Source organism: Alosa pseudoharengus, unplaced genomic scaffold, assembly GCF_046254945.1.
Source record: "Alosa pseudoharengus isolate Yale_2024_CS ecotype anadromous, Long Island Sound unplaced genomic scaffold, YU_APseudo_1.1 YU_APseudo_1.1_scf_16, whole genome shotgun sequence".
In the NCBI taxonomy this organism is placed as follows: Eukaryota; Metazoa; Chordata; class Actinopteri; order Clupeiformes; family Clupeidae; genus Alosa; species Alosa pseudoharengus.
Genome location: NW_027468630.1, coordinates 15,886,812 through 16,030,990, shown reverse-complemented (window position 1 = coordinate 16,030,990; position 144,179 = coordinate 15,886,812). Strand labels below are relative to the sequence as shown.

Genomic DNA, 144,179 nt, shown 5'->3' with positions numbered 1-144,179 from the left:
GTGTGTGTGTATGTGTGTGTGATGGATGATGGAATAGCTTTGAAGAGCTGCAACAGGATATATGGAATGTGTGTTTGTGTTTGTGATTTTAGTTAAAGGGGCTCTCTCCTGAGAAATGAAGTCAGTTTCTGTGCTAACCCACATCACTTAAACTAATACAAAAATGTTCAATCTAAATATGTCAAGGGTCTTAAACTGTAAATAATAATGAATTGATCCTCTGTTATGTGCAAATCATTCTGGATTGAAAATGGATTTGTTTTATGAAAAAATAAAAATATTTTTGTTGTTAGTAAAAAAAAAGGAAGAAAATAGTGGAAATGGTTGTCTCATGCGGTACCATTCATCATAGGAGATATCCTCATCAAGTCATTGTCAAACTAAGTTTCCTTCATTACCTTTCCCCTGTGTGTTTACTGTTGAATCATACTATTTAATTCTCTACTGCAGTACTTAATGGTGAGAGTGTGAAGCTAACGAACCAAACGGAGGGCCGTTCCACTGAAAGGTGTGTTTGTTCTCTCAGTCCTAATTTCCCCAGGGGCTCCACACACTCCCTGTGGAGTCACTCCATCGCTGATCACATCTACACTGGCCCAGCATGCAGCATGTAGGGAGACAGCTGTACAGCAGGGATGCAGGCGTGTGAGGATGCCGAGATGAAGAGATGTCTGAATGTGGAGGTGTAGAGAGGTGGGGATGTGTAGGTGTAGAGATGTGGGAATGTAGAGATGTGGGAGTGTGGAGGTGTAGAGATGTGGGGATGTAGAGATGTATGAATGTGGAGGTGTAGAAATGTGGGGATGTAGAGATGTATGAATGTGGAGGTGTAGAGATGTGGGGATGTAGAGATGTATGAATGTGGAGGTGTAGAGATGTGGGGATGTAGAGATGTGGGAGTGTGGAGGTGTAGAGATGTGGGGATGTAGAGGTGTATGAATGTGGAGGTGTAGAGATGTGGGGATGTGGAGGTGTATGAATGTGGAGGTGTAGAGATGTGGGGATGTGGAGGTGTAGAGATGTGGGGATGTAGAGATGTATGAATGTGGAGATGTAGAGATGCAGGGGTATAGAGAGAGGGGATGCCAGAGTGTGATGATGTAGAGATGTGTGCATATAGAGATGCAGGGGTATAGAGAGAGGGGGTGCCAGAGTGTGATGATGTAGAGATGTGTGGATATAGAGATGCAGGGGTATAGAGAGAGGGGATGCCAGAGTGTGATGATGTAGAGATGCGTGGATATAGAGATGCAGGGGTATGAGGATGGATAGGTGTAGAGATGCAGGGAGGCATGGGTGTAGATACGGGGATGCAGGGATGATTCTACAGAGGTGCTCGCTCAGATGACCTCGGCTGGCCTTAATCCAAATAATCCCCAAATGAGCAGAACCCAGCTGCTGTAAACCCTGCACACACCACTGGCTTAGAAAAACAATCACACATATGCACACACACACACACAGATACACACACACTCACAAAAACACACACACACAGATTCACAAAAATACACATACACACACACACACACCCATTGGGATGCAATAATACAGTGTGCCCACAGCTTGTATTCATCATGGTAATGGTTACTTGCTGTACTGCAAAGGCAGGGATGTAGTGGAGGCTAAATGCAAGTAAACGCAGTTTATCCACCTCTGAAATTTCAGAAATAGAGTTTATCCACTTCTTATTAGAGTTTATCCACCTGTCAAAAGAGTTTATTCACCAATTGCAACTTTTAACATTCAAAACACTGAATGACACTGTATTATCCATATTCATAATACAGTATGTACACTCATCAACACTCTAGGAACCATTTATTACCATTGGTATTGTTATAAACATGGGACAATAACCTCCACCATCATCAAACATGTTCTGAATGCCTTTTTAAAAATCTGATACCGCATGGCGCAGTCCACCTCACTGTGATCACAGAATTCATAGTTTACCCACCTCTTATTTTACCACTAAATCCCTGTAAAAGGGGTAGCTTTCAATTGCTCTGAAGATCAAACTGTCATTGGAGATAGCTAGATGTGTTAATTTCTTCTCTCACTGATGTTTTATACCCAAATGTGTGCGGGAGGGATTTTTTTTTATTGCATGAGGGAATCCTGTGCCAAAAACACACATACAGTATACAGAGAGAGAGAGAGAGTAATTTTCAAATCTAAAACCTAGAACATTTAAAAACAACACATAAATGAATATTGCTTCTGGTGAACCTGGCGCCATTCTCCTGATGATACTAATGAAGATGTTATTTCCTGTTGATCTACGTTGAAATGTTAAATGTAATGTGATTTGGATAATGAAATAACTGTGAGATAAGAAGTGTCTATGATGTAATTTGTGTACCTGAGAGAGAGAGAGAGAGAGAGAGAGAGAGAGAGAAAGAAAGAGAGAGAGTTCTAGTCTCCCATCCGAGTTTCCCACCGGAGTCTATGGATGCTCAGATACTGAGATTCAACTTCTCAGGTGGGATGCATGCAGCCATCATTAGGACAATGCTCTCTTTGAGACATGCTCTGCTGCTGCTGCTGTTTCCTTTACAAATTGGAACCACTGGTATGGCATTACACCTGGTATGCTGTGCCGCACAGACTTCTGTGGGCTATTTTTTACTGCCGTTTGAACCCCATCTAATGCCATGGCCACAGCTATGATTTTAGTAAGTCATTTCCTGTCTTTGGATTCAGACTGATACCGTCTGTATTGATACTGCTTGTATATGAGGTGTATGTTACTGTGCAGCTGACTTCCAGGCGGAGCAAGCTCCCTTAACACTCTGAGCGCAGCGTTTGAAGTGTTAAAGGACCAGGTGTCAAAACAGGATTGTGGTTACAACACTGTGTGTAACCTAAACATTAGGTAATCTTACTCTCCACAACATTGTAAAATAAAAGAAAAACTAGCTAGCATGGCTCCACACACACGCACACACACACACGCGCGCGCACACACACACACACACACACACTCAGACATACTCAACCACACACACACACACAAACACACACACACACCTGAATCATAAATAGTTGATTCACAAAAAGCTGCTGAGTGTTTTGTAATTGACGTGCATCCCTGGGCGGTCGTGTTCGCATTTATGTTCGTGTAAGGGTGGAGGCTACGTCTGTTTCGTGCATGGCTGGTCGCTGATGGTAGAGGCTGGTCCTCCAGGGGGACAGATTCAGTGCGGCGGCCTTTAGGTGGCCCGTGACGCGTTGCAGAGTTAATGAGTCGAATCAGGCGCAGTCTTGGGAGCAGCACGTCACTCTATTCCAGTAAAGGCCACTCCTACTGCACAGGCCAGCCCACCAGAAAACGAGCTGTGTTTGTGTTTGTCTGTTGGCCGTTGCCTCCTCGGCTGCCACTGAACCAATGAGTCGCCCATGTTAGACATGGCGGTTAGCTGTCTATGGGCCGCGGGATCCAACCTCTACTCTGGAGACGCACCGGATGACGGCACATTTCAGTCAGATCACAGCCACAACTCGGCGCAATCTCAGACGCATCTCAGGCAGATCTCGGCCACAACTCAACCAGATCTTGGCCACATCTCAGCCAGATCTCAGGCGCACTTACACACCAAGTGAGCAGGAACAGGTTTGCTGCCCGGCCTAGCAGAGGACACGGGCTTCCATCTGTCACCTGGGCCAGAGCCGTGTCTGATCAGGACACATCAGAGCTGCGTCTGTGCCAGACCCAGGCCACATCAGGGCCACATCAGGGCAGATAAGGACTCTCTCTGTCTATAGGGCCTCTCCGAAACAGAAGGCAGCTGCCAGCTGCCTTACTGCCTTCAACTGTCTAGCAAGTCACTTGCCGTAGCAGGCATCAAGGTCTTCTTCTTTTTATTTATTGTTGGGACACCATTGGCAAGATACTGACGGCTGACTTCATAATTCAATATAATTTCGGATGTTGAAGGCAGTAGGAAGGATACATCTACACTTCCTTCAAAATGTGTCTTACAAAGGTGTCTTAGAATGCAGAATTTTAAACCAATATTTGATCTGGACATGTGTGATGGAAGAATTGAGACAGAATTTCCGTTTTGGACAGTTTCCGTTTTGGACAGACCGAATGATTCTCGTTGGTGGGAAAAGCAGATATCATTCCAGGAAGTGGTTTTGTATGTGTGGGGTGATAAGTCTGGGCCTGAGAAAAAGACAGAGAGAGAGAGAGAGGGAGAGAGATAGAGAAAGAAAGAGAGAATACCATGGTGCATCTTTTCATAGGTCATTAACTCCTAGCATTTCTCCCATGCCTGGCAGATGACAATGATGATGCTGGTGATGATGCTGATCGAGTTTGTCTTGTTTTATTTCACCCCATAAAAGTCAATGTCTGTATCATAGTCCCCCGGTGCTGCCTGACTGGGGCATGGAGCGGAGCGAAGCAGAGCCGGCGAACCAAAGGTGCAGATTGGGGTTTGGATTGTGCAGATGGAGAAGAGACTGATGATTTAATTCCCAGCTATTTCCAATCATGCTGAGCCTCCTGCTGTACCCGTGACAGCTGTGGAGCGTGATGAAGGAGCTCACACATCACCCTATGCAGTGAGAAGAGACTAAAGCCATCACTGAGATTTCAGTATTGCAGGAGGGCTTGTCTGCAATAGCGGTGTAAATCATTGGGGAAGTGAGAGTATGCAAACTACTGTCACCTATGCAAATCCAGGGCAAATAATCAGAAATAAGGAAATAACTGGCTGATTGTTTGATGATTTGCTCTGAGGTTTGCCATCGGTGTACCATGTGAGAGAATCTGCACACTTATTCATTTGAGTCTGCCTCATTGAATGTACTGTCCATTATTCCAACCCAGTTAATATTCATTTCTTAGGTGGATTGCCCTAATGTGGGACATTTTTTGCTTTTCGGACTTCTGTAGTAGGCTATATTAGGCAACACATAAAATCCACATCTAATTTTGATCACAGGACCCTACAGCTTTGGCTTTCCCAGAGTTTCACTGACATTCATTAGTTTGGGGAAGAGCCACATCCACTAGAGCTTAGGTGTCCCACATTAGGCAGTGTCCAACATTAGGACAATTTAGTATGTCAACATATATTGGACTCAGTAACCTCGTCTCTGATGATTAGCCTATAAAGCCACACTGTACATGTATATTGGAGCATCGTTAATCTGAACAAATATTAACAAACAGTTAACTGAATGAATACCTTTTATTACTTCCTTGACAGACACAGCAGCAACAGCAGCAGCTGTGACTAAAAGGGTCTTTTCTATTGGATAATCAGGGATGGATTACTGAACAGGCCTTCTGGGCCAAGGCCCAGGGGCCCAAGGGGTCAGGGGGCCCTGAAGCCCAAGCCTTTGCATGGAATCATTGCCTCAATATCAACAAATCAGGATGTAGGCTATGAATCTGATTAAATTTGGTATTGGCCATCTCCAAAATGCACCAGAATACAGGAAATCACATCAAACTAATTAAAAATGTTCTGGGGGAGGACCCCCAAACCCCCCCTCCCACATATACGACAATAAGTGGGGGGCCCTTAATAAATCTGGGCCCAGGGGCCCGAAAGTTCATAATCTGCCCATGTGGATAATGGTCTCTGTAACAGATCTAGCTGGCTCCAGATTCATTCCATAATCAGCTAATATCTGGGCTATTTATTCTACTCACCTGATTGGTCAGAGAGACTGCATACACTGTTATATTTTAGTGTACTGAAGGGAGCATCAACCACAGTTGAGTGAGGACTGGCTTTCAGGTCCTCGGAAACTCTAGGTCCCTTATGAAGGGAGATTAAAGGAGAGTGTATATATTGGTCCTGAGGTTTTTCATATCAGGAAAGCAAATGCTGATGGAAATTATCTTGCCATTTTCTTGACATACAGTCTAAAATGTGGTTGAGTTCAAAAGAATAATACTGCCCTCTGTGTTCTGATTGGGCTCAGCAATTCATCAACCACTTTTGATAAAAAGCAAAAGAAAGTAATATAACAAAAACTGAAATTGGTTCCCTCTACACCATAACCATTCCTGGGTGGAATCCCACCACGCATTCTGATTCTGATAATCCAGCTCAGCATGAGAGGGAGTAGCCTGTGTGTGGATAACTGCTTTATTAATTACACTGATAATGATTTTTTTTCCCCCATTATTTATTTAACTTTTAAAATTAAACTATGAAAAGCATGTGTGTGTGTCTGTGTGTGCACGCGCACATATGTATAATTCTATTCTAATTATCAGTATAATGTCATAAGATAATTTATTTTACATGCATACCAAACAGCAATATTTACTGCTCTACTATCTGACATGAAAGCTAAACATCTTATAATTCACTCTAAGCACTATTCCACAAACAAACACAAAATCAAACATACCTACAGCTTAAGAATTCTAATGCCACAGACCCGACTGAGTCCTGTAGACAACAAACTGCATGTTACATACAGGGACATGTAAAGAGTGTCCTACAAACACTGTCCTTCAGCTTCCTGCTTTCATCGTCTAGGCTATAGAGTCTTGCAGACAGTGTTCTTTTCTCCATGTCCTGCAGACAAGAGGACTTGAGGATCCCCCACCACCACCAGACTGGCTCCTCCATCAGCTCCTTCAGCACTGGTTAGTGTCAGCCTCCGGCTTCAGCCTCCCCCCCCCCCCCGTGCTGTCCTCCCCAGCAGGGATGCCCCTCCCTGGGCTACTCCGCTCCACCAGCAGCCCCTGTCCCAAGCCTTCTGTGGAGGAGGCAGAGCAGAGGAGGAGCCGCCGTTCACAGGAGGACACCAAAGGACTGATGAAGGACTGATAAAGACAACATTGCTAGTAGCGTGTGTGTGTGTGTGTGTGTGTGTGTGTGGGGGGGGGGGGGTTACAGAGAGACAGACAGAGACAGAGGAAGAGAGAGAGGAAGAGAGAGATAGACAGAGGACAGAGACAGGGAGAGAGAGAGAGTAAGAGAGAGAGATGGACAGAGACCGACAGAAAGAGAGAGAGGGGGGGAGCGAGAGAGAGATAATTCAGATCCAATCTGTAGTTCAGGAAGACTGAATTGTGACAGGAAGTAATGATGTGCAGAGAAGGTGGTAAAACTGTTCGGAAATGTTTGTCTGTGTGTCAGATCTGCTTCAAATAATTTGAACTTCAGGAAGGAGAGAGTACAAGTAAGTATAAGTATAAGTATATATACTCTTTTGATCCCGTGAGGGAAATTTGGTCTCTGCATTTATCCCAATCCGTGAATTAGTGAAACACACACAGCACACAGTGTACACACAGTGAGGTGAAGCACACACTAATCCCGGCGCAGTGAGCTGCCTGCATCAACAGCAGCGCTCGGGGAGCAGTGAGGGGTTAGGTGCCTTGCTCAAGGGCACTTTAGCCGTGCCTACTGGTCGGGGTTCGAACCAGCAACCCTCCGGTTACAGGTCCGAAGTGCAAACCAGTAGGCCACGCTGCCCCAAAGAGAAAGAGTCAGAAAGAGAGGAGGGAGTGTGTGTGTGTTTGAGTGTGAGTGTGTGAGAGAGAGAGAGAGAGAGAGAGAGAGAGAGAGAGAGAGAGAGAGAGAGAGAGAGAGAGAGAGACACAGACAGACAGACAGAACAAGATTGTCAGGATCACTAAGGCTGCTCACAATACGAACAGACATTGTCAGAGTTTCTGAAATGACTAATAAGTTATTTCCCCAGTTTTTTGTTGTATATAGTTTATATTTGTGTGTTAGATTCGTGGGGGAATGGTGGTGGTAGATGGAGCTGGTTTTATTCTTGAACACAAAAATCTGCAACTTTGTAACTCACAATTAGGTCAAAATGATGATCAGACCTAAATGTGATAAATCAGAGACGAGACAAGAGAGAGAAAGAGAGAGAGAGAGAGAGAGAGAGAGAGAGAGAGAGAAAGTCCCAATGCATAGAGCTGTATGCTGAAATGGAGGGTCCGTCTGAGAGTCTGATCAGTTTCAGCTCATATCTAAGACTGGCTCATGATGTGATCTATTGAAAATGACTGTCAGACTCAAACAAGACGAGACACATTGACTTTTTCCGGAGCTAAAATTGTTAACAACACTTCTTTCCAGAAGATGTCTGCTGAGATTGGTGACAATAAAACAGCGTTAGAAAAGTCACAAAACAGATCAATGTCTTTTCTTTTCCCTGTTTCTCTTACTTTCATTCATCTTTCTTTCATTATTTTCAGTTATCCATCTTTCATTTTATTCATCTTTCTTTAATTTTATTCATCTTTCTCTCTTTTTATCATTTAATTTCCTTTAAATTTAATTTCATTCATCTCTCTCTCTCTCTCTCTCTCATGGATTCTGCTTTGTTTGTATGGACGTATTGGATGTTTGTCCTGTCTGTGCATTACACACCTGAGCTGAACTACAGATGCTTGTCCGTATGGAGTGTTGGAGCCGTAAACCCATAAATCGCTCTGTTACACACACAGAGCTGATAAACACTTCAAGGAAAAGAGTGTTTGCTTTTGTTTCCTCACCTGTGCCCTGCTACAGGAGTGCCCCCTCACCTACTCAACACGTGTCAATCACTTGTCCACTTCACATGTGGTGGACAACAACAACAACAACAACAACAGCAACAACAATAACACAAAATCACTTCAGCTGTAATTACTCTGGACAGTCCACCTCTCTGCCCATGTCTGAAGAGATACAGACCACAGGGAAACTGGGACCGCTTCTTCCTTGCGGGGATGTGTGAGTGCATAGTTATGAGATCACTGAAATGGCATGTGAGCACACAGATCAATCACACACACACACACACACACACACACACTCACTCACTCACTCACACATACACACACACACGCCACACACACATACTGTACACACACACACACATACACACACACAGAAAATGATCTGAGACCAGAGATGCCTAACTGGTTGTGTTCTCTCTGAGCTCAGACTACTAACCCCTTTAGATAAGAGCAGAGCCAGCTCTGCTGATTAACGATGGGGGTTCTCCATGCTTGTAAAAAGCCCCCTGTCTCTCCTAGGCTAAGCCCACTCTCCTCTCCTTTGCCTACAGGAACTTATACAGCAGCCAGAGCCGCCGCCGCCACACATTTCTCAGAGATGGCATCACTAGCCAGGGAGAGATTATCGGACGGATGAATCCTGTTTATCAAACTTCTTAAAAAACGAATCAGAGTGCTTCGTATAAGATGCCTTCATGGAAAATACAGCACTGCTTGGAAATGAACTCTCGAAAACAGGAGCCAGAACTGGGCCGAGACAGGGCCAGACACAGCAGTTAAATGACAAGAGTAGTCTAGTTTTAAAGCCTTACACAGCGCGTATGGAGGACATGGGCCTCTCCACCAATGAGGCAACTCTAGGCAAGACTGAGAGAGACTGAGAGAGACAGAGAGAGAGAGAGAGAGAGATGGAGAGAGAGGGACAGACAGATAGAGAGAGGAACAGAGGGAGAGAAGGAGAGAGAGAGGGGGGATGAGACAAAATGACAGAAAAAAGAGAAGAGAACAATGAAGGAAGAGGAAAAAAGACAGGAGAAAGAGAGAAGAAAGAAAGAGAGAAGAAAGAAAGAGGGAAGAAAAGAGAGGCCAGTAGAGGAGAGAGGGCAAGGTTGAGGAAGAGGAAACAAGTGACTAACACACACACACACACACACACACACACACTCTTCAGCCCTCCTGCTGCTATGGCGTGTGCAGACTATTCAGCACTGGAACAGCCTGTCAGCCGTGTGTGTGTGGGGTCAGGCGTGAATGCTTCATTGGGGCCTGCGGTCACTGCTAAAGCACCCTACAGCTTCCCATTCAGCACACACGCACACAAACACACACACACACACACACACACACACACACACACACACACACACACACACACACACACACACACACAAACGAATACACACTTAGGCCACATTTACACATAGCCGGGTATTAAGAGAAACGAATATTTCCCCCCCTCCGTTTTCAATAATAACATCGTGCACACAACATTGTTTTCAAAAAACTTGTCATTTACATCAACCCGCATAAATACGCTGTCGAGCGCCATAATAACTATGCCAAACCTATGGGTGGCAGTGTAGGGAAAGGAATAAAGCCATGCTGGCCAATCAAAATCCTCAGAATCGACACCAACGACTAACACGAGCAGTAAAAATGCTGACCTCCGTGCGATCCTTCGCCATGTAGAGTAGTTGTTGCAAATGCAAACAGGCCAGAAGCGTTTGCACAAAAGTAAAAATTAGTAGCACCTTAACAGCATCCATGATAATCCTGATCAGTAGCCAAAGAAACTGTAAACATCAGGCGCTCACATGACGTTAAGGATTTTCTGGCGCATAATGTGACGTTTAAGAAGCTAAAACGCCGTTTATCCCTGTTGACACGGCAGCACATAACCGGCGTTATCAGAAATCTCCACTTTGGCCGGAGGTTTTAGAAATAATCGTTTTCTGTGATAAAAACAGGGTTTTGGTGTAAACAAGAGGCCAAACCGCAGGGGAATATCTGCATTTTCCCTTCGTGTAAACGGGGTCTTATTCACATTTACACACAGACACATACAGACACTCATTCACACACAGACACATACACACTTATTCACAAACACACACACACACACACACACACACACACACACACACACACACACACACACACACACACACAGAGCATACAACCCATCAGGGACCCCTTGGTGAGCTCAAAGGATTCACCTGCTGGGTCTCCATGAGCAGCTGCCTGACAAAAGCGGCTGTCTTATGATTCGCTCTCTCACACTCATCTCCTGCATAGGTGGACTGCACACCCGCTGTGTGTGTGTGTGTGTGTGTGTATTGTAGAGAGAGGGAGTGAGAGGGAACTTGTGTTATTTTAATATACAGTAGGGGTGTGCATTGGCACTGCCCTCACAAATCGATTCGATTACGATTCACCAGGTAACGATTCAATTCAATTCGATTCTACGATGCATTGGGATGCATTGCGATGCATCAAAATTCTACTGCACACACCAAGCAAATTTTGAGGTCATGAGGCAATACAATCAGTCAGATATTGAACAAAAGATTTTATTGGCTGCTATGTGTGTATTATCACTCTCCTGTATCTTTGACATAAATATCATTCAATAAAATAAAATTGAATTGTACAGGGTATTGGATATGGCATTTTAATAAGTTTAATAATTTAAACACATTGTAAAACTTAAAGCCCAAATTTGGAGACATCCATGCATGTCGAAATTTGCTGCAATTACTCTGAAACGGCTAACTGTACAGGGGACTGCTTTACAACTTTCTGTTCGGTAAGGTCAGCTGTTTATTCTGATATATGGTTTGTTATGTGTTGAACGAAGGGTTCGTGAAGTATCCCACCGATATGAATGGGTAGGGAGATGGGTGCAGAACCTTCAGTAGAATTTATGATTAAATTTAATTAGTTCGCAAGTAGTTCAACTGAGAATAATAGGTGAATTTGGATGCACTTTCTTTCTTGCCGTGTGCTGTCACTTTCTCTACTGCGTAAAAGACTAAATTTATTTGCGCTGTGAATGCTTATTTTGACAGGCCATAGGCTAAATAGAAATCGTTATTAGTTGGACGCAAAACAGAATATCGAAAGAAGGGGATACCAAGGCCACCATGGCCTGTAAACCTCTGATTTTCAAAGGGGCATCGATCACGGCCACCTCAAGGGGCAACGATGGCCATGGCCGTTGTGAAATTCCTACCCTGCACATACTGCACACACAGTAACGAAGCCAACTCAGGATGCCAACGATCGATATGGTTCGTGAAGTTAGTTGTATTGCCAACGTGCTTGATTTTAGTGTTTAGTGTGGCAGGTTTAACACACCGCGTCCGTATTGTCTAGTTTCCCAACTTCGTAGAATCCGAAATGTGCCCAGATGTCCGCTTTCCAAGCTTTGGGTGCGTTTTTAATTACCCGTCTATCGCGTTCATCTCCCTCTGTCTTCTTGATTCTTTAGTGTTGTTGTTATGCTAGCTAGTGCTGCCGCTTAGCATGTAGCTACAGGCTGCGCATGTCATTACAACGTTGCTCCGGAAATGCCCTCAGAAGTAATTGAAACTTCACAACTTTATTGTCCACTCAAGGCCAGAAAATAAACAGTGACATACGTTGCCGCATCGATGCTGAATCGTGCATGCCCCGCATTGCAATGCATCGCCGAATCGATTATTGTTGACACAACTAATAAACAGTGTGTATACATTTATATTGGCATAAGTATTTTCTGGTATGTAGTACCCGACTAAATCTAAAATCTTAAAAGTTAGTTTGCTTAAGAAAGAGATCCACTGACCTTCTGACAAGCTTCTCCTCCATGTGTGTGTGTGTGTGTGTGTGTGTTTGTGTGTGTGTGTGTGTGTGTTGGAGAGAGAGAAGGACCTTTTGATGAGCTTCTACTCCACAGGTAAACTTGATTCCATCAAGCGTCTGATCCTCTGACATCTCCATAGCTAATCTGGGGAAGTCTGGATGCACAACTCCAAAAACATGCGAGTTAATCTGAGCAATCACCCAACCCATTTTCAATTAGGATAAACAGAAATTTGGCCTGCAGGTGCATCGGATAAAAGACTTTAGTGAATCAGTAAATGCTGTTTTTCAAATTTTGCTTATAATTTTGATGAAAAAAGGGACAGTGGAACAGAGTAAAATATAAACTTGGCATCAATGTACACACACACACACACACACACACACACACACACACACACACACACACACACACACTGATGATTACTGTAATGTGCAGACAAGATAAATCACACTGCATTCAGCAATTGGATCTCAAGGAAGGGGTGCGGAACATTGCAAGCACAGCTGTACCTCTCTGTGCTGATGCATTAAAATAACACAAAAGATAGAGAATGTGCCTTTTCACTTACAAGGGAAGACAGCATGGGGAAAATGCCTGCGTTGCAATAAATCAGCTCAAATGGGAACTGATACTACGATGGGGGGTGTTGATAATTGACCCAGGAATGGATTGCATTTAAATCAGCTTTCCATATGGCAGCCACAGATATAAGTCTTACAGTGCTGACATCCCTTCCACTGAATAATCAAATAATTTGTTCTTTTGAAGATGTACATTCACATTCAGTGTTCCAGTGGGGTACCTGGTGATATACACACACACACACACACACACACACACACACACACACGTCTGGTCTATTTGTGGTCTGTGTCTGAATTATTATGTTATGTAAAATCTGACTGAAATCTGTATTACTGATTACTTTGACTGAAAAGATGTCCCCATATGCCAACAAACTGGAAGGCCAGGTGACAGCAAACATACTGAGATCTGACCAATCACAGTGTAGGCCTCTGTGGCAACTGAGCACAACACTACTCCCTTCATTCTCAAGATAATAAATACCTCATTAGAAACAGGTATATTTCCAACTGCTTTTAAAACCGCTGTTGTGAAACCTTTACTTAAAAAGTCGAATCTTGACCATACTAATCTGAGCAACTACAGGCCTATATCAAACCTACCGTTCCTGAGCAAAGTACTTGAAAAAGTTGTTTGTAATCAGTTAAATACCTTCCTCAACGAAAACAGTATCCTTGAAAAATTCCAATCAGCTTTTAGATCAAATCACAGCACAGAAAGGGCTCTAGTAAAAATAGTCAATGATCTTAGACTGGCTACTGACTCAAACAAAGTCTCAATCCCTATTCTTCTAGATTTGAGTGCGGCATTTGACATCATTGATCAAAGCATCCTAATTCACCGCCTTGCAAAGTGGGTGGGTCTCTCTGATAATATTCCAACATCACCCCTGTGTTGGCTGAACTGCACTGGCTCCCTGTTTCCTATAGAATTGATTTTAAGGTTATGTTAATTACTTACAAAGCTCTGAATGGCATAGCACCTTCATATATCTCTGAGCTTTTAATATCTTATCAACCACAAAGGAAACTTAGATCATCCAATTCTAATCTTTTAATTGTACCCAAAGTGCTCCACAAGCAAAGTGGAGAAGCTGCTTTTATCCATTCCAACAAAACTATAGAACACCCTGCCTCTGTACATCAAACAGGCGAGTTCAGTAAATATTTTTTTAAAAGATCTGAAAACATACCTTAATAAGAAAGCCCTCATCTTATCCTATAGACTACTTTTTCAGATTATTCTACATCTGCTGCCATTGGAGGGCGCAGCCAGCCAGAAGCAGATGGGCTCCCCCTATTAAGTCAGGTTCTGCTCAAGGTTTCCTCCTGGAATATGGGAGGGGAGTTTTTCCTTGCCACAATTGCCATATGGCGTGCTTGTGGGGGTTAAAGGGCTGCCAGTCTTGTGAATGTCTGTGTATAAAGTCAAATAATTGCGACATATGCTAAAAACAAGCTAAGGCTGGCTGTTTGGAGTCTGCATCAACGGGGCCTAAGCATTTGTTAGCCTAGGCATTTGTTAGCAAAGCCTTTATATATCTATAGTACGTTGTAGTATAATAGTATTTCTGATATGTTGCTGATTGGATCATAAACGGCCACAGCAACAAAGGGGAATGACTGACTCTTCTCTAATAACTGTGTTACATGTTATTTTCTATATTTCTGATATGTTGCTGATTGGATCATAAACGGCCACAGCAATGAAGAAAAGTGAAAGTGATTGATAATGACTGACTGACTACATGCTCCAAATGTAAAGCACTTTAAGCTGCATTCTGTGTATGAAAGGTGCTATACAAATAAAGCTTACTACTACACTTAGATCTTGTTTCCGAGGAGATGAGTGGGACTCCATGCTTTGCACAAATGCATTTTTTGTTTGGTTTTCCTGTCTCAGGTCAGAAGCCACAGGAATCCTCAAGAACTAAATGAAATCCTAATGGCTCTAAACCGAACTGAACTGAAAGTTGATGGGAACATCCTCTTGTCTGTGGATTACATTAAAGTTTTTCTCAGTCGCTTTGTATGTGACCACATGCACATGTACGCACGCACACATCCTTGCCTGGTATGCTTTCTGTTTGTGGCTCTGACTCCTTCACCTGACCCCATCATTGACGCCTACCCAAAACTGTGACCTCAGGCTCGGGGAAATCAATATTCTGACCTATTGCTATTACCAGGCATTAAGCAAGTTAGCAGAGAGTAATCCTGCCACAGCTGTTCCCAGTGGCTTAAGGCATGCAAATCTACACTTAATTAAAATAAATCGATTGCAGTTTTACATTGATGTGGCTGTAATCAGAAGTTGTTCCACACACAACATTAATATTCTAGAAACGCTGGCCATGACAGAACATGGACACACACCTTTGCTCGGCTTCAGCCCAGCAGGACTGTGAGTCTGAGGCACACACACATACACACACACACACACACACACATACACGCAGACACACACACACACACACAGACAGACACACACAGACAGACACACACACACACACACACACACACACACTCACATAGATACACACACACACATAGACACACACACACATATATACACATAAATTAATGCATAGTGTGGATTGACAAAAGGGTGTGTGTGTATAACCTGTAAGTGAACTTAAACAGGGATTTGAGCTGAAGTTAATTGTTAATATAACTTCTAACATAATGAGCCTATAAAGGCCATTGTCCACTTAACAATGGTGTCACATTTTGCACACTAAGTTTTAGGCTGTGTGTACACATATGTGGTTTTACCAGTGAAATAGATATAAATCAATATTAATTTTACCATGACGGGTCTAGTGATCTTTGGGTGTGCATTTGTAGCATTACATAAGATTCCAATCAATCATACCCCAGGCTTGTCCGGTGTCTTAGCCCTCTCACGCACACGCACACACACACACACAGAGACACACACACACTCATGCCCACATAACTTTCCATACCTTCTCACGCAATATCAATGGCCGGCTTTTGACATGAGGTCATATTGACTGACACAGTGTGATTGATCTGCCCACGTGGTCCTGCGGTCCATTGGTGGCGCTGGGGCTCATCCAGGCTCCCCCTCCACCTCACTTCCTGTTTCCATGTGACCTTCATATCACATAAACATTTGCCAGTTGCCAATTAGTATTCACAACAGCAAACAGAGCAAGGCTGGTGTTGTAAGTCAAAGACCAACACACACACACACACACACACACACACACACAAGCACACACTCACACACACGCACACACACACACACACACACACACACAGGCACACACCAACTTTCTGTACAAACGTACAAACACACACACACACACACACACACACACACACACACACACACACACACACACACACACACACAAATACACACACACACACTCACACATTGAGGTGGAGTATGGAATCCTAGAGTTATCGGATTTACCCGGTGAGTTGATAGCAGATTGTAAATTTAAGGATACAACTGAATATGTTCACACAGCTACTGTTTATGTTTACGACCTCAGGACTGGCTATCTCAGACAGTCACAACACACCAGTAAGCCCACTGACTATAAGGACACCTGCAAGTTCATTTGAGATAGCCAGTGGGATTAGTAGGACTGACTGGATTAGTTTGATCAACAGGATTATTATTGACAGGATTATTAAAAAACTGAAATGAAAACAGGTATCTACACTGTTTTTCCTTTCCTGGTGTATTTAGCTCAAACATCTAAATATACTTTGGAGGAAACATTCAAACAAAACAATAAATCAACACACACACACACACACACACAAAGACAAATATACAGAGTGCCTTCCGGATCTGAAGTGCAGTGTGACTCTGATTCCTCCTGTCCCCGTGGACTAATCCTGATAAATGACTTGAACAGCAGGGGAAGCAGTCTCATTACACACGGAGACACAAAAGCATCTTCAGCATTACATCTTCATTACAACCTTGTTCATCTCCGTCTGACTGTTTGTCGTGTTCTTTATGAAGCTCAACGCGTCTGTGAGGAAGACCCAGGAGACAAATCACCATATTAACGGCAGAGCCGTTCATCTGGGCTCGTTAAAGGACACTATCACATTCAGGGCATGTTCAGCTAATCTAGGTCTTGCTGCTATCCTCAGTCGGATGGTGGTGGTGGTGGTGGTGGAGGAGGTACGATGCCGAGGTGGCAGCTAGACCCCAGGCTCCTCCGTCTGGGCGCGAGTACAACAGTCTCTCCCCTGCCCTGTGGCTAGAGCTGCTCGATTTACCGGCATCCCGGGACTCCCAGGGGCACCACAAGGCCGAGCGCAGGCGCTCTACATCTGCACCAACAATGGTGGCTGCCCCGATCTAGACACAGCATGTGTGTGTGTGTGTGTGTGTGTCCAATCCACTGCATGGTTGAAGGCTCTATCTGCTCCAGCTCATTTAGACCTACAGCTGGGTCTGGTTTTCATCTGGCTCTGATCTGGCTCTGATCTGGCTCTGATTTGGCTCTGATCTGGTGCAGGTCTGTTCCAGCGGGACCTGCTGGCCAGGATATGTTAGGGGCTGCAGACTTGGCTACTCACATCCTCTCACACCCTCAGTAACTGTGTTTCAAATCCAACTCTTTTCAAACATTTCAAGTGTATTTATGCAAATCCAGCCTGAGAGAATCCATGTCTGTGTGTGTTTCCGTCTGCTGTGCTTTGAGTTGTGAACAGGTGCAGGTCCAAAATGTAAGGTTGTCAGGGCAACTTAACAGAAACATCTAATAAAACTGCAACAAATGCCGATGTGTGAGAATAAACTTTAGTCACATTACATCACATTTCACAAATCACATTTTTATTTGCATTGGAAGATTTTACGCAAATGCAAAGTGTTTCCAATCAGGATTTTCAATTTGAATGGTCAGACTGTGTATTACGGGTGAGTCGCTGGCTTCTGAGTGCTCTGCTGAAAATAGCCAAGTGTGGGCTGCAAGCTCTGAATCCAATTTCCATGCATGTGAACGTGGCACACCTGCTGCTGCCCTGATTACGGGCTTTAGCGGAATCGCCCTCCACTGCAATTATGCAACCATGATTGATTCACACTCAGCAAAAGGACACACAAACCACCGCGAGGCACACAGCTTGTCATCACTGGCAATCAAAATGACACGTCTGCCCTCACTTTCCCTGTTTGTTTTGTTATTATTTAGTTTGTGTGACGTGGGTAAAAAATGTGTATCAGATACAGTATATTTGTTCTGAGGCAGTGACAGGGCAGGTAAAGGGCTGGTGGGGTTCTGAGGCAGTGAAAGTGCAGGTGAAGGGCTGTCTGAGGCAGTGACAGGGGAGAGCAGGTAAAGGGCTGTGGCTGAGGAGGGCAGATTACATTTGACAGCTTGATTTAAGGGAGGGAGAGTCTCAGAGTTTGACTCGTGTGTGCCATCTTTCCTTCATCTACCCAGACAGACAGTGGCCTATCTCTCTCTCTGTATGTGAGAGTAAGTGAGTGTGTGAGAGTAAGTGAGTGAGTGAGTGAGTGAGTGTGTGTGTGTGTGTGTGTGTGAGAGAGAGAGAGAGTGAGAGGTCTGTATCATGTCATCTCTTCTCCATCTACCCTGTCACAGACCTAGGCTGTGTGAGTTGATGTCTGCCTGGCAGGGAACAGGAAGGCTATATACAATGGTCTACAAGATTATATATGTGGGACACACACACACACACACACGCACACACACACACACACACACACACTCATTCACTCTGTATCTCTCTCCATCATTCTACCTCTTTCTCCTTCACCTTCACTCTTTTAGTCTTTTTTCTTCTTCACACTGTCCCTGCTCACCCACTTCCTCATTAAGTCCCTGCTTTCCCTTCCTCTCTCTGTGCCCCTCTCTCTGAGACAGACAGGCATCCCTGTAGCTCTGTGATAGCATGGCTGTATGAATTACTCTCACCCGATGCGGGGCAGCGCGGAGCTCAGGCCCATCAGCTGGAGATTGGCTCTGCAGGGGCTCCACTACTGCTCTGCTCACTTCCACTTCCTGCCGTGATGGGACGAGAAGGCGGCACACTCCAGCTGATGAGAAGCACACTCTCTGTGGTGGGCTGCTGCGGTGTGTGTGTGTGTGTGTGTGTGTGTGTGAGTGTGTGTGTGTGTGTGTGAGTGAGAGAGAGAGAGCAAGGGAGAGAGAGTGTATGTGTGTAGGTGTGCAGGTGTATGTTTGTGTGATAGTGTATGTGGTGTGTGTGTGTGTGGGGGGGGGGGTCAATGACGTGACATACAGATATCTGTGTCCGAGTCCATTACTTTGGTTTAAAATAATTTTAAATGCTTCATAACAAGCATCATTGTATTCAATAAAACCTGTATAATTTGAATATTTGTCCTGTTTATCGTAAACATTATATATATTTTATGTTTTGTCATCTCAAACCCTCAAAATGCCAGGTGGCGCAACCGTCCGAGCAAATTAACACTATGTGAACAGTATTAAATATAGAACTTAAAGGATAGGTAAGGAAATTAAAAGTAATTAAAAGTAATTATAGGAGCATAATTTCATTATTTTATTTTATTTATTAGTTTATTTACTAGTTTACTAGCTCTTAAATTGTTTAGAATTTAAAAAAAAAAAAAAAAAATTGTCTGGAAATGTGCATATCTGAAATGTCAGGGCAGTGCAACCGCATTCATAGAATGTTTATTTTGAATTGAAGAGGGAAAAATGTAAACAGGATATTGCCTCATCAGGAGGACCCCAAGTGACAGTCTACGTCAGGTGGTATAACCAATGTAAAACTAAGAAAAAGTTATTTTAATATAAAAATCTTTGTTGTATTGGGAAATTGAATAGATGAACGTGCTAGCAAAGTCAAAAGGTTATATAGGTGTCCAAGAAGATGCCTGTATAATTTGAAATTAGTAGCAAAAGTCACATGGTGCAACCACGTAAAATACTAATTGAAACCAAGAAATAGTAGATTAAAGTGAATGTATTTACTTATGAAGTTACTTTTAATACCAAGGTAAACTACAAAAAACGCTTGGTTGCGCCATCTGACTTTTTTTGGGTGGTGAAATTGCAAATACAGTCTAAAAATGTACTAAAATCTCTAATATGTTGCACAGCCATTAAGACTTGTTATAGCGGATGGAATCCACTATCTTGAAATCTCCTGGCTTCTTATTATTATAACCTTTTCTTTTTACCTTTTCAAAAATGCAGCTCTATCCGCTTTACATACAGACATGTTGAAATAGCCATTGTGTAGGTCTGGAATTGGGCAAGAGAGTTATCATTTCAGATATTTTGAAAAGTTTATAATTTTTGAGAAATAGGGGATTAAAAATGTTAAAAATGTATTTTTCTCTCTATGAAATCACAAAGGGGGCTCATTTAGAAGGGTCATAAAGTAATCAGGTGCGGGTCCACCTGCAATGTCAGCTTCTAAGCATACAATCTGGCGCTCCCTAAACTACACATCCTGTAATTAATCGCTTTCGACCACACCGGTTTCAAGCATATCTCAATTCTCTTCAAGAAACTACAACGAAACGGACGTTTTCCTACCACACCCAATGTACAGTTGCAATTAATTTGTGTTTTGTATTCGAATGGAGTGTGTGAAGTCTGTTTAAAAAGACTCGGCTAGTTAACCCTTAGAACCCGATTGACGCAAAGTGAGTCAAAAAACACACCCTTTCTTCTCTGTTACATTGCTCCGGAACTGTTCATTGCAGCGAGAAACCTGTATTGCGTGACAGAGCAGAAGTGGGGCTTTCCAACGAGACTACGCACTTGTCTGTACGATCAAGTATGAAAATAAAATAAAATCATGAAATTAAATCAAATTGCATCATATTTACAGTCTATACTCTGCGTTCACCTGCGCACCCATTATTCTCGTTTGAATTATTCCCGTACCCATGATCGCATACCGTAGATATGGCAAGCATATCAGATGAAAGAGGAGACACATTGCTATCCATTGCTACCATGTATATCGATCCTTCTGGCTTATAACAGATGAAGTGACTGCAAAATAATATGTACACAAAATGTACACAAACCAACGCTGCACACCTATTACTCTCAATTACTCGCTGACCCGTGATCGGATAGATATGGCACGTATGTCAGATGAAGCAGGAGACACAGAGCTATCATTTGATACCAAGTACATCCTTCTGTTATCAAACAGATGAAGTGACAGCAAAATAATAACTTCATATAGCTGGACTTACCCCACGTTTTTGTCTGTTTTTGTGGCAAAGCATGTTTATAATCCAACACTATTGTATGTTTCTCTATGGCAAAGCATGTTCATAATCCGGTTTTGAGATCCTAGCTAATTCCTGCATGGCATCCAATTCAAGGCTCACATTGCATCCCAATTTGTTCAACAAAGAAGCTTGGTGAGATACATGTCAAATATAAGAATTTTTATAATATGCTTTTTGTATTTTTATTATTTAAAAATCTAAATTAAATCAATGCAAGTATTAATACATGAAATTCTGGCAGATTTGGGTAGCTTAGACTCTGCTGAAAAAGGGTTCTAAGGGTTAATCAAGTAAGGAAGCAAGCTGGCATTACCTGTCATCGATTAGCAACAAACTCATAGCTGCTATTGGTTAGCAACATACTCGTAGCTGCTACGTCTAGAGAGGATGATAAGTCTAGCTAGTAACTCTAGCTAGTTTTTTTCAGGAATCACCCCACCAACATTAAGCCAGCAGCTTTCCATCCACTATTGTAATTCCTCTGGCGTTGCATTTTTTAGTTTACTTTTAAAAGCTTTATTTGTCTATAGGGCCTTTCACACTAGCGAAATCGCCGCGATTTTATGTACCAGAATCGCGGAACGACTGTCCCTTTCACATAGACCGAGGCGGAATGGCGGGACAAAGTGTCACGCCAAATTTACTACCAAGCCCCCTAGACATTTTGCCGAGTTTTTCCGTTCCGGCACCAGTGTGAATGGGTCAAGGCAGAAAGGGGAATCTGGGCGGGCATTTCGATGCTATGTCCAGCCCACCACAGGAGATTGCAAAAAAATCTAACTGATCAAAAGCAGCAATAGCAGAGACAGCACATTATGCCAATCTATAAATTCACAAAGTCTCCAGTCATTCAATGCCTGCTAGAGTTGACTGTAGCTTGGAATGCAATCAGTTGCCATAATAGGCTATCCTAAAATCCAGCGAAATAGTTTCCACTGGATTTTTTGATTGTCGGTGCCGTTTAAGTAGTATACTATAGACTATACTACTTAAACGGCACCGAAAATCAAAAAATCCAGTGGAAACTAGATGGCAGAAGTGTGTAGGCCAATCTGCCCAGCAGCTTTTTCTACTTTGTCACCTACAGAGTTTGACAGCTATTTTTTATTGTTGTAATATTGAATGATTTCATGAATAAATTGTGGATTACGGCTGGCGGCGCCACTGACCAAGGCCACAGTAGCCTGTGAACCTCTGATTTTCAAAGGGAAATCACGGCGAACGCAAGGGCAACTCTTCTCTTCAATTTCCCTTCCAAATTACTTTTTATTGTCTGAAGACATCTATTTCTTCTTTTCTTCTTTTCTTTTCACAAAATGCTAAGCATGCATGTATTTAAGTGTCTTAAAACTGAGCTGTGCTTAAATGGGCATGATTTCATAACAGACCAAATAGAAAATAAATGTTAAATATAGCCTACATATCTGTAGCCTACATATTAAAATCAAATTAGGTAGGCTACAGTGTAGTTAGATCAAGTTGGACAGTAGCACATTTTAATCATGGATAGTAGTTGGACAGTAGCACATTTAATAATTTTATATATCTATAGTGGCTGGTGAAAGAGTTGAGTGTTTTTTTGTTTTTTTTTCGGGGGGGGTTAGTGGGTAGTGTCCCCACCAAAGCTCAGACCAAACCTACGCCCTTGCCTACGACTATCACTCTGTTGTGTGACAGATTTCATCTCTATAGATTTCTCCTCGCTTATCGCTCCTTCGCCATTAATTCCTCCTGTTGCTATAGAGATGGCGGCTTTCTGACTAAATCTTGACATGGAGAGAGAAAGAGCCAGACAGGTTGTGTTGAGCGTCATAATAACCCCCCCCCCCCCACACACACACACACACACACCCATATACACACACACACGCACACACACTCACAATCAATGCCTCATTTTTGTCACGTTATTATGATGACACTTTAACGCACACACAAGTGCACACACACGCACGCACGCACACACATACTCTAGGATCACCCAGAACTGCTGACAGGGCCAGCCTATTATAATTACTTAGCATTCACCCAGGCCTTAGTGAGTCTCATGACAGCCTCATCCTCCGTTCCCACCCCAGGAGTGTGTGAGAGGGGTGGGGGAGACAGACTCCACACACACTCTCCTCTAACATAACAAACACCTGACTGATGTTGGCAGACTTCAAACACAAACAAATAAACACATTAGTGACCCAAGTCACAAGGTGCAAATGGAGTACCTGAGCTATTTATAAGCAGCTGTAGAGGAATAGCATTGGAGGACAGCTGAGGCAATAGAGTACCATAACTCTGCTCTGATCTACTGGTATATATCTTTACTCCGAATCATCTGATGACATTCAGCCATCTGGCTGCTGATTCAAACTTTAGCAGAAGTGCCAGGGCCCTCCTAGCTCAGCTCCTCGGCTCACAAAGGTGCTGACGGTGTCAGGGCCGCTTAAACCATCATCACATCTCATTTTTCAATGCTCTATTCATGCACTTTAGTGTGTGACTCTGACAGACCTTTGGGCAGGCACTTGCAGCTGACCAGTGAGTGTTTATGCTGAAAAATGCAAGTTGGCTTCTCAAAGAGATTTCCTCCTCCTGCAGTAATTGAGACTGTCATACCATTCATTATTATTAAGTGCAAGGGGTTACACAATCCATCGTTATAAGGCAAAACTGATTTTTAGATTATCCTTACAAGTCATCATTTGAATTATCTTTGATGCCAAAAGAAAATTGCATATTTCCATCTGCGTCTTCTGGTCTGTCTCAGAGAGAGAGAGAGAGAGAGAGAGAGAGAGAGAGAGAAAGAGAGAAAAAGAGGGAGACTTTTGTGCCTGATGTAGAAAAATAGTATTTCAAAACAGTTGCCTGGTGACAGGTTGAAACGGATTCAGAGACATGTAATTGATGCCGTCTGCACCATTTTCTAACAACAATGAAAACTGTGAAATGGAGGATGTGAGTTGAAAAAAAAGAAATAAAAGATCCTATCTATATGACATTTTCCTTCCAGTACGGTAAAAGACCCTTTACAGACATTTTACCAAAGCATAGTGATATCACACAAGTTTTTATGAGTGCTTTATGAGTGAACTTTGAGCAGTCGAGACTTCAGACAGGATTGCATTGGCCACATCTCGAGGGTATTGTCAGAGAGAGCACTTATCACTTAATCTTTCTCCTAAAGAAGACCCGCCGAGGAAGGATAACGGAACAATATGGATGATAACAGAAAGTTTCAGAACATGAGAAAGAGTGTCCCAGAAGGTTTCATCATCACTGTTATCACTTGGCGGCTGTGTCAGAACAGCTTTGAGGAAGCTATACGTTGCATTGTCTTTCTCGGGAGGTAAGTTGAACTGTAAACTCCCAACACTTGTTTGGTCTGGCAGGTGTCTCACACAAATGGTGGAGATCAGAGAACCAACTCCAGGTCACAACAATGATGAACAACAAACAGACAGGCCCCCTCTGCCCCTAGGTGCCCCTCCGTGCCAGCCATCAAAGGCACGAAGATGAAGGTGTGTGTGTGTATGGGGGGGGGGGGGGGATATGTTCTCTGATCAAAACAGTGGCGCTTTTCCTTCCCAGAAGTACTTCTCAATAATGACCACTTTGAGAACATCGGCCAGGGTAAAGGGGCAGAAAAGCATTAGACCTCTTCTCTTTCCTCTCTTCTAAGTCTAATGGCCAAGGTCTTTTTAAAGCAAGTCATTTCAGCAATGTCCTCCGCCCCCATCATTACACGCTCTGTGGGAGGACAAATTAGCATAAAGAAGCTGCGATATGTTAATGTATAAACTTAACTTCTACCTGACCCTGGGGAGAGACACAAACAACCAAAAGGACAGACACTGTAATGGTGTTTCTGAGTGAAAGACAAACTGGTGCCTCATGATGTCATTGTTAGTGTATAGGCGCCAGAGTTGGCTGTTCTGCACTTTGGATAAATACAAAAGTATGAAAGTACAAAAGTATGAAAGTACAAAAGTACGAAAGAAAGAAAGAAAGAAAGGTTCATTTGACCCTCTAGGTACTTGGAATGTGGAACGCTCAGCAGTAAAATCTATGGTAGAATATGTTCTGAATAGTTTCCAGTCCACACACATGAAAGAGGAAGAACACAGGGTGAAAAAGAAAGAGAACAAATAGTCAGGTTTACACATACATTTTTCTATAGTGTCTCACAGTTATGATTCAAATTGTTATAACTGGTTTAAAATTCTAAAAGTTTGGAAGACCTGGCCTGAACAATATTTAAATTACTCTAATTGTGTGCTTGTCACGGCCTATTGTGTACAGATGAATAGGGGTAATGATTTAAATGTAATTTTTCTACAAAATATAATACAGTGCCGTGGTGCAGCACTAAATCTGAGCCACAGAGCAAAGATGAGGAGAGACGGATGAGAGGGGAGAGGAAGAGGAAGAGAAAGAGGAAGAGAGAACAATAAGGACTGCCACCTGAGGCAGTCTGAGGTCTGATGGCTAATTGTTGGTGTCGAGTCGTATAGGCTACGGCTTTATTTCCCTCCCGTTGTTTTGCCCTGAAGCGCAGAGAGATGTTATTAATGGTATCATCCCTGGAAAGCAAGCAATCGCTCCGGCTCGCCTCTCAACAAAATTTCAGCGTTAAATCCTTGACTGGGGGAAATATGTCATGTCAGATGTCAGAGGCAGGGCCGAGGCCTGTAGACCCAGGAAATATAACTGATAGGCTACAGGAGTTCATCTTCTCATATTATCCCCACCTTCATCTGTCCCTTACAACTTGTTCCAACAGCATCTGTCCATGAATCCGTTAAATATGCATCTTCAACTGCGATCTATCAAAATAGCCAAAATACTCGAGTAACAAACGCCCTGCTCAACATGTTGCGCTGCATCCAGGTAGGATATTCCAACTGAAAACAAAGTAATCTAACAACCTGATTTGTCGCTTTTGAACACCCGCTCAAATCACATGCAGTCTTTGCACACCCACACACTGTCGGTCTGTATATCTATATACACAGGGTGCGATTTGTAGGGGGGAATGGGTAGGATTCCCCCCCCCCCCCTCTGGTCTTGATATCCTCCCCTCTGCTTAATTATTTTCATCACCGGGGGGGACAACATTTATCCCCCTCTGCCCCTCATATTGATTAATGCTACTTCATATAAGTAAAGCGCTGCAACGTGAGAACAGTCTAGTAGGCTAGCCTACATAATAATCTGACATCAGAAACGCACTGTCACCGTCAGCACTCATGCTGCTGACACAGTGGCCAGGCGCGTAGCAAGCGTGGGAGATGTGGGTGTTATAATGTACACACTTTTGCTGGAACACGATTCTATCCCCCACACTTTTTGTCAGATTAAAATGAAAGTAAAATAGACGCTCCCGTACAGAGTTGGAACCGTATCTACCATAACGTACACACAGAGAGACACAAATAGGTCTGTTGATTTGATTGAACGGTCATCCAGCCAATCACATCAAGTTAGCCAGTGAAGAACCAGAGCCACTCTGATCAAATTCAAAGTGTGCGTCTTACAAGGCTGCGGCTGCTTGGGTCTGCATTATAACGTCTGCAGGGAGCAGATTTCAGGTAGAATTTAAATAATTGTTACCGCATTATGCTAATTTAGTAAACCAAAATTCACTGTCTGACTGACAGTTTTTGTCACAATGTAGAAATGCAGGGAGTCCAAGTGAAAACGGGGGTGGGGTGCGCGCACCGAGACCTTTGGCTACTGTTCTCGGAGCATTATGCTTTCTCTGTCTATGATCTGCAGCTTTTCTTAAACTATGGGCCTCCCCATAGCCGTAGCCGCGAAATTAAGTTATGCCCAGTGCTTCACACGTCTGATTTGCAGCAAGATTGAACTGGAACCGCGGACTGAAAACAAAAATAAACTAGGCTAAAAGTTTCCCCAATCAAAACTTATAAATTTGGTGTCATTAACTATATAGACATATCCCAGTCAGCACACATATGTCTCCAAGACGCTTGGAAAATATCAGCTTAATTACATCGCGTTCCATTTAGAACGTCTTATTTGACCTGATCTTACAAACGTCGGCGGCATTTCACTGTCATATGTGTCGTAGTGCTACATCTACTGGAGATCTTATTGTCTTAAATACGATCGCGTTCCATGTAAAACATCTTATTTTGATCTTACAAACGGCGGCGTCAAGACCATTTGAGTTCTACATCTGAGAACTAAGATTTCCAGCATAGAACTCAAATAGAACGCTTATGAGCGCTCATGCAATGTGTGCGTCCTGCAGCAAGTGAATCTGGAGGTAACGTGGGCTAGAAGCAACAATAGTTTAAACAACAACGTGGCTTCCTGTAACTATCAATGGAAAAACCATAGAAACTGCTAATCATAATCTTTAAATTGACATTAATTAAATTGGCTATATGCAACACAATGTATTTATATTCCCTTTGCATATGTTTGGGTGGACTTCAAACGTTTTTGAATTTGAGCTTACAGTTCTGTCACTATTCTGAGTCCTTTACATTTATTTAATAGGTATACCTCGAAATTAGGCTGTTATCTGTGAGGCAATTTATTGTAGCCTGCTAACCCACATGCACAAAACATAATTTCTGAAATGATTTCTTGATTTATAACATGAGATATGTCTCCATGTAGTGTCAAATAGTGAAGTGATAGCAGGTAGATCATGTAGGCCTACATGTCACATGAGCTACACATAGGCACTGCTCCTTCTGTCCCTCCCAAACTGCATTAAAATGGTGTGTTTAGCAATCAGAATCTCACATTTTTTCGGGGGAGAAACTCCCGGACACCAATATAGTCCGCACCCCTCTCAGAAAATACTTACAACGTCCCTGTAGGGAGTTATTTATAATTTGGCCAGATTGTATCATTTTCCTATCCCACAACCCCCACACTTTTAAAAAGCTTGATACGCCCCTGACAGTGGCTGCGTAATAACTTAATTTGGCCTTGATCGTGCTTGATCGTGATTTCAGAATGTCGACTGTGTAATCCATCATAAACGGTTAGTTTCAATGGAAAAGTTAGCTGGACAAATGAAAGAAAACGAGAAAAATTCAGTGAAGCATATCGTCATATTTTAGAACCTTCAAAATTAGAAAACTGATGCAACTGAGATGGAGGACAACTCCACGTATAGAACGTAGGCCTATTGTCCAAAGGAACTTACATTAAATGAGGAGATATTAGCTGAATGCCACAAAAAGTGTTACAGAAATTGCTTGGCATCGCTTATTCAATGGCTCTCTACCGAAACACCTGTAGTTTGCGGAGGACGAACGAGAAAGCACTCGTTTGATAAATCAGCCAGTAGGCTATGCCTAGTAGACAAATAACTTTCAGAAATAATCTGTACTGCAAAAACGAATGTTGGTGGGTATTTAAACCAACCAACGGGTGTTTTAACAGCTGCAAGAAATAGAAGCTTCATGGTCTTTATGTTCTGGTTCGTAAATTATTTTCCTAAAACTTCAAGTTGCCCTATAACTTTACTCTCCAAACTTCACTGCACTGTACCCAGTTAACTGACAGTATGATAGTAGGCTATTTATTTTATGCAGGCTACAATAAACACTTTTTCAACTTTTGCAATATTACGCACTTGGCTACTGAACGCAAATCAGCAGGAGAGAGAATGCACGTAGCCTACAGTACGCTGCTGCGTGTAGTGCAATGTGTGCTATTTGGTTACCAACTAACACTGTTAGCCAATTCACTAACTCAAGACTTCAGTGCCATTATATACAACATTTATTACATAACAAATACAGAAAGGATGGAGGCAGCAAAAGTAGATTTCAGATGGGGCAAGAACAAGGTGAATTTGTATGCTTGTCAAAACGTAGTCCTACCCTGCATTAGAGAACAGTGTTGGGTGTAACGCGTTACAAAAGTAATGTAATTACTGTAATATATTGCTGTTTGCGGTAACGTGGTAATGTAAGGCATTACAAAAAAAAATTGGGTAATATTTTACTCGGTACAAACTTCAGTAACGCGCGTTACAATGCATTTAACCCGAAATTAAGTTGTGTTTTGTTTTGATACATATTCGCAAACACCACGCGAGAACAACAGAGGAGAAAAAATCAGCGCAAAATAGTAGAACGTTATCTCCTGATACTGGTTGAATATGACTGCTGCAGCAGACTCGCAGGCGGACTCTATTTGCGGGATGGACATAAGCCTACGCTCATTATTTTCAGCTTGTCAGAGACATATGAAGAACATAATAGTTAGTGCACTTTGTGTGCGAAACCGAAAGATCTCTCTATGCCTCGCGAAATAGCACAAGTAAATTAATGAAACATCTAAAGTAGTGCCACGCTAATCTTTTTGATTCTTGATAAAACACAAACTATGCTGTTGTGCATGTTAGCTTTGTGCTGTGAACTTGAATTGAAGAGAATAACGGGATAGAAATGCAGAAAAAGATTGTGTAGCCTGGCAGTGCCACCGCTCCCACCACGCGCATCACGCACTTTGCGTTGGGCACCAAAGGACAGAGGGGGCACCCAAATGTAACCAATTAATAGTAGCTTTATTGCAAACTGCGTTTCACTCTTCATCAATAACGTTTACAATGTCAAAATGCACTAACACGATGTTACATGCAAGTTTGATACCTTTTGGGTTCTCTCAATCACCACGTAGTACTAGAATTGGTGGGTCTTCAATCATTCGTTTTCCAAGCATTTAGGCTACATGAAGCACATGATATGCTGAGTCGACTGAAACGCATTCCATTCAGATAGCTAGGTGGATACCAGGCTCATAATTCACTTGTATTCGCAAAACGAAATGTGAAGCAACATGTCATTGCATACTTCCATTTCCAAAGCAATGAAGGTTGCTTCAAACAACTTAACATTGTGCATATTATTGTTAATATTGTGCTATCAATGTAACTCAAACAAATAAGGCTTGTAAACAAGAGCTGGCAAAAGGGCATTATGACAACGTAAAGATCAATGCTCTTAAAGTGACGGTGCACCATTTATAGGTAAAACATAATTTCTTCAGAAATTAATGTTTAAATACACACAGGTGTTTGAGTGTTTGAGTTATCATTTAAATGTCACTCACTCAAAGCCACTCACTTAGGGCACCGAAATGGCCAGCAGGCCACCATCTTGACATGTCTTTATTAAAGGAACCGTATGTAAAAAATGTATTTCAATTAATCATAAAATTGCCCTCTATGTCACTAGACATTAAGATATGTTCATTTCAAATACTTATATCACTGACAACAGTAGTCTGGCCAGGATATTGTCATTTAAAAAGTGAAGTTGCAGCCCTCAACTAATGTTGATGTTGTCATGTTGTGTTTTGGCCTAATGCGCCACCCTCCACCTATCTACTAATCACAAAGTCAGTAGTGTTTCGTCATCCGGTTGCCAACTCTGCCAGTCAGAGGGGAGGGGAAGGGGATACACCGCTCTACAGTAAGTGTATATACAGAAAGTGTATATACAGAAAGTGATTGTAGTACCAGTTTTGGCCACAATCTTACATATGGTTCCTTTAAGCTTTGATTTACAATATAGTAGGCTCTCTATTGATTTTAATGAGTAGGCCTAGGCCTTAAAGTTACAGTATTTCTATCACAATTTAGCAGACTTTGACCTTTTGTCGGTTTTTAACAAAATTCTGACTATGATTGTTCCTTGTATTGCATCATGAGCACTGCGCCTATTGCATTCTACTGTTGTTAGCCTTAAGCCTAGCTCACTCATTATGCTAAACCACATCTCCCTCCATTGGAAGAGCAAGCTGCATTGAGCGTAATAAACTGCATTTAGAATGGCAAATCCATATTTCTAGATATTTTGGTGAAAGTAACTTAAAAGTAATGCAATAGTAGTGTAATGCCTTACAATTCAGAGACAGTAATATTATAATGTAACAAATTACTTTTAAAAGACAGTAATAAGTAATACATAATACATTATGATTTTGAAGTAACTTGCCCAACACTGTTAGAGAAGCTGATCATCATACCAAGCACACTCGCTGTTTAAAGTCATACATCACGGTAAACTAAAACTAAGATAAAGGTAAATGTTACAAAGGTGGCAAAATGAATATATAGGCTATTATTAGCCATGACATTACTAGGCTATGAATCGTTCGTTCATTTAAAAAAAAAAAATGGGGGGGGGGGGGGTTACAAACTTATTCAAAATCATCCCCCCCTCTGGTTTTTACACAAATCGCACCCTGTATATACATGTGTGTGTAGATGTGTGTGTGTGTGTGTGTGTGTGTCTGTGTGTGTGTGTGTGTGCATGTACATGTGTGTCTGTGTGTGTACATGTACATGTGTATGTGTGTGTGTACAAGTACATGTGTGTGTGTGTGTGTGTGTGTGTGTGTACATGTGTGTGTGTATGTGTGTACATGTACATGTGTGTGTGTGTGTACACATATGTCCGGTGTAAGGAGCCAACCCAAGTGTGGATGTGTTAGTCATCCCACCTGCCATCCTGTCACTCTCCCACCACCTGCCTCTGTGTGTGAATCAGGCCACAGCGGGCAGCACCACACTGTACTCACAGGAAATGAGGTCGTCCATACGCACTGACAACTCCTCCATTCATCTCCCCTGTCTCCCGCCATTAGAATCAAAGTAGAGCGCTGAGGTGGCAGGTGTGAGGGGCTGCTGTAACGAGCTGAGAAGGCTGGTGCCTATGGTGTGTGCCTATAGGCTGAGTGGAGGAGCCTATAGCTTCCTGGCGGAGAGCAGGGCGCCAATCTCTCCATCTGATGAGGCTAGTGGTATTCTCAGCCCTACACCTCCCTTCTCCCACAGCGTTCATGCATAATGGCACAATGAAGGTTAGCATGTTATACACACTCACACGCATACACGCACACGCACACACAATATGTAATTGGGTAACATAAAACATGAACCATTAAACATCTAGGATGACGCATCCAGGAAATGTGTGAAATTGATGATGTCACGAGAAGTCAAAATAGTTCATTTTTCCGATATTATTTTCGGTGCATGGTGTCCCATGCAATGGCTTTTCAGGAAGACGCTCCCGAGAGTGTCAGTAAGTGAGATTTAGGGAAATGTGTGCGGTGGAGCTGCAGCGGTTAAGTAAGAAGCTAGACGGTAACCCCTCATCAGTAATGGGACGTAAAAGCAAGACTGGGGGGGGGGGGGGGGGCTTAGTCAGCTGCCCGTACAAATCCACGTTTCGGGCACAGGAATGCCCGAGATGGACACGGCCCGATGACTTTTCCGGGAAAATATGCAGAGTGCGCGAGAACTGGGCGGCTGCCACCCTCTTTAAAAAACCCATCTGATCTCTTGTTCGGATCCGGGACGAGCGCCGGCCACTTCTCCCCTGGACTGACCGGGTACAGGACGCTCCAGAGGGAGGGGCAGCTGTGCTGTGCGGAGCACCAAGCGCAAGGAGACGCGAGCATCTGCTCAGTCAATAACATGAGTTAGTAGGTAGCAGAGCGTGAGCCGTGGAGAGCTGCTGACTGCTGATGAGTGTGCTTCTCGGCTCAGCTCCAGACGGATTCATGTCTGGACAAAGGGGTGGGCAAGAGGCCTGACGTCCAGCGCTTCTCCAAGGGGTAGACATGTTTGTGTGTGCTTATCAGGTCAACACACACATCAGGTCAACACAACCAGTGTACCAAAAAGATTTAAGCTAGAGTGGGTGAATTCCAGCATTATCGCATGAAGACACACACACACACGCACACACGCACACACACACACACACATACACACACACACACACACATACAGCCGAGTTGAAGTTGAAACTTTAGTTGCTGATCATAGAACCCAAGAGAGCCATTGGGGCCATTTAACTGAAAGCATCCACAGCTGTTGATTAGGATTTAAAGCCATTTATTTTAAGTGTTGCCAAAAAGTACCTCTCTCGACAGATTTTAGGGGTTGCCAGCTTGTTTCAATCATCAAGCCCATAAAAAAGTTCCACTTCTGAAGCTTTAATCAAGGCGGAACCACGTTTAGGCCATAAGAATCTTCTGTGCTGTTCCACTAAGGCCTTTTCATGCACAATATAATAGTCTTAATGTAGAACTGTTTGGCCTTTTAAAACTCTCCACAGACTCAAAGGTCAGTGAATTGGTCATAAATGATTTAGCTGTGCATCATGACCTTTCCTTCCCCATGCGACCTTGAAATGATTCAAGATGGACTACTAGACTGCATATCAGGTGTTTCTGCCTCTGTCGAAAAGGGGTCAGATATTCAGTCTGAGGGTGTTATACCTTTGCTTTTCTCCTTCTCATTGTCTATGATGCTAAGGTATTGGGAGGGCATCATAAGAGGCTAATTAGAGCCATTCACAGCCAGCAAGTCTTACAGTGTCAAATCCCTATAGGGCTTTAAGTGAGAGACTGACCGCATTTCAGGCAACTGGACCAGGTGCTGCCCTCTGTGTAGGGTCCAGAAGAGGTCAGATGATTGGCCAGAAGATTTCCTGCATACTACCCCTCTCATACTCACAACCCCCTCACATACTTACATACTGATCCTCTCATACTTACATACTACCTCTCACATATATCATCCCTTACATATACTGCCCATCACATACTTACATACTGCCCCTCACATACTTACATACTACTCCTCACATACTGCCCCTCACATACTTACAGTATATACTGCCCCTCACATACTTACAGTACGTACTGCCCCTCACATACTTACAGTATATTCTGCCCCTAACATACTTACATACTGCCCATTACATACTTACATACTGCCCCTCACATGCATACTGCCTCTCACATATATCACCCCTCACATACTTGCATACTGCCACTGTGTCCTGGTTCTCCAGTCCATCTCTCTGGTCTTCATATACAGCTCAGCTGAACCTAAAATCCATCCACTGCAGTAACACACACACAATGGAGTGGTGGTTTGTGAGTGTGCTGGTCATTTCTTATTTTATTTCTTATATGATGAACTAATAGACCGACACACACACACACACACACACACACACACACACACACACATACATTTAGGTGTGATGAGGCTTGAAGTAGTGAAGGCCATTTTATATGAAGCAGTAGTTCTAATAGAGAAGTCTTTCACAATGGGCTGGTAGGCATGGCAGGTCTGATAGGTATTTCACAATGGGCTGAGCATTTATGAATTCACTTGACCTTCATTGGTTTTAGAGAGAGAGAGAGAGAGAGAGACAAACAAAAAGAATGACTCAATTCAAGCAGATTTCAAAATGTTAGACTCACTTCGGTGGACCTCAGGGCTTGCAGATGCTGTTTCATGAGGAAAAGCATCTAGCATGCTAGAGGCAGGCCCATCATGTATCATGCTGAAAGAACAACTCAGAATCACCATTGGCAGAGCTATTGAGATGATCTCTGTCGGTTAATTACACTATTACACTTAATTAAGGAGATGAGATGGACTTCACCTGCAAGGCAAATCGATTACGGCTTCAGAGTCGGAGAACACAGTAGGCCTAGTGTCAAATGCAGTGATGCTTGTCTCATATACAGAGGCTTACAAAAGTATTCAACACACATGGAAGTCCACTTTCACATTTATACAAAAGATACATTCTCCTATTTCCAAACCACTATTTTTATTGAGAGGTAAAGCATTTGTCTGTCGTCACTAAAAATGAAATTAATTTGAAATTGAAATATTCATACTGCTGTGCTTTTTAATTCACATCACATGAATGATCGGTGCCACTTAGGCTATAATTACTCATAATTATAATATAGTAGGCTACCTTGAGAAGTTAAAGTCTAGATCTCTTCTATACATAATAATCACTCTGTTAACAAGATTGTGCAATAAAAGAGAGTGAATTAGAGACCAGAGGATTCAAATGCTTGAGTACGTAAATAAATCCCATGAAAATATGCAAGTGTTTCATGTCCACTTGAGCGCTTTTGGAAATGGAACAAGGAAGTGGAAGTCACACCACACCACACCACCCAGATGGTTTGTTTGCAAAGTCTGTTCTCCAAACCAAGCATCCAGGGAAGATATTAACTGGTAAGGAAGGAAGACTACCACAGTCACAGGTCACCCTCATAAATAATCTTTAACTTTATTTATCTGGCTGATACTTTTATCCAAAGCGACTTAACAATGTAAATTAATTACAGGGACTCCCTGGTAGGGTATCTTGTTCAATGGCACAACAGCAGCAGCAGGTAATCGAACTCATAACTTGTGAGGCTACTGCATGCAAACCCAGCTCCTTATCCACAATCCCCATCACCCCTTCCCTCATAAATAGGGTTGGTGGCTGGAATTTGGGTTGCAGGGGTGAGTTCACAATCTTACAAGCTTTATATTAAACGGTACTCTATTGGATATAATATCCATATTTAAGTATAGAATAAAAATGTTTTCCCCAAACTCTCAAATAACTATGCACCTGTGTTAAAGCCACCTTGGTGCTGGGTAGGTACCCACATCAGGGGAGAGGCAGGGCTACTGTCCTAAACTGCCAACCCAGCAAGCTGGGTTACATAAATTACCCAACATGAGTAAAAACAACCCCACAAAGTGACCCAACAGCCTCAACCCAGCGTAAATAAAAATAACTTTTGTTTAGAGTGTGGAGGCTGCTTTCTGACCTCAAAGTGCACATTTAGCACTGACAATTGTGCAATAGGCTACAGCATGGTTGCTGTGGGGACATTTCTTATCTGTAAGAACTGGGAAACGTTTTAGGAAAATAGATTCAATCCAATATCAGAAAAAAAACGAGCTGCAATCTGCTGTGAAACTTTAAGGCTTTGGGGTTACAAATTACGCCCAAGACTGCAACAAGCCTGGGAATTTGAGACAAATTTGAGAGTGTATTTGAATTAGCTGAGAATTGGTCTGAGGTTAGATAAGAGCCCATGGATGTATTTTCTAAAACAAAAACTATGGGAGATTTTTTTTTCATGGGAGAAAGTTCCAGGGCACTGTGTTTGCCACACCATTGTCAGTGTGTGGCCTTATAGATTACCCAGGCTAAAGTAACATCAGTGACTTCAAAAAGGAATATTTTATAAGGTCCAGTCAAAGCCCTGATTAAATACTGAGAATCGTTAGTAGGCCTAGGCTACTACAGTCCAGGTCCACACTCCAATCAACTACCGCAGGTGTTCAACATTTACATTTACATGTATTCATTTAGCAGACACCTTTTATCCAAAGTGACGTACATATGTCATACAAGGGCTATTGTCCCCATATCAATTCGTTGTTACTGTAAGTGTCTTGCCCAATAGCACAACACCCATAATCAGGCTATTGCCTGCTAGTCCAGCTCCTAACCACTGCGCTACCACCGTTCTTCTACATAAAGTTAATCAAGAGAAGTTATATTAAAGAAAATTGTTTTTTCAGACAAATAATTTATTTCACCTTATATATATAGGGCCTACCACAGCTGTGGAAATATGTGCATCCTTTGAATTTTGCAAGTCTAAAATGTCCCTCTGGATGAATAAAGTACCTTCATCTACCTACCATCTATCTATCTATCTATCTATCTATCTATCTATCTATCTATCTAGGATAGTTTTACCACTTAAATGAAAGAATGAGGGTAGGCCTATGGTCTGATACCTGGTGAGGATTCCCGACACAATTTGTGCTGGTGATGTTTGCAGTCTTTCACTGTCAGAGTCAGACACGCATTACTTAGCCTACAGGACACACTCGCGTGGTCAGCAGCACCTGTTAGAAGAGTTTAAAAGTGGGCTGGCCTCATTGCCAGTCATCTTCACAATGTTGTTTCAAAGATGAGCACAGTGAAAAAAATACTTTTAACAGAAAACAACCCAATTATTCAAGTTTATGACTGTCATTAAATATCCAGAAAAAAATGGAGGCTCGCTAGATGGTGGAATCTTTCGCCAGAACTCCAAAACAGATGACAAAGCAAGCGTTTCGGCTATCAGTGTTCGCAGAAAGGCATGTCAGCGAAAAGTCCTTAATGCGGAATGTATGGGGAAATTTAACGGCAGTTGGAAGGTCAGTGTGATCTTTTTGGATAGTTTTGCCAGTGCCCGCAAGTGATCTTGGCAATGCGTTAAATGTCATTGTGTTCAGGTCTTCACATTACTGAGGGTTGAAGATTGTATCTTAGTCACGGCTGCCCTCCTGTGGTTAAAACCTGGCCAGGTTTTTTTTCCGGCCAGGGTCGAGTTAGAGGCTTTGGTAGGCTACAATTGTGTGCTTCTACCGTCAGTCTCCAGAAGGGGGCGATAAATATCCTCAAGGCTCAGTTTTTTCCACTGTGACCGCAGATGTACTCAGACGCACGCGGTCACGCGCGCACGGACACACACACACACACACACAACCTAGCAGAGCCTTGTGATGTGTGAGGAATGCTTGCGAGGAAATGCTAATTACAACCCCTCTGCAGCCTCAATTTATACTCAAAAATACTTAAATATTCACACGCAAATACACTATATTTGCATGTGAGTCAAATGTTTTATTTGTTTTTATTTAGTTGTTGTTATCTGTACGCATATCAGACCCACTCTTTTGATAGAGAGGGAACAGTTTTCACCAGTATTAATTTAGTATTTAAGAATTAAAGAACAGTAAAGCAGTGTACAAGCATTCATTGATATTAAAGATTGGTCTAAACATCAACATAGGTAAAAAAGCCTACTAAACGGACCCATATCTATAGACCTTTTCAACTGCATAAACAAACATGTATGTTCCTAAGGCATTTCTGAGGGGTATTTCACAAAACCTAGATAAGGGATTAAGCTGGGATTTTTAGGTTATCCTGGATGAATTTAGCCTTGACTTGGTTTCACAAAAGAGATGGCACATAAGTTACCATGGGGATTTATTCTCTGCACCTAGCCTGGTCCCGACCAGGCTAGCAGCCAAGCTAAGTTAATTCTAATGGTAATTATGTCGTCTTATTGGTTCAGCTAGCTGTCATTCACATCAGACCTCCGTGCTAATTTTTAAGGAGCTTTATTCCATTTATAAACTATTTGCTAAATGTATTTGCTCGCAAAATAAAACAGATTGTCTGCCTACTACCATATAGTTATTATTTTAATTGTGATAGCCTTATAATTATTAACATAGGCCTAGGTACTCTTTGTTTGCTTATTTTATTGATAGACGTTTGATGAATAGCCTACTGTAGTTGATTGGAAGTGGAGGGGAAGTTCTCGGAGGTATTTTCAACTATAATATTAAAGGAACCGTATGTAAGAAATTCAATTCAATTAATCATAAAATGGCCCTGATTTGTCACTAGACATTAGGAAATCATGCTAATTTCAAATACTTATATCACTGACAACAGTAGTCCGGCCAGGATATCCTCATTTAAAAAAGTGAAGTTGCAGCCCTCAACTGATGTTGATGTTTAAATATTTGTGTTTTAGCCTGATCCGCCACCCTCCACCTATCTAGTAATCACAAAGTCAGTAGTGTTTCGGCATCTGGGTTGCCAGCTCTGCTCTAGTTACCACATCTGCGGTGTAGGCTACACCGCTCTACAGTATTTTGAAAGTGATTGTAGTACCAGTTTTGGCCAAAATCCTACATACGGTTCCTTTAAGGTATATCATGCATCTTTGCAGAGGCAAGCGCTTTCTTAATGACGTTGCGTTCCGAGACAAGAAAGCACTCACACGTGGGTTCATACGTACATTTGCATTCAGTTGGTCTACCACGCCTACTCCCGCTGTTTTACAGAAATAGCCATGATTCCCCATTCCAAAAATGACAACTTTACTTCATTGTTAGTCTATATGAAAAGCGGTTGTTCACTTTGTGTGAATGACGCTATTTTCCGCGTCTTTTTTATTCCAACCGTGGGCATTTTGGAGCAGAAACGAGAACGCGCACACATCCTGAATTACTTACACCTGGCTTGACATAGTTGCTCCTACTCATCTTGGATTGGCGTTAGTGAAACGAGTTTAGCTAGGATGACCAGACAACGCTATGTCAAACCTCGCTTTATCACTTATCTTGGATGTCTTAATGCTGCCTTTGTGAAATACCCCTCTGGGGTGCGTTGCACAAAAGCAGAATTAAGACATCCGGGATAAGTTACTGAGCTGCGCTCAATGAATCCAAAATAAGAGCGTACAGGCTTAATTGGTTGCACAAAGACCAAGCCAGGATGAGCAGACACGGATTCATCAAGCCAGGTGAAACCTATCCTGGATAAGTGCGCGCTCACGGCTCCCTCAAATAGACCCCGCCACCGATCACAGATTCACTGATTCACCATGGCAACTAGCGGCTTCATTGCTTCTTCTACGGTGTGAAGTAGGTAGCGATAGCCTTTTCACAACAGCAACAAACAGCAACACCTCTGTTTAGGAGAATATTGCAACTAGTTCCGCGACCACCACGTGCGAAATGGTTAGGCACTCCCGTGATGTCACATTGTCGCATGACAGGTCGGGAATGGCGAGTAGGCTATGTAAAAGTTAATTAATGATCACAAACGTTTAAATAATGACAATGGGTCTAGGTATATGTGATAACAATGTGTAGTGGGCAGTGGAATAATTATTGGTTTCCGTTTGTGGTGACTGCTGACTGAGATAAGGGATGAGATTAAATAGATCCTGGAACTTAGCCTGGTCGAGCAGGCTAGCTCCAAAGAATAAATCGCCATGGTAACATATACCATAACATATCCTGCTGCCCCCTATCCCGCTTTTGTGCAACTGGATCACGGATAAATTGAGCCAGGATAACCAAGATATCCCGGCTTAATCCCTTATCCTAGTTTTGTGCAATAGGCCCCTGGTGGCACAGAAAACATCATTAAGCTAACGGTCAACTATTTGTTTTCATTTCAAAATATCTGAGTATATTTTGAACGTTTACACTGGAAACCCTCTAGGAACAGAGTGAAAGGGTCTTTATGTGTAAAAGAGTCTAATAAAATAAATTCTCTCTGATATGTGAATGCACCTACAGCCTCTGTCACTAATAGTACTGTAGCTGGCCAGACCAACTCACCGGAAACTATATAGGCGCTGGAAATATGACAGCAGTTATGGAAAAGAGTGACACTGGATACAAGACTGACAGAGTTACATGGCACTGACAATGAGTGGAAACTGGCTAGTGAGAACATTACCGACCAGTGGAAATATGAGTAAATATCGCCGCCATGCTGTGAAAATGCTTTATTAAAATATTAATTATATACAAACTTTGTTCCAGAATATATCAGCAGTATGGGAATCACCCATGGGAATCTTTCCGTCTGAATCATTTTGTTCTCTATGCCATGAGCTATGTGCTCCATCCCTGTTCTGTCAGAATAAAGGGATAAAGGGAAGGAAAGGAGAGGGGCTAAATAGTATGACATCAGTACTGTAGGTGTTAATCAGACATATCCTAACATTATATAATCTAAAATAGTTTAATTTTGGTTGTGACATCTGACCTGCTGTGTGAGTCATATATAAGTATAAGTATATATACTCTTTTGATCCCGTGAGGGAAATTTGGTCTCTGCATTTATCCCAATCCGTGAATTAGTGAAACACACTCAGCACACAGTGAACACACAGTGAAGTGAAGCACACACTAATCCCGGCGCAGTGAGCTGCCTGCAACAACAGCGGCGCTCAGGGAGCAGTGAGGGGTTAGGTGCCTTGCTCAAGGGCACTTCAGCCGTGCCTACTGGTCGGGGTTCGAACCGGCAACCCTCCAGTTACAAGTCCGAAGTGCTAACCAGTAGGCCACGGCTGCCCTGTTATAGTTATAGTCCTACAGCACAGTCTTATCCCTACAGCACAGTTATAATCCTACAGCACAGTTATAACCCTATAGCACAGTCACATTCCTACAGCACAGTTATAACCCTACAGCACAGTTATAATCCTACAGCACCGTTATAATCCTACAGCACAGTTATAACCCTACTGCACATAATCCTACAGCACAGTTATAATCCTATAGCACAGTATTAACCCTAGAGCAGTTATAGGGCCCTATCATGACAGTCAAAAGCGCATCGTCTCTTGTCAAAAGCTTATTCAAATTTAGTAGGATGTCCAGTCCACATTGGGAGGGTTTTCGTTATCAAACGTTGAGCTCATGGCGCAACAAGGTGTTCCTAGGTTTTTTAATCAGTCATGGGTGTGTTTGGGGCGTAACATCATTTAAACCAATGAGAATGACATCTGTCATTCCCTTCAACAATGCAAAGCACGATGTCAAATAAATGCATCTGTATTTTGACATTCAACGGCGCATTTGAAGGAGGCTGCTTGCGAGACCGTATGGAATAGTCATTCCATTAAACCATGCTTTACTAAAACCTAGCATAGCCTTCACGCATTTGCACTCCTCTATTATTTGAACTCATTGGCAATGTGAAACTAACTTCACCATGGTGTTAGTCAGCGACAAGACAGTTATATGCAGTTACTTTCACTATTGACTGACAATGGGTTACCATCAAAAACATAGGCTGGAAAAAGCAACACTTACCCTAATATTGCTTAAATGACTGAATGAAAAACCATATATCCTGCAGAGGAGTTGCTTATATCTCGTGACAGTGTGTCTTCAGCTGTGCTCTCGCCTCTCCCCTAATCACTTTTAACCATCATTACCAATTTGCAAATAATGGTGAATAACTACTCTTGAGATGTACAGTATTTCGTAATATCTTTATTCTAATTATGATTCGCATTGTAATTGTGCAATTTGTAATGTTTTGCATGGACGTGCGCTGGTGTGCGTTCATGGATAATAGAAGGATGGTGCGTTGTGCACCCGCCAATATGACTGTTGACAATGCGCTCTTAAAATAACATATAAACAACTCGCCATAGACTTCTGACCAGGTGTACAATAGCGATTTTTAGAATGCGCTAAGCAACTCCCTAAGTTGTTAATTGCCACACCCCTGGGCGCATTGTTTAAAAAATAAACGTGCAAAATAAGAAAATATACTTTGTGCCGGGTGGAAAACGAGTTTTGTGCCATGCGCCAGGGTGCAAAATATGGCCCATAATCCTACAGCACAGTTATAATCCTATAGCACAGTTATAATCCTACAGCACAGTTATAATCCTACAGCACAGTTATAACCCTACTGCACAGTTCTAATCTTATAGCACAGTCACATTCCTACAGCACAGTTATAATCCTACAGCACAGTTATTGGACAGCACAGAGGAGATCAGGGCGTGGCGCTGCAGCAGTCGGACCCAGTGGAGATCAGGGCGCTGCAGAGTCTCTATGAATCTCCTCAGGGTCTCCTGTTAGCGCAGCTTTCTGCCACATGGAGGCGCTGCAGCAGAGTCTCTATGAAGCTCCTCAGTGTCTCCTTACTGCACATCTCATGCTGAGCAGCTAATGCCAGCCAGCTCTGCATACCCAAGACCTCACTGTAGGACACACATACACACAACAGAGACATACACACACACACACACAGCAGAAACATACACAGACATTTAAAGAGAGGAGACATCGCTGCTGAAAAAAACAGACTTACCAGCTTAATGTGGTTTGCTGGTTGACCAGCTTGTTTGACCACCCTATGATGGTTGACCTGCTAGACCAGCAAAACTCTTGCGAGTGTGTGTGTGTGCATGTGTGTGAGTGTGTGTTTGTGAGTGTGCGTGGGTGTGAGTGTGTTTGTGCATTTGTGTGTTTGTGTGTGAGCATGCATGTGTGAGTTTGTGTTTGTGTGTGTGCGTGGATGTGAGAGTGTGTATGTGTGAGTGTGTGTGCGAGTGTGTGTGTGTGTGGGGGTACACCTCTCTCGCTGCTCCAGCTGGTGCTGTGAGCTGGCCAGCTGTTGTCGTAGTGATGCGATCACCATGGCAGCGGAGTGGACCTGCCTGCTGAGCCTGTGTTGCTCCTCTAACAGCAGGGGGCACTGAGCATGCTCAGAATGCAGCTGCTGCTCTGCCCTCTTCAGAGCCACCCACAGACGCACCTGTAGCCCCGCCTCCATAGACACGCCCCCAGAGGTGTGATCCAATGGGGAGGGAGGGGGATGGGCCTTTGCTGCTGTGGTTAAGGGTGTGGGGGCGGGGTGTAGCTCTAGGAAGGCAGGCCTATCATCTTCTAGGCTGGGGGGCGTGGAGATGGGCGGAGCTCTGGACACAGGTGGTGTGGAGAAGGTGTGGCTGAACTGCAGGTGAGTCCGGAGAGCGGTCAGGCTGCGGAAGCGCGTGCTCTCCCCACAGCGTGGGCAGCGGAACGGTAGCACCGCCACGCTCCGACACGCTGGAGCCTTCCACAGTCGTTCACGCCCACAGGGCCGCCGCCCAGCCAGCGTCTGCATGGGCTCCGCCATCCCTCAAACCTGACCAGGAGAGAACGCAGCTGTCACCAGACAGGAAGTTAGAAAGAAAATATGTATAACAGGAAGCACAAGATATAGCCTAAGAGGTTTTAAAGGTGTCAGTCAGGGATTTTATGCGATTTCAAACTCTTAACATTTTTTGTCACATTCAGCAATCATCTCACAATCACTAGCTGCCCATTCTGTGAGTTCACTGTAAAAAAAAAAACAGGTCTCTAAAGGCAGCCCAGGGGGGTATTCCATAAACCTCGCTAAAGGCCAAACCTGGCTTATTTCGGTAAGTCTCGCTAATTTTAGTGAGAGTTCTGTTCCATTAGTGTGGTTTATGTGAATCCCGGCTTGAAAACTGGGAATTTATGCCACACAACTAGCCTGGTCCGTAGCCTGTTAACTTTCAAGCTTAATCAAGCTGTGCTGCAAAAAAAACATCAGTTGGGAAACTCTGATGTCCCAAAAGACGGTTCCGTCAACCTGTGCTTTTATGTTCCATCACCTGTAGCCTACAACGTGAAAAATAGAAGTTGAAACTTTTCTCCGACAGTGTCACCAAGCATCGATTTACATATTCACTAGTTCTGAAGAATTTATGAAAATGAATGAACCGAAAATATGAACTTTACGCGTGTGGTAGAAATGTTGCTACTCTGTCTCATGCGTTCTGTGATGGTGTAACACGTAGCACCACGGCATAGCAATCGTGTGTTTTCTCAGGTTCGCTTCCCACACAAAGCTTTTACAGCTTATCACCTTGATAATGACAATGGCAATCTAAATTAGGCTATACTCTCTAATGAAAGACATGTCCTACTGTTGATAAAGCCTACCCACAAACAAAGACGAGACCCTGAATGGAACACTGGGGATAGGGTGAGCTATACCCCTCTGGTGTGTTTTGTTTGGTCCTTGGTTATAATATAATGTATAATGTTTTTTGCTCAAAAATGTCTGCTAATGAATGTAAACATAAACACAAACAAATGCAACTTCCTGTGCCTTTTATTGTTTATTAAGAATAATATTTTAATATTATTTACTTCCTGTGCCTTTAAATGTATGACATAATAGAAATGCTTGTTTGCTGCATTGTTTCCCCATTTGAACATAAGTTCAAAATAACAGATTTTATCCCCTTACCCAAGTTATCATGACTGTTAATAGTTATTATGGGTGACTGAGGACATGTATCAGTGTAAAGCATATAGCCACCAGAGGGCGACACTGACTCAGTGCATAAATCTACAGCAAGTTGTTGCGTTACCAAAGAGGTGGCGCTAGCCAGGCTAGGTATTACTTCTGTTGACTTTTAAAATCTCACTTTGAAGGAGTTGTCAGGTCACTTTATTTCTAAAACCCCTTCACACGGACCTTGTGAAACAACACAACATAGGAAAGAGCTGCCCATAGCCTACCCTTTTACAAGTCCTCGACCCTTATGCGGCACACGATATGATCCTGTTAATCCAGCTTCTGTGTTGCATTATGAGAGGCCCAGAAAAACGCAGAAATTTGCAGTAGCAAAACTTATCCTTCATTTATCAATGTCGTTACATGATTCAGGATCCGATCTAAACGCATTTTCATTACAGAGATTGCAATCCTGTTAATGTTAGATCGCTCAGCGTTTCCGTCCTCGAGCATGTATTTGATGAAAGTCATAATTTATAAATCTTGAATTTAATTTCCTAAAAATGTAATTTCTTTGGCAAAGGTTTACACATGATATCGACAAATATCCGTCGAAGACATACGACGACTAGGCTTCTTGAATCAGACCACACTTCCTCACTAAACTACGCTACCCAAAATTCATCGGTGTCAAAGACGTTGTTTCCTGGTTCTTTCCCGTCTGCCTTTGCGTTTGTTTTAAATAACGAGCGCCATTTCACCGACAGGCGTTTTGACAACACTACAAGAAGCAAGGACCAGTCTGTTCGCTTCGGTTTGAGTGTACGCTTTGAGTTAACGCTAGTTACAGTTTGTAGCGACTTAACATACCCATAGACTGACATTAAATAACAAGGCTTTCTGCACGGTAAGAATAACGTCAACGTCAATTAAAATGTCCAGTTGCGAGCATAGCTAACGTTGTCTTAGCTTTACAGGCCGTGTACTACAACTAACATTAAGTTACGAACGTTGCCTGTAGATTGCTAACGTTAACTAAACGTTAACTTACATAAACTAGAATTGAAGTTGAGTAGGCTAACATTAAATTCAGGAGTGAACAAAGAAGCCACAATGGAAGTTAACTAAGTTAACGTTAAGTCATAACATGCTATAACTAACGTTAACAATTAAGACAGAGTAGTAGTAAATAACGTTGAACTTCTCTAGCATGAGATACTAGAACGAAGTTGATGAACACATTAACGGGTAGAACTAATCGAATAGATCAGCAAGTGTTGGCGATTTGTTGAGGAATACAGTGATACCTCAAACGTGTGTGTGTGTGTTACAGTGTTGCAGAACTGTTAATGTGAGGTGTGTGTTACAGTGCTGGAAAACTGTTGATGTGAGGTGTGCAAAAGTGTTGGGGAACAGTGTTGATGAGGTGTGTGTATGCTTACAGTGATGGTAGAATGTGTTGATGAGGTGTGTGTATGCTTACAGTGATGGTAGAATGTGTTGATGGGGTGTGTGTTTGCCTGCAGTGCTGGGAAGCTGTGTTGATGAGGTGTGTGAAGACAGAAGATTTTGTCCGGAGGATTTCCACCTCAGCGGATGCTGTGGCTTTGCACAATGAGCTTGAGGTGACTGAAAACACACACACACACACACACACACACACACACACACACACACACACGTGCACTTGATATTTGCCTGTCAGCATATTAGGCCAGATATGTGGTCCATTCATGCCATCTGGGAATGCAAGGGGCCGCCCCCATGATTACATTGTTTTTCCCACTTCGAGTGTTCATGTGCTTGGTGCATTGCCGTCGGAATGTGAGAAAAACATGGATGCCACAACAAAGGTTAAAACATACGCTCACTAATAAACAACTGTATATGGTGCAAGACGCTTGTGAAAGAAGGATATGCAGCTTTCAAGTGTCAAAAACGGCAAATTCCCAAGTTCAGATTAAAATGGTTGGACATGAAAGTCCAATGAACTAAAAAGTGACGACGAACCCACAACCGTGCAACTCCGTTAGCACATTTCCCCCAGCTTCCCACCTCTTATTCCCACTTTCCCAGCTTCCCACCTCTTATTCCCACATGAGGTGACGTGAATGATTATGATATACAGTAGACCCTACAGTAGTAGATAGATGGATAGATAGATATTTTATTCATCCAGAAGGGACATTTTAGGCATCTAGTAGGTTATACAACCATAACACAACAAACACACATAGATCTCACATAAAATCACTGCACCCCACAATGCGAGGGATTTATTGTGAGGGAACGCAAAAGCATTGCGAGGGAATGCAAATTTACGTACAATTAAGTTTTTCCAACCGGCGCGGCCGTATTTCAGCCGTGCGCGTGTAGCTGATATTTTCTGACTGGTTAGTATGGCATGCGAGATTGAAAGCAGTAGGGATGAGCTAGAAGTCACGACCAGGTAACAGGTGTGTCACAAGGTTGATGGAATACCCCCCAGGTGGCAGGTGTGTAGCAAGGTTGATGGAATACCCCCCAGGTGGCAGGTGTGTAGCAAGGTTGATGGAATCAGGGCTTAAAATTCATTTTTCAAAATGGGGGGGGGGAATTCCCCCACCACCCTGACGTCATCAGTAATATATACTGCAGTGGGATCATTCACAACAGTGGACATCCTAGATTCTGCTTGACTCTCTCCACACACACACACAAACACACACTGAAAATGATGGCTTATGTGATATGTTTCTATTTCATATATTTTTTAATTCATATAGAGTGTATTTAGTTAATAATGTATTTTTTAATGTATAGCATTTCACTAGTAATTACTAGTAGCTAAACATATTTAGTAATTTGAATGCTTCATTTTGACGTTTAACCTATAACACTTAGGCATATCTTTAATGTGGTGTGTAGGTCTAATTGAGTGCACATTGGTGATGAGTAGGTGTAATTGAGTGCCTGTCACTTTAAGAAAATACGTGAGAGTAATTAGCCTCCCTTCAGCCTGACGGTTTTAGGCTAGTCGCTAGTGAATAAAAGTTGTGCATAGTGCATAAGGATATGTGGATGCAAATAATTATGTTTTCTATGTCATTAGATACAATAAATGTTCAAAAAACTAACAATTCGAAGACAATCTTTCTGGGATCAAGTGTTGACATGACCTGAGCTAGCAGGATAGTTACCAAGGAGCTCTTTCCAGATGTAAAAGTTTGCCATGGTTGCGTAGCCTATTTGCGTAAGCGCAAAGTGGTTCTCTCTCTCTCTCTCTCGCCGTGTGTGTGTGTGTCTGCGTCTGCATGAGGCTATGTTCAATTCAACTCTGTAGTTGATCCGTCCGGTCAATAGCACGCCATTCACGCCACTATATTAACGTCACCAGACATGCTGTAAAAGTGTATGCGGGAATTTCTCGCATTATGATGGCTAGAGTTGCGGGACTTGAACAAATTATGCGCAATACCTGCAATCCCGCAGTGAAATTTAAGCCCTGTGGAATACCCCCCGGGTGGCAGGTGTGTAGCAAGGTTGATGGAATACCCCCCAGGTGGCAGGTGTGTAGCAAGGTTGATGGAATACCCCCCAGGTGGCGTGTGTGTGTGTGTGTGTGTGTGTGTGTGTGTGCGTGTGCGTGTGCGTGTGCGTGCGCGCGCGGAGAGAGCACAGGACAAGGAGAAGCCGTGTCAGTGCCACTGCATGTAGACCTAACTGTTAACTAACGAAAGAAGATCATATCTACATAAAATAGAAACGTATAAGAATCATTAAATGTTTACAAGGCTGGAAGTTCAACAAATATAGGTCTACTAATGTGATTAAAATAGTTAAATAAAAAATATTTCATTCATCAGTCTTATTCAATGACCTAATGCCATCATAACATAAACTGTTCTTTCCTGGAGCCCAGGCCTATGTTTAACTTATCTAATTTTGTGTTAGGTCTACTAATGTGATTAAAATAGTTAAATAAAAAATATGTCATTCATCAATCTTATTCAATGACCTAATGCCATCATAACATAGGCCTGGGCTCCAGGAAAGAACAGTTTATGTTTAACTTATCTAATTTTGTGTTGGTCATACTATATTGCTTGTCTTTGTTGAATAAGACAGAAGATAAAGAGCTTAAAAATAATCGCATATCGCATCGCAATCGCAATATTGGTGAGAAAAATCGCAATTAGATTTTTTTTCAAAATCGTTCACCCCTAGTTCACTCATAAATTAACAGGACAACATCAGACCTCGTTAGTTAACAGTTAGGTCTACATGCAGTGGCACTGAAACGGCTTCTCCTTGTCCTGTGCTCTCCGCGCGCACGCACACACACACACACACACACACACACACACACACACACACACACACACACACACACACACACACACACACACACACACACACACACACACACACACACACACACACACACACACACACACACACACACACACACACAACCGCTCCTCTCCTCTGTTGGCTACTTGCACGTGAAACAAACTACTCTTGTTTACGTTTTTTGCTTCTTCATTGTGAAGAATCGTGGCGCCCCCCACCCAATCCCAATCCTCCCCCACCTTTTTTATGCAGCCCTTGCCACTTAATCTACTAAACCCCTCTTCTACTGCACTTTTTACCCCCCCCCCCCCCCCCCCCCATTTCTTACTTCCAGTAACTATATGCATGTGACAATAAACTTCCTTGTATCCTTGTATCAGACAATAGCAGCCCGACAAGTCGGCATGTCATATAGCCCACATCCTAAATAAACTTAAAAGGCTTATTAACGCATACAATGTGAATGAAAATAGCATAGTAAGATAATGAAGAAGTCGGCTATTGGGCAGCCTAGGCTACTTGAGTTATTTCTCTGTGACTAAATAATCAATTTTGGACGTTTATCTGCTTTGCTGTTTTATTCTGAATCTCTCCTCGCAAGGAAGACCATCAAATGGCTTTACACAACTGAAACAAAAGCAGGTCACAAACTCAAGAGCTATATTTATGGTTTTATTTACAGTAGGCTATGTACATATTTATATAAATAAAGACTATATATTATATTTAAATATTTATATATATTTACTATATATCAATATTTAGTATATTTAGTCTTTATTTACAGTAGTCTTTATGCAAAGACAAATAGAAAATGACTGTATTGTTGACAAATATATCAGAATTTGAGCCGCAGCTTGCCTCTCATCTTCACCTGCCAACACTCTGCAAAGCACGGACTGACTCCTTTGTAGTCTTGGCACAATCGCCTCTGGTGTATGTGTGTGTATGTGTGTTTGAGTGAGGTTGTTTGTGTGTGTGTGTGTGTGTCTGTTTGATTAAGGGTTTGGTGTGTGTGTGTGTGCAGTGTTTCCTCTATGTTTATTTCAACATGGCGGCCCGCCACGGTTTAATTAATACCCCCACGGTATCAGAATCAGGGCAGACGCACAATGTAGTTGCAGTTGCTTTTTAAATAATCCTGCCGACGTATCCTCCCCTGCTGGCTGCCGCTCACATTGCAATTTAGTGTCTGGAAGCATAGTAGGCTAAATGCCCTCCGCTGGCTGCTGAAAATTGCAGTTTAACAATAAACAGCAATTCTAATCCGAGGTACCCGTCTAGTTTTATTCCAAATATATTGTTTTTTATAGATGTTAGTGGCATGCGCTATCAAGAGCTTCCATGTGCTACGCATGTTTGTCAACATCGAAAAAACAAAAATTTTCGCACAACTTGGTGGAAAGGTGTAGCACAGGCTAAGGAAAACCCATTAATTTCTGAAGCTGATCATATTAAAAGTATTTCCCATATCGTAGCCTATTAGCTCGCTCGCAACAACAGCAAAAATGAAGAGAGTGGATGTCTCCGCGAAGACACCGCTGTTACATTAGATGCGCACTCAATCACGAATCGACACAGTAAAAATGCAACGACTGGTAGTAACGAAGGTAAATGGCAAAACTTGGCCAAAAACATTTTGTATGCACTCGCGGTGATGGCCTAGTAGGCTTAATGTGAATTGCAGACTATAAAGTAAAGGAGATTTGCACCAAATAAATGCAGTGTGGTTTAATGCATGGGTTAACGTGACGTGAGTCAGACAGAAGATGGGCCTGTCTTTAGTTACTGAATCCTGTCCCTCTCAAGTCACGTTAGGCTAAATGGTGTGATTAGCTAGAACTATAAAAAAATAAATAAAAAAACAGGTGCTGCCGCCACTGTTAAAAAAAAAAAAATCTAGCGGAAACACTGGTGTGTGTGTGTGTGTGTGTGTCTGTTTGATTAAGGGTTGGTGTATGTGTTTGCTTGAGGGGTTGTGTGTGTGTGTTTGAGTGACGTGGCATTCCTTTCCTCTCCCTGCAGGGCTTTCTGGGTAGTGGAGGCGGGCCTCACACTCGAGCTGTGTGTGACCGCATTATCCATGCGTGCTACCAGAGGCTGGGGCTTGGAGCACATCTAGAGGCGGGGCTTGTCCAGAGTGTGGTGCGATTGGTTCAGCTGGCAGTGGGCGGGTACAAGCAGGTGGAAGGGGTGCGGCCGAGTGCGCCTCTCTACCTGGAGAAGATGCTGTTCCACATCCTACAGGTGAGGCCTCCTGATCACCATGTGCTGTTCAGCTGTTCCCTCTATGGACATTTGCTTGTGCATACACATGCAGGTATAGGTGCATAGGTATAGGTACATACACATGCAGTTATAGGCACACATGCAGGTATAGGTACATACACATGCAGGTATAGGTGCACATGTAGGTATAGGTACACATGCAGGTATACATACACATGCAGGTATAGGTACATACACATGCAGGTATAGGTACATACACATTGCAGGTATAGGTACATACACATGCAGGTATAGGTACATACACATGCAAGTATAGGTACACATGCAGGTATACGTACACATGCAGGTATACGTACACATGCAGGTATAGGTGCACATGCAGGTATAGGTACACATGCAGGTATACATACACATGCAGGTATAGGCACACATGCAGGTATAGGTGCACATGCAGGTATAGGTGCTGCAGGTATAGGTGCATACACATGGAGATGGGTCATTCCACGTCAATTCAACCAGAGCCCATGCACTTAGGTCTCAAAGAAAAAATTACCAGGTGTACCTATGTTACCCAGGAGACACACTGTAAAATGACTCTTATGTAAGATCAATACTTTCCAAGATACAGTCAGTTTTACAGGGGGAGGGGGGTGTCGATTTTGTTCGGCCTTTTTTTGGTCAAAGTTCACAAGCCCACAGTGCAAGAACTAAACCATGTAGGAGGCTCAAATTGTGCATGCTGGTACATAAATAGGAATAGTATGTAGCAAAATTGTCACGTTTGGTCTGGATAATCCTGCATGGTCATAGCTGTCCCTCAAAGTTGATACAAATTTTATTGGAGTTCTGGGCTCTGTTTAGGCCTTCAGAAGACATATTTGTACTCAACATAGGCTCTTGATTTATTTTCCTTACTGAGATAAGCAGAAACACTCTCACAAAAAACAATGAACAGAAAATAAATTCCTTCAGGGTCTGAACAGCAGACCTTACAAGTCTGAAAAATCATTTTGGTTCTCATTTTCAGAGCACCCAAACACCTTGTGGGAATATGCAAATATTTTTTTTATATTTTTGTCTTTATTCTCCATGATCCTTTCTTTTTAAAAACACCAATTTGACTTGTCTTATGCAAATCTTTCTTTTTCACTTTCCAACCTGAACATGGGCAAAATGCACCATTGAGATCAATATGTTTTGTATACCACACACACATACACAGACTGATGCTGCTCCTGTTTTCCTGCAGAAACTAATGAAGGTGGGCAAGCAGCACTGTGCTGATCTGGCACTGCTTCTGTTTCAACGGCTGAAGGCGACAGATTCACAGGTGAGACACCAGGGGCTCAGGATTTGAAGGGTTAGCTTCAGCCACTTAGCATGCCATTTGGCCGCTGACATTTTTGAAAACATGGCGTTACATGGTTGCAACTTCTGGCACCAGTTTTTACATGCTGATTGGTAGATGACAGCTCATGCACGAGTTTAGCGTTGGGCACGAGCGTCCTCGCGCGTCCACGTTGGTTTGCATTTCTGGAAGACGACAAATAAAACAACTAACTACTTGGATTAAGCTACTGATACTTGACTTAATGCCTACATGGTTAGGCTGTATTATACCGGACTTTGTGGTAAATAAAAGAAAAAAGTAAATGTTGTCATATCAGGCTATTATTTGCCTTATGTGTGGGTTGACAAGGTAACTGACTATGACCATACATTTTAGCAGATGCATAGCAATGACCTATATCCAATTATTAGCCTACTCATTGCGTTGTGTATGGAAACTATTTTAAAACGCACAGTCTGTAGTTCCTACCTGTAGTCCATGACAACGCAACGTCTGGATCATGTAACCTATGTCTCCCGAAGTGATTTAAAACTAAACAAATGTCAATGACTTATTTAGTTTGCTTTCTTGCAACATTGACTATGGGATTAGGCTATGCATTTGATTTAAATGGCCAGGCTGCCAGTCGAGGCAAAAGCCAAATATCCAACAACAGTTGCAGACTCTTGAAATGCCTGCTCGAACCACAATACCCGAGGGATGTGCGCTTCTATCGGTAAGTTGCGTTGGCTTCATTTCGTCTGCCTGCAAATGTAGCCTAGGTTTAACAAGCTGCAAATTCACACTGGGTGCAGCAAAAATCCCAGCTATCCACAAGTTTCCTACATCCCATGTCTACTTAGTTATAGTCATTTTCGTTGGATAGCCTACTGCGTAATAGGCCTACAACCTGGCCAAATATAGCATTTAGGAATCATTATTTGTGTAGCCTAAAGTAACTCAATATTGATTGTTTATTTGCATTGTTTATTATCACATATGAACATCACATTAAATAACCTAGGACTTCAGAGACAGGGCAAACTTCTACCACCATTCTCAAAATGTTATCCCAACCAATGAAATAAATTTGCGCTTATAACGAGGTGAAGTGAAGCGTGTTCCCGAACAACATCTTTTTCCTTTGAGGGAATGTCCAATCTTCATCAACGACATACCGTTGTACCTTACGTTGTCTCCGTCTGTAACGTGGAATCCAATAGGCTAATTCTAGCTGGTGCCGGAAAAGAACACTCATGAAACGCCATTTTCGCAAAGATGGCTGCGGTCAATTTCAAACTTTTTTGGCTGAAGTAGCTAGCCTAGCATGGGCCATTGAAATGAATGGGGGCGGGACTTAGTCACTCTCTCCAGTTATATATAATACCTCCATGTGAGACACACACACACACACACACACACACACACACACACACTCCCTTGCCTAAGTACCTTTACTCATGGACGTCTGTTCCCTCGGTTTTTTGCTTCTTAAAGCCGTGTTCACATTTGTGTTCACATCATCTGTTATACATTATAATTCTGTAGAATAGATTGTATTTGTGTTCTACATTACAATTCTGTAGAATATATTGTATTTGTGTTCTACATTATATTCCTGTAGAATACATTGTATTTGTGTTCTACATTATAATTCTGTAGAATAGATTGTATTTGTGTTCACATCATCTGTTCTACATTATAATCCTGTAGAATAGATTGTATTTTCAAAACAGTACTGAGGGTTTACTCACACCACTATTTTGGTCAATACTGTGAAATTAATGTGTGTGTGTGTGTGTGTGCGTGTGCGTGTGCGTGTGCGTGTGCGTGTGCGTGTGCGTGCGTGTAAGGAGGAGGAGTACCAGGCGTTGGTGCAGAACTGTTTTGCGCTGCTGTGGAATGCTGCAGGTGGTGTGCGGGAGTCGCACACACCTGAGCCGACAAACACACCTGCGCCGACACACACACTGCGTGTGAGGCTGGAGGCGCTGCGCTTCCGGCTGTTGCAGGAGAGTGTGTGTGTGCTGGGCGGCCCCTCCAAAGGGTGTGTGTATGTGGAAGAGGCTCTGATCCAGTACAGACGGGCCTGCGGCAGCCTCACACACACACACGCCGTCACCATGCTGCGGCTGCTCCAGGAGTGTGTTCTGGGTCCGCTGTGGAGCGTGGAGGAGTGTGTGAGTGACCTGGGTCCGCTGTGTTTGCTGACAGTCAAGGTTTGTAAAATGCTTTGTGGGGCAGAGCTCTGGGATTTGGCCAATCAGCAAGTGGCGGAAGCGGAGGGGCGTGTCCAGGGGCAGAGGGAGGAGCTCTGCTCAGCCTTGCAGCTCTGTGGTTGGTCGGTTCAGCTGCACCGCCTTTTGCGCACTTCAGAGTCAGACGGAGGCCACACCTATGCAGCATGTGCGCGGCTGCTTAGCAACCTATCCGTCACCATGGAGACCCACAGCCAGCCAATACTGGAGGCGTGTCAGCTGGTTGTCTGGGCAACTGAGACGGGCCCCAGAAACGGCATGGAGGCGGCTACACTGCTGGCGTGCCTGAACTTCCTGAAGCAGCACCAGCAAACCATACTGGTACACACACACACACACACACACACCAACAAACCATACATGCACTCCAGATGGTACACACACACACATACACCAACAAACCATACACACACTCTAGACGGTACACACACACACACACACACACACTAGGGATGCACGATATATCGGCGGCCGATAAGTGAAAAAATGAAAATATTATTATCGGTCAGATAACAGAATTCTGGCCGATAATTTGCGCCAATATTTATTTAAAGCCCTAATTTCTGTCTGGCTACGCTGAGCTACTTGAGCTTGGTTGGCTATACTTTTTTCTCAATATAATGTCAGCGGTGTGGATGTATTTCATCACTCTAACAAGATATGTGGATCTGCGTTGAATCTGCGCATCCCAAAATCCTCTTGTGAATGACCCGCCGTTTAACCTAAGCAGAGCGGAGCTCAGCCCTATCTAGAGCCGTCATGTGCTTGTGTGTTTGCACTTTACCGCGCTAGTCGGGGAAACAAATAAACAAACTCAACACACAAACACACCCAGAAGTGAGCAAACACAGCTACTCAAGGTTGTCATATCGGTATCAGGCATGAAAAAGTGCTATTGTGCCATCCTAATAGCTAGCACCACTTGAAACCAGATCAATCAATTGTGTTGGAAAACACAATTACAATTCAGCTCTACTGATCTACTGCTGCTACAAATCATGCTACAGTTACATGTGTCTTATAATTACAGATATATATTTTTTTATGTATTTAAAGTTATGTAAGGGATAATGTATAGAACGCCGGTCATTATTGGGAAAATAAGTCCCGACAGGGCGAACCGGACCCCGACATTATCACGCTTATTACACGGCTACTTGCCAAAACGAAACAACAGGGCTTAAATTTCATTGCGGGTATTGCGCATAATTTGTTCAAGTCCCGCAACTCTAGCCATCATAATTCGAGAAATTCCCGCATACACTTTTACAGCCTGTCTGATGACGTTAATATAATCATGAAGTGGCGTGAAGGCGGTGCTATTGACCGGACGGATCAAATACCGAGTTGAATTGAACATAGCCTCATGCAGACGCAGACACACACACACACACACACACACGGAGAGAGAGAGAGAGAGAGAACCACTTTGCGCTTACGCAAATAGGCTACTACGCAACCATGGCAAACTTTTACATCTGGAAAGAGCTCCTTGGTAACTATCCTGCTAGCTCAGGTCACGTCAACACTTGATCCCAGAAAGATTGTCTTCAACTTGTTCGTTTTTTGAACATTAATTTTATCTAATAACATTGAAAACATAATGAATTGCATCCACATATCCTTATGCACTATGCACAACTTTTATTCACTAGCGACTAGCCTAAAACCGTCTAAAAACTCTCACGTATTTTCTTAAAGTGACAGGCACTCAATTACACCTACTCATCACCAATGTGCACTCAATTAGACCTACACAACACATTAAAAATATGCCTAAGTGTTATAGTTTAAACGTCAATATGAAGCATTCAAATTACTAAATATGTTTAGCTACTAGTAATTACTAGTAAAATGCTATACATTAAAAAATACATTATTAACTAAATACACTACACACAATATATGAATTAACAAATATATGAAATAGAAATATAGCCTATCACATAAGCCATAATTTTCAGTGTGTGAGTCAAGCAGAATCTAGGATGTCCACTGTTGTGAATGATCCCACTACAGTATATATTACTGATGACATCAGGGTGTTGGGGGCCCCAAAATCAAACACTTTTGACTCTTTAGCCTACATAGCCTAGCCTATTTGTTACCGTACATCGTGGCATTTGCTGAGAAACAAATAGTTCGCAACAACACACGCTGAACTTGAATCAAACATTCTTTAGAACACAGCTGATTAACCGTCTGCTTTCACTTTTGAATGAAGTTCCAGTCCTTGCGTAGTGATATGAAAGACGTATCAGAAGCACAAAAGCCGTTGCCATTGACAGCGGTAATTATATGTTTGCAGCGGTAATTACATGAAAATATTTTACCGTAGAACTTTGGGAAATCCCATTCAAGCCAATGGAGCGTTCTACTAGCATTGTGAAGAGCCGTGTAATAAGTAAGGGATAATGTATAGAACGCCGGTCATTACTGGGAAAATAAGTCCCGACAGGGCGAACCGGACGCGGAGGGGTCTTGTTTCGCCCTGAAGGGACTTATTTTCCCATAATGACCGGCGTTCTATACATTATCCCACTTATTATACGGCTACCTGCCAAAACGAAAAAATAAACTCCACGATATGTCTCTTTACACTTATTTGTTACCGTTTCGTCGTGGCTTTTGCTGAGAAACAAATAGTTCGCAACACACGCTGAACTTGAATCAAACATTCTTTAGAACTCAGCTGATCTACCGTCTGCTTTCACTTTTGAATGAAGTTCCAATGGAAGAAGTGACCGGAATACTTGCGGAGTGATATGATCAGCAGCACAAAACCCGTTGCCATTGACAGCGGTAATTATATGTTTGCAGCGGTAATTACATGAATTTATTTTACCGTAGAACGTTGGGAAATCCCATTCAAGTCAATGGAGCGTTCTACTAGCATTGTGAAGAGCCGTATAATAAAGATCAATGCTACACATGTATGTCTCCCCACAGTTCTGGGGGGGAGACATACATGGGGGGGGTGCTCTATGGAGTGTGTGACTGTACATCTGTGCATTACAGCTGGTATTTTTCAAATGGATGTTGATCAGTTAGGCCTTCTGAGTGGTTTGTACATTTCCTAATTGAATTATACTCGATTGAAAGGGAAAATTGTAATCAATAGAACTCTCGTGTGTGTGTGTTTAGGTTTGTAATCAATACAACTCTTGTGTGTGTGTGTTTAGGTTTGTAATCAATACAACTCGTGTGTGTGTGTGTTTAAGTTTGTAATCAATAGAACTCTCTTGTGTGTGTGTTTAGGTTTGTAATCAATACAACTCATGTGTGTGTGTGTGTGTGTGTGTGTAAGTTTGTAATCAATAGAACTCTCGTGTGTGTGTGTTTAGGTTTGTAATCAATACAACTCTTGTGTGTGTGTGTTAAGGTTTGTGAGGCTCCAAACCTTCAGACTACCCTCTGCCAGAGCTTGTGTCAAGCTTTCAGCAGTACACACACTAGCCTGAAGAAATCAAAGGTGAGTGTGTGTGTGCAGGTGCTGATATTGTGTGTGTGTGCAGGTGCTGATATTGTGTGTGTGTGTGCAGGTGCTGATATTGTGTGTGTGTGTGTGCAGGTGCTTATATTGTGTCTGTGTGTGTGTGCAGGTGCTGATATTGTGTCTGTGTGTGTGTGCAGGTGCTGATATTGTGTGTGCGTGTGCAGGTGCTGATATTGTGTGTGTGTAGGCCTGTCACGATATTCAATAAATCAATTAATCGCATGATAATTAAAATTAGCTCGATAATTTTTCTGGCCACGATTAATGCCATTTGCATGCTTGTTTGTTTTCCTCGTCTCTCTCTCCCTCTCGGGTCCTTAGAGTAACCATGAGTGAACCCTCATGTCAGTCACTTGTCAGTCGCATGGTGTGTGGGGAGGCGGAACTACTGGCGTAGCCTACCACAGAGTGCAGCTAAAGAGCCGCGTGAGAAGTATACCGGTAGGCACTAGGCAGAGAGAAAGCTAGTTGCGAGTTCGAATAGGCTATGCCTATTCGAGACAAAAAAGATGGAATTGGTTTCTAAGCCAAACGCGACAGCTGCAGTGTGGGAGCATTTCGGATTTAAAGGGAATGCCCGTGGTGAACCACTGAACGTGTACGAGTCGGTGTGTCGCATTTGTTGGAAAACAGTCGCAATTAAAAGCGGCAACACATCAAACATGCATATGCATCTAAAACACAATCATCCGCTGCAGTTTTCCCAGTTGGGGAAAAAAAACACAACAAGTGGGCCGTCTTCCTCTTCCCGAGGAAAATTCTCAGAACGACAATATTATCGCTTATCGCAATAATTTCTGAGACAATTTATCGTCAAGCAAAATTTGTTATCGTGACAGGCCTATGTGTGTGTGCAGGTGCTGATATTGTGTCTGTGTGTGTGTGCAGCTGCTGATATTGTGTGTGCGTGTGCCAGTGCTGATATTGTGTCTGTGTGTGTTGTGTGCAGGTGCTGATATTGTGTGTGTGTGTGTGTGTGTGCAGCTGCTGATATTGTGTGTGTGTGTGTGTGTGTGTGTGTGTGCCGGTGCTTATATTGTGTGTGTGTGTGTGCGCGTGTGCAGGTGCTGATATTGTGTGTGTGTGTGTGTGTGTGCATGTGCAGGTGCTGATATTGTGTGTGTGTGTGCAGGTGCTGATATTGTGTGTGTGTGTGTGTGTGCAGGTGATGATATTGTGTGTGCGTGCATGTGTGTGTGTGCAGGTGCTGATATTGTGTCTGTTTGTGTGTGTGTGCAGGTGCTGATATTGTGTCTGTGTGTGTGTGTGCAGGTGCTGATATTGTGTGTGTGTCTGTGTGCAGGTGCTGATATTGTGTGTGTGTGTGTGTGTGTGCCAGTGCTGATATTGTGTCTGTGTGTGCAGGTGCTGATATTGTGTGTGTGTGTGTGTGTGCGTGTGTGCAGCTGCTGATATTGTGTGTGTGTGTGTGTGTGTGTGTGTGTGTGCAGGTGCTGATATTGTGTCTGTTTGTGTGTGTGTGCAGGTGCTGATATTGTGTGTGTGTGTGCAGGTGCTGATATTGTGTGTGTGTGTGTGTGTGTGTGCGCAGGTGCTGATATTGTGTGTGTGTGTGTGTGCCAGTGCTGATATTGTGTCTGTGTGTGCAGGTGCTGATATTGTGTGTGTGCGTGTGTGCAGCTGCTGATATTGTGTGTGTGTGTGCCGGTGCTGATATTGTGTGTGTGTGCAGGTGCTGATATTGTGTGTGCGTGCGTGTGTGTGCAGGTGCTGATATTGTGTGTGTGTGCAGGTGCTGATATTGTGTGTGCGTGCGTGTGTGTGCAGGTGCTGATATTGTGTGTGTGTGCAGGTGCTGATATTGTGTGTGCGTGCGTGTGTGTGCAGGTGCTGATATTGTGTGTGTGTGCAGGTGCTGATATTGTGTGTGCGTGCGTGTGTGTGCAGGTGCTGATATTGCGTGTGTGTGCAGGTGCTGATATTGTGTGTGCAGGTGCTGATATTGTGTCTGTGTGTGTGTGCAGGTGCTGATATTGTGTCTGTGTGTGTGTGTGCGCCGGTGCTGATATTGTGTGTGTGTGTGTGTGTGTGTGCAGGTGCTGATATTGTGTGTGTGTGTGCAGGTGCTGATATTGTGTGTGTGTGTGTGTGCAGGTGCTGGAGGGAGTGTGTTTGCAGCAGGTGATGGAGCGTCTGCAGGGTTCCGTTACTGAGCTTCTCCAGCACCTGCAGAAACTGGCCAATGAGAATCTCCTTCAGCATGCAGGTACCCTAACCCTAACGCCCACACACAGCAGGATAACGCCCACACAGCAGGATAGCGCCCACACATAGCGCCCTCACAGCAGGATAGCGACCACACAGCAGGGTAACGCCCACACAGCAGGATAGCGCCCACACAGCAGGATAACGCCCACACTTAGCGCCCACACAGCAGGATAGCGCCCACACATAGCTCCCACACAGCAGGGTAACGCCCACACAGCAGGATAACGGCCACACTTAGCGCCCACACAGCAGGATAGCGCCCACACATAGCGCCCACACAGCAGGATAGCGCCCACACATAGCGCCCACACAGCAGGATAGCGCCCACACATAGCGCCCACACAGCAGGATAGCGCCCACACAGCAGGGTAACGCCCACACATAGCGCCCACACAGCAGGATAGCGCCCACACAGCAGGGTAACACCCACACATAGCGCCCACACAGCAGGATATTGTGCTAGCTCGGTTCTAGCTCTAGCTATATCTATATCTGCTAGCTTTATATCTAGCTAGCTCGGTTAACGGGGCAAAATGAAATTATTCATTCCGTGTCCGAAAGAGTGTTTCATTGGCATCACACACAAACAATGACTGTAAAATAGTATGCAAAATTATATGTATATGTTATTATTGCTTATTCAGAGAAAAGTTTATGTTTTGACACGCCTATTTAGGAGTCCGGAACTAGTGGCATTTCGTTCCATTGGTGAATCGTCTTATGATTCATCTTAGTTAACTATAGAATCTTTGGTAACGCCCACACCGCAGGGTAACGCCCACACAGCAGGATAGCGCCCACACAGCAGGATATCGCCCACACAGCAGGATAACGCCCACACAGCAGGGTAGCTAGTTAACAGAATAGACATGTCTGGCACAGTGTAACGGCTCCCTCTTTACGGCTCGAGAGTTACATCTACTGGGTTTCTCTGAAACTCTGAGTGTTAACTATTTGGGTGTTAATACCCCACAAGGGGGACTATTGAGCCCTGTGGTCGTGCATTTTTGGCCCTCAAAGGAAATATATGTGTGCGCGCACAGTTTGGGACTGCTTCACTGAGTATTTCTATGTTGTTTCTTATGTCTTTTGATTATTACTCTTTAAACTATTGCTGTACCATTACCTTGTGTGTTTTACTGTACGTTTTATTCTTTACTTTTTAAACTATTCTTTGACTATTGCCTTCCTATACTTTTATTAGCTATTCCTGTTTGCTTTTGTTTGACCTCTGCACATTGAATTACCTCTGTGTATGAAATTCGCTATATAAATAAACTTGACTTGAAAACTCACCGGATTTCTCTTTTAAAATCAGATGATGTAGGCTACGAAATAGTATTAAAATCCGATGATGTGGGCTACGGTATAGTATGAAGTTGGATAGCTACAGAACTCACACCAATGGATTGTGTCTTAAAGGAGCCACACCACTTTTATGACACTGGCATATTGATGCGGTTCGGTTAACTAGACTTGTTGCTACTGTGCATGGAGGACAGGCCAATTAAGTTCTGTCCAACATTGGTGGTAGGTTTAGAAATAAATCAGCACATTTTAATCATATCGCAATACCATTAGCCATGATCATTTTGGTCATGATATCACATTCTCATACCATATCTCTAGTGACTGGTAACCAAGTTGAGTGGCTGGTAGATTTTGGAATCCACCAGCCACAGTGCCGGGTGGACAACATATTTAATTTCCATCCCTGGTGTGTCGTGTCTACTGTGAATGGGGTTGTGTTTGAGTTGTTTAACATTGTGTGTGTGTGTGTGTGTGTGTGTGTGTGTGTGTGTGTGTGTGTGTAGTGTCTACTATGAATGGGGTTGTGTTTGAGTTGTTCAACAGGAAATTGCATCTGGAAGCGCTTTCACTGGTCAAGCCTCTATGTGAGCAGTTGGTGAAGTCCCGCCCCCCTTCTCTGTCCACCGAGAGGGTACGATCCAGCAGAACCACCTGAAAACTGGCCTGTTAGAACTGTTCCCCCATCTAGAACCGCCTGATTAAAACTGGCCTGTTAGGACTTTTCCCCCATCTAGAACCGCAGGATTAAAACTGGCCTGTTAGGACTGTTCCCCCATCTAGAACCGCCTGATTAAAACTGGCCTGTTAGAACTGTTCCCCCATCTAGAACCGCCTGATTAAAACTGGCCTGTTAGGACTGTTCCCCCATCTAGAACCGCAGGATTAAAACTGGCCTGTTAGGACTGTTCCCCCATCTAGAACCGCCTGATTAAAACTGGCCTGTTAGAACTGTTCCCCCATCTAGAACCGCCTGATTGGAACCAGCACATTAGGACTCTGATGTCTGGGGCCGCTTAGACAATGGCAGAAGTGCCGTTCGTCATGTTATGAGGCTATGTGCCATCAAATTAGTTTTGGAAACGTTATGTTAAGGTCAACTGTTAAAATTGTTAAGGATGCTTTTAAGATTTTTGGGCGGGGTTAGAACCCTAAGGTTAAGATGTTTGGGTGGTGTTAAAACTCTGATGATAGATGAGACTCTGAGCTCATAGGCTTATTTGAAGGTTATTTCTCGGAGCTCATAGGCTTATTGGAAGGTTATTTGAAGGTTATTTCTCTGAGATCATAGGCTTATTTGAAGGTTATTTCTCTGAGCTCATAGGCTTATTGGAAGGTTATTTGAAGGTTATTTCTCTGAGCTCATAGGCTTATTGGAAGGTTATTTGAAGGTTTTTTTCTCTGAGCTCATAGGCTTATTTGAAGGTTGTTTAGATTTTAGCCATACTGCTATAGTTCTTCTCATTACATTCTTTCTTGTTTATTGGTGCCTGTCTGTGTGTGTAGGTGAACCACTGCTTTCTGCAGGCTGTTCAGAGTTTCCGGCGTGTGGGTGACCACCGGGGTGCGCTGCAGGCAGTGTCTGACTGGCTGCTCTGCCTCAGCAAGGAGGAGCTGCTGGATATGTGCAGCCTCACACACACACACACTCTCTCTCACACACACCCCATCAAACTGTGGGCCAAGATCAAAGCTGATGCGGCCAAGAGTGGAGAAGAGGAGCTGCTGCTTCGGTAAGACAATATATAATGCACACACACATACTATATAATGTACACACACACATACTATATAATGTACACACACATACTATAATGTACACACACATGTATACTATATAATGCACACACACATACTATATAATGCACACACACATGTATACTATATAATGTACACACACATGTATACTATATAATGCACACACACATACTATATAATGTACACACACATGCAGGCTTGGAATTTCACCATTTTAGGGGCAAGGCCACTTGGCCTTCAGTTGGGCATATTTGGTGGGGGGCACAAAGGCCACATGTCACAGCAGTAGACCTGCATCACTGTATGAAACATTACAACAACATGAAACATGACATATTACATAGAACTGTAAATCATCTGATCATAATATTTACAGATATCTAGGCTATATTTAACATTTATTTTATATTTGGCCTGTTATGAAATCATGTATTGAACAATTTAAGCACAGCTCAGCTTTAAGAAACTCCAATAGCCTAGATGCATGCTTAGCATTTTGTGATCATTAAGGCTACTTTCACAAACTCTTAGTCAGCTGTATATCCTCTGATTTTTACCGATATCTAGGCGATATTTATAACATTTATTTTGTATTTGGCCTGTTATGAAATCATGTAGAAAAATTTGAACACATTGTGAAACTTAAAGCCCAAATTTGGAGACATGCATGTCGAAATTTGCTGCAAATTCAAAACCGGATTACTCTGGAACGGCTAACTGTACAGGGGACTGCTTTACACCTTTGTGTTCGGTAAGGTCTGCTGTTTATTTTGATATATGGTTTGTGTTGAACGAAGGCAGTGTTTCCCACAGAATTGGATTCAATTTGTGGCGGTAGCTGACTTTGACAACGGGGGGGGTCACTTTAAGACGTTTGAGGGAACCCTTGCGATTGTAACACAGTTGAAAGGCTGCTGATGTGTGGATGCAATTCATAACGTTTTCTACATAGTTAAAATGAAGGTTCATACTTCTCCTTGGGACAAGCACTTTTGAGTTTTGGAAAACACTTTTCCATTTACATCGGGATTTTGCAAACATTCAGTGTCGGAGTCAATAAAATGAGCCCTTCAACGAAATTGACAAGCAGCTGTAAGTAGGCTAAGCATGCTAAATTCAACATCCAAACAGTATTCTAACGTTAGCTTTGAGATACTGCTTGATTTCATAACTTAACTTAGTTTAGTCTCTTCACTGTAGCCTACTATGTTGTCATCAGACCTTAGCAGAGTTAACTTTAATGCAGCAGTTTTGAACAAATTTGCGCAGCATGGTCACGATGCTAAGCGGATTTAATAGCAATTTAGCCAGGCGTCTTCTATGCAATGCTTCTATGTGGCAACAACAATCCTTCAACAATCGTGAATATTTTGTTAAATGCACATGCAGAGGAGTGGCAGCGGGCTACCAGAGAGAGCGGGGCGGGGCAAGGAAAGGCTGCGTGAGTAAAAAGCGCAGCTCAATGGCAATGCAAGGATTTGACCTTATATTTAAATTAAATTAAATTAAACATAGAATATTCATCTGTGGCGGCCGTTTTTTATTTTGTGGCGCCCCGCCACACATTAGTCAATGTATGGGAAACACTGGAAGGGTTCGTGAAGTATTCCACCGAGATGAATGGGTAGGGAGATTGGCGCTGAAGCTAGAATTTATCTACCTAGTTATCTCTCTGTGTCCCTCTACCTAGTTATCTCTAGTTATCGTGTAGGCTCTCATTACCAGAGCTATACATTATATTCTCCATATATACACTCACTTATTGACATTATATTCATTACTTATATACATTATATATCTGTATACACATACTTACATAGTACAATTCTATACATCATGTCACCGTATAGAGAGTTTTTGTGTTTTAAACGCGTCTCTTTGTGTTTGTGTGTGTCTCTGGGTCTGTGTGTGTGTTTGTTTATGTGTGTCTCTTTGTGTGTGTGTGTGTGTTTATGTGTGTCTCTTTTTGTGTGTGTGTGTGTGTGTGTTTATGTATGTCTCTTTGTGTGTGTGTTTGTGTGTCTCTTTGTGTATTTGTGTGTGCGTGCGGCACCAGGACCCTGCGGGACAGCTTTCAGGGGGCGGAGCCTGGTGATGCGGTGATGATGCAGCTACTGGAGGTGGAGCTCCGTGCGTATGCGGACGGGTCACATGACCTGCATCGGGAGACGTACAACACGCTATGTGACTTGCTGGACTTGTGTCCTGAGAACAGCGAACACACACACACACGTGCTCACACACTCCTTCAACTTGCACAGGTCACCTGCCGCCACGACTTCAGTCAACTGACCGACTGGTGAGTCAGGGTTCTACACACACACACACACACACACCACAGTATGCACTCATGCTCTCTTCTCTTCACACTGAAAACACTCAGTCATGTAGCCCTAACGTCATGCAGCCTAAATGTCTATATTTACACTCGTCATGTAGCCCTAACGTCATGCAGCCTAAATGTCTATATTTACACTCCGTCATGTAGCCCTAATGTCATGCAACCTAAATGTCTATATTTACACTCCGTCATGCAGCCTAAATGTCTATATTTACACTCCGTAATGTAGCCCTAACGTCATGTAGCCTAAATGTCTATATTTACACTCCATCATGCAGCCTAACGCCATGCAGCCTAAATCTCTATATTTACACTCCGTAATGTAGCCTAAATCTCTATATTTACACTCCGTAATGCAGCCTAAATCTCTATATTTAAACTCCGTAATATAGCCTAAATCTCTATATTTACATTGAAGTCTGTGGGTGGGTTAGCCTGACGAGCCAGACCCACATTAAAATGTAGGGTCTGGGCACTCACCATTCGCAGTGCTCAGTCCGAGGGGCGGGACAATCAGTTGTCTTTCAAATTCCCTCTGCACGCAATAGGACAGCGGCAGCGCTATGAGTCCCATGCGTTTCCCACCAGCGGAGCTAGTTGGCTAGTTCAAACGTTTGCCAACTTAATAAAAGCTTAACTCGTGTCACACTGTTCGCCAACAGCAACATCCATCTTATTTGTTTTCAAGTAGCAGGGAATTCAAGCCAAACCATTGCAACTCTGCCATCAATCATTATGTTAAACCCACCTAACGACTCTATACACGATTTCATTGGCCTGATTGAGTTTCGATTTCTGGAGCTCACAATCCAACGGAGAGTTGCTAGACTAGCCCTGGCAGCAAATGTAATTGGGTGCGTCTAGATTTCTAGGTTATGGGTGGGTTGCACCAACAAGGATTATGTTTTAACTAGGGCTGTCAAAATAACTGATTAATTCATTTGAGAAAAAATAACTGATTAAAAAAAATAATGCAGATTAATCGATTCCGTATGACCTTTGACCCCGAGCTGTAGTCAGTAACCATTAGACTGTAAAATGAAGGAGAGAGAAGAAAATGTGCTGCCTAGATCATTGATTGGAACATTTACTTTTAAAAAACGGCCTGATGTTGATTAAAATAAAGTCCTCTGCAATGTCTGCAGCAAGGAATTTGCATATCACCGGAGTTCATCAACTCTAAAGTCGCACATCAATGCAAAGAAATAGTGTTGACATTGAGGGGAGTGTTAATTTATTTGCTCTGTGGCCTGAAATACCTTGTATGTGAAAAACAACTTCTTCCCGAAGCACTTTTGAATTTATTTCCTCAGCATATTAGGTCATATAATAGATTATTATGGCCATTATTAAAATAATGATAAAAGAGTTTTAATGTCACTAATGCTGATTATTCAATGATTTATTTTAATTTAAATATTTAAAATACTTTCACAGCAAAAATTATATATGCGATTAATTTAGATTAATTAATCAGAGTATGTAATTAATTAGATTCTTTTTTTTAATCGATTGACAGCCCTAGTTTTAACCAGCAATTTGGTTAGCGTAAACTGTATAAATGTGCTTTAGAAATACATTTTACTTACTTACTTTAATCAAGGTTTATCCATTATCCAGTTGCACCAAACTTTAAACCTAGTTTAAAGATAATCAGGTTTACATTTTAACCATCATTTTAATCTTGGTTTAAATGTTCACATAAACCTGGATTTATTATGACCGCCGCGCAGCGAAGCGGCGGTCATATAGGTTTAGTCAGATTTTTTTTTTTCTTTTTTTTTTTTTTTTTCTTTTTTTTCTTTTTCGCATGTCCAAATTTCTGTCAATGATTCCCGGGACACTGAAAGACCGGGGTAGACGAAACTTGGTGGGCATGTAACCCCATATGGATAGCATGGAACCATCGTTTTTCGTTTTGATCTGTAGCCCCCCCGGTGGACTGCACCCCCCGAAAGGAGGGTAGGGCAGACACAGTTTTCTGTGAATATCTCGAGAACCGTAAGGTTTAGGAGGACCATTTTTTTTTTGTATGTTGATCTCAAGGGGCCATGTCAACCCATTCCATAACCACTCATTTCATGTATAGCGCCACCTAGTTCAACACAAAAAAGTAAAAATGAGGTGTTGTAATCGCAGGTATCTGTGACCTAACATAGTCAAAACTGCACGAAATTGGAAGTGTAGGATCATTATGACACCCTCTGAATGCACGCCAAGTTTCGTGGAATTCCGTTCATGGGGGGCCACACAATAAATTAATTTATGTTACTATACACCAACTGGCCTGTAGGTGGCCGGAGACAGTTTTCTGTGAATATCTCGAGAACCGTAGGGCCTAGGAGGTCCACCTTTTTTTTGTATGTTGATCTCAAGGGGCCATGTCAACCCATCCCATTACCACTTATTTCATGTATAGCGCCACCTAGTTAAAAATTAAAAAGCAAAAAATGAGGTGTTTTCATCACAATATCTCTGGCTGACATGGTCAAAACTGCACGAAATTGAAAGTGTAGGATCATTATGACACCCTCCGAATGCATGCCAAGTTTTGTGTACTTTCGTTCATGCGGGGCCTTACAATAAAACAATTTATGTGTACATTTAGTGACGTACACCAACAAGGATTCCCGGGACACTGAAAGACCGGGGTACACAAAACTTGGTGGGCATGTACCCCCACATGGATAGCATGGAACTGTCATTTTTCGTTTTGATCTGTAGCCCCCCCGCTGGACTGGACCCCCCGAAAGGAGGGTAGGCCAGACACAGTTCTCTGTGAATATCTTGAGAACTGTAGGGCCTAGGATGACCATTTTTTCCATCATTCCAGGGGTCATGTTAACCCAGTTCATGTGCACACATGTGCACAAACAGATACACACACACACACACACATTCACAGTAATCATGACACATACTCACACAGTAGACATATGTACGCTTCCATGCACAGGCACATACGCAGGCACGCACACACACACACACACACACACACACACACTCACACTCACACTCACACTCACACACACACTCACACACACACACACACCCACACACATAACATAAACATAACACAAACAATCAAGAATTTCTCATAATTATGAACAGGCAAGATGGAGGTGGGGTTGTATAAAATGAATTTTACATGTGAAATCTATGAACTAATCATGTTTTGGTACTTGTTGTCTAGCAGATACCAGTGAGAATTGAGTGTGGATAATGCAATTTAGTGAGACAGTTAGAATCATATAGGCCTTTCAGCGTGATTTCTTTTTGTGGAAAAAATGTGCTGGACTGGGCGGCGGTCATATTTTGTACCGCTCTGCGGTACATCTAGTTTGAATCCTGTTGCTCAACTGCTTTAATAGATTTAAATTTCAGTTAGGGGTTAATTTTAAACCTGCTGTTGAGGTGAGTGTAAATATAGACATTTAGGCTGCATGACTGAGTGGAAATATAGAGATTTACGGCTTCTACACACAGTTGCGTTCCGTCAACGCATGCCAGTGGGTGTTCCCGACGGTAGCTATGCAAATGACTTGAAGTATAACCGTAATTTGATGGTTTGTGCTGTCAGTCGATTGGCTTGGTTGGCCGGTGCCGTCTGTCGGTGCAACAACAGCTGAACTTCTCAACGCGAGCAACAGGAGAAACGCGACGCAACGGACCCACAATTTAGTTCGGCAACGGATGACGTGAGCCCATGTAAAGTGAATGGGATGCGTCTCCAGCACTGCAACGCACGCAGCTGTGTGTAGAGGCCGTTAGGCTGCATGACTGAGTGTAAATATAGACATTTAGGCTGCATGATGTTAGGCTGCATGATGGAGTGTTTTCAGTGTGAAGAGAAGAGAGCATGAGTGCATACTGTGGTGTGTGTGTGTGTGTGTGTGTGTGTTTAACTTGCTGGTGTGTGTTTGCTGGCGTATATATTTGACTTGCTGGTGTTTGTGTGACTTTGGTGTGTGAAGAGAAGAGCGCTGGTGTGTGTGTGTGTTTGGTGTGTGTTCCTTATGATATAATGTGTGTGTGTGTTTTCTTTAGCTCGCCTGTAGATTTTGCCCATGAGGCTTTGCGGCTGCTGGAGGTGGAGCCTGAGACTGTAGCGAATGCTGATTGGCTGAGAGATGACAAGGCACACGCCTCCCTCTGGCTCTACATCTGCCAATCAGAGAAGAGTTTACAAGAGGTAACACACACGCACACACACGTCTCCCTCTGTCTCTACATCTGCCAATTAGAGAAGAGTTTAGTATAAGTATAAGTATATATACTCTTTTGATCCCGTGAGGGAAATTTGGTCTCTGCATTTATCCCAATCAGCAATTAGTGAAACACACTAAGCACACAGTGATCAGACAGTGAGGTGAAGCACACACTAATCCCGGCGCAGTGAGCTGCCTGCTACAGTGGCCCTCGGGGAGCAGTGAGGGGTTAGGTGCCTTGCTCAAGGGCACTTCAGCCGTTCCTACTGGTCGGGGTTCGAACCGGCAACCCTCCGGTTACAAGTCCGAAGCGCTAACCAGTAGGCCACGGCTGCCCCCAAAAACAGTTCTGCACACCCATTTGCACGCAGCTGTTGCAGAAGCCAGCGTGTGAGCATGTTTACAAGAGGTAACACACACACACAAACACACACGCGCCTCCCTCTGGCTCTACATTTGTCAATTAGAGGTAACACACACACACAAAAGATACGCCTTGAAAGATAATGTGTTATATTGTCCTCTTTCGCACCATTTAGGCAGCAAAGTATCCACTGAATTCTACGTCATGTACTGTAACATTGATACACAAGTCCTGTTTGATACTTGTGTTCTGTCACACTGATTGATACTAATTTCTTTTGTTCTATAACACTGATACTCATGTCCTGTGTTCTAAGACACTGATACTCATGTCCTGTGTTCTAAGACACTGATACTCTTGTGTTCTGTGTTCTATAGCACTGATGCCCATGTCCTGTACTGTAACACTATCGCTTCTCCTGTGCTGATGCAGGCGATGTCAACAGAGAAACGTTTGCGCGAAGAGCAGGACAGAGGGGGCGGGGCCTGTTTGGAGCCACTCCTCCCTAATGACCTGGACCAGGAGGAGAGGGAGAGAGTGAAAGAGAGCGTGCTGGTGTACGAGGGCCTCAACTTCAACCTCAAACAACACACCGGTAAGACACGCCCACACGCTTATGATTAATACTGTACAACACATTGGTAAGACACACGCTTATGTTTTATACTGTGCAACACGCCGGTAAGACACGCACACACGCTTATGATTAATACTGTACAACACACACACGCTTATGATTAATGCTGTACAACACACACACGCTTATGATTAATACTATACAACACACCAGTAAGACATGCACACACTTATGTTTAATACTGTGCAAAATGGTCAGTTACGTTTGGAACCAGTGTGGTAAGGTGAGAATGATTTGAAAATGTAAATCTGTGTCATCAGAGACTGAATCAAATTTGAGTAGAATCCAGGGGATTCGTACACTGGAGGAGGGATGGAGGTGTTTTTTCATGTGTGTGTGTTCGTGTTTGTGAGTGCGCGTGTGTGTGTGCATTCGTGTGTGTGAGCGTGTGTGTGTGCGTGCGTTCCTGTGCGTTCGTGTGTGTGTGTGTGTATGTGCAAGCATGTGTGTGTGCGCGCGTGCGTGTATGTGTGTCTGCGCGCGGTGTTACATCTGTATCTGTGTCTACCTGAACCCCCTAGATCGTCTGGCTGCCCTGAACAAGAGTCTGTCCTTGTGGGCGGGGCTGGTGGTGGAGAGGGCGGTGCCAGTAGTCAGACACCCCGCCCACACAGCTTCCAGCCTCCTCCTACTGGCTTCACTCTATACGCTCATGAGCAAGGTGAGTGTCACATGATCAGTAACCTAATTTAAAGGTGAGGGTCACATGATCAGTAACCTAATTTAAAGGAAAAAAACACGCAAGTGAACTGCGGAAACAGCTTCTGTTCGTTCCTCTCCAGGTTTGATGTCAACAAATAATAGTAGGCTAATGTTGAAGGCGCAGCCAGGAATTTCACAGGAAATCGCGTTTGTTTGTGTATGTGTACGTTTATTAGCAGACCCAATTTTGTGCAAAAAAACGTAGCCTACATTATATTTTAACCAAGGAACCAAATGAAACACACCAGCGAGGTAGCTCGCCGTTACCTTCAGTAATCCCAGAGAAATTCCACGCAGGGTTTCGTTTTTGTTTTTTTATATACAGCCAATGCCCTCAAACCCTGTGTTGCTAACATACCTAGGCTGTGAAATTAAGGTCTATCCTACTCTTGGGTTTAGTGGCATTTGAGTAATAGGATACACAACCATTTAAATCTGGAGATAGTACCTTGTCATTTCTGTAAAGCTCACCAAAATCATAGAAATTATCATTACAAGACACTTATCTCCTAAAATTCAAGAGAGATTTTGTTCGAGTTGTTTTTGAGCATTTATTTTAACAAATGACATGGAAAACGTAATGAATTTCATCCACATATCCTTATGCACAACGCTACTAAGTTAGCTTAAAACCTGAGACTTTCCAGCCCCACAGGCCTTCACTCACAGCCTTAACGTGACAGGCACTCAGTTTGGCTTGCACAACACCAATACAGTGTAATGACATGAAAGATATCTATACAGTTGATACATTTTATATAATAATAGTTTAGCTCACAGATCTGACTGGCCTGATTAAGCTTTAATTTTCAATAGTTTAGCTCACAGGTGAGATATGGCCTGATTAAGCTTTAATTTTCAATTAAATTTTCTGTGTTGTGCCATTTCATTTTTGTCTCATTTCAAGTACCACAATAATCATGCTTTGTAAATGACCTCTTTACACAGCTTATAGAAGTTGCACGCAAGCTCTACAATGAAAGCTACAAGGGCTATAAAATTATTATTTATTTATTTATTTATTTATTTATTTATTTATTTATGGACAACGTACCGGCGGGAGACGTGTGTTGCTTAGGCGGCCATGCTATAGGAAACACTGGAAGGGGTGTCGTGATTCTGCCTTACGCATATCGTTACAGCCCTAGCTATGATCCATTACACCACGTGTGTGTGTTTGTTTTGTGTACGTGTGTGTGTGTATGTACACAAGAAGTGCTGTGGTTTCACATACAATAACTTGACACTGTAGTAATGGTATTTTTTTCCTTTAGAGGTCTTAAAAAAGTCTTTCAATTTGTACTTTAAAATGTACACTTTCCTCTTGTACTTCCCTCTTTCAGCCACTAGAGGCTCTGCAGAGCTACCAGCTGGCTCACCGTTTGTCCTGTTGCCTTGGTGATGCCCAGAGCAGTGCCAGTGCCCTGTGTCACTGTGCACGTGTACTGATGGACCTTGGAGAGTGGGAGAGCGCACAGGTAAAAAACACACACAAAAAAAGCCTGCTGTTGATTACAGTTGAAGACTGCATTTGGTACATTCGGTACAAATGGAACCCAACGCCCTGTACCTAAACGGTTCAGTATGGAACCTAATGTCGTGTACCTAAACGGTCCGATATGGAACCTAATATCCTGTACCAAAATGGTTTGGTATGGAACCTTATGTCCTGTGTTGAACCTAATGTCCTGTACCTAAACGGTTCAGTATGGAACCTAATGTCCTGTGTTGAACCTAATTTCCTGTACTGTACCTAAACGGTTTGGTATGGAACCTAATGTCCTGTGTTGAACCTAATGTCCTGTACTGTACCTAAACGGTTCGGTATGGAACCTAATGTCCTGTGCCTAAACGGTCTGGTATGGAACCTAACGTCCTGTACCTAAACGGTTAGGTGTAAAGCCCTAGTTAGTACCCGGATCGTCTTATATGGGCAAAGATGGCATCTTTGGGGCTCTGAATGGGGAATATAAATCCCAGTGCCACTTCCTGGGTTTAAAAATGAACATTATTGATATAGTCAATAGTCCTGCAGTAGTCAATAGTCCTGCAGTAGTCAATAGTCCTGCAATAGTCAATAGTCCTGCAATAGTCCGGCAATAGTCCTGCAGTAGTCAATAGTCCTGCAGTAGTCAATAGTCCTGCAATAGTCAATAGTCCTGCAGTAGTCAATAGTCCTGCAATAGTCAATAGTCCTGCCTATCCAGTTCTACTTATGGATCAGTGGTTGGATCATTGTCCAGTATTTTCCATCAAAAGAACATTCTCTTATGTCGATTACATAACATTCTTATATTATGTAATTTTTGAATGTTTTACACTAAAAAAAAACCTTTTGAAATGTACCGTTGTCCAACTAATATCATTCAAATCTCTGTGTGTGTGTGTTCAGGTGCACCTGGAGCAGGCTGAAGAATGCATCACCAAAGCTGCTGCTTCCAGTAGCATTACGCTCATCTCCATGACCATCAAGCTGCTCAGAGCCTCCATCTGCTACTGCACTGGGGAGGTAACACACACACGCACAACACACTCCTCACAAAGACACCTCTAAAGACACACACACACACACACACACCTATACACACTCATATGAACACGCACCTCACACACACACACACACACACACAGCTCTACACACACACACACACACTCATATGAACACAGACATCTCTACAGACACACACACTAGAGATGCGCGGTTCGCGGTTACAGCCGCGGACTCCGCGGTTAAACCGCGGATCGGGCGGATGACGTGAAGAAATATAATATTTTAATGAAATTCGGGCGGGTGGCGGTTGAACCAATCAAATGAAAAAAATATAGCGTATACATTGTTAAATTGTGTTACCTACATCCGAAAAAAACGAGCACACTTTGAAATAGTCAAATTTTCATCAGGCATGCTGCTTTGTTTATCTATCAGAGACGGTGTTGCGGAATTGGTGTATTCCGATGTTTCACTGAGCAACCCCTCACGCACGCACACACACACACACACGAAAGGTAACAAAGTTTAAATTAAGTAGCCTATCGTAGCCTACCAGCATGTTTTCCTCTCCAGTGTGCAATAAAAACATTAGTAGAATAGGCTACAGTGCAAGTTGACCGATGATTCATCTCCCATGTCGCGTCTCGTTGCAGAGCCTTGGTAGGCCACTAGCAAATCTGCAACCTATGAGCCCAGCTGCCAGTATTGGAGGAGGCCTAAACATCTCGTAGATGAGACTGACTGGGTTATTTTGTTTCGATATTATATATAAAACACATATTGTAGCCTACCATTCAGGGAATAGGCATTTAAAAGGGAGACAGATTATGGAGTGATATGACTCAGAACTGACATCGGGCAATGGCAGTGCGAGATGTTCAGAACGTAAGAGCTAAAACTTCTACAAGCTCAGTAACATCCACAGCGGAAAAAAGAAGGTAAGAAAAATAGTCGGAAAACTTAGATGTGTAAGCAAGCAAGTTTGGCGGTTGTTACTAAAAATGTGAACATGCACGTTGCACTGCTGTGCGGTGGGTTACAGTGCGTAAAGTAGCCTATAATGTGAATGACTTGTTATTTTATTAAGGATTTCTTTCTTTTTGCAAAAAATTAAGTCGATAGGCATTAATTAGTAGGCTAAATAGCATCATGTTGAAATTATGTGCCAAATTGAGTTTTTTATTACAATGATAAAATTGTAGGCTACAGGCCGATGTGCGTTTTATTTGGAGACTTTTGCGAGACAGAGACTGAGTTTGCTGCTGATATTCTGAGGATAGGCTACAACATAGCCAATGTAGGACTTTAGCCTTTTAATATATTTGCTGCATTGGATCAGTCTTTCTAGAACAGGCAAGAGCTTTCTAGCCTCACGTCAGCAGCACCGCATATACATTAAAACAACCAGCGGATGGCGGGCGGGTGCGGGTTTGAAAATTGGTCAAAAAACGTTGGTGTGGATGGATGGCGGATGGATGATAAGTTTTGCTATGTGGTTACGGTTGAAATAATAGCCCATCCGCGCATCTCTAACACACACACACTCATATGAACACACTCTTCACACAGACACCTCTACAGACACACACACACACCTATACACACTCATATGAACACGCACCTCACACACACACAGCTCTACACACACACAATCATGAACACACTCCTCACACACACACCTCTACACACACACACACACACACTCATATGAACACACTCCTCACACACACACCTATACACACACACACACACACACACACACTCGTATGAACACACTCCTCACACACTCATATGAACACACTCTTCACACAGACACCTCTACAGACACACACACACACCTATACACACTCATATGAACACTCACCTCACACACACACAGCTCTACACACACACAATCATGAACACACTCCTCACACACACACCTCTACACACACACACACACACACTCATATGAACACACTCCTCACACACACACCTATACACACACACACACACTCGTATGAACACACTCCTCACACACACACCTCTACACACACACACACACTCATATGAACACACTCCTCACACACACACACTCATATGAACACACTCCTCACACACACACCTCTACACACACACACACACACTCATATGAACACACTCCTCACACACACACCTGTACACACACACACACACTCATATGAACACACTCCTCACACACACACCTCTATAGACACACACACACACACACACACACTTGTATCAACACATCTGCTACTGCACTGGGGAGGTAACACACACACGCACACACACATATCTCTACACACAATATGAACACACTCCTCACACAGACACGTCTACTGACACACACACACACACCTCTACAGACACACACACACACCTATACACACACTCATATGAACACGCACCTCTCACACACACACACACAGCTCTACACACACACACACACACACACACACTCATGAACACACTCCTTACACACACACCTCTACACACACACACACACTCATATGAACACACTCCTCACACACACACTTCTACACACACACACACTCATATGAACACACTCCTCACACACACACCTCTACACACACACACACTCATATGAACACACTCCTCACACACACACCTCTATGGTGTTGTGTGTGTGCGCACGCGTTGTGTGTGACGTGTTTGTCTCGCCCCCCACCCCCACAAGTTGATCATGGTGTGTGTGAGTGTGTGCGCGTTGTGTGTGACGTGTTTGTCTCCCCCCCCCCCCCCCCCCCACACACACACAGGTTGATCGTGGTGGGTGTGTGTGTGTGCGCGTTGTGTGTGATGTGTTTGTTTCTCTCCCCCCTCACAGGTTGATCGTGGTGTGTGTGTACTGTGTGAGGTGTTGTGTGACGTGGAGAAGAAGCACTCAAGGAGTTTCTACATGCTGAAGGCTCAGGCTCTGCAGACAGCGAGCACCTACCTTAGTCTGGACACACACTCCCTGCCATCAGAGCTACGCAGCAAAATCACCCAGCACGGTACACACACACACACACACACACACACACACACACACACACACACACACACACACACACCCTGCCTACGGAACTACGCAGCATCAACAACAACAACACATTACATTTATATAGCGCTTTCATTGGTGGTGGTTAATGAGGTCCCCTCTTCCATGTGATGCGCTTTGAGTGTCGCTATATAAATGTAATGTGTTGTTGTTGTTGTTGTTATTTCAGGACAAAAAGTCGCAATCTTTATTTAAAATGTAAAGTTGCTTCAGTGAGTCTAGAGACAAAAATTCTCTTAGGGGAGACATAATAAAAATGTATCACATTTGCTAAATATACCAACTTTGTCTCTAACAGAGTTGACAGATTTTTCAGAACCCTTTTGCAGTTCTGTAAGCAGTTGGGATAAGAAATGAATCGCAATGCATTTTTTAAACAGAATATGCCGTAATCTAGCCTAGAAATCTCGACGCACCCTAGCGGCAGCAAATGTAATTTGCAGCCAGGGTAGTCTAGCAACTCTCTGTTGGCACGCGAGCTGGAAAAATCAAACTTCGATCAGGCCAATCACATAGTGTACAGAGTCGGTGGGCGGGCTTAACATAATGACAGCTGAGTTCCGACGGTCCGATCCATCCTGGACATGTGCGGTGGTCTTGTTGTCATGGTTAGTGGGGTAAGGAATACATTGTGGGTTATGGCTGGATGGGTACCACGTAGCCAGGTTAGGTCTTATAAGGACTTTGGAAAAGTGACCGTTTTCCGTGTAGTCTGAAGTTTGTCCAATGATGTGTGCTCTGTGAGGGCTTCATTTTGAGGATGGCTGCTCTCACATCTGCTCACACACCTGCTCTCTCACACCTGCTCTCTCACACCTGCTTACTCACACCTGGCTGCTCACAAACCTGCTCTCACACCTGCTTACTCACACCTGACTGCTCTCACACCTGCTCACACACCTGGCTGCTCTCACACACCTGCTCTCACCAGAGCTAGTGAGCGGAGCTGAGCAGAGCGAATATCCCGCTCCTCGCTCAGGTGGCTGTTCACTCAGCCGCTCCTCCGCTCAAATTCACGTCAGGCCGCTCCGCTCAATTTCGCTCCCTGCTCCACTTCAAAATCCTCCTGCTCCAGTGAAATCGCTCCACGCTCACTCCAATTTAAAAGAGGGAGAAATAATCTACAAGCCGAATTGTTACCTTAGAAAACTTAAATCCCAAAGAACTAAGAGCAACGGCAATGTCACTCAGATAGCCTAATGCAACACCGACAGTGCAACAACGAACAAGCTTGTCAATACACATAAGCCTAAAACTAAAGGTATCAGTGGGATTAATTGCCTAAATAATACAGGTTTAGCATCCAAGTTTTACTTCAGCCTTACTTAAAGCATAGGCTATTCAAATTGCTCACATTTTTTCTTTGCTCTCCGTAGCACACTCATGTTTCCGCGAAATGTGTCTTCTTAAATTCCAAAATAAATCTCACTGGAACAGTGTCACCACATAGTTGTGCTTGCTCTACATTGTTAGTATCTAGTTGTTTTGTACGAATAGTACGCTTGTAAGCCCTATGACTTTCAGTTTCCTTTCTAAAATATTTAGCGACTTCATCCCCAACAAACTTACTGTAACGTCGGCACGCTGGACTATGTGCCACGGACTCTGGCACAATGCATTCTGGGATACGGGGGAGAACTCTGGAACAATGCATTCTGGGATACGGGGGAGAACTCTGGGGGTTGTTTGTGTGTGTTAATGCCTTTTATTTACTGTTTTAATGTCCGTGTTTTAGTGAAGTGTGTTCCCCTTTTAGGTCTTCCTCGTGTGTGATCCTTTTTGTGTGGGGGGCTGCATCCACCCCTGTATGTGTAATGTGTGTGTGTGTGTGTGTGTGTGTGTGTGTGTGTTTGACCTGCCTAGTGTGTTCTGTTCTCGTGGTCTATGCTGCATGCTAGCCAATAAAAGTGGCTTTCGAACCAAGCTCTGGCTAAGCCTAATCCTTTACGTTACTATGGCCAATATCTTTGTTTTAAAATGTAACGGTCTTGGTTTCATTATGAAGACATGAATTCTGGGTGGATTTGGGCATGCCTCAGACTCGTGGTGTGAGCGGTATCGGAGCGAAATTGGAGAGGAACAGAACGGCCACTCCGGCCTCTAAATTAAAAAGCGATCCACGCTCCAACAAAATTGCATCCGCTCCTCGCTCGCTTGCGCTCCGCTCCGCTCACTAGCTCTGGCTCTCACACACCTGGCTGCTCTCACACACACCTGGCTGCTCTCACACACCTGGCTGCTCACACACCTGCGCTCACACCTGCGCTCACACCTGCTCTCACACACACACCTGGCTGCTCTCTCACACACACCTGGCTGCTCTCACACACCTGGCTGCTCTCACACACCTGGCTGCTCTTACACACCTGGCTGCTCTCACACACCTGGCTGCTCTCACACACCTGGCTGCTCTCACACACCTGGCTGCTCTCACACACCTGGCTGCTCACACACCTGGCTGCTCTCACACACCTGGCTGCTCTCACACACCTGGCTGCTCTTACACACCTGGCTGCTCGCACCTGATGTCTAGCTTGTGTGTGTGTGTGTGTTTGTTACAGGCCTGATTTTTCCAGATGTTAATGTCTAGCTTGTGTGTGTGTTTGTTACAGGCCTGATTTCTCCAGATGTTGCTCAGTATGAAGGCATGAAGCTCTTGCACAGTTTGGTTGTCATGTTGCTTGGAAAAGGGTTGTTTGGTGCGTCCAGTTCGAACAGCGACAGCAACAGCACAGCACAAGATAACACAGGTGAGTGTGTGTGAGTGAGTGCGCGTGAGTGAGTGCGCGTGAGTGAGTGCGCATGAGTGAGTGAGTGCGCATGAGTGAGTGAGTGCGTGCGTGCGAGTGAGTGCGTGCGTGCGTGTGAGTGCGTGTGAGTGCGTGCGTGTGAGTGTGTGTGTGTGTGAGAGTGTGTGAGTGTGTTTCTAAGTCCAAATTTTCAATGGAGACAAAAGTGATTATCAACATGTGCTCACATCATTACAAGCTTATTGACATGTGCTCACGTCATTACAAGCTTATTGACATGTTGTCACGTCATAGCAAGCTTATTGACATGTTGTCACGTCATTGCAAGCTTATCAACACGTGCTCACATCATTGCAAGCTTATTGACATGTCACATCATTGCAAGCTTATTGACATGTTGTCACGTCATAGCAAGCTTATTGACATGTGCTCACGTCAGATTAAACAACGTTTTTCATCACTGAGTAGACTCAGCATGTCATGACAATGTGGACTTGCCCAGAGATACCCCAACAGAGATATACCTGCATCTGTTTACCCCAGCAATGTGAAGAAGAAAATGAGTGTCCAGTCAGTGTGTGTGTGTGTGTGTGTGTGTGTGTGTGTGTGTGTGTGTGTCCAGTCAGTGTGTGTGTGTGTGTGTGTGTGTGTGTGTGTGTGTCTGTGTCTATCTAGTCAGTCTGTGTGTGTCCATTAGTACAAGTTCACGTGTGTGGGGGCGTTAAAGAAGTAGTACTTTTAAGTTCCAACTCCTCTGTGTGTGTGTGTTGCAGGTGATGGGTTGCTGATAAAGTACCAGCTGCTCTCTGAGGTGTGTGTGTGCGCGCGGCGGCTGGTGTGTGTGCGCAGCAAGGCTGGTTCCGCTCACGAGGCTAAAGTCCAGTGCCTGGAGGCTCTCAAGCTCGCCAGCAAACTACAGAGCATCAACCAGTAAGGATTGTGTGTGTGTGTGTGTGTGTGTGAAAGAGAGCATCAACCAGTAAGGAGTGTGTGTGTGTGTGTGTGAGAGAGCATCAACCAGTAAGGAGTGTGTGTGTGAGAGAGCATTAACCAGTAAGGAGTGTGTGAGAGTGAGAGAGCATTAACCAGTAAGGAGTGTGTGTGTGAGACCATTAACCAGTAAGGTGTGTGTGTGAGAGAGAGAGAATTAAACATTATCACTTATTACCGTCTTGTAAAATAAAAGACTTATTAGTCTACCGTCTTATTTAAATAATTCCTGATTGTGACGTGAATGTGTAATTGTCTTTTATGTCTCGCAGTAGACCTATAGCCTACAATGAACATAAGATATGTCAGTGTTTCTCAAAGTGTGGTCCGGGGACCACTGGTGGTCCGCAAGCTAGCCCAAGTGGTCCGTGAGCAGACGTGGTAAAATATAATATAGATGAGTTGTTTGCAATATTGAACTAACTTGTATGTAAATCCAAACATTTCTGCAACACTGCCTATGTAAGCCATGCCAGTTTAAATATTTTCATATTAAACATATGAATTCTCTGACACAATAAGCAAGGTGCAAATACAATCAAAGTGGTTCAGTGAGTAGGAGGCCTATTGTGTAATTTACTATTGAACTAGGTCTACTTTATTTTCTTTAGCTAGGTGTCTGTGAGGCTTTTTTTTATTGATTAAGTGCTTGGTCTGAAAAAGTTTGAGAAACACTGAGATATGTAGCCTAATGTTTTAGCAGAAAAATAGTCCTAATGAATTATTATTGTTACGACTAGGACATTCTAGCGCTCTAATATTTTTGCGAGACTACAGCACTGAAGCGCCAAATGCGTCCTTCTCCTCTGTGTTAAAATAAACCATTTTTTCCCTTAGTTATAGGATCAGAAGGTAGACTATCCGTCTTTCACTGTAAGGCTTGTATGTCATGCATTTAGCAAAATCCCCAGACAGCAGCGGAGTAGTAATTGGGATTCGTTATTTGTAAACGTTTTTTACTTCGCCCTCCTATAGCCTGGACTGTGCGATCACAGCCCCTTACTTTCACTTCACTGGCCATGCCTCATAGTCGGCATGGCCAAGCCTAATAACGTGGGATGCATAGCATACTACTTATGATTTTAGTCTTAAGCAGACTAGATTATCCATCACAATGTTTTACACATCGTCAAATGCCAATTAAGGGGACATCGACCAACCCTACTGATCCATTGATTATTATGTCAATACTTTTTTGTATTGGAAGTTTTCTGAAATAGTATGTATAAGTATGTAAATGAGCCATTATCTAATGAAATATGCAATAATATTTAAAAGTTTTTGTTTTTTATTTTGGAGACATATTAGAGATTAGACATTTCAAAATATTTCTCCGTAGGCATACAATGGATATAAAGAGGCTGATAAAACACAAAAAGCTTTCTAATTGTAGGGTGGTATACCTTGTCAAAAATCACTGAGACTTGCAGGAAAGCTTGCTACGTCAAAGTAAATCGCCACTTTAAGCCACTGACAAACTGTTCACTCACAACTCACAATATCATTACACCTCTGATACTAGGGAGAGGGTCAAAATATCATTACACCTCTATGATACTGGGGAGATGGGTCAAAATATCATTACACCTCTATGATACTGGGGAGAGGGTCAAAATATCATTACACCTCTATGATACTGTGGAGAGGGTCAAAATATCATTACACCTCTATGATACTGGGGAGAGGGTCAAAACTACTGTCCCCAACAAAAATTAAACTCATTATTGTCCAGTAATAGATCCTATTGTGTTCTTAGACCGGAGTTGTCCTTCAAACCAGTAAGGGTTGTGTGTGTGTATGAGAGACAGAGATTTGACCAGTGCAAACTTGTGTGTGTGTGTGTGTGTGTGTGTGTGCACGTGCGCGTGTGCACGACTGTGTGTGTGTGTGTGTGTGTGTGTGCGCGTGTGTGTGCGTGTGTAGCTGTGCTGATCTGCTAGTGTGTAAAGCGGAGTTGGAGTTGCTGAAGGGGGCGTCTGAAGAGAGTGCTCAGGATCTACAGAGAGTCAAAAACCTACTGGAGTCTTGCACAGGTATCTCTCTCTCTCTCTCTCACTCACACACACACACACACACACACACACACACACACACACACTCTCTCACACACACACACACTCTCACACACACACACACACACACACTCTCTCTCACACACACACACACACACACACACACACACACACACACACACACACTCTCTCTCACACACACACACACTCTTACATTCTCTCTCTCTCACACACACACACACACACATTCTCACTCACTCACTCTCACACACATACACACACACACTCTCTCTCTCACACACACACACACTCTCTCTCACACACACACACACACTCTCTCTCACACACACACACACACACTCTCTCTCACACACACACACACACACACCTTAGCAGTGAAATCTGCCATCACTGTAAGCCATTACTAGGCAATATGTTGCAGTTAACCAGTAGTACTCTCACCTTCCTGATCCCGTGTGTGTGTGTCTGTGCGTGTGTATGTTTGTCTGTGTGTATAGATTCCTCAGGTGGGCGTGGCTCGGACATGAAGCTGAATCTGCGTAAAGTCTTGACGCCAATGGACCTCCAGGCTCCGCCTCCACAGCGTCAGGAGGAGGAGCATAATGATGACACTGATGGGCTCCTGTCCTCTCGGCAAATCCCAAGAATCGTAGTGGAAGGTGTGGGTGTGGCCAGTGCACAGGGCTCCTCCCCTCCCCTGAAGCAGCGTTCTGATTGGCTGCGGAGTCTGAGCCATACTGCAGAGTGCGTGTGTGCGGTCTGCTCTGACCTGACGCTGGGGCGAGTGTGTGTGAGCTGGGCATTGGCCTCCGCAGCTCTTTCCTCTCTCACACACACACACCCCAAGACCAAATCCAGCACTCACACACACTCGCGCGCTGCCCTGCGCCTGTACCGCATGTGTGTGCAGCGCTGCCAGCGTCTCTCCCACACGCTGGCCAGAAAGCTCCAGAGCCTCCCCCTCACACACACACACACAAGCACCCCCCTTCATCCACTGCTGCGCGTGCCGGTGGCGCGAGCGCTGGTCGGGCAGGCAGAGAGCATGATGGGACGGCAGCCGCAGCTCAGCCCAGAGCTGCAGGGGGTGCTGGAGAAGGGGTTAAAGGTCACGACCCCAAGAGGTCACGCGTGGGCGGAGCTGCTGACCCTCAGGGCGGAGCTGCTGGCGCTGAGGGGAGTGGCCTGTTGCCTAGCGATAGCTGCGAAGCGGCAGGTGTCTGTGGAGGATCTGTTCTCGGGGGTGTGGTCTTGGAACCCCCCGAAGAAGAGGGAGCACAGCGGCGTGTGTGAGCCGCAGGAGGAGCTCACACACACTCACACTCCGAGGGCAGCGTTTCAGACGCCCGCCAGAGGAGCCAGAAGCTCACAAAGCTCCGCCCTCAAGTCCTCGCTGAGGCCCGTCCCCAGCTCCACCCCCTCCGTGTTCAAGACTCCGTGTGCCCCGGGACACCGCCCCAAATCTGCGGCCGCCTCCCTCAGTGTGTTTGAGTTCCCAGGAGGCAGTCCCGAGCGCTCACACACGCGTGCCCGTGCCGCCCCCATCACGCCGCGACTCCACGCCGGAAAGAAGGCCAGTGGGCATGGCTTCCAGGTATTTGAGGACACCTCACCCACAGAGGTCGCCGCCCCAAAAGCACCTCCTGCTCCGAGACGAACCAAACGCTCCAGATTCAAGGTGATACACAACACAAACATACACACTCACACGTTTACAAAATGCTCCAGTTGTGTGTGTGTGTGTGTGTGTGTGGGTGGTCTTTAGTGATGAGACCGATTTTGAGTCTGAGGTGTGTGTGTGTGAGCAAAAAAACGATACGATTTCTGACATTTTTAGAATCGATACTTTATCAAAATAATAACATTCTGTGTCTCTGTGGACTGCTCCCACTCTCCATGCTCCTTGCATGCGTCTAGGCAAGTGGGTGTGTCAAGAAGGCAGCTCTGAGTGAGTGAGTGCGCAGCATAGAACTTGGCTAAAGGAGAATTCCGGTGTGATATTGACCTAAAGTTAGGGCTGGGCGATATATCGGTATTACGACTACGACCGATATATTTTTGAAAACGATATGTAGTTTAGACAATATCGTAATACCGGTATTATGTCAAATAATGGGCCATTTTATCAAAGCCACTTGCTCTTCTGTGTTCAGACCATTCAGACAGCCGCAGCTCTGCTTAACTGCGCCCCTTGCGTGTGCACGTTCTCCCTCGCAGCACTACAAACTTTCAAACATGACGGACACCGAGTCAGATTTTGTTTACCTTGATCAGAGGTTGGTGCTGATGCGTATTCCGTCGGCACATCAACGGCTAGACCGAGAATTCTCGTTCTGAAATCAAAATTCCACTGGAGCTCCAAGCGGTTTTGTACACGCAGATTTAAGTTACAACGCTGTTTACAGCTCTTGGACTCACGGTAAAATGTCATTTTTGGTACATAGCCTAGCTAATTTAAATACACTGATGAATGCTTGCGTTATGCAGTAGCAGATCCTCAGGGAGACAACCTACACGCTGATTTTATTAAGAGGATATGCACGCGACTCGTGAGCAGTTAGGGGCATAATTTTTTATGATTCCTGAAACCCCATTCAATCGTGCATAGGGATTTTTCTTACGAACCGGAACATGCAAAAATGAACGCATACAAAATGACGGTAGCGTCTATCGCACTCTTGATGAGTGACTCAGTTACATTGTTTAAGTAGCCTAATTGTTTAAAACTATTTTTGTTGATAGCAACATGTCTAGGCCATCATAGGCTACATTTGCTTGTCATCATATTGCATTGTGCAGTACAATGTCAGTCAGGGTCAACTTTTGGTCTTTTGTTATTTGCACAGCTTTATCAGAGCAACTGTAGCCTATGTCTATTGTAGGCTTATGTTATTGTTTACACTTTTTTGCACAGCTATGTTAGAGCAGTCTGAAATGAATATAATTAAAACCAGCTGTGTTGTCATAATTGTTGTGTTGAGTGAATATATGAAGCACTTCGCTCTTTCTGTTTGAAATATCAATATCGTATCGATATCGTATATCGCCAATCAGCCCCAAAATATCGGGATATCAGTTTTGGTCCATATCGCCCAGCCCTACCTAAAGTGTGTTGAAACATGATACCGAGTGTGAAAGTATGTCTTATAGCTCATCTCGGCTTGTCCCCTGCATTCTGAAATCTGGCGCTAGTTAGCCGATGCTACCAACAGGTTTTCAAAGGGGGTGCCTCGGGCATCGGCCTAGCCATGCAAATAAATCACTGTTTTACACCATTTACGAGGCTCAAAGTAGCTCCACACTTTATTCAGTGTTCCCGCGGATCCTTAAAAAGTCTTAAATACAACTTTCGGTTTTTTAAGGCCTAAAAAAGTCTTAAATTGTCGGAGATGTCTTGAATTTTCGAAAGGGAGGTATTAAATTTGCGTATGGGACCGCCAGCGAGTGAGCGCAAGAGAGCGAGTGAAATGTCTCCATCCATCCGAACGCAATTGTATAAGTGACTATATAAGGCTACGGGAGAAGTGTATGGCCATCTAGAATCTTTGCTAGGATGCAGCATGGTTTCACAAACTATGGACGCGAAGACTGCTGGTCAAATTATGTGCAGTGCTTCTGTCACTCGTCTGATAATTTGCTGCGCAATTTATGAAGGAACCACGGACTGACTTGCATTTTCGCAATCAGAAGGAAATACTGTACATGTTAAGTTGATCTGTTTGCATCTTTCCAGCGTGTGTTGCTGGCTTAGCCTAGGGAAGAAAATATCTGTCTAAGTTATAATACCTGTAATATCTGTCAGCAGCTTGCTTGCCAGCCTTTCCCAGTAGGCCTACTTCACAAAAGTTGTGAAATATAACCGCATATTTTTTTTGATTGTCGGCGACTGGCTACATAAAAAAAAAAATGTGCGTTCATAATACGTGCGCGCTTGAGATGAAACCAGCAATTTTCAGCAGGAACCGAGGAGGACCTCTCTCTTAATTAATTTAAAACAAAACAATGGTTTTACAATGTTTCAGTCAAGCTTTGGTTTGTTTAGATACAACTGGTGTGCAAAATGTAAAGTAGTGGATTAACTTTAATTTGCTGTGCTGTATATGGGACATATGATGCATATGGGAATAGATGCACATAGTAAATTATATAAAGTAGGCCTATTAAAATATTTAAATAGCTTAGTCTGACTTTGAAAAAAAATATTGAAGGGAATCCAGTCCAGTGCACATGTCTTTGGCAAGTAATATAGGCTACTACAGATACAGGTGAAGAACAGTCAGTCTCAGCCAGTAAGCACAAACAGATATGTACGACCAGCTTCAAAAGCTGTGAACGACAGTCAGCGCACACTTGGCGTCATTGGATTTCACACACGTGTAAAAGAAAAGCTAACTTTTATGCACAAGCTACGTTTACAGATATACTAGTAATAAATCATTACTTTATTTAGGCAGAATAAGTTTGTTGTGGTTTCCAAGCTCATTAATGTTAACGTTAGCGGTCTTCCACTGATATTCATAGCATTAGCTAGCTTTGTTAGCTAGTCTATGATGAGCCCTAATTTAGCAATGGATAACGTCATACTGCAAATTGTAAAACATACGCTTTCAAAATAACAGGCCGGGGAGAGATGATACGTCTCACTGCTATAACTGTCACGCTATTAAAGAAATACATCTTCAGTCACATTGACAAAAGTTAAAAGGACAGACAGTCAACTACACTGTAACAGCGTAACATAATTACTAGCTAATTACACTTCACTCTCGGCTTATTTAACAGCAGCAAAACTGGACATTGTTTTCACGAATTTTGTCATGCTTATTTGAGTTAAGAGAACTGATGGGGATGTTCTTTTAATTGTTATTTCAAGCAATGTATGTCTCGTGACCAAATCACCATGAACACACTTCACTGATGATCTCACTCGCGGATAACTGGTTCTCTCTGCCCGACTCTGGCTGGATCAGCAGGTTGCAGGATGTGTGGCGCGTTATACACGAGTGTTGCCAGCAGTGACGGTGTAGAGTGCCCTCAGGAGGACATACTATACAACGCCAACACTCATGACATGGTTGAAGGGTGTTTCGTCCGTTTTTTCATTTATCGGCCATTATAAATGCCGATACCGATAGTTTAGAAAATGCCTAATATCGGCCGATAATATCGGCCCGCCGATAGATCGGTCGGGCTCTACTTTGTTTACAATATTTCCAGGCTTCAACCAGACAGCTGAATTAAAGAGCTAGAGTTGTAATTGAAATAGTAGGCCTAGGCTATAGGCTAATCTGCATAAAATGTGCTGTCATAAATATCAGACATTCAGTATTCTCTCTTTTTATATCAGGAATCAGGATATAAAATAATACAGATATACAATATTATATTCTAATCCTCTGGTGTTCCAAGGTAGGCTATTGAAATGTTGTATGTATCGAACCGTGTGTCAAAAATCGTGATACACCAAACTCACGATTCTGACTCTGAGGTGTGTGTGTGTGTGTGTGTGTGTGTGTGTGTGTGTGTGTGTGTGTGTGTGTGTGTGTGTGTGTGTGTGTGTGTGTGTGTGTGTGTGTGTGTGTGTGTGTGTGTGTGTGTGTGTGTGTGTGTGTGTGTGTGTGTAGGTGGTATTTAGCGATGAGACTGATTCTGACTCTGAGGTGTCTGTGTGTGTGTGTGTATAGGTGGTATTTAGCGATGAGACCGATTCTAACTCTGAGGTGTGTGTGTGTAGGTGGTATTTAGCGATGAGAGCGGTTCAGACTCTGAGGCGCCCCCTGTTGCTGAGGTGAAGAAGCGATCACCACAAACGTCCAGGAAATCCCGCCCCCCTCAGAAAGCCCCAGCCAATCAGAAAGCCCCACCAGCTCAAAAAGCCCCTCCCACCCAAAGAACAACTCGTGGGAAGAGCGCTCTGCACCAATCAGCCACTGCGCCTCAAGAGGGAGTGGCTCTGACTCAACAGCGCCCTAGAAGGGGTCGTTCCAAGAAAGACTCCTCCCACTGTGAGGAGGTGGAGACGTTGCGTACCATCGAAGATGAAGAGGACCTTAAAGGAGACCAGAGCCTGGACCTCCTCCAGCTCTCTGACACTGACACAGGTGTGTGTGTGTGCGCGCGCACATTTTGTGTGTGTGCTTGTGAGTGTGAATGTGTGTGTGTGTAGAGTTTCAGGTACTGTATGGATGAACGCATATATATATATATATATATATATATATGTATATATATATGTATATGTGTGTGTGTGTGTATATATATGTGTGTGGTGTGTGTGTGTATATTTATATATATATATATGTATGTATGTATGTGTGTGTGTATATGTGTTATATTCTCCCCCCCAAACAGCTGCTGGATATGAGCTTGTGTACTCATTACTTCCCATGCTTCATTGTTTATGGTGTGTGTGGCCTTAGGAGATGCTGTGGACGGTCTAGATGAGTGTGAGATCCTAAGGCGAGACCTTGGTGCAGAAATGGGGTGTGGCCACGTGATTGACATCAGGAAGGCTGTTGAGCCCCTTACACACATTCACTCTGGAATGGGTATGAACACACACACTCACACACACCCCTTACATCTTGCATGGGGCTATGACTGTAACTGTAACGGTGTGTTTCCACACACCGAAGTTTCGCGTCGCTCTCATTGAGGTTGAATGGAGACGAAATTCGCCCTGGTTGGGCGAAATGAAAGCGAATCGCCGAGGCAGGCGAAACAAAGTTGGCCAAAGTTTAACTTTATTTAAATGAGGACCATTCGAGAACCAATCAGGTCCGCGTCTTTGTGTTTGGAGGCGGGAGTTACAAAAAAGTCTGACCAAGATGGCGGAGACTAAAACGTCTCTACACATAAAACAAAGCACCAACAACCGAATTAGCGAACCCAGAGTTACAGAAGACTGTTAAAAACACTTACCAACTGCCCCCCTACCAGCACCTCAGTCACGCTATCCGGAGAAATTTTTTGGTCACCTCTATTAACGATTTACGGCTCCTCCACTGTTTACATGTGTTTAAAACGCACTAAAGGGTGTTGCTGTGAAAACGCCCTCGAGTTTAAAACGCACTTAAAGGGGAAATCTGGTGAGGTTTCACATAGATCTCCGTTTCTCGAGGTCACCGAGTACTGTCAGTGTGGAAAAAAACTAAAACAATCGGTTTTACCTCGAGTTGCTACAGCCAGCAGCTAACGCAACCAGGCAGCTACAGCTCTACACTCATGTCGGTGAGCTCCCATGTACATGCCCCCATAGTGTAGCGCTGCAGTTCCCATGAACATGCCCCCATAGTGTAGTGCTGTAGCTGCTAATGTACATGCCCCCATGGTGTAGTGCTGTAGCTGCTAATGTACATGCCCCCATAGTGTAGTGCTGTAGCTGCTAATGTACATGCCCCCATAGTGTAGCGCTATAGCTCATGTACATGCCCCCATAGTGTAGTGCTGTAGCTGCTAATGTTCATGCCCCCATAGTGTAGCGCTATAGCTCATGTACATGCCCCCATAGTGTAGTGCTGTAGCTGCTAATGTACATGCCCCCATAGTGTAGCGCTGTAGCTGCTAATGTACATGCCCCCATAGTGTAGCGCTATAGCTCATGAACATGCCCCCATAGTGTAGCACTGTAGCTGCTAATGTACATGCCCCCATAGTGTAGCACTGTAGCTGCCTGGCTGCCCTTACTGAAGGACAGATTCACTAATACTGAGTTCACTGTGTGTGCCATAGCTAACTTTCCATGTTCGTTTGTGTGTGTGTGTGTAGACCTATCTCTAGACTCCGCCCTCTCTATCCTGCAGTCGTCTTGGCTCCTCCTGCAGCATGCCCCGCCCCCCTCCCTCTTCTCCCGCCTGTCGTCCCTCATCGCCCAATCACACGGACACAAAGACCCTGTCACCACGGCGATGATGCACTCAAATGCCCTGGGAATTACCACACGACATCACATGACCCGCCTTCTGGCATCACGCATGAGGTTTGTAAGCGTACACAACACAAACACAACACACACTCACACAATACAAACACAACACAAACTCACACAACACAAACACAACACACACTTACACTGCGACAGACTGGTGCGACACAACACAAAACACAACACACTCACACACACAACACACACTCACAAAACACAAACACAACACAAACTCGCACTGCGACAGACTGGTGCAACACAATACAAACACAACACACACTCACACAACACACACCACACAAACACAACACACACTCACACCACACAAACACAACACACACTCACACCACACAAACACAACACACACTCACACAACACAAACACAACACACACTGCAACAGACTGGTACGACACAACACAAACACAACACACACACACACACAATACAAACACAACACACTCACACTATACAAACACAACACATACAAACACAACACACACTCGCACTGCGACAGACTGGTGCGACACAATACAAACACAACACAAACACAACACACACTCACACCACACAAACACAACACACTCTCACCACACAAACACAACACACACTCACACCACACAAACACAACACACACTGCAACAGACTGGTGCGACACAACACAAACACAACACACACAATACAAACACAACACACACTTACACAATACAAACACAACACACACTCACGCAATACAACCACAACACACACTCACACAACACAAACACAACACACACTCACACTGCAACAGACTGGTGCGACACAACACAAACACAACACACACTCACACTGCGATAGACTGGTGCAAAGTTGTTACTGGAACCCAAAAAGGCTGAGCTGAACATTACTTGGGGCACTCCATATATGGGTAAAAGATGGCTGCCATAGAACATTGCTTGGGGCACTCCATATATGGCTTTTTTGTAGTTGAGCTGCAACAGCCAGGAGTAGACCCATGACAATGTGGCCTTTCCTCACCCCTGCAGTCTGTGTTCACAGGAAGTGGAGGAAGTGCCAGCCAGACGTGGCGGACGCTCTGGAAGCTCTGAGTCTCAAGGAGACGCAGAAGGAGACTCAGAAGCTCCTCACGTTGCAGCAGATCTTCTCTTTCCCGACTGCAGAACCCCGCGCTTTCCCCCAAACACACACACACCAGTTCAGCCAGCAACTACAGGACCTCCCAAAAGGTACACACACACTGCCAAGTTTGCGTCTGTTGTCTGGTAATGTTAAGGATGTGTGTATGTTGTCCCACGATGTTATGGGTGGGTGTGTGTGTGTGTGTGTTGTCCTGTGATGTTAGGGGGTAGGGTTGGGTATCGTTCAATTTGATCAATTCCCATTCCGATTCAGCTTCCTATAGATTCCTCATTTCTATTCCAAATGTTATACAAATTGTTTAGATAAAATATGAATATATCTTTGTTCTTTATTCCAAGAGTTGTCTTGTTTACAAGTATTGAGCTACTGAAATATACATTAAAATACTAAAAATACATATAGATTAAAATAACATCTAGGCCTTTATAATCTCAAAATAGGTTACACATGACCGTTCGCAAAAGCCACGCCCCCTAGTTATTGTTACTACGCTCGTCAAACTCCGGAGACCGGAGTTGTCTAGAAATTCAATGGTAGATGTTAAGACTGTCTGTAAAGGTTACAGCACAAGAGGCTCTTTTAGAGAGCCACGGACCTAAATTAATTTACAATAATTTACAATCCGTTGAAAGAAAGTATGACATGGAGACACATGTATAAAAATTCATATCTAGCTTTGTTGGGTGACAAACTTAAACGGGAGGCGAGTGTGGTTCACTGATATTAATTTTATCTGTGCTATATAGACTTGCATGCATGTTACAATTTCCAATTTCCAATTTCCTTGTCCCTGTTTGCAATAATTAAGGTGCTATTGTGTTTATGAATTAATAGGCGGACCCTTTAATAATTTTAATTATTCCGGTTTTTGGATCTGCTTATTAATACCGGCTCCTAATCTTTCTTATTCCCCATTCTACTCGATAATACTTTGGTTCCCAACCCTAGTCAGGTGTGTGTGTGTGTGTGTTGTCCTGTCATGTTAGAGGGGGGTGTGTGTAAGTTCTGTTAAGGGTTTCTCTCTGTGTTTCTCTCTGCAGGTGTGATTGTGTGCATGTTATCGGTGGTGGAGGCGTGTCCTGGCACGATCGACACCCTTTTGCTGACTCGTCTGGAGAGAGACTCCGCCCCCATAACCATACGCATACCCACTGCCCAAAGACAGGTGCGTGCGTACTTGTTAATCATATTATATATATTATATCAGCCAATATTAATTATATACAACCCCTGGCTAAAGAAATGGAATCACCACTCTTGGAAGATGTTCATTCAGCTGTTTTTTTTTTTTCTTTCTTTTTTTTTTCAGATGAACATTCTGGCATTGTGAAACCTAGCTAAAAAAAATGCCAATTTTGTTTTTTGTAATTTAAGGCAATTTATTTTACAGAAAAAAAATGGAATCACAAAATCCTAACCCTAATCACAAACCTACATCATAGTACTTTTTTTTTACACCTTATCACATATAAAGCTTTGGACAAAAGCATCTGCCAAATCCCACAACCATAAAGATGATTGCCTGAAGAAAACAAGACAGTTGGTGCAGCCGTGGCATACTGGTTAGCGATTTAGACTTGTAACCGGAGGGTTGCCGGTTCGAACCCCGACCAGTAGGAACGGCTGAAGTGCCCTTCATATAGCAGTCAAGTCAGTTTATTTGTATTGCGCATTTCACATGCACAGAGTGCAACCCAAAGCGCTCAACACAAGACATTGACACAAAAGACAAAAGATGCCGGACAGAGCGGCGTAGTCGCCAGCGTACCCGCGACACCAAGACATAAACAAACAAATTTATGAGTGGTGATTCCATAATTTTTGCCAGAGGTTGTATTATATCAGCCAATATTAATTTTTAACTCAAACGGTGGTATCCAAATGCCAAATGTCTGGAGTTGTAGGGTCAGGCTTTAAATTTGATCTGGATGACTGAATAAAATGACTTTTTTTGTATAGTACAGTATATGGTTTTGTTCTATTTGGTTATCCCACAACAATGTCCATTTCTGCAATGACATGTTTTTTTTGTGTGTGTTTGTGCGTGCGGACGTGTGTGTGTGTGCGCGCATGTGTGTGCATGCGAGCAGAACTCTGTGAGTGTGTGTGTGGCTGAGTTGGAGGCCATTTTGGAGCAGCAGAAGCAACTAAATGGCGTCTCAGAGAAGAACCAGTGGTGGGAGGGAAGGAGGAGCCTTGACTCACGCATGCAGGTACACACACACACATACACTTGGGCTGCACAATTAATCCAGTTTTAAATTTGTTGTCGGGTAGCTTCATGGTCCAGGAGAAATAATGGCAGCATAACGTCTGATTGGCCACCGGTTTGCTCGAGGGGTTCGTGACACCTTTCCCCAGCTGTTTTTTTGGCATCGGTGTGAACGGAATTATTTTTAAAAAGGAGGGGAAATATCCGCTTTTCCAAACAGCTTACCCTGCTACGTTTTTCTGCTACGTTTTTTTATTTCATGGTTTTAGATTTCGCTATCAGGTGTTGTACAAGATATTGACAGCTCAATAACTTAAAAGAAAACAACCAGAAAACAATGTAAGGCATTTGTGGAGAAGAAGGAAGGTTTGGGTGTTCTTCATACAGCTCACTGTAAGCTATTCAGTTGCTCTGATTGGTTAGGTCTATCCAATTGAGTGCAGAGGCATTTTCACCCCCGGTGAATTGATTTTCATCAGTCGGTTGAAACACACCCCATAATCACGTCTCAATAGGGCACTATGGAGGAAGGGGGTTGTCCTGTGAGGAATTTGTTCTCTGCATTTTACCCAACATCACTTAACTGTAGCCTACATTTGACTTATCTAGCAACGTTACTCTCCTTGACTAACGTGATCCAAAACTTCCAAGACACACACTCTCTCTCACACACACACGCACGCTTCATTTTGCTATTTGCCTCCTGGCTCCTCAACATGCCAGCTTGTATGTAAACACTCGTGGTACGAAGTACCAGGCCGGCAATGTTTCACCTCGTTTTTAGACACACGATGCGGCATAAAGACGTGTCCTCTCCCTGTCAATGTTGCTCCTCTAACTAAAACGGCTCATCTCTCTCTCTCTCTCTCTCTCTCAGAGGCTGCTGGAGCACATGCAGGAATGTCTGGGGGTGTGGCTATGTTTGCTCCTCCCCTTGACCTCTGACCCTGCCCTCACAGAGCAGCTTGCCCACCCGATGCCCCTCCCACCCTCCTGCTCCATCACAACACACATGCTGCAGGTGAGTGTTTCTGCATCTGTGTCTTGGCCGTTTGAGTGTATGCTCTTGTTTGTGTGTAAGTTTGTGTATAAGTTTGTGTATGTGTTATTTAAATCTGAGACTGTGTGTGCGTGTGTGTTGCAGGTTGTGCTCTCTGCAGCTCCTCTGCTCTCCCACTCTGACCTGCAGAGTCTGGCTGAGGGGGCGGGGCTTGATCCGGAGGTGTGTCTAAATCTCCAGAAGGCGACAGCCAAACTACAGAAGCGGGTGGAGCCAGAGGGACACACGGTGCTCATCTTAGACAAGGTAACCACACACTAGGGCTGTAACGATTTACGATTCGAAACCGAAATCGCGACATTCATATCCACGATACTGTGTCGCGGTGTGAAAAGGCAGAATCGCGACACACCCTTTCTAGTGTTTCACGCAGTGCTTTGCAGCTTATGCGGCCGCAAAAGCAACCCACAACTCCCGCTTTACTTATCGGTAGCCTACGTTGTCCAAAAACAAATAAATAAATAAATAATAATGTCATACCTCTTCCTTGCTTTCATTGTAGACTATGTGTGCAACTTTACCAAACAGTATAGAAGTAAACCCCCTCTCCTTGCCCCGCTCTCTCTCGCGCTCCCTCCCTCCCTCTCCTGCTCAATGAACACGAGCGACTTAAATAAAACATTCACAATCGTGAAAGCAAGGACGCATAGACGACTAGCTAAATTACTATTAAATCCGCTTAGCATCATAAGCATGCTGCACATATTTGTTTAAAACTCTTCCATTGAAGTTGACTGATCATCTCAATACCAACGTTTCCCAAAAGGGCCTGTCCCAAGGAGAACAACACACATGGGGAAACTGAACAGTCCAATCAGTAGACTATGATAGGCTAAGCTATATGCTACTTTGTTTACAATATTTCCAGGCTTCAACCAGACAGCTGAATTAAAGAGGTAGAGTTGTAATAAAAAATAGTAGGCTATAGGCTAATCTGCATAAAGTGTGCTGTCATAAATATCAGTCATTCAGAAAAATATTTTTATATCAGGATATAAAATAATAGATATATTATATTGTAATCCTCTGGTGTTCTAAGGGAGGCTATTAAAATGTTATTTAATAAAATGTCTAGCTTTTTTGGTCTCTGCATTTATCCCAATCTGTGAATTAGTGAAACGCACACAGCACACAGTGTAGTGAAGCACACACTAATCCCGGCGCAGTGAGCTGCCTGCATCAACAGCGGCGCTCGGGGAGCAGTGAGGGGTTACAGTAGGTGCCTTGCTCAAGGGCACTTCAGCCGTGCCTACTGGTCGGGGTTCGAACCGGCAACCCTCCGGGTACAGGTCCGAAGTGCTAACCAGTAGGCCACGGCTGCCCCTAAAGTGGAAGTCTCTCCACCGAGTGTTACATTAGATTCACAATCAATCACGATTCGATGCAGGTAAAAAGTATCAACTGGTAGGTTAGTAATGTGTAAAATGTGGCGACGGCACACAAACTTCGGCAAAAACGTTTAGTATGCACTTGTGGGGATGTCCTACAGTTAATGTGAATCGCGGACTATAACCAAAGAAAGTAAAGGAGATTATTTGCACCAAATAAAGGCTGTGGTTGTGTTTCTACAACATGTTGGCACAAAACGTAATTTCTGTCAACTATGACTATGTCCATGTTCAGTAGCCTATGTTTTTCATTTAGTCAAGCAGTGACATGTGGTTTAATGCATGGGGTAACATGACGTGAGACAGACAGAAGATGAGCCTGTCTTTAGTGGCCTATCCCTGAATTCTGTCCCTCTCAAATCACTTTAAAATTGTGTGATTAGCAACCAGAATTTAAAAAAAAAAAATCCCAGAGAGACACCCCCGGACCCCCGTGTTATTGTGATTAGGCTATAGGTCCAAATCTAAATGTTTGGGTTCAGTTTATGAAGTGTTGCTACAGCATAATACTGTGTAATACTGTGTTTGTTATTTATGGGGGGAATCAGGGGGGCGATTTTGGAATCGGTGGGCTTGTGTGTGTGTGTGTGTGTGTGTGTTTTGGGGGGGGGGGGGTCCAGGAGAAAATTGCCCACACACACACAATGCTCATCTTTGTTTAGTACATATTTTAATACACATGCATCCTCGAAAATTCAGCAATCTGAAGGACTTCATCCTTGGTAGAATTTGGTAGATTTTGATGGGTGCTTGACATTGGAACAGTACTTGGGCGGGACTCGATGACATAACATCCTTCAAATAGCAGCCTTGAAGGATCCCACCTTGAGTTTGAGAAACAGCCCTAGTGAATTATGCTAAGCTAGGTTAACGGTGTCTGACTGGTTTATTGCACACACACAGTGAATTATGCGCTAAGCTAGGCTAACGGTGTCTGACTGGGTTATTGCACGCACAGAGAAGAGAATGGCATGTATCCTCTTATCTAGCTTTGGGGTAGACGGCAAATAAGTTAATTTCCCAAAAAGTTTCCCTGGCAAACCCCATAGACTGTCGTGCCAAAATATTAATCTTATTTGTTTGCCCTTTTCTTGCTTAGATTTTGTACAAAGTATCGAGAAATAAACCCAGCAAATAAGTGTGAGGTTATTTGCGAGGTGTCTGCCAGCCAGTTTAAGTTATGTTAGTAGGCGAACTTTAGCACAACTGCCCAAGGTACTGCTTGCTGGCGAAGTGCTAATTTCAAAACGTTGCTGACATATAAACACTTTACAAACGGATAACACTGTCATTGTAACCAAAATATGTCTGAGTTTATTTGCAAAGCTTATGTCAGTGAACTAGCATGTTGCTAATCCCCACAGTAGGCTGCTTGAAACACAGACTATCAACCACTGTCTATGCTATCAAAACACAGGACGAGTTGACCAATCACAGTCCTTGTGGTCTGCGTTGCCTCGACGCAAAGTTAAACATTTTTGGAGGTGCACGTCGAGCTACGGCGGAGAGGGGTTTGCGACGACGCAGAGGGGTCTGCAGGGGTACGCCGTCAATTCGACGTAGAAGTTTCCCTGCTCCTTTAAATGTCCTTAATGGTACCCTTACCCTGAGTGTCCTAAAAGTTGCCCTTGCCCTGAGTGTTCTTAATAGTTCCCCTACCCTGAGTACCCTTACCATGAGTGTCCTAAATGGTGCCCTTGTTTTATCATTTCAGTACCTCCAGAAGCTACCATGGGAGAGCATCCCATGCCTCAGGCCTCGCACAGTCACACGCATGCCATCTCTACAAGCAGTCCTGGGACATGCCTACCTTCAGAAGGTGCGCTCACACACGCATGCCTCTCATGCCCGGCTGCAGAAATTACAAAGGCAAATGGATTCCTTCTGTCGTGTTAATGCTGTTTGTTTTTGTGTGTGTGTGTGTGTGTGTGTGTGTGTGTGTGTGTGTGTGTGTGTGTGCTGTGTGTGTTTGTAGCTGGATGCTGAGTGTGTGTTGGCACAGGGTGTGGACCCTCAGCAGGTGTTCTATATTCTGAATCCAGATGGAAACCTCCCAGATACACAGCAGCGCTTTGAAGAGTGGTTTAGCAGGTAACACACACACACACACACACACAGATATGATTACACACCTCCCAGATACACAGCAGCGCTTCAAAGAGTGGTTTACCAGGCAATGTGCACATGCACGCACAAACACACACACGCACACGGAGATATGCTTACACATCTTCCAGATACACAGCAGTGCTTCAAAGAGTAGTTTAGCAGGTAACACACACACACACGTTTTTTCAGTACAGTAAGGGGCAACTCCACGCAAGTCCATACTTCCACTCACGTCCATAACGGCAACTAAATACCATGGCATTGTGTTGGCGTTATGGATGTGACAGTTTTGCGTGGAATTGCCCTAAGCCTGTAGCTACTGCAAACCTAAAGATGTTGCTGATGCCCAGCGGGAATAGTATTTTGAAAAGATGTCAAATGTTTTTTGATGCTAACTAACTAAACTGATATATGGTCTGCCACTTAATATGTGTGTGTGGGAACTCAAATTGGAAATATGGTCCACAAGCAAATAAGCCTGCTGTTGATTAAGACTGCATTTGTTACCTTTAGTACTCTACACTCTCCTAAATATCTCTACACTCTTCTAAATATCTCTACACACTTGTAAATATCTCTACACTCTCCTAAATATCTCTACACTCTTCTAAGTATGTGTGTGGATTTGTGTAATTCTGTTATTGTTGTAACGTGACTGTGTGTGTGTGTGCGTGCGTGCGTGCGTTTGTGCATCTGGTTGTCCTTCTTCCTTAGCGAGGAGGCGTGGCAGGGTGTGTGTGGCTCCGCCCCTGATCCAGGAAAATTGCAGGAAGCCATGGCAACCAAGGACCTTTACATGTGAGTCACTCATGCACACACATGGCTCACACACACACATGTACACATCTTGGAGAACTTGGCACACACACACACACACACACACACACATAGTGTTGTCACGATACCAAAATTATGACTTCGATAAGATACTTGCCATAAATATCGCGATGCTCGATACTGAAACGATACTGCGGCGAAATCCTAAGATATCTGGAAAAGAAAGGACTCATACCTCCTCCAAGTGTATTGAGTCATTTGTGTTGAATTCGGTGCACTTTTGTAGTGTGCAGGTCAATTCTGGGTTCTAAACTTCTAAAATTCCTACATAATTATTATTTTTTATAGTCCAGTAAAATAGTAGGCCTACTTTGTGTGATTAAGTCCTTTATTGTTTGTTATAGTTAATTTATATTGTGTTGTGTTTTGGCAATAAAATAGCTTTAAATAGCCAAACTAGGCTAGATCAAGGTCAGTGTTGAAATTACTGCATGCAAATCTTTAGGCCATCTGATGTACAGTATAGGCTACCCTAGGCCTTCCCGTGTTCATGGGATTTCTTTGACAGTTGCAAAGGGAAAAATGTGAAGATAGTCTTCTTTGCGCCCAGTGTACAAGTACGACGTTCCAACCACTCAGGTCTTCGTCAGATAGGCCTACACCATTACCTGTTGCAATATATCTGTGTGCATTCCTACATTACGTCTATTTCTTTGATAACATGATTTGCTACCACGTAACAATAAGCCGCTATTATTATTAGGACTCAACACGCTTTGGTGGTAATATATGCTGTGGGCTTTAATTAGCGCATTTCTGGTAGCCTATCCTACATCTGGGCAATAATTATTGAACAAATTGCAGTCTACATGCCATGACAAATATTACCAGTAGTAATGACCGAACATGAAATAGATTGTTTGGTAATGTTATTCTGGCGTTATGTCTTGTCAAAATTCATTGATGAAGGAAGGTTCGCTTTATCCCAGAGAACCATACTCGTTTCACTTAGACTAAAACAGAAGAGAAGAACTTGGCACTAACCATGTAGTTGTGTTTTCTATAGCATATTTAACCTGTCGTTCTTTGAACTCTTTAAAAATGTTGGGATAGGTCTGCGAGGTGTTTAGCCAAGTTCCATGCGTAGCCTACTGCTTTTAAATGACTTTGAAACATATTTTATAAACGGGCCCCATGTGTACCTGATGGCTTGCCTTCACTATTCGCGATATATCCGAAATAGTTCCAGATTTCACATCACCTTTTGTTTTATCCACCAGGCCGAGGACTGTCGGCAAAGAACTATGTTGACGTTGCTGTGCACTTACTCACTCAGAACTGCCTGCTTGACACGCCCACTTGCATAGATGCATGGAAGGAGCAGTGAGAGCAGCAGTTCACACAGACACAGAAAGTTATTATTTTAATAAAGTATCGATTCTAAAAACGTCGGAAATCATATTGTTTTTTGCGTGAAGACATCGTGATACCTTTTTAGTATCGATACACCGTGCAACACTACACATACACACATACTCATGTACACATCTTGGAGGGCTTGAAGCTCACTCACTCTTACAGACACGTACTCACACATCTGAGAAAACCTAATGCACTCACTCATTCTCACACACACACACACACATTCACATATCTGAGAAAATCTAATGCTCACTCTCATCTAAGGCCCATAAAGCTAGTGGGGGTTTGGGTTAAAGGAAAACACCAGCCATTTTAACGCGGAGCTCAATTGTTCATGTTCACAGAATACCATCGGTCGGGAAAAAGTGAAGAAAAAAAGCATGTGCTAAACTGTGCCTTTGTGCCTTCTAACAGACTCAAAATGCCATGATAAGTGATGTGCAACATGAACAGAGGCACAAAGGCACAGTTTAGCACACGCCCCCATAGCACCGCTTATAGGCACTTTGGCTGCTTTAGCCGCTAGCCGGCTAACTCTCATCAGACAGCACCGTACAAGCGTCTGACAGAACCTGGCGCTCACTCACACACATATATATATATATATATATATACACACACACACACACACACACACACACGAACCTGGCGCTTACATACACATACCCATACACACACACACGCATCTGGGGCAGCCGTGGCCTACTGGTTAGCGCTTCGGACTTGTAACCAGAGGGTTGCCGGTTCGAACCCCGACCAGTAGGAATGGCTGAAGTTCCCTTGAGCAAGGCACCTAACCCCTCACTGCTCCTCGAGCGCCGCTGTTGTAGCAGGCAGCTCACTGCGTCGGGATTAGTGTGTGCTTCACCTCACTGTGTGTTCACTGTGTGCTGAGTGTGTTTCACTAATTTACGGATTGGGATCAAAAGAGTATATATACTTACTATATATACCTACTTACTTATACTGACAGAACCTGGCTATGACACACACATACACACACAAAGTATTATGAGTTGCCCAGTACACAATTTTGTTATATTTCATGAGATGTTAACACATTTACCTGATAAGAGTGATAGAATGACATACAGCCGGACACAAGTTAATGTATAGATGTTCTGCCGATTTCTTACATTTTTTTGGGAAGCTTCCAGTTCTGACGAGGTGATCTACAGGTGTGGTGTTAAACGGCATAAAAAAGCTTTAACCTCATTCAAATGAGCATTGCTCCGTTAAGAATACATAACTTTATTAAAGGGGAACTTGGCAACTATTCCAACATAATAAACCTATTTAGAAATCATTTGGATGATTCAATGGCCATGTTCCGTTGAAAATGGTAACTTTCCCCGCTGCCCCTAGCGTCCCCAGGCGGAAAACCAACCTTGCAACATTGAGACTACCGTCCCAGAAAAAAGAGAAAAGTGTGTTTCTTACCTTCATCCCACATTGTTCTGCCGAATTTATGCTAACCGTTTCGCTAGCTTGTAAACAAATCCATGTGCTTCATCGTGACCTTTTTCCACAGTTTGAAATAGCTTCATGCACAATTTCTCCAGAAGAGGGGGAAATATAGCTAATCCTGCCAAGTTTCCCTTTAAAGCTTAATTAGTGTCCAGTCTATGTGTGTTTTACCCTTTCATTGTATGTCTCCTTCCCCTGTATGACCCCTGTTTCCATAGTTACGTGGGTCACGGTGCAGGAGCGCGGTTCCTGGACTCAGGGCGTCTGCTGAAGGGTGAGGTGCGCAGCGCCGCCCTGCTGTTTGGATGCAGTAGTGCAGCTCTGAGCGTTAACGGACTGCAGGAGGGGACAGGGATCGTGCTCAACTACATCAGCGCCGGCTGGTAACACACGCGCACACACACACACACACTCAACTACATCAGCGCCAGCTGGTAACACACACACACACACACACTCAACTACATCAGCGCCGGCTGGTAGCACACACACACACTCCCAACACGCACTCAAGTGTTATACACACACACTTCCAACACACAGTCACAAACTCAAGTATTACACACACACACTTCCAACCAGTGATGGGAATAACGGCATTAAAAATAAACGTGTTATTAACAGCGTTACTTTTCTCAATAACGGGTAGTCTAACTAATTACTGTTTCCATGACCACAACATCGTTACCGTTACGGACAGTAAAATGCGCTGCGTTACTATTGCCCAGTGTTTCAAACGTTTTCCGACCAAGGACCACTTAACCAATAAAGAAAAATCACGGGGCCCCTAGCAAAAAAAACAAACAGTAGATCCTTCAACAGCATATTACACAATAGGCCTACTCATTGACAGTGTTGGGGAGTAACGGAATACATGTACCAGTGTTACGTATTCAGAATACAAATTATGAGGAACTGTATTCCGTTACAGTTACATTTTAAATAGTTGGTATTTAGAATACAGTTACTGGGTAACGTTACACCTGCCGTTTGTCTGCTCGTCCCCTCACCGGTGTCTTCGTGCTGATTTTTGTTTGCTGCTTCCTCAGACTCATTTCCCTCATCCACTCCACTATTCGTTACAACACTGTGTCTGTCTGTCTGGTTTTTGAGCTCGTTTCTGTCCCTTTTTTTTATTATTATTAAAAACCGGTCCATTTTGTGTTTCGCTAGCGGAACTAACGTCGCCTGCCTGCAAACGTTTTGTAAACAATGCCACAATACCCCCTTTAGGAAGCACCATTAAGGCTTAATAACTTCCTTTCACCTTCATTATTTGGGTGAAGGGAGAAGTATAATTCAGATGTTTGCGTTTTTGTAGTGCAGTATTGTATGTTTATGAAGCACATTTGAAAAAATGTATTGGCTGTGTTACCACATACAGTGGATCCCATTTAGAAGTGGCCACTTCATTCGCGCTTTCCGTGATTCAAGCAGCTGCGTGAAATGTATTACAACTTATCGCCACGAGGTGGCAGTTTAAGTCCGCTGTAGCATTGCCGGTAAACAGGGCAGCGGATTGCATTCAAAGGCGTTGCAAGTGGCAGTGAGATACTGTAAGCAGAACGAAACTAAAGATCACCCTTGTTGAAGTCATACAGTAGACTAGGCTAAATCGGAGCCTACCTTTGTTTTTATCAACCTGGGGCCTTTGGCGAACAGTTCAGGCCTACTCAAAATGAGTAAAACCAAATTTGGCGAAACCTCGCAACAACAGGGGGCAGGCATAAAAATGACAAATTAATGGTTATTTATGGAGTTTATTAACTCAAAAAACCACGACGGATAACCATGGTCAAACGTTTTGCATTGGGGACGTGTAATACTGATAGCCGGTACCCCGAGAGGCTAGAAAACGGGGTATATTTTCATCAAAAGTAGCCTACAGGACGTCTCTCGCGTTTGCAACAGCTCGACATAATGTAGGCAACTAAGCCAACAACGTGGGCACAGGTTCCCTGTTTCAAGATGAAAATGCTCATTAACCAACTACTATATTCTTAATACATCAAATATTAACGTAACCTAACATATCTTAGTATCAATCTTCCACTAGCTAGCTAGCTAGCATTAACGTCAGTGGGATTTGCATGGCTACTCTCCACAACTGCTTGTCACCTTGTATGTATTCTAAAGTTTTGAATACACCCATCCATAGCATAATTAAGTCCCTTTTGATAGCTTCTGGAGGAAAGTAAATCCTTTTATCGACCAAAACGTCCTCAAAGCCTGCTTTCATTTACTGTCAGCTGCCATTGTCCACAATGTATTTGTGGGTCTGGTTTGTTTGTCCGAGTTTTCACACGGTAACAATGGGGGGCGGGGCTTAGCGACAGGTCAATTATAGCTTGACGAGCCGCATGTGGCTCGCGAGCCGCGCAATGAGTAACACTGCTATAGCCTAATAAGCTCATTGGAGCTGCGTTACTATAGCCTAATAAGCTCATCAGAGCGACGTTCCTATAGCCTTATAAGCTCATTGGAGCTGCGTTACTATAAGCTCATTGGAGCTGCGTTACTATAGCCTAATAAGCTCATCAGAGCGACGTTACTATAGCCTAATAAGCTCATTGGAGCTGCGTTACTATAGCCTAATAAGCCTATTGAAGCTGTTCTCGTCCAACCAAGCTCTCTCAGCCACATGAGTTGAAGTGCTTTGAGTGAATTTCTTTGGCTAAGGTAGAGTAAAATTTCAGAGGCAGAGTCAGGCGGGTGTTCACACACAAACACACACACACAGCCTACGACCAGATAACACATGATCTTGGGAAAATGTAAACATTAGTCTTCCTGTTGCTATCCCTCTGCTAACAGGATTAATTCAGACTACAACACTGATGCACTAACTAAACTGCTGCACTAACTAAACTAGATGTGACGCTAGGTCTAACGTGACTACAAAACTGCTGCACTAGCTAAACTAGATGTGACGCTAGGTCTAACGTGACTACAAAACTGCTGCACTAACTAAACTAGATCTGACGCTAAGTCTAACGTGACTACAAAACTACTGCACTAACTAAACTAGATGTGACGCTAGGTCTAACGTGATGCAAAACTGCTGCACTAACTAAACTAGATGTGATGCTAGGTCTAACGTGACTTAGCTTACAGATTGGCGTCGAAACAACAACAACAACAACAACACTGTTATCTTAAATAGGCTCATATCACTCTAAGGTCACCTTCAAACAAGTAAAAGGATGCATTGAAATCATTTGTTTCACTAAGAAAACAGGACAATATGTCTACAGAGATGACACAGGTCCCATGACAGGGCTAGGGTTATGAGCGTATTAAAATACAGGATATTTAACAGGAAAATATTAAAACAGGAAGACAACGGGGGGGAAAAAGTTAAAATACGTGAGAAACCCGGGAAAAATGGGGGGATTGATGACTGTTCTAATTTCTTGAAGCACCTCTCATCGTCAAACACTTCTACAAAACTAGTGGCCAACAATGCCGGTCTTGATAGTTGAATTTAAAGCAGCCAAGCTTGATTGAACATAACCTAGCCTACAGTTGAATTTAAAGTTCCATTAAAAGGGGGGGTTACATAAAAATGTAACGCAATATACTTTCCCTGGTAACTAGTCAACTTTTATAATGCTGTAACTCAGTTACTAACTCAAGTAAATAGTAACTATAACTAATTACTTTTTTAAAGTAACATGCCCAACACTGCTTCCAACACACACTCACACACTCAAGTATTCTACACACTCACTTTCAACACACACTCAAGTATTAGATTACTGTGGCACTGGTGTTCTTTCTCCAAACTCTGGCATACCACTAATATCATTTTGTATTGTGTGTGTGTGTGTGTGTGTGTGTGTGTGTTAGTCCTCTGGTTTTAGGGAACCTGTGGGATGTGACGGACCGTGACATTGACCGCCTGACGGTGGCGCTGCTGCGCTCGTGGCTTTCTGGGGGCCCGGGCTCCTCTCTGCTTGCTCACCTGCCTGCCGCACGCACAAACACACGCCTCACACACATGATCGGAGCCGCGCCTGTCGCCTATGGCCTGCCCGTATACCTCAGATAACACACAAGCACACTTGTATCATATCCAAGCTCAACAGCAACTCACACACACATACTCGCGCTTCATGACTTTCTCAGGTATGAGGAGTGTAAGGTTTTAAAAGGTTTTATTTATTTTGCTTTTATTTTCATGACTTTTAATGTAAAAACCCTTTTCTGAACATTTAATATCATAAGCCATTAAATAAACATGACAACTCCTTGGTGTGTTCGCTTTTAAAGTATTCAGGAAGTACCTTGAAATAAACATTAAGATGTTTCCTTGAAGCCTTTGCCATTTCAGTTGTTTTCTTTAACTGTACGTACACCGCCACCGACTTGAGCTGCAAAATATACAGGAAGTAATTCATTTTCAACGGAAGATACAGGAAGTCATTCATTTTCAATCAGGGCTCGAATTATCTTTTTGTCTTTAAGGGGGGGGGTCTCTATCTCATAAAAAGTTGGCACACCCTGTGCATAGCCTAACAAGGCGATGAAATAGCCTAGGCGTACAATATGCGCACGGTAGGCCTAGGCTTTACCTTGACACACGCACACATCAGACATAGATTTTTCATAGAAATTGATTGCTTTTAATTAATTTCAACATATTATTGATTGTAATAGTCCATATTTCATTTCAATTTCACAATACAAAGAAATAGACTAAACGATTTAGTCTGCCATTCTCAATTTCACTTTTCTAACTCATTTGAACCAGACCACCGTCTCAGATAGGCTATCCTCAGTGCAAAACACAATAATGCATGTAGTATAACTTATACACAGGGAAAAAGCACTAACTGGCAGAAATTATAATCCATTGCAGCCAAACTATGTTCTAGTATTGTTGAACCGTGGAAAATTAATAGACGGACAATTTTGGAGTTTGCACTGAGATGTCGGGTAGCCATTGAATATTCCGACATGATGAGATTGCTAACAGGTGTTTTAAAATATCTGGGAACTTTCCGGAGCTCTGAATGGCAGAGGATAGCTACAGATCAGACAACACAATCATTGTAGGCTGCATTATGGGCCATAATTTATGGCTTTGTCAATCAACATAGAAGAGGTGAAGCGCAAGTTCAACAGCAAACTGGACTTTTCAGCACATATCAAACCATATAGGCTAGCCTAATGAACGCCTATGTAAATAGACAAAACACTCGCATCAAAGCAGGGCGACTTCTTCGGATTTGCGAGTACTGTCAAAACGATCGTATACGGTTTGCTCATATAGTCTAGTGGTGTGGTGGTGTGAAGTGTCATGCTGCGTTCAAGAGCGTAGGGTAGATCTCCCGTAGTAGCCTATATTTTAATTTAACGTCTTTAATGGTAAGAGATCGCACAGGGATGGATAATGAGCGGTTGTTTAAGATTAAATTGCAATGCCAGACACCTTCAGATATGAGAGACCCCCTCAGGTTTTTGACATTGTTGCTTTCATGGGAGCCAGTCCTCACTCTATGGGAGCTCGGCTCCCTCTGGCTCCCACGTAATTCGAGCACTGCTGTGTGGACAAATGATGAAACAATATAATAGGCTACAATGCCTCTTAACATGAAATTGCTAATTATTTGGGGAATTCATCATCTACAGTAGCTACATGAAAATATTCAGAGAATCCAATCTTAGCAAACAAGGGATAGAGCTGAAAAACAATGTTGGATGGCTGTGCTCTTTTTGACCTCAGATGAAACTGCATTAAAACCAGACCTGTTTCTGTAATGAAAGTCATTGTAGCCTACGGGCTCGGGTCATAGACGGATTAATGCATGGGCAAAGTGGACACGTGCTCAGGCCCATAGCACTCCTGGAAGACTTGAAAAATTGCACTTATTTATCGACATGTAACACGACACATCCGCGATTGATATGACTCCGTAGAATCAGGAGTCCAAAGAACAGATTTCAGGGCGGATCCAACAGACTCCTGGCGCAGACCATTTGGGCGGATATGATAATAGGCCTAATGGTTTAATTTATCACCATAGCATTTTACGCGATTTTCTTTTCAAGTGTTATCTATTAGGATAATTTTGTTGGTCATAATACTGCCAGTAATATCAACTGTTGCATTGACATCAGAAAATTGGTACAGTCCTGCGCATTGGTCACCCCTGAAAGGGCAGTGAACTGGCTATATTGTGTCATTTTCCGAGACGAGCGGGAGATTCAAAACACAACCCGAGTCTGGTGGATATCCTGGGAAACAATTGTGCATTCTCTAGGGCAGTCAACATCTGCGAAATTAACTTCGCTTCAAAAGGGCTTCCTGTCGCAATGACTGACTGGAGGAATACAGACGAACAACAGGTAGATGTAACATTAAACTTGCGCTACGCTTTTTCTCATGGTAACTGAAGATGGTTGCAATGTTTTCAAAGGAAATTCCAGTTAGTAAATGCTTCAATAAAACGTGCAGTTTACCCTATTTTAGCTAGCAGCTACCCTCAGTGAAGCCTACCTACTGATCAAAACATACAGATCGTCTATGAAGATAACGTTAATGGAACCTGCTCCATTAAGCGGTTCGATTAACGAGTTAAATGTTCTGTGTCTTGTTTTGTGTAGCTAGGCTATAGTCAAATGCTAAGTGTGTGGGTCCGGTGATTGTGTATTAACTAGCAGCTACAGGTGTAAAGACATCGACATGTAATGACTAACATTAATTATTATTATATAACGTTAATTATTAACCTAGCTACCATCCTTATTCGTTTCAAGGCTGCAGTTGGCTAACCTGACTCTCTCCAGATGAATTTCGTTCCGCCTAGCTCCACTCATCTAGTGATGGGCAAATGAAGCTTTGGTGAAGCACTGAACCACTTTGAACAGTTGATTCGAAAATGGGTTCATTACTCGAAGCTTCAGTAACAGCGACCTCTCCTGGTGAAAAGCCAAGACTGCATCTAAATTATCCCGGCTAGATAGTGGGCAGAAAGCTTTACTAGTGAAATAAATCTAGTGCACGCACCTAACCACCCCATCCCCCCACATACGTAGTGCACATGAATAAGAATGGGATATCATTCTTTTAACAAATAAAGATTGATCAGGAGCGATCAGAATAAAGTTTTCCCTTGTCTCTCTTACATTGTAATAAAAATAAATCAATACGAACAAACTATGCTTGTCACAGTAGAGACTACGAACCAAATGCAATGTTGTGCATTAGCCTAAAGTGTTTAGGCTTTGAGCGCGCTAGACTAGAAACGAGGCCCTGCCCGTTGCAGTGGCAGCACGATTGGTTCGCGAGGCGGTAGTGCTGTAAACCACTCAGGTGATACATTTAGAGAATGAAGCAGTTTCTGCTTCGGACGTCATATGTCACGTGATTTTTCCGTACCAAAGCAAACTTCGGAGCAGTGGTTCAAATGGAATTGTAGTTAATGGTTTGAAGCACGTATTCCGTGTCAGACTGCCATCACTACACTCATCCATCTGGGATCACTCCATTGAAGTGTTGCTTCAGAAGGCTGGGCCTAATCAAAAAATGCTTGCATATGATTGGATAAGCCACTTGTCCATCATCTATTGACGTGCTACTTCAACCACTCACATCGAAGCCAACCCGTGACGTGACGCCACTTCCGTTTGCCTCCATGGGACCTATCTTTCAAAAAAATTTGAACGCCAGTCTATGGCGAAAAAGAAATTATTTTCTGGTCCCGGTTGACTTGTGCCTTGAATTACCCATATGATGTTTGTAAATTTTAAAGAAAAAAGAAAAAATAACTGATTAAAAAAAATAGTGCAGATTAATCGATTCCGTATGACCTTTGACCCCGAGCCGTTCTAGTCAGTAACCATTAGACTGTAAAATGAAGGAGAGAGAAGAAAATGTGCTACCTACAGTAGATCATTGATTGGAACATTTACTTTTAAAAAATGGTCTGATTGTGTTGATGAAAATAAAGTATTGATTAAAATAAAGGCCTCTGCAATGTCTGCAGCAAGGAATTTGCATATCACCGGAGTTCGTCAACTCTAAAGTCGCACATCAATGCAAAGAAATAGTGTTGACATTGAGGGAAGTGTTAAATTATTTTCATTGTGTCCCCTAGGTTATATCTGTGCCTTGTATGTGCCTTGTATGTGAAAAAAAACTTCTTCCCGAAGTACTTTTTAATTTATTTCCTCCGCATATTAGGTCATATCATAGATTATTATGGCCATTATTTGAACAGTGACAGATTATTGAAATAATAATAAAAGAGTTTTTGAACTTTAATGTCACAAATACAGATTATTCAATGATGTATTGGAATTTAAATATTTAAACATATATATATATATATATATATATATATATATATATATATATATATATGTGTGATTAATTTAGATTAATTAATCACAGAGTATGTAATTAATTCGATTAAACATTTTAATCGATTGACAGCCCTAGATTAAACACATCAGGTAAGTTGCTAACTTTAAGGCTAATAAACAAACCATGCTACCGTGAGTAATGTCGAAGAGTAAAGTCACGTGACTTCTTTTGTAGTTCGTTTATGAAACAAAAGGAGCAATTTCGATTTTTTTAAATAAGGCAAAATAGTGTCTGACATTTTCACAGTTAGAAGATTATTACTGTATAGACAATGAAAAATATTTTTGGTGGATAACATCGCTAATTTGGCTTCACAATATTTTTTAAAAAATAGGTCTATGGGACTTAACATTGGAGCTGCTCTTCGATAGGAACGCAACCACTTGGGGCGCTGGTTTTCACTTTCCCTCCCTATGTCACATCTATGAAACTCCCGCCCTGCGTCCTGATTGGCTCTACCATAAAATCTGGTGCAGAAATCACTCTCAATGGAAGAGGTCCCAGATGGATGTGAGTGAAGCTAGGCGGAGCTAAGCGGAACGAAATTCATCTGGCGAGAGTCAAGTTAGCAGTTGGCACCATAGACGTAAACAATAACAAAGCTTCTAGACAGTTGATAAAGCTAACTAGACAATCTTTGCTTCTACCAGAGAATGTCTGATAACGGGATTCTGAATGTGCGGGCAACTTCAGCTTCGTAATAAGCGGAACTTTCACAATCTTCTTCTGTACTTTCAGTTTTGTAGGTCAGTGAATTAAACATGTCAAACGGTGTCTTATTGAGGTTTGTATCATTTCTGTTTGACCCTTGTGTGTGTTTGTGTGTGTGTAGGCTCGTGATGTGTATGAGCGTGAGGTTCGTGTAAGGGACGCGGCGTACAGACTCCTGCAGCTCTGTACCCACAAAGAGCAGAAACTGGAGGCCACCAAGAACATCCTTACCTCCAGTGCCAGAATACACACACACCGCACCTACAGGTAATGCGCACACACACACACACACACACACACGAACATCCTTACCTCCAGTGCCAGAATACACACACACCGCACCTACAGGTAATGCGCATGCACAAGCGCGAACAGACGCTCACACACACACACACACACACACACACAAGAACATCCTTACCTCCAATGTCAGAATACACACACCGCACCTACAGGTAATATGCACACACACATTGCACCTACAGGTAACACACACACACACACTAGAGTTTAGATTCTCCGCCCGAGCCGGAACCCGCAGGCCAGGTGGGGCCGATATTTCCCGCCACTATCCCCGGGCCGGGCCCTTGGTCAAGCATTTGTGTTTTTTTTTTTTATCACTACTTTATTAGCCTAATTGGGTGGGGAGAAAGCTATGCCATTATCAGAAACATTCTATATATTTTAGCAAAGTATGCCTTAGTAACACTTTTTAGCAAAGTATGCTTTGTGTACAAAGTTGCACAAGTTAGCCTAATTGGGTGGGGAGAAAACTATGCCATAATCAGAAATATTAAATATATATTTTAGCAAAGTCGCTACACTTAGGCTACAAAGTTGCAAAATGCAACACGTGTCATGCACAGTGTCTCCACTCGCACGCATCACACCGGGCCTGCTGTGCTGGGTTGTGTAGCTTAACTGCAACGTGGAGCTTCAAGATAAAAAAACAGGAGAATTACCTTTGAGCAAGTTTGGAGGAAAGTCGGAGGTATGGAACCATTTTAAAAAAGTCGTGGGCAGTGACAACATATGTGTTTGTTGTGTTGGCTTTGTCGAGTGCATTAAGTGCGGCACGCTGCTCTGACAGCAAAAAAACAGGGACTTTGACGAGGAACAGACACATGAAGCAGCTTGCCATGGCATGTCAGCCTTCAATGTCCTCTTTTGTTACTTCTCCAAGCATAGGCTACCCCTGAGAGCGAGACAAGCCCTCACAGAGAAATGCGTTGAGTTTTGCTGCAGGGACATAAGGCCATTTTACGTTGTAAGTAGCTTACGTTTCTTCATTCGGATCCATCCATCCAGCCGTGGCCTACTGGTTAGGTCTTCGGGCTTGTAACCGAAGGGTTGCCGGTTCGATCCCCGACCAGTAGGAAAAATGTGGGCGGGAGAAGTGGTTGAGCACTGCTTTCCCATGCCCACATCCACGGCTGAAGTGCCCTTGAGCAAGGCAACTCCTCACTGCTCCCTGAGCGCCGCTGTAGCCTCACTGCGTCGGGATTAGTGTGTGCTTCACCTCACTGTGTGTTCACTGTGTGCTGAGTGTGTTTCACTAATTCACGGATTGGGATAAATGCAGAGACCAAATTTCCCTCATGGGATCAAAAGAGTATATATACTATATACTTATACTTCGTCCTTGTTGCATTATTCATTAAGATAATTCTAAACAGATTTCTGTAGTTCAAACAACTCGGAATTTTAGTTGAGAATGTCAGTTATAAAAATTGTCATGTTTAAATCGGGCTCAGGCTCATAATTACAGTTAATGTGTCTGGCTGGGCCGGGCTCGGACACAACGTGCACGGGGTAGGGTCAGGTAGGGTCGGGCCCGATCTAAGCTCTAACACACACCGTACCTACAGGTAACACAAACACACACACAACACCTACAGTTAACACGCGCACAAACACAGACCGCACCTACAGTTAATACACCTACAGGGTCATTCTATGAAACCGGTGCCTTTTCACTTTGACATTTTTTTAAAAAATCATGTAGGACAAACCATATTTTAAGACATCCACATGATATAAGACATATATGACCTGCATAAAAAAATATTTTCCCACCTCAGGCATAAATCCCTATTAATATTTTCCTTTTTATTGTAGCCCAGGTGTCTTTTTTTTTACCACCCCGTAACGGACAAGATGCGCTCCATTTTAGACATAATGCATACATTGAATTCAGAACATTTCATGTTTTCCTGTCATAAAAATGTCCTTAATTTGATATTAAAAGTTATAGGTTTCTTTTTTAATTGGAGATTTGCAGAATTTAGATTCTAATCTTCAAACTGTGAATTCCGCATGCCCATTGGTTGGTGTTTTGAACAATATTGGCTATTTCACTTCCTATTGTCAAATTAAAGCTACATGTGTAAATAGGCTCACTTCATCACACTATGATCAAACATTTATTTATGGGCTATTTCACTCACTCTCTAGTATTTTTTTTAAAAAACACACATGTTATGGGGTGGTAAGTCATGTTACAGGGTGGTAAATCCTGTTACGGGGTGGTTAATTTTGTTTGTTTCCATAATTTAACAATAATTTGATTAGTTCTGGACATATGTGTGGACTGTTAATGTCGTAATAAGTCAAGATCCAAAGTATATATAAACATATTTATTGATATGAAGTTCAAAATGCATGTTATGTCATGTAATACTGGGTACATTCAACATGGATAGATTTCAGAAGATTGAGTACATTCATTTTGAAATATGATCATAAAATTGAGTACATTGAAAAAGATAAAGTACTCTCAGGAGGGGTGTCAAAAGCCTTCATTCTAGCCTTTGCCTACCCTGGAAATCCAGAGTAGAGGGTGACACGGGAAGCAATTTTCACTCCCGTCCCATCCCGAGCCCGCACAAATACTCCCGTCATATCCCGATCACGTGACAGCCCCCCCAAAAAAATTCTGTCCCGCAAAATCCCGAGAGAAAGACTCCCGAATCCCGTCCCGCTCCCTATGTTGATGTCTAAAGTTATCCGACTGTTAGGCTACAGTAGCGTGCGGTGATCATACATTTTGGTAGGGCAGAAAGCCTTGTCTAACTTTTCTTTAATAGCCGATCATTTTGGGCTACATTAAAATTACATATTTTACAGTACTTTGCTGTAGGCTATGCTTAAATAATTTCTTAGTTAGATCTCATCCCATCAGTTAAGTTTGCACCAAAGATTCTAGAACAGAGCTCTGTTCTAGAATCTTTGGTTTGCACCGTTCTCATCACGTTAAACCAGCGAAGCATAGCAACGTTGTTGCTATGAGTAAACAAAACTATTTTTTGCGTTCCGCCAGGTTATGCGATAGATAGGCTAAATATATTGAGGAATGCGATCGTCGAGGTGCCATGCCCCAACATTGCATGACACATTAAACTCAACGAGAATTGCTTTTCCCGGACAGCTCGTGCAATTGAATAGAGCCGTACTTTGCTGACACTTTCGCCTGTAACTGTTTCTTTGCATCCATTTTGCCTCAGGGCCTATCTGAAGCTGATTGATTGTGAACAGGGCAGCTGCTTGTCTTGCTCTGATAGGCTACCAATCAACAACAAACGTATTGTGGGTTGTAATTGGTTATCTTTTCTAAAACGAAATGTCTCACGTCTTTGGGCGCACTCACTGCATTGCAGCGTCATTTTTTTAAGTTAATAGCCTAATTTTTGGCTTCCCGCCAGCTCCCGTTTATTATTTCCTGTCCCGTCCCAATCACGTTACCAACAGTGAAATTTACTCCCGTACTGCGGGAAACCCACGGGAATACTGTGACCCGCGGGAGTCCCGAAAAATTGTCACCCTCTAATCCAGAGTTCTCGCAAGAGCACAATGGAATTGTCTCTGCGAGGCACTCTGGCAATGAGCAATGATGCACGTTACTTTTTCCCCTTGCATCCCGTAGAACCAATCAAATCGTATCTGACATAGGCGGGCCAGAGGCGAGCTAAACTGATGACGACAGCGTTGCAACGTTGGAAACATTGATCGTAGTGTTATCCAATTGCGTCGAAGTCCGTAATCATTCAGAGTAAACATTGGTCTGGTGTTATCCAATTGCGTGCAGTGAGATTTTCAAATGCATGCTTGGTGCCACCCCTCGAGTTGGGCCATTACATGATTGTTCGTGGCCAGACCCTTAATCTTTCTAGATTATCAGGGTCTGGATTTTCCAGGCTAGCCTTTGCCTGCTTTCCAGGGCTAGTCCACACGTACCAAACCAATCTTTTTTTCCTCCGTCTTCCCTGGAACCGTATCAAGAATATTTGCGTCCAAACGGATCCATCTCAACACGACTCAACACGTTACTTCATATCCCAGGCCTAGAGGTGGCACTGTTTCTGTTACAGAAATTGACCAAAGCTTGCGTGCTGTAGGCTATACAAACAGACAGAATAGGCTACGACGAAAATGGCTAGTGCAAGGAAACCAGAATTGTTTGTGTGGACTGATAGTGAACTGTCAACTGTAGTCAACTGTAAAACTAATAAACTTCATTTTTACGGTTTGTGAAGGGTGCAGTCCCGTCCTTTATTTGGCTAACGCAGGTACAAATAATCTCCTTTACTTTCTTTGGTTGTAGGATAGTCCGCGATTCACATTAGTTTTGGCTATCACCGCAAGTGCATAGGCTACTAAACGCTAGGCCTACCCAAGTTCTAGGCTATTCCGTCGCCAGATTTATAATATTGCTATAATACCTTCGTTAGTAACATTTAAACTTACACCGCACTTCCCTAATAAATGGACGGGGCCTCATTTTGTTCCTTCCACTTTTTCCTTAACTGTCGTTGGTCACTCTCACTCAGGTCTTTGATCAACAACTTCTTCCCTCTTTCGACATCTCGTCTCCTTGCCGCTCCATCTCTAGATACTGCTGCCTCCTCTCTGGATCGGCATTGCGGCGAGCACGGAACAGTCGCTGTCGTTCAGCATTGCTCATTGGAGCCATAATTGTCTGCAAATTATGAAAATTATCATAATTATTTACACTGACTAGGTGTGTGTGCCAAGTTGAGAGAGACAGAGAGAGAGAGAGAGAGTTCATGACTGGGTTGTCACTAGATACACAAAAAAGCTAAGTACTCTACATTTTGAAATGCATTCATTTGCTGTGATGACCGCAGAAACCTCCTTTCTGCTTGTAGTTAGCCCTTCCCAACAAGTCCATCACAACTAGTTAAGCTGTTTAATAATTATTTTTCACCACAATAGGCTAACATTGGCATACAATATAGTCATAAAATATTAACAGTGACCAATGCATACTGATGAACCAGCATTCAACAGATTAGCTGGTTGCTATGGACTTATTGCTAAGGGCTCACTGCAGAAAGAACAGAGGTTTCCCCCATTCATCACAGTATGTAAAACTATATATAAATATAATTTTTATGAATTGTGTAATCTAAATGGCAATGGCAACCACTCTGCATTCCCCTTATCACCCCCTCTACATTCCCCTTACCACCCCATAACGATACAAAGTGTTATGGGGTGGTATGTTACGGGGTGGTAAATTTCACCTCAGAATGACTGCAGCTAGCACTGTTATTGACTAGCTAAGATAGCAAATATATCATTCAGTTTAAAATTTCCTTCACTTTACATTACAGTTGAAAAAAAAATCCTAATTTAACAGTTTCCCTATCTATTATACGTTATGGGGTGGTAAGGTTAAGCTTAACGGACCCTATCTAACTACCAAAAAGAGCAAATAAATCATATCAAATTGTGTGGGAACTTGCCTGCTTGAGACCTTGGCTCCTGCAAGGGTTTGAGTGATGTCATCTGCTGTCTGTGAGGTCACTTAAAGAAACAGTGTCTTTGTAATAGCCAGAACATGTAAGCGTTATGGGGTGGTATGTAAAACTACGGGACGGGCATAAATCATGATTTTTGTATAGGAAATCATACTTTTATTTTAAAAAAACATATAGTATAGTATCAAGAGCATATTTTTAATCATGACATTAATGAAAATTTGGTTAAAAAATGAAATGTTCTAATTAATATATTAGGTGCAAATTCCATATGTGACTTTCCGGACATGGGGAAATTGGCCATGTCCTTGGTAAAGATGACTAAAAAGTGTAGGATTTATATTTACAATGACATTGAAATATGCATTATGTAATTCATAACACTTAAATTAACAGGTTTGATCCTTTGAAATACATTTTGACACATTTTTACATTGTTGAGAGCTCATGAAATGGACCGGACGCAAAAGGCACCGGTTTCGTAGAATGACCCTACACACACCGCAATGCACCTACAGGTAACACGCGCGCGCACACACACACACACACACACACACACACACACACACACACACACACACACACACACACACACACACACACACACACACATCGCACCTCCAGTTAGCACACACACACACACACACACACACACACTCATTCACACACCGCACCTAAAGGTAATACACAAACTGTACCTACAGGTAACATGCACGCGCACACACACACACAAACACCGCACCTACAGGTAACACACACACACACACACCGCAACGTACCTACAGGTAACACGCATACGAAGACATACTGTACACCACACACACTCACACACATCGCACCTACAGGTAACACACACACACCACTTACAGGTAACACGCATACACACACACACCACACCTACAGGTAACACACACACTCACACCACCTACAGGTAACACTTACACCACACCTACAGGTAACACACACACTCACACCACCTACAGGTAACACTTACACCAGTGTTTCCCAAACTTTTTTTCTGGTGACCCACTTTTTAAAAATGACAGACCATTGCGACCCATTTCACTTCAAATCTACCCTGCAACCACCAATATTGTTTTAGGCCACAGGTTCTCCAACTTTTCTATGCCTCCCCCAACCATACATTGCTATAGGATCCCTGCTTTGAACACGGTTGTGTTGCATTTTGAGCACCATCAGCGTGAAAAGTTGGAAATGACTACTGAAAAGATACGTTTTAATGCGCATCCGAGAGTAGGGCAAATTCTCGCATGTTGCGCAGTCGTCATTCGTCAGCATAGTAAGCTGTTCCTGTATTTCTAAAGAAAAATGTTGTAGGTTGCGTTGCAGACAAATGGGTCCATAACACTGTGGACGTCAATTCCAATGTAAACAGCAAATAACTCAAGTCGTTATATTGTATTGTTGTATTATATTATATTGTATAGTCGTTATATCAGAACAAGAGGCGTTTGCTCAATAGCCGGAAGAATGCGCCTTTACTTTGGAGTTAGCGAGGTAGAAAACGAGAGGAATAGTGTTTAAAATGCCCATTTAAATTGTAGACTAATATAATGCACTGTTGTGCATTTTAAATCAGAAATAAGAATGTGAGGAGGTTGCTATTAACTTTAAAGATTGCATCTGCAATCGAAACTGTATGCAAATTGAATGGCCTCATGTCCGGTCTGGATGTCTGCTTTAGTTGACAGCACGGTCACTATTTTAATCGGTAAAGTTGAGGAACTGGTATCTATTAATATTCGTGCAAATAGGCGCATTCATGTCCCTTGCAGTTTACAACTGCGAGGTACATGGCAGGCGCCCCATAGAACGGTTTCATTTTGAGAGGTAGATATCCATGCTGGCACCCCCTCTGCGATGCGTTCGTCCCCCAGTTTCATGCGCCAGTTTCATGAGCTTTTATGACAAAACCGTGACTGTGGTAGTTAACAATCTACATCCTAATAGAAAACTGTTAGCTTTCCTGGTATCAAATGACAAATGGTATCAGTTAGGCCTATAACACAACATAAATTGTGCTGGCGACCCAAATAAAATCTTCTGCGACCCACCCGTGGGTCGCGACCCAGACTTTGGGAAACACTGACTTACACCATACCTACAGGTAACACACACACACACACACACACACACACACACACACACCACCTACAGGTAACACGCATACACACACACACACCACCTACAGGTAAACATGCTGTGTTCTTCACCAGGCCCCAAACCCCAGAGCGGCCAGCCTGCAGAGGAAGAGTCGCCCTCTCAGGTGAGATCGCACTCACACTCACACTTTGAACACCTTGGGTCAATTGCATTGCGTTTAAGTGTGTGAGTGTGCTATGTAAATAAATGTGACTTGACTTAACTTATTCACAGTCACACTCTCTCAGACACACTCTCACTCACACACAGACACGCACACACACACACTCACACAAACACTCATGCTCACACACACACTCACACAAACACTCACACTGTCACACACACACTCTCACACTGCACTTACAAGTAACACACACACACTCACCCAAACTCACTCTCTCACACACACACACACACAAAGGAAGAATCGCCCTCTCAGGTAAGATCAACACCTTTATACACACTGAAACACACACACACACACACTCACAAAGGAAGAGTTGCCCTTTCAGGTGAAGATAGACATTAGATCAACACCTTTATACACCATGTGTATGCATGAGACGGAAAAGCGCAATTTGACATTCTCAGCTCCCGCGACAGGCAGTCTGCAGTCTGCGCTTTTACCTCAGTGCAGCCTGTTTGTACATACATTTCCATTTTTGGGGGCCTAGCAGCGAAGTTTCGGGACACTCCACTGACCACTCACGCTAATTTACGGATCTCTAAACCCAGCCGTCTAGCCCCATCAACGGGTCAAAATTTGGTCGAAAATTGAACCGCTGGGTCGAAAGTTATGAAATTCGGCGCACTGATTCAGGACCGTCCCATGATCACTCTCACCAATTTACAGAACTCTATGCCCAACACTCTAGCGCCACCAATGGGTCAAAACTGGATTGCATTCACGCATGTGACCATTGAACGGTGCATCCGATTTTCACAAATCGGGCACTGTTGGAGTCCCTGGACCGACCTGAGTTCAATGACTCCTATTACGTCACTTTCCGCCATATTGGACTTCCGCCATATTGGATTTAGTCCAAACTCTACGAAAAGTTTCAGCGTTCACAAATTTCATCCGATTTTCACGGCGGAGATGATCTTCTGCCCGAGCCGCACAAACGATACTTGTCAGATTTTTCAATTTCATTTTTGTTTGCCCGTGACAGCCAATCAAATATGGTGATGAACCCGCCAAACAGGAAGTGGACTAACATCTCTGTGACTCTTTGAGTTAACATAACAAAACTCGATAACATTAGTCAGGACACTGTCCCAATCACTCACAGCAATTTTTATGCATATACATTGAACACTCTAGCGCCACCACCAGTTCATTGCTGGACATGCGTTCATGCGCGTGATCCTTGACTCTTTTGTCTGATTTTCACAATTGAGGTAGTGTCTGAATCCTTGGACCATACAGAGTTCATCGACCCCTATCCTATCACTTTCCGCCATATTGGACCTCCGCCATATTGGATTTAGTCCAAACTCTACGAAAAGTTTCAGCAGTTACAAATTTCATCCGATTTTCACAGAACTTGTCGGAGATGATCTTCAGACCGAGCCGCACAAACGATACTTGTCAGATTGTTTTATTTCATTTTTGTTTGCCCGTGACCGCCAATCAAATATGGCAATGAAGCCACCAAACAGGAAGTGTTTGGTGGCTTCTCGGTGACATCTCGGCTATGCTTTAATGTATGAAGTCCAAACTTGGTACAGGGACTTGGTATCTGATTGTGAGGACGCACTAGGAAATTGGCATCATGTGGCCTCTATAGGGGGCGCTGTAATACAGGAAGTGGGCTCATATCTCAGCAACGCTTCATTGTATGAAGTCCAAACTTGATACATGGACATATTAGCTGATTGTGAGGACATGCAAGGAAAGTGGTCTCATTTGGGCTCTAGGGCTGCTGTAATAAAGAAAGTGAGCTCACATCTCAGCAACACTTTGGTGTATGAAGTCCAAACTTGGTAGAGGGACATGGTAACTGATTGTGAGAACGCACAAGGATATTGGTGTAATTTGGCCTCTTGCTGTGAGTGCTTGCTCATGCCATGGCAATGCCATTGCTGCTCTAGCGCACTGCTAGGCCCCCGCATTGCTGCTTGCAGTTATATTTTTACTTGCACTTTGCGAAACAAATACACCTAAAGTGGGCACAAAAGCGTTAGTACATCTGGACCTCAGTGTGTGTATGTGTGTTTGTAATGTGATAAGTCACTCAGTGTGTGTTTGTGATGTCATAACATTCAGTGATGATGAACTATGTTGAAGTGTGAGCTGTGTGCGTTTGTGTGAGCTGTGTGTGCGCTTATGTTCCAGGTCTGCGAATTCCACTCATGTGGAGAGACTCTGATCATTTCAACAACAAAGGAAGTAAGTTTTAGTCCCTCTGTCCGCTAGCACTGCCCACGCCATACCCTGCACACGCTAGCACTGCCCACACCATCCCCTGCACACGCTAGCACTGCCCACACGCTAGCACTGCCCATACGCTAGCACTCCCCACACCATCCCCTGCACACGCTAGCACTGCCCACGCCATCCCCTGCACACGCTAGCACTGCCCACGCCATCCCCTGCACACGCTAGCACTGCCCACGCCATCCCCTGCACACGCTAGCACTGCCCACACCATCCCCTGCACACGCTAGCACTGCCCACACCATCCCCTGCACACGCTAGCACTGCCCACACGCTAGCACTGCCCACGCCATCCCCTGCACGTGCTAGCACTGCCCACACGCTAGCACTCCCCACGCCATCCCCTGCACGCGCTAGCACTGCCCACACGCTAGCACTGCCCACGCCATCCCCTGCACGCGCTAGCACTGCCCACACGCTAGCACTGCCCACGCCATCCCCTGCACGCGCTAGCACTGCCCACACGCTAGCTCTGCCCACGCCATCCCCTGCACACGCTAGCACTGCCCACACCATCCCCTGCACGCGCTAGCACTGCCCACACGCTAGCACTGCCCACACGCTAGCACTGTCCACACCATCCCCTGCACACGCCAGGACTACTCACGCTATTAGCTGCCCAACGCTAGGACTAAACACGCTAAGACTGAACACGCCATCCCCTGCCCACGCCAGGACAGCAGACACAAGGACTGCCCACGTGTACAGAGACGTGTGTGTGTGTCTGACTGTCTGTCTGTCTGCAGGTTCGCGATCCGTCGCTGTGTTCAGTTTGATGATTCTGGGTCGCCATGTTCTGGACTCTGAGATGCAGGTGGTGGACCGGAACATGACGGACATCTGCTTCAATGGACAGAGTGTGTTGTGAGTTTGACTGTGTGTGTGTGTGTGTGTGTGTGTGTGTGTCTTTGTCTCTGTTGTGGGCCAGTCAAGTTAGAGTGTGTGTGTGTGTCTTTGTCTCTGTTGTGGGCCAGTCAAGTTAGTTTGTGTGTGTGTGTTGTTAGGATAAGTTAGTCACTTGGTAGGGAAATCACTGACTGAAAGGCAGGGCTTCAGTGATGTGACTACCTGATGTGGCTAATTGGTTAATGACACCTGTCCATCACACCTGTCCTATCAATCGGGAGACAAATGGTTTTGAGGCCTGCTGGAGGATCCAAGGCTCTTCCTACTTTGTTTTTAGCCACATTTGCGTAGCTCATGGCCTTTGAATATTATGGACTTACGTTTGGATTTACACCACCAGCAATAAAATAATACTTTAAGTGAACCATTTAACGCTTGCTCTTGCCCAGCTAAAACCCATAAACGCCACAGGTATGTTGACCACTCTGTGAGGCTCCTGCCAAGCTGACACACACACATGCATTCACGAGCAGTTAGGACCTACTACCAAGTTCTACACCATACTTAAGGTGTAGGGTTAGCAGATAGCTAGCCTTTGTGTTGTTTGTTTTATGTTGTGTTGCAGGAGGCTTTTGTTTAGTTAACCCCTTAGACCCAAGTAGAGCTTTCGGACTTTCCGCTTCCTAACAGTGTATGTTGTCCTTTTCAATATTTGTTTGTGTGCGTGTGTGTGTGCCTGTGTGTGTGTGTGTGTGTATATGTATGTGTGTGTGTCAGTGAGGAGGTTGAGTCGGACTTCCACTTGAGGCTAGAGCTCTACAGCTGTTCCATGGGGGAGGCTCCACCCCTCACTGCCACGCCCAGGAAACTGGCCAATAAGCTTCGCTCATCTCTGGGGAAGGCTGCAGGAAGGAAACTTCACCCACAGCCCGACTCTGTGCAGGATGACTTCCTAGAGACACACCCCCTGCCAACGTAAGAACGTGTGCACTCGCGCGCACACACACACACACACACACACACACAGACCTACAGACAGACACAAAGGGGTCACACACACTGGCTCCAAATGTGTTTTCATATTGGAGCACTCCGACTATGATCCCCTGCATTCCCTGCACCTTCTTCAGATCTAATTTCCAGTTAGAAAACAACACACACACTAAGAAAACGCACATCCTTAGTGGATCACATGACCCTCAAGCTCCCTACACAGGTTAGTTCTAGAGATCAGGGTAGGCCTGGGTATCGTTGAAAATGTTTCGATATGGTGCCCATTTCAATACCTTGATTTTGATGCCGGTTCTTAAACAATACTTTTTCCGATACCATATACCATGTAAATCAATTTCAACAAAAATACATTCTCATTTAGTGGTGAAACATTATAATAGATTTTCTGCATGAACATCTTTAAAAAATATTACAAATAAACAATATGTAAGAGATTATTGTTGTATAGGCTTGCTTAAAGTTATCAGCGATTGCAGGCTCAAATATAAATGATCACATTCATCTAATCTTTCCTAACGATCCGCTAGCTGCCCGCCCCTTAAGCAGGCTGTCAAAAAACGCGTCTCTGTAGGCAGCCTAGGCTCCGAGATTTGTACACAAAAATAATTGTTGTTACTTACCAACCACTCAAAACCAAAATAAATAGTGCAAACAGGTTAGTGCAAAATGTAGTGCAAGTGGCATTTCGCGGATTTTGGATAATCACGCCTGCCAAACTGTTGATAATGAAATGCATCATCAGATGTTTTGCCCTATACACATTTGTCATCTGACATGTCGTGTTTTTTGTGTTTAGAGTTAGTGTGTTAGAGAGTTAAGTTTGGTTTTCCTATGAGAGCTAACCAAAACAAACTCCTCAGCACCATAGACAGAAGCAGGTCACATTTTTTAAGTTCACCCACAATTAGCAACTTTAGCATTAAAGGGGAAAATACGGCCATCTTTCACTCAAATCGTTTTCCCTTGGGTCACCCCGTGTTGGGGTAAGCAAAAAACCAGACAAAAATGGATTTTTATCAAACCGGAGATCTGCCCTGGCTGCAGCCCTTCGAAATTAGCTATAAAGCTAACCTAAGGGGCAAGCTTTTAAGCGCGTTTGGGACCTCTAAACACTCCAAAAATCATTCCAAGACCTATGGAACACAAGTTGGTTCCTTATGAGACACCACCGTGCTCGTTTAACTCAAATAGTGTGGAGAAACATTCTAAAGTTGGGGCTATATCTTGCACTTTAGCGCAATTGACTTCGCGTAAATCGCTTTGTGGGCGCGTCTTGGGCGCTGTTTCTATTTTACCGGCGGGATCATGACTGTTGTGCCCGACGCAAATCTAAAATGGGGTGGTCTGAAGTAGCTACATTAATCATGGGTGTGGTTTGGGCGTAACATGCAATAAACCAATCAGAGCGTATTATGATGGCGGAATTGCCAGGCGCAGCCAGGAACGGTTCACAGCGCTATAGTCAGTTGGGAACAGTTTGCTATTGATTTTTCCTCTTGAGAAAATGTAATACAGAAATGTTGCTTTCCGATGTTTTGGGATCCCTCTCACTGAATCACGAGGTTATGAATGCATGGTGATATTTTTGCAATGTAATCTATCTCACTATAGAGTATAAACAATGCAGATCTGTCAGATAAGCCCTCCTCTCCCGTGCTGCTGCTGGGGCATTTGGGTTAAATGGCATTGGCATGCAGTTCAACATCACGTCTCATTAAGTCCTCTAATATTTCCTAAATGGGAACTGCGTCGTATAGATGAGAGGAGCAAAGTGCATTGCGCAACACAGGCGCCCAAACAAGCGCTCCTGCAGGTGTAAGCTACGGCTGTACCTTGCCATCAGGAAACAGAAACAGTTTCCAAGTTGACCTTTCCAACTCTGCACAGTATCCCATTAACTGCATGACAATAGGCTATTTACAATATTTTATGTAAAGTAGAGTTTGTAAACATGTTATCAACTTCATGCACGCACAACTTTTGTTTGAGCAGGAGAGAGAATAACAATGAATGGACGCAGCAACTACAGAAATTGTAGCCAAGGCTACTTGCTGCTTTCTTTTACTGTCTATGGTTGCTGGTTAACAGCACATAATAAGCTTATTTAAGCGAATTCACAAACTCGACTTCAAGGCCATCATGGATATAAAACATTTTTTGAAAACAACGAAAGGATGGAGGGAACATAGCAAAGCTTGGAAGTTATTTCAGATGGGCTACAACAAGGTAGGCAAAATTGTGGTGCTTGTCAAAACCTTAGCGCAGCTGGAATAATGCTTATAGGCTGATGTTAAAGCGCACACTATGTTTAAAGCCATACACAACGGTAAATTGGAACAAAACTAAAGGTAACTTTAGCCTTTATAGGGCTGTATAAAGTTGTCCAAATTAATAGGTCGTAATTAGGCGTTGTTGTTGTAAAGATATTGCATGTAGATGTACTATATAGGCTACTAAATTTTTAGTTGACCAATGCACGAACAAACCCAGTAAACGGACAAATATTATCAAGGCTTTGAATGTTTCCGTCTGTGCACAGGGTGTCTAGATCGGTGTGCATAGCATTCATTCCTGTAGGCCTGTGGCCATGCATGCGCCCTTAAAATAGCATCTGAATTTGCGCCACTGACTTTAGACCAGGAGGTTCCTGGTCTGTGGCGGAATTGTTTTCTGAAACTGCAAAATATCAACTGGGACCGTTTGCGCCGGAACACGCCCCCTCTTCGCTGAAACGCCCCCGTGGGCGCACATGTACCTGTGGAGGGAAAATTCCAATATGCGCTGACTGCAAAATAGGAAAGACAAAAGCGCGAGTATACAAAGTCAATTGCGCTAGAGTGCAAAATAGAGCCCTTGGTGTTTTTGCGTGGAGTCACCTCAGATTACCCCGTTGACATTTCCAGAAAGCCCTTAGCCGTTGCAGAGCGGACATGCTCTCAGCCACCGAAACGAAAGCTTTTTCCTTGGTGTTTTGAAACGACCGAGCAGTGCAGTCGTCATGTCCATAGTTATGACTATGTAACGACATCGTAAGATTCCTTGACTAGCATATGTGACAGCTGAACCTGTAACAGTGAAACATAAACTTTCATGTAGACTTGGGCTTCTATCTGCTGATTGATGTGTTGTTTTTAGGGGCGTGTCCTTTTCTTTGTTGGCGTTTACCTCATTGGGCCTGGAGCAGGTTGGGCGAGACTTCCTGTCTCACTCACTCAACGTCACGCAGACTGGTACAACACACACACACACACACACACACAACCCAGACCGATACGACACACACACACTCATCACCCAGACCGGTAATACACACACACACACACACACACACGACCCAGACCAGTAACACACACACAATAATTAAGAGACCACTGGACATTTTTCTGATGTCATCCTACAGTTGCTGAGTGTCATTCGAATGAGTTGAAGGAGACCACTGCAGATTTGAACATGAACATTTGAACATGAACATTTGAATGTCACTCAGCAACTGTAGAACGACATCAGATGTGCAGTGTTCTCTCTCACACACACACACACACACATTGGTGTTCATGCAGCTCTTGTGATGGCTTTTCCAGCGGAGTCGTCGTCATGGTTACCCCTGTACGGGAGTGTGTGCTGTCGCCTGCTCGCTCAGCCCGACTGCGTGAGACTACCAGCACACAGCGGGACCCTCTGCCAGCAGGTGTGTGTGTGTGTGTTACTGTTCTGCAATATTATCTCAATGTATGTATTTGGCAGTACAGTGTTGGCTATGTGTGTGTGTGTGTGAGAGAGAGAGAGAGAGAGAGAGAGAGAGAGTGTGTGTGTGTGACAGTCCTACAGTCTTTTATGAATGAGTGTGAGTGTGTGTGAGACAGTCCTGCCGTGTTATCTGAATGTGTGTGTGTGTGTGTGCAGGTGTGTGTGGAGGGAGTGTTTCGGTCCTGCAGTCTGCACTGTGAGCTGCAGGGGGCGACGCTGAGCTGCTGGTTCAGCCCTGAAGAGGTCCAAGCCAAGCTGGCCCCATTCCTCACGCTGCCCATCACTATGGTAACCTAGCAACTGGAACTCCTACATTTGTGTCAAACATTGAAACATTGACATTGCATCATACATTGAAAATGGATTGACTACCTTTTGTGTGTGTGTGTGTGTGTGTGTACATGGTTGTGTGTGTGTGTACATGGTTGTGTGTGTGTGTGTACATGGTTGTGTGTGTGTGTGTACATGGTTGTGTGTGTGTGTGTGTACATGGTTGTGTGTGTGTGTGTACATGGTTGTGTGTGTGTGTGTGTGTGTGTGTACATGGTTGTGTGTGTGTGTGTGTGTGTGTGTGTACATGGTTGTGTGTACATGGTTGTGCATGTGTGTGTGAGTGTGTGTGTGTGTGTACATGGTTGTGCGTGTGTGCGTGTGTACGTGTGTGTGTGTGTGTACACATGGTTGTGCGTGTGTGTGTGTACACATGGTTGTGCGTGTGTGTGTGTGTACATGGTTGTGCGTGTGTGTACATCGTTGTGCGTGGGTGTGTGTGTGTACATCATTGTGTGCGTGCACGCGTGCGTGTGTGTGTGTGTGCATGTGTGTGTGTGCATGTGTGTGTGTGCATGTGTGTGTGTGTGTGTGTGTGTGTGTGTGTGTGTGTGTGTGTGTACATGTGTGTGTGTGTGTGTGTGTGTGTCCATGGTTGTGTGTGTGTGTGTGTCTGTGTGTGTTTAGGACACGTGTGTGAGAATCCTGAGGGACCAGCATGGCTCTGCCTCCATGACCATCAGCACTCCTGGCTCCGCCTCCAGCAGTCATGTGTTCCGAGGCACCGCCCCTGACCTGCATGACTGGGCTGCTGTACTCTCCCAACACACACACGACCTGCGTAAGACACACACACACTATCCCAACACACACACGACCTGCGTAAGACACACACACACTATCCCAACACACACACGACCTGCGTAAGACACACACACACTATCCCAACACACACACGACCTGCGTAAGACACACACACACACACACACACACACTCTCCCAACACACGACCTGCGTAAGACACAGACACACACACACACACACACACACTCTCCCAACACACACACAAACTGCGTGAGACACACACACGACCTGTATAAGACACACACACACACTCCCAACACACACACGACCTGTATAAGACACACACACACACTCCCAACACACACACGACCAGCGTAAGACACACACACACACACTCTCCCAACATACACACTCACATACATACACACTCTCCCAACACTCACACAGACACACAATCTTTCCTGTGGGGGCAAACACACTCTACCAACACACACATACACAACAGGACCAACGTCTTGAGTGCCTGTATAAAAAAACTGGTCTTACCATTCACTCAATGCTCTATACTGACCCCATACACAAGTACAGGGACGCCCTTAATGCGGCCCGCTCTAGGTATTATTCATCACTCATCAACTGCTCTAAATCTAGGCTGAAAACACTCTTCAGGATGGTCAATAAACTCCTCAAACCTCTGCCTGCCCCAAAACACCTGAGCAGTGCCAGGCTTTCCTTCATTTTTTTGAAGACAAAATTGATCAGATTTACCATAGTTTTCAACCTTCTGCTCAATCTGTCTTACATATTCTCCTCCGCTGGGCCCTAAACTCACCCACTTTAAACCTGTTGATGCCCTTACTGTCTCAAATATCATCACTAAATCTAACCCCTCCTCCTGTCAGCTTGACCCTGCCCCCACCCCCCTACTTAAAGGAGAATTCCGGTGTGATTTTGACCTAAAGTGTTTTGAAACATGATACCGAGTGTGAACGTATGTCTCATAGCCCATCTCGGCTTGTCCCCTCCATAATTCTGTGGAAATGCATGGATTACAGTTTCTTCCAGTAGCAGCAACTGGAATCCATGCATTTCCACGGAATTATTTTTGGAATCTGATCCCTTATCATACCTGTTCATTCTTACTCGTCACTTGACTTATCGTGACTAAATTCAAGATGGCTGCAAACGCTAAACTTCGAGAAGATACTGTCTGTATAAATCGTCTTGTAAGTAAACTACCAGTGCTTTTTTAAAGTTCTCAATGTCTCGTTTTAAATGTCAGGGCCCTCGGAAGTCTACCAATGAAGTGTGGAGATACATTGAGCCTCGTAAATGGTGTAAAACAGTGATTTATTTGCATGGCTATGCCGATGCCGAGGCACCACCATTGACCGCCTTGTTGGTAGCATCGGCTAACTAGCGCCAGATTTCGGAGTGCAGGGGACAAGCCGAGATGGGCTATGAGACATACGTTCACACTCGGTATCCTGTTTCAAAACACTTTAGGTCAAAATCACACCGGAATTCTCCTTTAAGGCATGCACCACAGCTATCTGTGAACCAGTGGCTGTACTAGTTAACTAGCCTCTGCTCTGGTGTTGTTCCCCCTGCTCTGAAAACTGCTGCAGTTACCCCTATTTTAAAGAAGCCTGACTCTGATCCCACTTTTTTCTCCAACTACCGTCCTATTTCAAACCTCCCCTTTCTTGCCAAAGTACTGGAAAGAGGGGTTGCTTCACAACTTCACTCCTTTCTCACTAACAATATACTGTATGAGCACTTCCAATCTGATTTCCGTACACATCACAGCACAGAGACAACACTCCTGCGAGTATTAAATTACCTCCTGTCTGTTGATAACGGCTCACCAACCATTCTCATCCTCCTCGACTTAAGCGCTGCATTTGACACTGTCAACCACAATGTTCTCATCTCCCGCCTGTCAGCTCTTGGTATCTCAGACATAGCCCTCCACTGGTTGCAGTCCTACCTCTCCAACAGACAACAGTTTGTCACTTTGGGTCCACAAGTCTGCCACATCCCCTGTCACTCGTGATGTCCCCCAGGGTTCTGTTTTTGGGCCCCTCCGCTTCCATATATCCTGCCCCTTGGCCAAGTCATCGGTAGACATGGCCTTCAATTCCATTGCTATGCCGATGACATCCAATTGTATCTCACTACATCCTCCCTCACTGACCCTCTTCCCAATTCACTCACTAACTGCCTTTCTGATTTAAAGCTATGGATGCAAGATAACTTTCTAAAACTCAACACAGATAAAACCGAAATCCTTCTCATCAGCCCCAAACCTCAACTGTCCAAATCTCATAGTCTCAGTCTGAACATTGATGGTACAATTGTCAAATCCGCTCCTGTTGTCAGAAACCTTGGCATACTGCTTGACTCCTCACTCAGTTTCGACCCCCACATTAAATCCCTCACTAAAACTGCATTCTTTCACCTCTGGAACATTGCCCGCCTTCGCCCCTTCCTTTCTACCACTGATGCACAGACCCATCCCGCCTAGACTACTGCAACTCCTTATTCATTGGCCTCCCCACTAAATCACTTCAAAGACTACAATATATTCAGAACTCTGCAGCCAGACTAATAACTCATACCAAGAGATCTGCACACATCACCCCTATTCTTTCTCAGCTTCACTGGTTACCGGTTCAAATTCGAAATTCTACTACTCACTTTCAAAGCCCTCCATGACCTTGCTCCTCCTGACCTTCTGATCTCTTGCACTCCTTCCCGCTCCCTCAGATCCTCTAATCAAAATCTCCTCTCTGTCCCCCGCACCAGACTCTCTACCCTAGGTGGCAGGTCTTTCAGCGCCATGGCCCTTAAGCTCTGGAATTCCCTCCCTCAATCCTTCTGTGACTGTCCCTCCTTTCCTTTCTTCAAAACTCACCTCAAGACCTTTCTGTTTCAGGAACACTTTTCACCTTCCACCACCACTTGACTCATCGCAAATGCCCCTTTTTTTGACTGTCTGTTTGTTTTTGTGCTGTCTTGCTTTATTTGTGTTGACTTTGTTAAGTGACCTTGAGTCTGAGAAAGGCGCTATATAAATAAAACATTATTATTATTATTATTATTATTATTATTATTATTATTACATAACCTGGGTATTATTATTATTACATAACCTGGGTAAGACACACACATAATCTGGGTAAGACACACACATACACACACACACATAACCTGCTTAAGACATACACAACCTGGTTAAGACACACACTCTCTCAACATACACACTCACGACCTGAGTAAGGAAGGATCTCACACTCATACACACACACATGCAAGTAGTCAAGATCACACACACACTACCTGTGCAACTTTGGATCACACACTCAATATTGAATCCCTGAATGGGTATGTGTTAAATGTGTGTGTGTGTGTGTTCAGGTTCCTGGAAGCAGTGCTGTGAGGAGCTCATGCAGATCGAGCTTTTGTCTCCCCGGAAACCACCGCTCTTCCAAGCAAAACAGCCAGAAACTGTTTACAGTGAACTAAGTGAGTCCAGCCTCAACCCCTAACCCCCAACCCTCACCCCCATACCTTAACCCCTAACCCCTAAGCATGTCACGGTGAGTCCAGTTGGCTATTAAAATAGCTCCACATCATGACGTACCCTTCACCATATCTCACGATTGGCATGGGGTACTTTCCATAAGATCATCTATCAATGCAAATCAAACCAACTATTGGGCTAACTGAAATAAAACCATGCCAATATCTAGGTATGGTGAAGGGTATGTGATGATGTGGGGCTATTTTAATTCCAAAGGCCAAGGGAACTTTATCAGGATGCATAGTATCCTGGATCCATAAAATAATTGGTCTTTAAAAATAAAGATCTGCTGCCTCTATGGGAATTTAACATAGGGGTATGAATACTTATGGCCCCTGTATTTTTTTTAGGAAGAACATTTATTGGTGTCCTTAAAGGTTGGATTTTTCCTCATTTTGTCATAAGATCAATTAAGGCATTAAGATCAATTTCCAAAAGATAATTTGCGTTGGTTCATATTGTGATTAGGTAATTGCGTTGGTTCATATTGATATTAGGTAAATGCGTTGGTTCTAGTGCTGTCAGTTAAACACGTTATTAATGGCGTTAACGTAAACCTATTTTAACGCCGTCAATTTTTTTATCGCGAGATTAACATTCTTTTTGGTGTAACAAACTTTGTAGTTTTTTCACATGCTGCAACAACTAGTAACGTTAGAACAACTACAAGACCACACCGCATCTAGCTAGACAGGAAACTAAACAATTCACCTTATTCAGCCCCACCCATTTTTTTAAATTCCACGTTGTCTTTAAACTTCCGGTCGGCTAGCTACGTCTAGTTAGCTTCATTGGGATAACACGGCAGAAGAGGATAGAGGCTAACTTGGGAGAAAAACGACAAATGCCATCAGGAGGTCAGATTGCAATATTGTACTTCGCTACCCAAGGCTATTCACCCCTACGGAGTGGGTAGTTTAGTAACTAGTTTAGAAAGTCATTACAGAACAGCTGGTCCATAGTCATTGTTTTCCTAAATTCAGGAAAGGTGTATAACAGAAATGTTTTAAGTCACCAAAAATAAACGTTCCTAACTTTATGATGACCCATAACATATGATGCCAGTCATCTCGATAGAGCTCTGCTATCTCAATGTATGTATCTTAGTGGGGAGCGAAAATGACTTATACTTACTAAATCTTGAAACAAATTTGAATAAAGGGCACAAAATAAGGTTGGTGTAAGAGTTATCTGTGTGTTTATCGGATTAAAGGGGTGGTTCAGGATTTTGGACATAGGACCTCATTTCCAAGTTAGCAAGTGTGATATTTATCAGTGGAGACCGTTTTCAACACATTTACTCCCGTCCTTCTAGTTGCAGAGTTTGCAGGTGCTAAGCTAGCGCAAGTCATCAGTATGTGTTAGCCTGCCACTAAAAACATTCTTACCCACTCCACAGTAGACCTGAGGCAAATAAATTATAACGCCAGACTATCGATGTAAATTACTGTGTTGATAGTTTTATTTCTAACATTATTCTATCCTTGCATTTCAATGATCGCATTACATTTTGAGGGACTAGTTTCTTAGCAGCGGCGGAATTATACTTGCTCTGGTTAGTAGTATTGCGTCACTCCAGTGTCCCAGTGACGCCCCTTCCGGACCTATCTTTCAAAAAAATTTGAACGCCAGTCTATGGCAAAAGAAATTATTTTCTGGTCCCGGTTGACTTGTGCCTTGAATTACCCATATGATGTTTGTCAATTTTAAAGACAATTTTTCATGTAAAGACATTTGCAGTTTGTTTCGTAACTATTGAATTACAACATTGTGAAAGATCGTATTTCCAACGACTACAAACCCATCAGTCGCGCTAGTGAAGTTAGCTCATTCACAGCCACACTAGATTGTACAAGCATACCAGCAACACGTCTTAATTGGGCTTTCCTTGCCGATAAAAATACCATGAGTCAGAGGATTAAACACATCAGGTAAGTTGTATTCGTCCATAGACTGTACGTTAGATACTGTTAAGTGACATAGCAGGCAGCAAGATGCAACCGTTAACTAGCATAACAGCTAATCTTATCGTTTCATTACGTTTGGTGACGTACATCGTTCGAGAGGAGAGATGTAGTCCACTGAGCGGATTCGCACAAAACCAACATAACTTTTGAAGTCTATCGAACAACAGTACTTTCTTGACGTGAAAAATTATCTTTTTAAATTCACACACATCGTATGTGAAATTCGTGGCATAATTCAAACTGGACCAAAAAATAATTGTTATCTCTCCATTAACTCCCGTTCATATTTTTTTGAAAGATAGGTCCCTTGTAGCGGAAGTAAAACGGAAGTCACTGGGACACTCTATAGGGATACCTAGTAGTAGCCTTAGGTAAGCCCTAGGTAATATCAGTCCGCCGCTGCGTTGCTTAAATGCCTACTACCAACTTCAGGGAACAAAGTATAACTATTGCAACGCGATGCGAGGGTAGTTGTATTTCTTACACTATTCTATCAACACAGACATTTACATCGATTGTCTGGAATTTGCCTCGGGTGTACTTTGGAGTGGGTAAGACTGTTTTAGTGGCAGGCTAACACATACCGATGACATGCGCTAGCCTAGCACCTGCGAACTCTGCAATTAGAAGTATATCACACTTGCTAACTTAGAAATGAGGTCCTATGTCCAAAATCCTGAACCACCCCTTTAATGTGACCATTACTGTATTCTATGTTCCTATTTTTTGCTCTTTCTTACTAACAGAAATGTCACGAATGTAGGCACAGTCAAATTGCCGTGGCTGACTATAACTAATTTCGGCAAGCTTAACTTTACATTTCATATCATCAACTAAACATAAGTCACACATTCATTCTATCACTTGTAATATGAACGTAGCCTTTTTCCTACTACTAGGTAAGATAATTGGCTATGTTATACTGAAGTTCCACAGTTGGCTAGCTAGCAAGCTAACCGTTTTACATGGGATATTATGGTAAGTGTAGCTACGTGCTAAATTTGTCCTCAACATTGGGGTATTGCAAACGAATTAGGTTGGTAATGTAGTTTCGACATGAGTAAGTTACATGAACATAATTCTTCATAACTGCCGTGTTAGTAAAATGATTGAATGTCCTGTGAATTAATAACTAGATGTAACGTCAAGGTGTGATTAGCCTACTAGCTGTCTTTGGAATCAATGATATAATGTGAACTTGTTTTCTGCTAAAATGGGGAGTGATGCAGATTAAATGTATCTTTATGATGATGCACCGTTAGTAGGCTACGTAAAGGCATGCTGCACACACTTGTTTGGGCTTACAAGCCGGCCAAAGAGTAGTAGCCTAGGCTGACGCATTAAACGTGTGCCGCCAAAGATTTTTTCACTGTCACATGTTCTGTTATCAACAATCCTCTTTGGCTGCTACTATTTTGACTCTTTGGCATTGATGCACCGTTTCTTGTCCTCAAACTGCTGCCAGACACTTCCTAGCAAATATTCTAAGAAGTTTACTTCCTCCTAGTCCTCCTCCTGTAGTCATGGAGATGATAAACACCAACGCAGTTCTGAACTCCTGGTCGGCTGAATGGTGTTTTAAATTGCTGTGGACACCGATGCCGATATGAGTGTGATGCACTCTGCTTTCGACATTCAGTTACATTAGATTCCATTCTTTTCAATACAACACCGCACACCAGCATCACACTTTGCCGGCGTGTAAATCACGATTCAGTTATATTTGGTCGATGCCGCTCCATAAAATCCATTGTTCATCCAGTGTTTGCCTGTTAAAAACTTTGGCGCTGATGTGTGTGGCTTGTGACTGTGCACCATAGACTGTAGGCCCATAAAATGGCAGTGCACTCATGTTGAAAAGTTCCTTATTTTCAACTGAACTCAAAGATAAAGAATATAGTATGAAATATAGTATTTTCTGTTTGTTATGCCCTTTATAATGTGTGTAGGCCTACATTTTGTGCATACACTTCTGCGGTAACATTTATTTCAGTTTATATCTGCTATATTTCTGAAGAATATATTGTGTGCCTCAGGTCTGCTGCACATCTTCTGAAATTTGATTTTAAATAATCAAATAGACCTACGTCTTAAAGTTAAGTTAATAAAGTAACTTGCTTTGCTTTCATTTGAATCCCAATCAAGATACAATAATTGCTTTATATTGTTAATATGGACTCCTTGAAAGTTCAGAAATGCAAAATAATAGAATTTTAATCATGTGATAAAAAAATATGTGATTAATCGTGATTAACTTAAGGAATTCAGCGATTAATCGTGATTAAAAATGTTAAGCGTTTGACAGCACTAGTTGTTTCATATTGAGATTAGGTCAATTGCATTGGTTAATATTGCGATTAGGTAATTGCGTTGGTTCATATTGAGATTAGATTTGATATTGAGCTTAGATTAGATTTTTAAACTATTACACTTAGGCATATCTTTAATGTGGTGTGTAGGTCTAATTGAGTGCACATTGGTGATGTGTAGGTGTAATTGAGTGCCTGTCACTTTAAGAAATACGTAAGAGTAATTGGCCTTCTGCCTGACGGTTTTAGGCTAGTGAATAAAAGTTGTGCATAGTGCATAAGAATATGTGGATGCAATTAAACTAACAAGTCGAAGACAATCTTTCTGGGATCAAGTGTTTTGCAATGTTTACTAATGATTTTAGTCAGCATTACTGGCAGACGTGACCTGAGCTAGCAGGATAGTTACCAAGGAGCTCTCTCCAGATGTAAAAGTTTGCCATGGTTGCGTAGCCTATTTGCGTAAGCGCAAAGTGGTTCTCTCTATCTCTCTGTGTGTGTGTGTCTGCGTCTACATGAGGCTATGTTCAATTTAACTCGGTAGTTGATCCGTCCGGCCAATCGCACCGCATTCACGCCACTTTTTGATTACATTAACGTCATCAGACAGGCTGTAAAAGTGTATGCGGGAATTTCTCGCATTATAATGGCTAGAGTTGCGGGACTTGAACAAATTATGCGCAATACCCGCAATCCCGCAGTGAAATTTAGGCCCTGATGTATGAATACAAGGCCACAACTTTTTACACACAGGGTAAAGGGGGGCACTGGGGGTGTTTCTATGGGTACAGGATGATGTAACGTGTGTGTATTTTTGCAGGCATCAACTCTCCTGGCAAGTTTGAGAGTGTAACCGACATCATCCACAACAAGATCGAGGAGACTGGAGGCCGCTTTCTGATTGGTCAGGAGGAGCAACTGGAGCCTCCTAATTGGTCAGCTATGTTTGAGGGCTCCCGCCCCCTGGTGGTGCAGAAGGTGGTGATGTCACCAGGGGAGGAGCCCCACCAATCCTGCTTCAGTCCAGTCGCTCGGGGAAACAAGAAACGCAAAGCCCCGCCTCCCCCTCAGGATAAACTGCCGTATGCACCGCCCACTCCGACAGTGTCATCCCAGCCGTCCAATCAGGAGAAGAGGAGGGTGTTAAAGCCAAAGGAGAACCTCTCTACAGACACATCGTCCAATCTGGAGAAGGGGAAGGAGTTAAAGGCGGTTCCTCGGTCAGGACGTCGGTCTCTTGACAGCAAGTTCTCCTCCGTCATACAACAGCTGCAGAAAAAAGCTTCCTCCAACCAAAGCGCTCTACAGACAACTGCCTCAACCAATAGGAACCCTCCACTGAGCCTACAGCAGCCACCAGTCCCTGCCCCCCGGCACAAACTGAGGAAGTCGTTCAGGCAGATCATGAACCCTAAAGCCTTCTGAGCCTTTTGAACCTAACCCCAACCCTGCATCTCAGCACCCTAAACCCCAACCCATTTGAACCAGTCAGCCCCCTAAACCCCAACCCATTTGAACCAGTCTTATCTCCAATATACTTATAACCAATCAGCTACTGTAGTTATCTTAAACAATATCCCATCAGTTACTATAGTTACCTTTACTCTAATCCTAACCCCTCATCTGTAGTATCTACTCATTATCAGTGACATTTACTCTAATCCTAACCCATTATCTGTAGTATCTAATCGTTATCGAAATCTGCCACTTTTAATGAAGTCAGGCATCAGGGGTGTTGATGTTGGTATTAATCTATGTTTTGAGAGTTTTGGATTTTGAATGGTTTAATTAATATGATAATATTGTTGAGCAAGTCCTTCATATGTCACTACCATGTTGTGATATAAAATGATTTATGTGATTGGTTGCCTTTAATGATACGCAGCCTTTTTTTGTGTATTTTATTACAAACATGTCACTGCTGCTAAAGATCAGATCTTTCAATGGACAGTTTTGTCATGTTGCACCCAAAGCTGATAGTGCTCTTAGAGCAGGGGTGGGCAAACTTTTTGGCTCAAGGGCCACATTGGTTTTTCAAACCCCCCCCCCCCACGACACACACATTAAAAAAAACCATTGTTTTATAGCCTATAATTTAGTATGAAAAGTATTTGTTTTAAAATATGAATTGCTTAAAAAATAATGCTAATTTGATGCTGTTTAACAAATATATAAATTGTGCACTGTCGCTTTAAGACAGTCGCTTTAATTCACGTTTATTTTTCAATGATCTTCTGCCTGCTCCGCTATGGCTAGTGCTGTGCCTACGGCTGTGCCCTCTCACAGTTTTTAAATGGTCAGTAGTGGGAACTACTGTTGCCTTCATGATTTCCTTTTAAAGGTTTCTTATAAGAAGGAGATATCAATGATCAACAATGACAAGCCAGCTGGAACCTGCCGCTCTCTCTCCCTCACGTGAGTGCAGACATGTTCCCAATTAAATGGATCGCATAACGGTCACGTTAGATCTGCTGCAAAGGAGATAACTAAGAGTAGGCCTATCATCTCTATTTAACATGATGTTTTGACATTGACATTGTAAACATTCTCTAAGGAGAGTGAAAACCAGTTTGCAGTAAAGCTAACCAACGTCGTCTCTATCGCAGGAAAAAAATAGCGAGCAGCCTGATAACCACATTAAATGCTCGGCAGGCCGGATTCGGCCCGCGGGCCACAGTTTGCCCATCCCTGTCTTAGAGTATCTGGGATCCTGGCACCTGACTGTATTATATCAGTTGGACTTTCCTGGAATACAAGCTGTGTGTGTTTATTTGAGAGAATGATAGAAAAGAGTGAAATTGTTAACATCATAAAGTCCAATAAAAAAAAAAATCCAGACCCAACACATCTCCTGACGTGTGTGTGTGTCTATAAAACACTAAAAGGCTCCTAACAATACACAAAGCGAAATGGCTCAGGGGCCGGTTTCCTGATAACATTCACTCTTAGTGAGTTATGAAGACTCCAAACGTAAACCTTACCAAAGTTGTTCACCTTTATAGTCGTGGTTCCCGAGTCTTCTTACGAAAAGTTTACATTCGACGTACAAGGCACTGTCCACCCTGAAGGTGCCGAATTGGTTGACATCATAAAAAAGTAGAAATGAAATGATTTCAGTTTTCATGAAGTCTGGAGGGGGAAGATCCGCAATCTGTCGGTATGACCAGCTATAACCCCCTAACACTTTTACCCACTACTACGCCATCCTTCATCACTTCATTTCAAGAACATTTGAATAAACAGTGATGTACCATATTTGAGTTGCATGCGCAACGGAGGTGTCTAAAGATTGCTGTACAGTGGCGGCGACTAGCATCGTGAGCTGAAACATTGCTAAGGTGCAGCGTGTTCCAGACCACTCTTACCAACCTATTACCAAATCAACCTCTTACCCAACTATTTCCATCAACTAAAAATATTTATTTATAAGTCCTGCACTCATTACTATCGATTTTCATTGTTTTCTCAACCATACTTATTTTGTATATTGATAAAAAAAAGCCATGTTGCCTCAAAGCAACAACATGCGACAGTGGACTGCAGATTCTATGTTTTATGCTTGGTTGTAAACATGCCATTGAGATGTCAGGGAATCACCAAATATTATTCTAATTTTCACAATATACCTTGTTTTGGTATATTATTGTCATAAATAACAATATTTTTTAATAGTATAATTGATTTAACTATTCCATATAGAAATATCTGCCGTTATCTATGACTGTAGCTTCCAATGGATGTGAGAGTGTGTGTGTGTGTACAGTATGTGTGTGAGTGTGTGATCATGTGTGGGCCCAAATTGGTTGTCGCTACTGCTGATTGGATAGTGAATAGTGAGGTCCATTGATATGCCGGACCAGCGCTCCTCACAAGCCCTGGTGGAGCAGTCATACTTGTCAATTTGCTACTATACAGGAAGGACAAGTTGTAATAAGGTGTCCATTGCTCAAAAACTGCAAAAGGATTATGAATGGTACGTCCGAGTGAGGTGGCCAAAGGGAAATGGGGTGAGGGACAGCGCCCAGGGTATAGTGGGGCTTACAGTAGACCGCTTGACCTCACCTGTGCCCGCCTCCTTTTATTTTCCTGCTGTGGTGGTCAAAAAGACTGGGAAAACCATTGTCAAGGGCCTATAGGCCCAGCACAAGATTGCGTGGTGATGTATGTTGTTGCGGCTCAGGGTGGGTTCTTTTGGTTCCCGAGCACCTTTGTACTGTACTCACCTTACCCCCTGAAAGTCAGGGGGCTGAGCAAGAACAAACTCTGTACATATGACAGTACTTTATAGCAATGATTTGAATGATGACAGTCTCTTTTAGAGCCATTGAGTGAATTTAAAGCATAAAAACTGAACTGAAAATGAGTTTGGTAAAACGTAGTTTCTTTTGTTGTGCGTTGTTGCTTCTAGGTAACAAACCTCCACGAAAATGACCACCAATGGTATCTGGCTTGTTTTGTCAGTGGAAATTATTCTGTATATGTTATTTAATGAGTACTTTCATAAAATGTGATTGATTAAATCAGAATTTTTTTTTTTTTTTTTTTCAATTAAATCCATTTTTCTATTTATTACCACTGTTGCATGTTGTTGCTCCAAAGTAACATACTAGTGTCACAACCTTGACCCTGATGGTGATAAAGGTTTCTGAGGGCCTTCAGGAAATCCTCAGATTTGAATACCTTTTTTCTGTATAATAATCTGATTAAAGTCTCTGTAAAGTATTCTCTTAAATTCTTCAACCAGCTATTTAGCAAAAACACCTGTGCTAAGATGCACAAAATGCATCTAGTGTTAATCTACTGCAGAAAGCAGACCGTTTTCACAATGCTTCAGGTTTTCTAACCTATTCAAGATGTTGCCTGAAAAATCTCTAAAGACAGGCATCCAGTGCATGGAGACAAACTCTCCAACATGATGCAGCACTCAAAATCCTCCATAGAAATGTATGGGGTTAGTTTGTAACAGCAATTAATATATAAATAAACGGCAGTTGTCTACACATATCCCCCCCTGCCGCAGACAAAGGTCGACATGTGAATACATTGTGCAAATCATGTGCTGTGTTGTGAATACATCGTGCCAATCATGTGTTGTGATCGCATCGCTGGAGCGAGGTTGGTAATGTGAAGCCTTGCACACGCGCAGTTCTGCCCAATAAGTGCCTAAAGTGTGTTGCAATATGGCCGCCGAGTGGAGGGACTTGCCTAAAAGGACTTTACAACTCAGCGTAAGATGGCAAACACTCTTAACATGAGCCTTCTGTTGCTGCCTGACTCACAGAGGCGGAACACTGCACGTATGTACCTCTTTACGGCAGAACCTGTCGGTGCCATTTTGAGATGTATGGGGATATAGATGTTTGTGCTTGCTAAAGTGCCCAGTGATATCTAGCGCCCCCTCATGGATATCTGCTAAAGTGCCCAGTGATATCAAGAGCCCCCTCATGGATATCTGCTAAAGTGCCAAGTGATATCTAGCGCCCCCTCATGGATATCTGCTAAAGTGTCCAGTGATATCTAGCGCCCCCTCATGGATATCTGCTAAAGTGTCCCCTCATGGATATCTGCTAAAGTGTCCAGTGTCATCGCCCACTTGAATATATATCCACACATCAAGTTAAAGTCTTTTAGCTTGTTTTCTGATGACATAGAAGCTACTGTATGCAACATTGGTCTGTCAAATACATGCTCAGATGTTATTTTAAAAGCCTATTTACAACCCTATAATTAGGCTGGAGGAAAAATGTCCTATTTCAGCAGATATCTAGCGCCCCCTCATGAATATCATGGATATACACCACATTATGAATAAAATTGAGCTTTACACTGATTGGCTGTTTGGCCGGTGTTAATCATCACAACAGACTTTAAGCACAGCAACTCTTTATTTGCACTTCACAAACTGATCAAAACCAGCCACATGATAGGGCACATGATGTTGTTGACAGTCCACCGCTACGTAATCCGGTATATCGAGCCCGAACAAAGAGACAGCGTCACCGGTAGAAAGCATTATTTATATTTCTCCATTTCTGTCTCTGAATATCCTGATCTGATGGTTTTTTGGTCAATATTCTTGATAAAGGCATCTTTTATGGTCTAACTATTGATATTACCTGTGTGATGTGCACAGACAGAAGGAGTACATGGCAATTTGCCTTTTTGGGGTTTGTCCACCTGCTCAATTAACTCCCAGGGGGAGGAGTCATTCTGTGTTCTTGAGCCAGGTTCTGCGTTCTTGAGCCTGGATCGGTATTCTTTAGCCTGGATCTGTGTTCTTGAAACTGGATCTGTTCTCTTTAGCCTGGATCTTTGTTCCTCAGTCCCACATGTTTGTGTGTTCTACAGGAAGTTCCCCTGATTTACTCAGTCAGTTCAGCTACATCTCCGTCAAACATACTAATGATGATTACTAGCAACTGACTACTAGAGTGCTGCTGGCATGAGAGCTAGTAGCCTGTGCTTTTAGCTCAATTGTCAGCACGCTCAACTCCCAATCCAAGGTGCTGCTGTTGGCGGGTTTGAGGTGGCAAGTGGTGTGTATGTGTGTGTGTGTGTGTGTGTGTGATTAGAGGTTGTGTATGTCCTAGATGCTGTGTCCTGTATGTCCTAGATGTTTCGTGTTTGTCATAGCTGCTGTGATGTGTGTGTGCATGTGTTTAGAGGCCAAGTGTGTCCTGGTTGTCATAGACAACCTGCCCTTTGATGACGACATGTTTGATGAGCTCCTGATGACCGCCAAGCTGATAGATCAGATGCTCCCACCTGTCAAACACACCACGCTGTTAGTCAAACTCCCACCTGCCAATCAAACACACCAATCTCAATGAACTCAATGAGTGTGTTCGTACCTGGGAACATTGATAAACAAGTGTGTTTGTGTGTGCGTGCCTGAAAGTGTTGATAATATAATGAGTATCTGTGTGTGTGTGTGTGTGTGCGCGCATGTACATGGAAGCGTTGTTGACAAGCGTGTGTGTGTCTGTGTGTGTACATGCATGTACATTTTAGCTGGTGTTGCTGGTCTTACATTGCTGGTTTAACTGGTCATGCCAGCTTATGTTGGTCATTCTACCAAACCAGCATGACCATCTTATATCAACAATGCCAAGCTTGGCAGGCTGGTCACCAGCATGACCGTCTTACACCAGCTGTATCCCACATGACAGGCTAGTCACACCAGCATGACCAGCTTCCTCAGTTGGTCACGCCAGCATGTCCACCTGGTGGCCCAACCAGCAACACCAGCAAAGACCAGCAAGACCTGGAAGAAAACCAGCAAAGACCAGCTAAAATCAGCTACCAGCATGATTTCTGGTTTCTAGTTGTTTTTTTCAGCAGGGTTGTCACTGCAGTTTGTTCTGAAAGCATTAATAAATGAAAAGCAAAAGTGAGTTAATGCTGATGATAATTATGTCCCCTCCCGTATCATTAAGGAGTTTTGATACCGTTGGCCCTAGCATTCAAACAATTA

At 43.3% G+C, this 144,179-nt stretch overlaps 4 protein-coding genes across 4 annotated transcripts in view; 2 read left to right on the top strand and 2 right to left on the bottom strand.

Annotated features, from left to right (window-relative positions):
• Window positions 1-41,885: 41,885 nt before the first annotated feature.
• znf365 (zinc finger protein 365) lies at window positions 41,886-45,323 on the bottom strand. Its single transcript, XM_076287215.1, has 3 exons — window positions 44,962-45,323; window positions 42,999-43,552; window positions 41,886-42,623 (listed from the first exon to the last, which is right to left on the bottom strand). Exons 2-3 carry the CDS (start codon window positions 43,541-43,543, stop codon window positions 42,485-42,487), a joined length of 684 nt encoding a protein of 227 aa, XP_076143330.1. The 5' UTR covers window positions 43,544-43,552; window positions 44,962-45,323; the 3' UTR covers window positions 41,886-42,484.
• Window positions 45,324-45,458: 135 nt separating this feature from the next.
• On the top strand, window positions 45,459-107,011 carry espl1 (extra spindle pole bodies like 1, separase). Its single transcript, XM_076287214.1, has 33 exons — window positions 45,459-45,584; window positions 46,204-46,302; window positions 51,035-51,256; window positions 52,488-52,568; window positions 54,422-55,147; window positions 58,209-58,298; window positions 60,438-60,549; window positions 62,366-62,493; window positions 63,366-63,592; window positions 65,674-65,916; window positions 70,006-70,150; window positions 70,963-71,125; window positions 71,689-71,828; window positions 73,213-73,347; window positions 74,262-74,378; window positions 77,209-77,377; window positions 80,037-80,174; window positions 80,948-81,104; window positions 83,088-83,197; window positions 83,695-84,875; window positions 88,932-89,298; window positions 89,617-89,745; window positions 90,965-91,175; window positions 92,158-92,345; window positions 93,300-93,424; window positions 94,350-94,472; window positions 95,349-95,492; window positions 95,616-95,777; window positions 98,634-98,738; window positions 98,895-99,010; window positions 99,743-99,826; window positions 102,913-103,077; window positions 106,544-107,011. The coding sequence occupies exons 2-33, from the start codon at window positions 46,222-46,224 to the stop codon at window positions 106,743-106,745; spliced, it is 6,486 nt and encodes a 2,161-aa protein (XP_076143329.1). The 5' UTR covers window positions 45,459-45,584; window positions 46,204-46,221; the 3' UTR covers window positions 106,746-107,011.
• Window positions 107,012-108,903: 1,892 nt separating this feature from the next.
• Window positions 108,904-138,738, top strand: rtkn2 (rhotekin 2). The gene is made up of 12 exons (XM_076287213.1): window positions 108,904-109,045; window positions 111,898-112,043; window positions 119,794-119,843; window positions 122,061-122,114; window positions 122,909-123,026; window positions 123,786-123,983; window positions 127,158-127,252; window positions 127,604-127,710; window positions 127,926-128,057; window positions 128,727-128,880; window positions 132,264-132,371; window positions 137,526-138,738. The coding sequence occupies exons 1-12, from the start codon at window positions 109,013-109,015 to the stop codon at window positions 138,128-138,130; spliced, it is 1,800 nt and encodes a 599-aa protein (XP_076143328.1). The 5' UTR covers window positions 108,904-109,012; the 3' UTR covers window positions 138,131-138,738.
• Window positions 138,739-143,364: 4,626 nt separating this feature from the next.
• Window positions 143,365-144,179, bottom strand: part of amdhd1 (amidohydrolase domain containing 1) — a 41,754-nt gene continuing 40,939 nt past the window's right edge. Inside the window, exon 9 of the mRNA XM_076288021.1 lies at window positions 143,365-143,470. Coding sequence (XP_076144136.1) covers window positions 143,365-143,470 — 106 coding nt within the window. The remainder of the gene's footprint in view (window positions 143,471-144,179) is intronic.

What these genes read in the sequence shown, in the direction of transcription:
- znf365 (XM_076287215.1), bottom strand. Translation starts at nt 43,543, where the DNA reads ATGGCGGAGCCCATGCAGACGCTGGCTGGGCGGCGGCCCTGTGGGCGT. An exon ending in CAGCTGGAGCAGCGAGAGAG is followed by an intron (nt 42,624 to 42,998) that starts GTGTACCCCCAC and finishes TGTGTCCTACAG; the next exon opens with TGAGGTCTTGGGTATGCAGA.
- espl1 (XM_076287214.1), top strand. Translation starts at nt 46,222, where the DNA reads ATGAGGTGTGTGAAGACAGAAGATTTTGTCCGGAGGATTTCCACCTCA. An exon ending in GAATCTCCTTCAGCATGCAG is followed by an intron (nt 60,550 to 62,365) that starts GTACCCTAACCC and finishes GTGTGTGTGTAG; the next exon opens with TGTCTACTATGAATGGGGTT. An exon ending in CAACCTCAAACAACACACCG is followed by an intron (nt 71,126 to 71,688) that starts GTAAGACACGCC and finishes TGAACCCCCTAG; the next exon opens with ATCGTCTGGCTGCCCTGAAC.
- rtkn2 (XM_076287213.1), top strand. Translation starts at nt 109,013, where the DNA reads ATGACTGACTGGAGGAATACAGACGAACAACAG. An exon ending in GAGACACACCCCCTGCCAAC is followed by an intron (nt 123,984 to 127,157) that starts GTAAGAACGTGT and finishes TGTTGTTTTTAG; the next exon opens with GGGCGTGTCCTTTTCTTTGT. An exon ending in GCGGGACCCTCTGCCAGCAG is followed by an intron (nt 127,711 to 127,925) that starts GTGTGTGTGTGT and finishes GTGTGTGTGCAG; the next exon opens with GTGTGTGTGGAGGGAGTGTT.